We start from the raw sequence: 143,678 nt of genomic DNA, 5'->3' as shown, positions 1-143,678 counted from the left end.
GGCCGATGGAGTTTCCTGTGACTGTGGGGCCGTTTTCCGATCCTCGGTCCGTTCACATATCCAGGCGGAGTTTCTCTGGGTGGCGTCCACTGACTCCCTTGGGCTTTTGAGGAGCGGTGGGCACTGACCGAGGTTCTCTGCTCCATGTCCCCGTCCGGGTCCCTTTGTCTGACCCTTTGATTGGGGGAGAGAGTAAGAGGCCCCAGCCATTGTTGCTGCGGACACCACCACCTTAGAGGGGTCCTTTCACATGTGGGTGCACGTGCCCGCCCCCGGATTGTCCACCCCACAGCCTGCCCCTCTTGTTTGGTGCTTTCAGAGAAGGGAATTGTTGGTGACGCTCAGGCGTGGCGCCAGGTAACTCGAGGGGGTGGAAGACCACGAGAGTCGAGGAAGCCCCCCACTCTGGGCCCTGGCAAGCTTGAACACTTCCCTCCCCTGAAGCTAATGAGAAAACAATTGTGATTGGTTGCTGTGTTACACATTGCATATGCTGCTGTTTTTACTTTGTAAGTGTGTTATGCAAATAAAAACACCTTTTGCTTAAAAAAAAAATTACTCTCCTGTAGCCCTCTGGCCTGGAGGGAGAGGGCTGTTCCTCCTCCTCTCCCGGCTGGTACTGCTGTTGCTGCTCCAGCTGCTCCCCTGGCTGTGCCAGACACCACCCCCCCCTCCCTCCGCTGCTACCTGGTTGCTGGCCGGCTGCTGGACCCCCCACCCTAGGGTGCTGCTACTGCTCCAACTGCGGCCCCTTGTAGGGAGGGGGCCTGCTGGGCCGTTCCCTAGACGGGGGAGTGAGGGACCCCAGCCCCAGCCGTTGCTACTGTGGACACCACCAACACCACGACCACCTGAGAGGGGCCCTTTCTGCCTGCCTGGACCACCACCTAGAGTTGCTGCTGCACAGTTTACTGCCTGGAGCTGCTGAAGCCCCGAGGAGGAGAAGAAGAGAACCATCTACCAGAGGGGGAGTACCTAGAGACTTTGCAGACCACCGTGGAGGGGGCCTTAAGGCTGAGTATCTTTCAAACTGTGTTCTTGTGGTGGGGGTCTTGACTGTGTTTGTAGGGACACAGGGGGTGTGGCGTGGAGCTGCCCCCTGATCCATCTGTGTCCCTCCCCAACCCCCACCACTACCACCACCGCTGCCCTCTCCACTCCCCCCCCACTGGCTGTTTACCATCTGCCTCAGCTCCTACCTCTAGACTCAGCTGCTTGCTTGGCTTGCCACGCCCTGATTCCACCCTTTGGGCCAGAAGCAGCAGCCAACCAAATTGACTTTGTGCAAGCGCACGTGGGCGCATGTGCCCCTCCACCTCACAGCTTTTTGCTCTTGCTACCTGCCCCCTTTGCAGCCTTTGCCCCCCCCCCTTTTGCCCCAGCCCCCTTACTAGCTTCAGTTTGTTTGCCTGGCCCATCTGTATTCCCTCTACAGCCTTTGTTTGTTTGCCCCGCCCCAGCCTTTGAAGCTAACCCCTTGGTTTCCCTCCCCTAACTCCAGCCTGCTTGGCCCCTTGCTCCGTGTGCCCATGCCCCCTCCCATGCATTTGTGCCACTCCCCATTTTAGTTTCAACCCTCTTCACTGCATCCGCAATGTTGTTATATCCCCCCCACCCCTAGTGCAGCTAGAGGATCCGGAATTCCACCCCATGTCGGCGACTGACCCCTAACCCCTGTTTTGTCCCCACGTCCAGCCCACCCCTTTTGGCGCCCTCCTCCCCTGCCTGCAGCCTAGCGGGGAGGAGTGGTTGACCTGCTTCCCCTTTCCCCTCCTCCTTTCGGTGTCTCCCCTTCCCTCCCTGCTCACGATGGCGGGGGACGAGATGGGTGGGGCCCCTCCAGCAGCGCCAGCTACCCCTCCCCCGCCTGCCCCTCTGTCACCCCCCCCAAGCCTCTACCTCCGCTGCCGAACCGCCTGTTACCACACCTGCGGTGACCTCTGTTGCTGCCACGTCCCTCGCCCCCTCAGATTTCGAGGGGAGCCCCCCCAGCCGGCAGGAAAGGCCAGGATAAGAAGAAGGGGAAGGTCCCCGCTAAAAAAACCAGGCCCTCCATGGCAGGGGCTGCCCCCACTGCCACGGCGTTGGCGAGGGTGGTGGGGCCCGTGGCCATTATGGCTGCCTCCAAAATGTATGGCAAGGTCGTCTTCTTCTTAGCATTGGAGGCCGCCACCCGGGAGGCAGTGGAGAAGGGCCTGGCAGTGGGGGTGAGGGGGGTGTTCATCCCCCTGGAGCCGCTAGAGGACCTGGGTGTCCGCCTGGTCTTGACCTCCATCCTTCCTTTTCTTCCCAATGCTGCCCTGTTACCCGCCCTTTCCACCCTGGGGAAAGCCATCTCTGTCATCAGCCCTCTCCCGTTGGGCTGCAAAGACCCCGCCGTCCATCACGTCCTCTCTTTCCGCCGGCAAGTGCAGCTTCAACTGCCGCTGGCGGTGCATGACGGAGAGGTGCTCGAGGGGTCCTTCCTGGTCCCCTACGAGGGGGCTCATTACTGGATGTATTATTCAATGGGGGAGTTCCGGTGCTACCTCTGCCGGGCGATGGGGCACGTCCAGAGGGACTGCCCCTTGGCCCGGCAAGGAGGGGCATCCGGGACCCCCGAGCCGCGGCAGGGCACCGGCCCCGTCATCACTGGCGCCCCTAGCTGCCCGGCCCCCGAAGCCACCCCTCCCCCTTCCCAGTCTACCACTGCTCCCGCTCGGGCCCAAGGGGCACCTCCCCCACTATGCCCAGACAAGCGGGAGAGCCCCACCTCAGCTGCTTGCAATCTGGCGGGGCGGCAGAGACACCACCGGGCATGGGAGAGGGCCCGCCCCAGGGGGAATCCTCCCTCCGTAATGCTGCCCCACCGTTACCGCCCCCCCCCCCCCGAGTCCCTGAGCCATCGCCTCTGCCCCCGGACACAACTCCTGCTAGCCAGACCCTGGATGATGCCATGGAGGGCTGGGCCCTAGTCCAGGGGAAGCGGGGCAAGCGGAAGGCTCGGAGCTCCGCTTCTCCAATCTGATGCGGAGGCCCCCCGGAAGACCAGGAAGGGGGGTACCGATGCCGAGCCTTCCGCTTTGCCCACAGGTGTATTCCATCCAGCTGGGGAAGACGTGCCGGCTGGGGAAGACGTGGCAGCACCGGAAGGCAGTATCTCCCCTCCACGGGAGTCCCTCCCCTCCGAGACCCCCAAGGGAGCCCCTTCTGCCCTGGTACCATCTGAAGCCTCTGTAAGCCCCGAGGCGACTGTCGCGTCGGGTGCCAGCAGGTAGAACCCCGGGGTGGCAGAAAGCAATCTCCCCTCCATATACGAGGAGATCGAGGCCCTGGGTCTGACCCCGGTCACCCAGGGGGAGGACGAACCTATGCCAGTGGGCCTTGATCTGGGCGACCTCACTCCAGCCCCCATTTTCCCATGCTCCCTTCCCCTAACAGCTGTTTCCACTCCCACCTCCGAGGAGCCCCTGGACCCCTCCATCAACCCGGCCGCAGATGGCACCCCGCTGATGGCCACCGAGCTTGTTCAGGCGACAGCCAGTGCCACGCGGCCGAGACCTGAGCCACCAGGGGCACCCCTCGTTGGTGTGGAGCAATCAACTTCCTTCCCAGGTGGAGGCCCTACAGAACATAGTCCACCTCCTGATGCCGTGGCTGCCAAATCCACCATAGAGCCTGCACCCGGCATCGCTGAGAGCCCCCTCCTCACCCCCTTAACCCTTGAGCCTGATCGGGAGGCGCCACCATCCAGCTGCTTGGCTCCCGTAGCCCAGAATCTCGCCTCTGCCCCTGTCCCTGTGCCTGATTCCGGCCCTCCCCTTGATGCTATCCCGTCCACCTCCCACGATATTATTGCCGCCCCTGGGGCTGTCTCCTTCTCTTTTCCAGAAGATGACCCCCAGGGAGCGGCCTTTGCATTTCCCTGTCCCGACCCACTAGGGGCTGCTATCTTCCCTCCGCCGGCCCCTATTGCCCCAGGATTCAAGGCAGGCCTAGTGGCGCCAGTCCATCAGGTGCCCCGTCAGGGGTCTGCACTCTGTCTGCCAGTCTCAGTGGGCCACGGGGCTGTACCAAGGGCCCCGTTGGGGCATAACCAGGAGACCGTAACCCCACCCCCCCATGCGCTGCAAGAGGAGTTGCGGCAGTTTTTAGAAGACGTCTGTGGCTCCCGCAACAAGGTACAGCTTTCTCTCCAGCAATGGGGGGGACTTTCACCAAATCCTCCAAGCCGCGAGGGCCCTCATGGCGGAGGGTAAAAGGACCGGGAAGTAGGCCGCCCCAGCCTACCAGCGGGTCCACCTCTTCCGTGACTCCTTACTCACCTACGGGGTAGGTGACGGACTGTTGCGCGGCCCGTCGGGAGCTGCGAGCGTCCCTGCCGGTGAGGATCCCTCCAGCCCTCCTCATGGGACCTCTTACCATCGCAACGTTGAACACCCGGGGCTGTAGGATGGGTCTACGCACGTCCCAGGTGCTCTCCTTCCTTTGGGAGTGGGGGTACTCTGTGGTTTTCCTGCAGGAGACCCCATACAGATCCGACCGCCAAAGACAGCTGGAGGCTGGATTGGGGGGACAGGGTCTACTTTAGCCATCTCACAGTTCGTACGGCTGGAGTGGCGACTCTGTTCTCCCCCGACCTACAGCCCGAGGTGCTGGGGGTTGCCGAGGCTGTGCCGGGCCGCCTGCTGCACCTCCGGGTCTGTATGGAGGGGCTCGTGGTCAACCTCATTAACGTCTATGCCCCGACATCGAGCCCGGAGCAGCTGCCATTCTATCAGCAGGCGTCCGCCTTCCTCGGCACCTAGGATCCTCATGAGTGCCTGGTCCTGGAAGGGGACTTTAACATCACCCTCGAGGAGCGGGACCGCTTGGGGACTGAGCAGAGCCCTGCCGCCGCGGACGTCCTCCTAGAGATAGTCGAACACCACTCCCTGGTGGACGTCTGGCGCGACCACCACCCGGATGACATTTCCACCTTCACCTTTGTCCGGGTGGAGGCCCATCAGCTGTGCCACTCCCGATTGGACTGTATTTATTTATCATGCTTCCATCTTTCATGAGCCCACTCCTCCAGCATCCGGCCGGCCCCTTTTTCTGACCATCATTTAGCCACCGTGACAGCCTCCCTCTGCGTGGAAAGGCTGGGACCGGCCTATTGGCATTTCAACAACAATTTGTTGGAGGATGTGGGCTTCGTGACGTCCTTCTGGGAGTTCTGGCTGGCCTGGCGAGAGCAGCGGCGTGCCTTTCCCTCGGCGTGGCAGTGGTGGGACCTGGGGAAGGTGCACGCCCAGCTCTTCTGCTGTGACTAGACTCGGGGTGCCAGCCGACGGAGGGATACGACGATAGAGCAGTTGGAACGGGAGGTCTTAGAGCTGGAGAGGCGTCTAGCCACCAGCCCCGAGGATCCGCCCCTCTGCGGAGCATGCCGGGAGAAGCGGGAGGAGCTCCGGGCCCTTGAGGACCATCGGGCCCGGGGTGCCTTTGTTCGATCCCGCATCTGTCTCTTCTTCTACGTCCTGGAGAAAAGGAGGGGGGCCAAGAAACATGTCACCTGCATCCTGGCAGAAGACGGCACCCCCCTCATGGATCCAATGGAGATGTGCGGGAGGGCGAGAGCCTTCTACGCAAGCCTTTTCTCCCCGGATCCGACCGATCCTAACGCTTGCAGAGTGCTCTGGGAGGAGCTCCCTATGGTCAGTGCGGGCGACCGAGAATGGCTCATGCTGCCTCTCACTCTGGCCGAGTTCTCGGAAGCCCTCCGTCGCATGCCCACCAATAAATCTCCAGGCCTGGTCAGGCTGACCGTGGAGTTCTACAGTGTGCTCTGGGACGTCCTCGACCCAGACCTAGTCACCGTCTGGGCCGAGTCCTTGCAGAATGCAGTCGTCCCTCTTTCGTGCAGGCAAGCCGTGCTCGCCTTATTGCCGAAGAAGGGGGACCTCCGCAGTTTATGAAATTGGCGTCCCGTCTCGCTCCTCAGCATGGACTACAAAGTCGTGGCAAAAGCAATCTCGCTGCGGCTAGGGTCCGTGCTGGCGGACGTGGTCCACCCAGACCAGACCTACACCGTCCCGGGCCGCAGCATCTTTGACAACCTATATCTGGTCCAGGACCTTTTGGAACTCGGGTGTAGGGATGGTATGTTGTTCGCCCTCCTGTCCTTGGATCAGGAGAAGGCATTCGACAGGGTGGATCACGGGTATCTCCTGAACACTCTGCAAGCATTTGGCTTCAGACCCCAGTTTGTGGGTTTTCTCCAGGCGCTGTACGCCTCCACAGAGTGTCTGGTCAGGCTCAACTGGACCCTGATCGAACCGGTCAGCTTCGGGTGAGGAGTATGGCAGGGGTGCCCCCTCTCGGGCCAGCTGTACGCTCTGGCGATCGAGCCCTTCCTCTGTCTCCTCTGCAGGAGGTTAACAGGGTTGGTGCTGCAGTATCCAGAATTGTGGCTGATCCTGTCGGCGTACGCCGACGACATGCTCCTCGTGGTCCAGGACCCGGGTGACTTGGCGTGGGTGGAGGCTTGCCAGGCCATCTAATCGGCAGCCTCCTCTGCCTGTGTCAACTGGGTCAAGAGCTCTGGCCTGGTGGTCGGGGATGGCTGGCAGGCGAGCTCCCTCCCACCCGCGCTTCAGACCATCCGATGGAGCGCGGGTCCGCTGCTCTATCTCGGTGTTTACCTTTCTGCCAAGCATCCCTCTCTGCCGAAGAACTGGCACGATTTAGAGGGCAGGGTCACAGAGCGGCTCCGGAAATGGACAGGACTACTCTGGTGCCTCTCCCTTCGAGGGAGACCGCTGGTGCTTAATCAACTAGTCCTGTCCAAGCTCTGGTACTGGCTCAACACCCTGATCCCGGCCCCGGGTTTCCTGGCCAACCTCCGGACATCGATTCTGGAGTTCTTTTGATCAGGACTGCACTGGGTCCCTGCAGGGGTACTCCATCTACTCCTGGAGGAGGGAGGGCAGGGCCTGAAGTGTCTGCACATTCAGGTCCATGTCTTCCTCCTCCAGGCCCTGCAGAGGCTCCTTTATGGTGCAGGTAGTCCGGCATGGAGCATACTGGTGCAAGCCTTCCTGCGCCGCTTCCGAGGGCTCAGATACGACCGGCAGCTCCTTTATCTCCATCCGAGAGGTCTTCCGCGAGACCTCTCCAGGCTGCTGGTCTTCTACCAGGACCTCCTCCGGACCTGGAAACTGCTTTCAACGACCAGGTCCATGGCGGCCACCAAGGGGGCAGATCTCCTCGCGGAGCCCCTGCTACACAACCCCCAGCTCCGCGTGCAGGTGGCAGAGTCCCGCTCGGTGCGCCAGAGATTGGTCCTGGCAGAAGTCACAAGAGTTGGAGACCTCCTGGACTATGACCGGGGAGACTGGCTGGATTCCCTGACGCTCGCTCAGCGCATGGGGCTCTCGTACTCCTCGGCGCGTACTTCAGGAGGTGAGGGCTGCTTTGCTGCCCGCTGCTCGGGTTTACCTCGACCGGGTCCTGCATGAGGGTGCGCCCCGCCCACCCTCCACCCCAGGCCACCAGACCTTTTAATTGGGCCCTTGCCCCATGGACCCAACCGACCCCCTCCACACCTTCACCATGAGCCGGCTGCACGAGCTGCAGCCAGTCTGCTTCCAGACCGCGCCAAGGAAACATCTATACACGCTCGTGCTCCACACCCTTAACGTCCTCACCCTCGTGCCCCACCCCGATACAAAATGGCAGGACCTCCTGCCACCTTTGGAGGGTGAGGAGCCCCGGTGGGCCAGTCTATACTCCACGTTGGTCCCGAGGCCCGCTGGGGATATCAGTTGGTGGCTCCTTCATAGAGCCGTGAGCACAGGCGTGTACTTGGCAGAGTTCACCCCTGTCCCACACACCTGCCCATTTTGCAGCGTGAGGGAAACCCTGGCACACATATACTTGGTGTGTGTCAGGCTGCAGCCCCTATTCCAGCTCCTCACAAATATTTTGTTATGCTTTTGGTTGCACTTTTCCCCTCATCTTCTTATTTATGCACTCCCTATCCGTAGCCCCACAAAGTCACGGGACCTCCCGGTCAACCACCCCCTGGCCCTAGCTAAAATGGCCATTTATAAAACCAGAGTGAGGAGGTTGGCCGATGGAGTCTCCTGTGACTGTGGGGTCTATTTCCGATCCTCCGTCCGTTCACTTATCCAGGCAGAGTTCCTCTGGGTGGCATCCACTGACTCCCTTGATGCTTTTGAGGAGCAGTGGGCGCTGTCTGGGGTTCTCTGCTCAGTGTCCCCATCTGGTTTCCTTCGTCTGACCCTCTGACCACACTCCTGTCCCTGTTATTTCATTAGTTGTCCCCGGTATTTATTTGGTGTCTAGGTCCTGTGGATCCCCCTCTTAGGCTGGGGGGGGATCCTTTAGCAGTGGGCGAGCTTTGCCTGCCCACTTCCCGGATCCCAATAGGATCACTCTCCTGTAGCCATCTGGCCCAACCCTGTCACAATACGTATGCACATACATATTATGGAAGCACCTGTTGTGACTCCACTCTACCTACAGGTAAAGATGACCTGCAAAGGAGGGAAAAAACACCTTGAATATTGCACTTGCAACAAACTGTTCACAAACAATCTACAGTCAAAGAATTATTTGTAGGAATTCCTTGGTAATAATTTTGGACAGTGGGGAAATCGTCAGTTGTTTGTGTACAATTTGCAAGCAGAAAGAAACAAAATTTAATTAATAAATGATTTGCTATGAATTCTACACCTACCACTATTTAGTACCTAGAAGCTACTCCAACAATACACAAAAATACTTTAATAGCAATTAACTGAAAACAAAGAAACATAATGAAAAGACAGAAGGTAATAAATTATGTAAACCATTTGGATAGAAATGAATCATACTCCCGGTATCAGAGAAACTTTTTTCTTCAGTACATGCAGGTATGTTTTATTAATGTAGTACCAGCCATGCCTAATTACCACTAACAGAAAGGCCCTGGTATTCACCGCCCACACAGAGAAGCACAACTGCCCTGCAGAAAATGCAGGTATTTCCTCAAGAAGTGAAGGTGTGTCAGCACTTGCCTAGATCTGCTCTTAACCAGCTCTCATTACAAAAAGATGGGCTTTGAACCAACAGGTCTGGCTCCTCCCCTCTGTGAGAAGCTGATCTGCTTCACCCTGCTCTGTCTCCCCTTCTCTGAGTTAGTCCAGCTGCTATCCTTTAAGTGTGGTCCAGTCTGAGTTGGCTCATATACGTCAGGTCTGGTGTGGTTCAGCTTCTCAGGATAATGTCTGGTATATTAGGTGCCCCAGGGTGAGACTGAGACTTTGTCTAGGCCTTATTTTGTTGATTCTGGCCCCTGGCTCTGGTTCAACCTCCCCCTCATGCAGCAAGGTCTGTGCTTCTTCTTGGGTATCAAGTTATATACGCCCTGTTCCACTCACTGAGAGTCTCACAGATAGGCGCTCAGCAGATAGGTCCCTTGCAGCCCAGGAGACAGGGGAAAGAGGAGAAAGAAGCAAGAACACCATTTTTATTTAATTTTTGTCATGTCCGAGATAAATAAAAAGAGGAACAGTTGTATGGGAACTGAAGAGTACTAAATGTTGCATCAGAGAGCAGGAGTAAGAGAAAACTGCCTGTCTAGAAGATATGAACCAGTGGATTGAGTCAAAAAATCAAAATATTATAAGATACTGAGTATACATGAAAGCTGAGTTTTATTTTTAGTCTTGCACATTAATAATATTTTACATAGTAATTTATTTTTAAATTATAAGCTTTTCTTCAAGTCTATCCAATTTTCATACAAACTCTGAATATCAAATACTAATAATATCTCAAGCCGTGGATGGATTGATTTGAACATAACTCATAGCTTCATTGACTTCAGTTCAGTTTAGAAACAATTTTAGGGTATGGTTACACTCCTACCCATCCATACATAACTTTGACTCAGGTTTGGAGGTGTTTTAAGTCTAGGTTAGTTTCCCAGCATAGAGATGTGAATTAAAACCTGAGCTCCAGTTTACCTCAGGCTGGAGTCTGCCCACTTTGCAGTGACGATGCAGGCAAAATCACTTGAGTGTTGATAGTCCTCCAATGCCCTTCCCACAATTCCTCCCCACCAAGGACAAACAAGTTTCTCACAGTTTACAGAAAAAGAATCCTAGGTGTCTAGCACAAAGAACCGTGGGATGTGCCCAAAGACACACAAGCCAGTGCAGAAACAGTGGGTATGTTTACACTGCAATGTAAGGCCAGGGTTAGTGGGACTCGAGTGAACTGACCCTAGGTTAGAGAACCCGGGGCTTGAGTATCCATACTGATTGTTAACCCTAGATTAAGAATTTTCTAAGCCAGGTTCAAACCTGGGGCTCTGGCATCCACACTGCAGCATGCAGACCTGAGTCAAATCAACCATATCGCAGACTCCCTAGCACCCACTCGAAATGTGGCCACTCTAGCCCTTTGACCATGGTGCAGTGTGGGAAAACTTGACTGTCCACCCTGCATATTACAGGAAGTTTGAACAGCCCCAACACATCCTGCTGAGCAGTCATTTTGGTCTGTGTGATTCCCAGCTCCCGGAGCCAGCAACAAGGAAGAGGCACTTTCACTCCTGTGTCAGGAAATGATCAGAGCTGCCATGAGATGCTTGTGGAGATTTCAGCAACATTTTCTGACCCACCAAACGCACCTGACACAGACTATGATAGAGCAGGAAGAGGAGGAAGCAGAAGAGGAGGAGTACACAGGCATGGCAGACTCAAACTGGCAGATGTTTCTCAATACACTTGGGCCCTTGGTGTAAATCGATGTTTTTGGAGCAAGGCCACAAGCACAGACTGCTGGGATCACATTGTCATGAAGGCCTGTGATGATCAGCAGTGAGTCCAGAACTTTTGCATGAAGAAAGCTATATTTCTGGATCTTTGAAAGCAGCTTGTCCAGACCCTCCAGCATAAAGATACATGCGTGAGATCAACTCTGCAAATCCAGAAGTGGGTTGCTGTAGCCATCTAGAAGCTGGCTATGCCAAACTGCTACAGGTCCATTGCAAACCAGTTTGGTGCTGGAAAGTCAACTTGTGTAAAGTGGTTGCAGAAGTTTCTGAGGCAATCAGGCATGTGATTTACCCCAAGGTGGCTGGCATAAAAGATATTCCTGAAGTAATTGCTGGCTTTGAGTTAATGGAATTTCCAGACTACGCTGTGGCCATTGATGGGATTCATGTGCCCATAGTTTTCACTTCTCAAGGAGAAGATAAACCATAAAGGGTACTACTCTATTGTTATGGAGGCCCTCATGGACCACAAAGGGTGATTTACGAATGTCAGCATGGGTTGCACTAGAAAAGTTTATGATGCCAGGGTTTTCCACTGATCAGGAGTCTACATTCATGGACAGGCTGGGACACTATGGCACCAAATGACATTGTCACAAATGGAGTTACTGTCCTCACCATTATTCTGGGAGGGACCCTGAAAACCTTTGCCTTGGCTTATGAAACAGTACCCTGATTTCAGAGGCCCTGGCAAAAGATGGCTTAATTACACTTTTAGCAGGTTCAGAATGGTTGTTGAATGTGCTTTTGGCAGATTGAAATCCCGTTTGATATGTTTACAGACCCATTTGGATGCCAGTGTCATCAATGCTGTCTGCATGGAATTTTAGTGCCATGCAATATTCTTATGAATGACATGACCACTTATAAAAATGTGGGGAGGGGGTTCTTCACAGTATGAATTGATGTAAGGAAATGATTGAAGTATGAATTACTATAGATAACTATATTGAGGGAAAGTCTTTGCATACTAATTCCCAGTTGTCCCTGATCACGTGCTTACCTTTATTATGTTGAATATGCATCATGTGATGTGAAGCAGTGACAGAAATAAACTTTCCTGATGAAATAAAAAACTTTATTTATAAACAGGTATTAGAAAAGTACGCTGACCCTTTCCCAGGCAGGCCAGCTGCCATTCCCACACCAAAACACTAGTAACAACAGAACCTTACAGGGGAAAAAAAATCAAAACAAAGTGCATGAAAGTGCAAACAGTAAAATCATGTACAAGACAGAAACACTCTACCCCTGACCACCTGTTCTCCTTTCCCTTCTGTCCTGTGCTAGTGGTGCTGTGGGAGCGAGGTGGAGGTATCCACAGGGGAGGAGGTCAATATGGAGGGCTGTATGGGGCAAGGTTGCCCTGCCCAGCAACTCATGGGACCTGATTCCATGTGCCACCCAGACATGTAGTCTTCCAAGCTGCTTTTGGACCGCAGCACAGGGTAGCACGCAAGGGACTCAGGCCATGGTGTCAGTGATGCAGCAGGAGCCATACTCTTATCATGAGTGAGATGAGACACTCAAGCAACTCTTTCTGATGAGCTCTGTCCTCCTCACTTAGTCACCATTCCTGTTCCAGGAACTGAGAAGCAAGTGCCTACTCACATACTGAAACCCTGTCCTCAAGCTGTGCAGCCAACCGAGCATATTCTGTTGCCTTGCAGCATGCCCTTCTTCTAACCACAAGTCCCTCTGTCTTTGGTAGTGGGCTTGCTGGTTAGCCCTGTCCAGAACTTCAACCATAAATTCATCATGGAAACACTTCCTCTTGGAATGGTCCATGAAACTACCTTGGCCCAGGCTTCTGCTGCAGAGTGGAAAAGCTGTGGAGATACTGCAGCCAGTAGAGGTTGCAGAGCCTGCAACAGGACAACACACAGAGGATTATTGTCTCATATAGTTCATTGCAGGCATGAACACAGAAAAAATCCTTTATCATTTGCTAAAATGATACTTTTAACAAACTGAACTTCATTATTTTCTGAGAAGGCTGCTTTAGACAACAGAAGCTCTCTGGACACAGCTAGGTTAACTGCAGCAAAAGAATTGCAGGAACAATGGTAAGTTAAAAATGCAAAGTTGCTTTTCTGATTTTAGAAAATTGCAAAACTACTTGCATGGGGGGGGGGGGGAACGGGGAGGAGGAAAGCTGCCATCAGCGGCTGTGCTACAAAAGCTTTTTCTATGATTTCAGGCCTTCCACATTTTGGAGGGCATAACAGTTCTTGTGGTGCCTGACTGTCAAAGGGAGATGTTATTCCAAGCTGCTGCTGGGAAACTTGCAATTTATGCAACAGAAGTATTCAAACGTATAGTGACTGAATAGCACATCTATGAGTGGTGTTGGCTAGTCATCTACTAAGATGGTCCTGGAAAATATGCCCTTCCCTAAAATACATGTCTGGAACTTCAGGAAAAGTTTGCAGCTATCAGCACTGAGGATTGGTTCAATTCATGAGGGAATCAACAGGATGCTGTGTTAGCTCCCACTTCCTGTTAAGACTGTATGCAAACACGCAGAAATCCACAGCCTTCCTCCTCCCTACCCCTGGTACATTTCTGAACAAAATTTCAAACTGCAGTCATATTTGGGATAAAAGATTTTGTCATCTATGGACTGCATGAACTACATCTAACTGAAATGGACAAGGTTTGTGAATGTAACACGTCTCCCCGAACACACAGAGTTCACTGTTTCTAGGTGGCTCGATAGACCATAGAATGGTTGCAGAGTGGCATACTTACAGGTGTAACAATGTAAAGTTATCATTTTTCATGAACAGGAATGGCCCTAGCAAAAATCTGTGCCTTTCTAGTCAAAATACACTTTAAAGGTGCTATTTACTGTTTGCTATTTTGAACTCCATTTGGTGATGAGGGAGCCATGCTCCTGGCACACAATCCGGCATTCGTTTTGCATTGGAGCAGAAATCCCTCCCATTACTGTATTAATAAACATTAAAATGGAGCCAGAAACTTACCAGGCTCGAGGGGTGGCTTCTCTGTCTGCTTCAAGCTCCACAGCGGGCTGTTTCTCAGGGAGTGCATCAGCTCCTCTGAGTGCTGACCCAGAAGGTACTGCTGCTGCTCCAAAGCCTGCTCTGGAACTGGTTTCAGCAACAGAGTGACTTCCCTGTCTCCACTCAGTGCCTGTTGCTGGCTCCCATCAGCCCCCATGCTGGACTCTGGGGCCAGCAGGGCACCATCCCAGGTGACCAGATCATCATTCACTATGGTTGGCTCCACGCTGGGTGCAGGGCCCAGTACCCAGTCAAATTCTTCATAAAACACGCATGATTTTGGCAAGTTGGTTTTCCAGTACTCTCTCTTGAGCCACTTAATCTACTCCCTGCACTGGTCACTGGGCTGGTAAATTTGCAAAGCTATCAGTTTCTTCACTATTTGCTAGTACGCATGGTCATTCCTGGTACTCTGACTAAAGTCCACAGTTCTGCTGGCCTTGCACCAGAAATGTACCAAAATCAGTAGGGTTGCCACCTTTCTAATTGCTGGTAACTAGACCCCCGAGGCCGCACACCCTGCCCTGCCTCTTCTCCCCAGGCCTCACCCCCTGCTCTGCCTCTTTTCCTGAGGCCTCACCCCCCTGCTCCGCCTCCTCCCTCCAAGGCCCGGAATCCATCACTCGCTTCTCTCCCCTGCCCCCCATCATTCACTGGATAGTCTGCAGGTAGGAGGCAGTCCCAGCTGAGCAGGGGCTGGCACAGGTTAATGACCCGGCGCTTTCTCCTGCCCCGCGGCAATCGGACTTTTGGTTCCCAGCTGGGCAGGGAGCCAGGATCCTGGGGCACAGCAAGGTTCCCAGCAGGGAGCCTGGGCGGCAGCCTAAGCCAGGAGTCTGGGTGGCAGCCCGGTTTGGAGTGGAGACCGGGTGGCAGCCCGGCTGGGAGCCAGGAGTTAGCTTTCTTGTAAATTTTAAGCCTCCAATGGAGCCGTGAAATTTACAAGAATGATAGCCAACAGCCGATGTAAGGAACGCAGTGTCTACACACTAATAAAGTGTGTATCCCATTCCCTTCTAATGGCTGGTCCACATAAAGGAGAACACCTTAGTACTGTACCAGTTACTCTGCTAGCACAAGTGGCAGAGGTCTGTTCTGTGGATCTCAAGATTCCAACCCTTGTTGCCTGTGCAACTTTAATTCAACCCCACTGCACACGTACATTATGATACAGTCTTTAATTCAGTGTTCCCATGTACTTAAGTGTATTGAAGTATTCTACATACTTGTGTTTAAGTGCTTTAAATATTCTGTACTTAGTACTTGTATTTAAGTACATTTAAAGGTACTTAAAGTGTGAGTAACTTTTTTATCTGTAAGTACTTTTCAAAATAGCTTTTTGAAACAATCACATCCCTCCCAACTGTCTGGGATTCTGGTTGGCCCCCAGAACCCACTGTCCCAGTTTGGGAGCTTCAGGCATTGAGTTCCAGCTGCCAGCGCTTTTTCTGTTAGCTCTGCTGTTCTACCCGCAGGGGGCTAGCAGCCCTGTTTCCATCACTTCTGATTGGTCATGCAAAAGGCAGCAGGGAGCCTTGCTCACTAGCCCAGCAGCAGCGGGAAGACTTATCATCTAGCCTGGCCAAGCCCAGCAGAAGGGTGAATCAGTGTAGTAGGGCTGAAACCCCTTGGGAGGCTTATTTGTCTCAGTTTAACTTCACAGCCCAAATGAATGGCTACAGAGATAGACAGAGAGGGGAGTTTCTAGCAGCCAACCTGAGGGGCCCAACTCCAGTGGTGTTGCAGAACATACCTCCAGAAAAGAGACTGAGTTAAACACATCTGGTACACGCTCTTGATATGGAGTTCAGCACCAACCATCCATCTGAGCTGGCCAGGGAACAGCTAAGAGCTAGAATGAGATGGATAGAAGGGAGACCACCTGAACTGGCAGAGGACCAAAGGAGACGTGTTCCTGGCATATCCAGATACTAACAAGTCCTGCCAGGATAAATTAGCAATTCACCAATTCATAGATGCTCATCTGGATTTGGCTTTCAGGTCAGTGAAAGGAGGCCAAGGACACTTCAAGAGGCTGTGAAATTTGCCATGGAAGTTGATTCTTTCCTTGCAGCAGCCCATCAGTAAAGAAAGGGGGAGGGATAGCTCAGTGGTTTGAGCATTGGCCTGCTAAACCCAGCGTTGTGAGTTCAATCCTTGAGGGGGCCATATAGGGATCTGGGGCAAAAATTGGGGATTGATCTTGTTTTGAGCAGGGAGGTGGACTAGATGATCTCCTGAGGTCCCTTCCAACCCTGATATTCTATGAAGGAGCCTCTAGGAAGATGAAAGCTGTCAGTACAGACATGTCTAATATGCATGATGGAAAAGGGGATTCTAATTTGGTTTGTGACATTTTTAAACAATTGGAAAAAATGTTAAATTTGGTTTGTAGAAGAATGAAAATTGGCAATATTGCAAACATGAAGAGAAGCAGTTCAGTAAATGGTGGTACTATGGAAAATTGTCCACAAAAAGGATTGTTATAAATTTAAGGTTGGCGAGGACGCAGCATCACAGGCAGTTAGTGAAAGTCCATCACCCACTACAGAAAATGGGGGACATCAAGCTGAAGGGGCAAAGTTTGGAGGTGTCTCCATGTTTCTTGTGATACACTTCAGTACAGCCACAGAAAGGTGTGTGAGATCTTCCTGGAATGGTGCATTTGTGGGATTCCTGTTTCTGAGGGGCCACCCACAGAAGAAGACGATGCGGGGAAAGAGGAAGAGGTAGCGGCAGAGGAGGAGAAAGAGGAAGAGTAGCAGGAGGTTGTGGCTCTCAAGGAGGGGTGCCATCAATATCCATGACAGGCCCAGCGGCAACAGTCCCTTGTTGACAGAGGAAGGAGCATATGGAATCAGCTCCTGTGAGAGGTGTTCTAGACCATCAGCAGGTACCTGTTACTTAAAATGAATTTTAGCAAAAAAGAAAGATAGACTCCAAAGTGTATGCCAAAATTTACGTCTATTTAGTGCAACACAAATGCTGGGGGAGGGAGGAGTGGTACCTAACTAAAGAAGTTGCATAAAATTCCACAAATAAGGGTCTGAATAAAATACAGAAACAATATAAATCTGAATTAAAACAATACAAGGTTCAGAAACACTCTGAGTTAAAAATGCCTAATGGTCAGGTGCTCTGAGTTAAAAAAGCATCGTGTTCCAAATCAGAAAGATAAGATGATGTCCTTAAAATGCTGTAGGTGACACACTCAAACAAAATGGCACTGGATGTTCTGCTCAAAGATAAAAGGTTAAAATAAGGATCAGTTAAAACAATGAGAATTCTCATGATGATAATTGACTGGGTAAATGTCACCTCAGGACGGGATGCAGAGATAAAGTTTCTTGACACCTTAAATGACTGCTTCTTGGAGCAGCTAGTCTCTGGAACCCACAAGAGGAGAGGTAATTTTAGATTTAGTCCTAAGTGGAGCACAGGATCTGATCCCACAGATGAATATAGCTGAACAGCTTGGTAGGAGTGACCATAATATATTTAAATTTAACATCCCTGTAGTGGGGAAAACACCACAGCAGCCCAACACGATAGCATTTAATTTCAGAAAGGGGAACTACACAAAAATGAGGAAGTTCATTAGTTAAACAGAAATTAAAAGGTACAGTGCCAAAAGTGAAATCCCTGCAAGCTGCTGCATGGAAACTTTTTAAAAATACCATAATAGAGGCTCAACTTAAATGTATACCCCAAATTAAAAATCATAATAAGAGAACCAAAAAAGTGGCACTGTGGCTAAACAATGAAGTAAAAAGAAGCAGTAAAAGGCAAAAAGGCATCCTTTAAAAAGTGGAAGTTAAATCCTCCTGAGGAAAAGAGAAAGGAGCATAAACTCTGGCAAATGAGGTATAAAAGTATAATTAGGAAGGCCAAAAAAGAATTTGAGGAACAGCTAGCCAAAGACTCAAAAAATAATAACAAAAAAAAATTTAAGTACATCAGAAGCAGGAAGACTGCTAAACAACTAGTGAGGCCTTTGGACAATTGTGATGCTAAAGGAGCACTCAGGGATGATAAGGCCATTGTGGAGAAACTAAATGAATTCTTTGCCTCAGTCTTCACGGCTGAGGATGTGAGGGAGATTCCCAAACCTGAGCCATTCTTTTTAGGTGACAAATCTGAGGAACTGTCCCAGATTGAGGTGTCATTAGAGGAGGTTTTGGAACAAACTGATAAACTAAATGGTAATAAGTCACCTGGACCAGATGGTATTCACCCAAGAGTTCTGAAGGAACTCAAATGTGAAATTGCAGAACTACTAACTCTGGTATATAATCTATCATTTAAATCAGCTTCTGTACCAGATGACTGGAGGATAGCTAATGTGACGCCAGCTTTTTAAAAAGGCTCCAGAGGTGATGCTGGCAATTACAGGCCTGTAAGTCTGACGTCAGTACCGGGCAAACTGGTTGAAACTATAGTAAAGAACAGAATTGTCAGAGGCATAGATGAACATGACCTGTTGGGGAAGAGTCAACATGTTTTTTGGAGAAATCATGCCTCACTAATCTAATAGAATTCTTTGGGGGGTTCAACAAGCATGTGGACAAGGGGGATCCGTTGGATATAGTGTACTTAGATTTTCAGAAAACCTTTGACAAGGTCCCTCACCAAAGGCTCTTAAGCAAAGTAAGCTATCATGGGATAAGAAGGAAGGTCCTCTCAGGAATCGGTAACTGGTTAAAAGATAGGAAACAAAAGGTAGGAATAAATGGTCAGTTTTCAGAATGAAGAGAGGTTAAACAGTGGTGTCCCCCAGGGGTCTGTAGTAGGACCAGTCCTATTCAACATATTCATAAATGATCTGGAAAAAGGGGTAAACAGTGAGGTGGCAAGATTTGCAGATGATGCAAAACTACTCAGGAGAGTTACATCCCAGACAGACTGTGAAGAGTTACAAAGGGATCTCACAAAACTGTGGGACTAGGCAACAAAATGGCAGATGAAATTCAGTGTGGAAAAATGCAACGTAATGCACATTGGAAAACATAATCTCAACTATACTTATAAAATGATGGGGTCTAAATTAGCTGTCACCATTCAAGAAAGAGATCTTGGAGTCGTGGATACTTTTCTGAAAACATTCACTCAATGTGTAGTGGTAGTCAAAAAAGTGAACAGAATGTCGGGAATCATTAAGAATGGGATAGATAATGAGACAGAAAATATAGTATTGCCTCTATATAAATCCTTGTCCGCCCACAGCTTGAATACTGTGTGCAGATGTGATCGCCCCATCTCAGAAAAAGATATATTGGAATTGGAAAAGGTTCAGAAAAGGGCAACAAAAATTATTAGAAGTATGGAGCAATTTCCATATGAGGAGAGATTAATAAGATTGGGACTTTTCAGCTTGGAAAAGTGGCAAGTAAGGGAGGCTATGATAGTCTATAAAATCATGACTGGTGTGGAGAAAGTAAATAAGGAAGTGTTATTTACTCCTCATAACACAAGAACTAGGGGTAACCAAATGAAATTAATAGACAGCAGGTTTAAAACAAACAAAAGGGAGTATTTTTTCACACAACACACAGTCAACCTGTGGAATTCCTTTCCAGAGGATGTAGTGAAGGCCAAGATAAAAACAGGGTTCAAAAAAGAACTAGATAGATTCACGGAGGATAGGACCATCTATGCCTATTAGCCAGGATGCACAGGGATGGTGTCCCTAGCCTCTGTTTGCCAGAAGCTGGGAATAGGTGACGGGATGGATCACTTGATGATTACCTGTTCTGTTCATTCCCTTTGGGGCAACTGCTATTGGCCACTGTCAGAAGAGAGGATACTGGACTAGATGGACCTTTGGTCTGATCCTGTTCTTATGTTCTTATGTAATGCTAAAATAACGTTAAGAATAATGGTAAAATAAGGATAATAAGGGTAAAAACAGAACAGTATTGAAATGGTATCCAGTTAAAAAACTGCTTTACAGACATGTACAGTGGGGTGGGCTATCAAGGTGTGGTGCTGTAGGAAGTGGGGCTATCAGCGAAGGAGATGTTAAAAGCAGAAACCCACCACCGCTTAACACCTCATACTTCCACATTTTCCCTGTGGAGTGTCTACAAAGCCCAAGTCTGGCAGTGACTATCTCCACATGTTCTTGGCCAGCTTGAAGAGACATGCAGACACTTGGGGGGGCCATATTTGTCAGGATTATGTAGTCACATGTGAGGACAATGGGGAAGCCTTGGCAGTGGGAAGGGCCTGATGATGGGGAATTTCTGTTTCGGTCTCTATGGAGATGTGGGGAAACGGGAGCGGGAATGTCTAATGGTCTAAGTTGCTGGGGGAGGCTGTGTCCAGGGAGAGGCAATAGGAAAATATATGTTGGGTGCAATAGCTTCTTCAGTGGGGGAGGGGGAAGGAGAGAGAGGACCCCAGACAGGGAAGGGTGTGGGTCAGGAAATGGATTGGGAGGTGGGGAAGGCGAAGGGGTGGAGGAGTACATGGGTGTGAAGACAGAGGAGGGCAAGAGGAAGGGCTAAAATACATGGGGTGAGTAAGATTGCACAACAAGACATTCAATGAGGGCTGACTGAAGCTGTCAGAGAGAAAAGAAATGGGGTATTGGACAAACAACACTGAGAGACAAGGCAGAGACAGATGAGGGGGCATGATGGAGGGACACCTGGGGTCAGCAGGGAAAACAGTGGGGGAAAGAGAGGAGGGGAGTGTGATGAAATAGGAGGCAGAGAGGGTGACAGAAGAGAGCAGAGAGAATGTCAGAGGAAGAGAAAGAGCAGGAGCAGAAGAGCAAGAGGGAATAGGAAAGAGAGTGAGTGGGGGGAGAGAGAACAGGAAAACACAATGAAGAAGTAGGAGGAGAGAGAAAAGGGAAGCCAGGAGAAAAGGAGATAGGAGAGATGGGGGGACCAAAATTGGGGTACCCAGGCTCCAGGTGATGACAGTAACACTCTGGGGGTCTGGGTGGGGCTTGGTCTCTGACACATTCAGTAGGTGAGTGCTGAGGCCCCACTGGCATGGGTTGCTTCCTAGGGAGAACAGATGCATCCTGGTTCTGGGTGGCATTAGCAATACATCAGCTATTCAATTCACTGCCAGAACTAGTCTGTCCAGCGTCTCATTCTGAGCTAAAATGACCTTGTAACGCCATTGTGGATGACATTGCTCACGTGTGCCTCTTTGATCTGTAGATCCCAGTGCCACATCACCCATTTGAGACCTTTTGGATGCCCCCTTCTAAGCCCTGCAATTTTTCGCACCAGGGCCTTATTCTGGATGACAAGGAAGCAGAAACAGTCTTGTATTACCAGAACTGGGACCGGTTGTGCATTTGGTGGCTCCCTGGGCTCATCTGGAGCTTGGGATGAGATAAGCCTAGATTCTGATGTTGTGTTGTTTGAGGGAGCTATATCCAGGGCACCCTGCCTGTGATGTTTCACTTACTGGATCAGTGGCGGGCTGTGGACAAGGAGGGAGCTGGTCGAGAGCAGGATCACAGGGGAAACAGCAGAGGAACAGAATGTTGCAAGGGACATGCCAGATGGTGATGGTGTTCCAGTGGACGCATGCAGCAGGGTAACATCGGGTCTGCACTTGGGGTCTGTGGTGATGTCGTAGATGTGCCAGGTTGTGGGAAATGAAGGTGAAGTAATGGAGGTTTCAGACAAGGCAGTGAGGCAATGTGCAAGATGATGTTGGTGAGGTGCTCCAATTCAGTGCTGATAGGGGGGCTTGTTCTTTAAGGACTGGGGTGCATCACCTGGTGATGTGCTACATGGGAAACAGAAACCTTTGGACTGTGAAAAGCTTTCTTTGTGCAGTGTGTACCACTATCAGACACCCTGCAGTGCACTACCTGAAGACCCACACTGGAGTGACAAGTGGCAATATGTAAGACTGATGCCTTTCTTGACCTGCTTTCCTGGGACTGGGAGAGAGGTGACAGGATTAATGGGAAATAGAATTATGGTGCTTCTTTGTTGCTGTGATCCCTCTCTGGACAGTAGGACAGGTGACAGTGGAGTCTGTGACTGTACAACATGGCTATTGCAATAAATGACCTATAAAGTGCATGTGTCCAGTCCATGCGTTGCAGTGTCCTCATCCGTCCTATTGCTCACACTTACAATGTTACTGGTGATGCACCCCTGTGGTGTCAAACTCCTCACACCCATCATGATCAGGGCAGTGAGGGTAGCCCCTGCCAACCTCAGTTTCTCTGGGAGCTGAGCCACCCATGCTTCTTCCTCTTATGGCCCCACTTTCCTCATGCAATAGCCTGCATGCCTACTTTTACCTGTTGCTACTTCTTAATGTCTTTGATTCCCTGCCCATGACCTCCCAGGGCGTGGACTTGAGCCCTAAGCTTCCCTCAAAACCTGTCCCTAGCAGCTGAGTTTGTGTTTGCAGCACCCATCAAGATGTTGACTGAGGTAGTCATAAATGCATTTATGACCTCACAGTGTTGGTTGGTTGTTCTAATCCTTTTTTAAAGTTGTAATTCCCTTTTAACTATAGTTCTCCAGCTTATTGTTCAATACATTCTGGTTGCTATTTCAAAACCTTACCTTCTCCCTTAACCTTCATATTTTTTCATTTATTTTCTTTTACTCTCTCTCTGTAAATAATTTGTAATGGCATATTTTATCCCCTGCTGTATACACCCTCCTTTCAATCTGACCCTAACACACTCCCAGTTACTTAACTGACATGGAGAAAAAAAAACACCAGAAGCTGCCAGAATCTTGTGTATGCTACAGCTCCAATTGGTGCTACCACCAGAGACGGTCAACACGGGTTACACAAATGCAATTTTTCCCAGAACAATTCCATACCATACACACAACCTGAATGTTGACTTTTTCCATTACTGGCCCCCAGTTGGACCAGCCATTTGTCAATTAACCCAAAATGAAACTCCCAATGTCTGTTCTTATTAAAGTACCGAAACAGCTTGTCCCAGAGCATCAGCTGAGTCTGCTAGCACTGAGACATGACAGTTGTAAACAACTCTGGAGTAAGTATTTAGAATCTGCAGCTAGGATTAGCACAAGACTGCAGGGCCCATCAAGCCAATGAGAGACATTGTATCTCTTATTAATAAATATTTGTTTAGTAGTAGGTTTCAGAGTAGCAGCCCTGTTAGTCTGTATTCGCAAAAAGAAAAGGAGTACTAGTGGCACCTTAGAGACTAACCAATTTATTTGAGCATAAGCTTTCGTGAGCTACAGCTCACTTCATCCGACATCACGATGAGCTCACGAAAGCTTATGCTCAAATAAATTGGTTAGTCTCTAAGGTGCCACTAGTACTCCTTTTCTGTTTAGTAGTAGTTTGTCATGTTTTAATTCAATGGTTATGTCTCCTACTAAAGTATTAAGTGATTTTGCCATATTCTTCCCAAGTTCACGTTGTAATTTTGTTTGTGTTTGCAATTATTTTCATTGCCTGTCCTGGGCTTTGTGAAGTTTTAGTATTTATTAACATATATCATTGGTGAGGGGAAAGGGGATTACTGGAAGAAAAGCTTTGGAATATTAGCAGTCTACCCACCCACCCCCTTTACTGGAACAGGAACAGATAATGTGGTTTTTCACAGGTAGGAAATGAGCTTCTTACTGTAACCTGAGCCCCGCCGCTCATGGTTGAAGCCATTGCAGTTTGGCCCTGGACAGTGGGGCTCAGGCTTTGGTTTTGGCCCTGGGCCCCAGCAAGTCTAATGCCAGCCCTGGTGACCCCATTAAAACAGGGTTGCGACCCACTTTGGGTCCCGACCCACAGTTTGAAAACCACTGTAATACTCAATGAAGAAAACTACCCATGCACTTCTGATCAGTTTAAAGTACTATTGGCAACCATACTTTATGCTGCGTATCGTAAAGGCTTTAGTTAGCTAGTCGAATTGCCACTTCTGGTTGCAAAGTCTAGAAAGATTTTCACAGGGCTTAACTGTTGTAGAATCTGTGTCAGGACCAAAATTACCTAGCACTATGCCAGTATTGTTTTAAAAAAGAAACATCTGTTGAATGTAATGAAGAAAATGCTAGACAGTCTTGGGGCCACCAAAGGACTCCACTCCACACTACTATTTCTTCCCCTTAAGTATCGGGGTGGGAAGAGGCAGGGCTGGGGCAGAGCAGAGGTGGGGCACGGGCTGGAGCAGCACACAGCTGTGCAGGGCACCAGGAAATTTGCTGCGTACTTTGCATATGGGTAGCGACGGCCCAAGTTAGAAGAGACCTCAGGAGGCCATCTACTCCAATCCCCTGCTCAAAGCAGGACCAACACCAACTAAATCATCCCAGCCAGGGAAAGGTGTTGTGCTCCCCATCAGGAAATCAGTCTCCTGCGTGAAAGGCAGGAATACTCACCACTATACTAACGAGGAAGTTGTATGGTCCCACCCTAGCTCAGAGAATTTGTCTTCCAGTTACTCTGCAGTTTGAGACTGAAGAATAGAACTCTATACTTTGGAAAGTATTTTACCCTTAAAGCCTGAAAGTTCAGATTCTATGCAGATGGAATGTGGAAAGGTAAAATTCACCACCCGAAACCACAACCAGGGTCTGAGATTGCTGCTACGCAGCAACTCTCCAGCTGCTATGCAGCAACCCTCCCAGCTGCTATGCTAGTCTTTGCACAGTAAAAGCAGCTGCAGCCCTAAGAACTAGTTGAACAGGGCACTGGGGTCACTGGATCTGCACAATCACAGATCCAGTCCCTCAGTACTGTCCTGTGCTGGCCTTGCACAGATTAGTATGGAGACTAGTTTTGTGATATGTGAGGCATGTGTAGGCCCCCCTGCATGGCTGCTTCACCAGCCAATCCCTAGCACAACCCCTACAAGAGGGTAAGTGGTGTGGAGGGCCAACACAAGACCCTCTAGTCTAAACTAACAGTTAATTTCACTTAAGTGGAAATACAATAAGACCTCCATGTGTAGGCCCTAAGATTTAACAGCCCAAATAAATTTAAGTAAAAAGATTTCAGTTATCACAGGAGCCAAGTACAGCTGTAATGGTTAAAGAGACTTTATGTGTAACCTTTTACATTTTCAGAAATGCTTGCTGAACACATTACAAGATGACACGTGAGTATATTTGTTTTCCTTTTGATATACAGCGGAATACCAAACTACCTATGATTTTAATAAAGCTTTGAAATCTCTAGGTCTGGGAGTTCTCATTTCACCATCACAATAATTAAGAATCTTGGCACAATTTACTTCCTTTCAGATAAAAAATCATAATTATTTAAAATATGTGCTGATTCTCATATATTAGCAAAAATAAATAATATTCTAAAAAATTGAGAATATGGGGAGGGGGTCAATTATGCAAAAAAGGTTGTTGTGCCCACAATGTCCTACAATTAATTTAAAAAAAAATATGTTGAGCAAATAACTAAATGCGAAACAATGAGTATATACTAGAAAATACAGAACAGGGAGCATGCTCATACCATTGACTTCCATTTGAGAACATATGACAGCTGTGTGAATGTTGTCAAAACAGAAAACTTTAAAAATTACGACAATGTGGAATATACGTGTGACTATGAGAGTTGGCGTGACAGCCCGATTATAAAATTACATATTAATAATACTTTACATTCAGGAACTGCCTTTCATCTGATGATCTCAATGTTCCTTGCAAGATGAGTAGTTACTAATATCCCTATTTACACACGGGAATAGTGAAGCACACAAAGGTTACGTGAACAGCCTACAGTCACGTACAAAGTTAAGTATCACTATAATTGGAGAATTCAAGAGTTCTGACTCCCAGACTCCAACACTTACCCCTGGCCAACACTCTTTTAATAATAAGTCTCACCTCACAGCCATTACTATATTTGGCACTTGGGCAGAATCCTCTGGCATAATGCTGTCCACACTCACTCACCTAAAAAGAAAAGGAGGACTTGTGGCACCTTAGAGACTAACCAATTTATTTGAGCATAAGCTTTCGTGAGCTACAGCTCACTTCATCGGATGCATACTGTGGAAACTGCAGAAGACATTATATACACAGAGACCATGAAACAATACCTCCTCCCACCCCACTCTCCTGCTGGTAATAGCTTATCTAAAGTGATCACTCTCCTTACAATGTGTATGATAATCAAGTTGGGCCATTTCCAGCACAAATTAATTTTTTTTTGGGGGGGGGGGGGGGAGGAGGGTGAGAAAACCTGGATTTGTGCTGGAAATGGCACAACTTGATTATCATACACATTGTAAGGAGAGTGATCACTTTAGATAAGTTATTACCAGCAGGAGAGCGGGGTGGGAGGAGGTATTGTTTCATCGTCTCTGTGTATATAATGTCTTCTGCAGTTTCCACAGTATGCATCCGATGAAGTGAGCTGTAGCTCACGAAAGCTTATGCTCAAATAAATTGGTTAGTCTCTAAGGTGCCAAAGTACTCCTTTTCTTTTTGCGAATACAGACTAACACGTCTGTTACTCTGAAACCTGCTATAATTCTCGACATCTGATTTGTGTCCATTTATTCTTTTACATAGAGACTGTCCAGTTTGACCAATGTACATGGCAGAAGGGCATTGCTTGCACATGATGGCATATATCACATTGATAGATGTGCAGGTGAACGAGCCTCTGATAGTGTGGTTGATGTTATTAGGCCCTGTGATGGTGTCCCCTGAATAGATATGTGGACACAGTTGGCAACGGGCTTTGTTGCAAGGATAGGTTCCTGGGTTAGTGGTTCTGTTGTGTGGTGTGTGGTTGCTGGTGAGTATTTGCTTCAGGTTGGGGGGCTGTCTGTAGGCAAGGACTGGCCTGTCTCCCAAGATTTGTGAGAGTGATGGGTCGTCCTTCAGGATAGGTTGTAGATCCTTGATAATGCGTTGGAGAGGTTTTAGTTGGGGGCTGAAGGTGATGGCTAGTGGCGTTCTGTTATTTTCTTTGTTAGGCCTGTCCCGTAGTAGGTGACTTCTGGGTACTCTTCTGGCTCTGTCAATCTGTTTCTTCACTTCAGCAGGTGGGTATTGTAGTTGTAAGAATGCTTGATAGAGATCTTGTAGGTGTTTGTCTCTGTCTGAGAGGTTGGAGCAAATGCGGTTGTATCGTAGAGCTTGGCTGTAGATGATGGATTGTGTGGTGTGGTCAGGGTGAAAGCTGGAGGCATGTAGGTAGGATTAGCGGTCAGTAGGTTCCCGGTATAGCGTGGTGTTTATGTGACCATCGCTTATTAGCACCGTAGTGTCCAGGAAGTGGATCTCTTGTGTGGACTGGTCCAGGCTGAGGTTGATGGTGGGATGGAAATTGTTGAAATCACGGTGGAATTCCTCAAGGGCTTCTTTTCCATGGGTCCAGATGATGAAGATGTCATCAATGTAGCGCAAGTAGAGTAGGGGCATCAAGGGACGAGAGCTGAGGAAGCATTGTTCTAAGTCAGCCATAAAAATGTTGGCATACTGTGGGGCCATGCGGGTTATGGGTGAGGACAAATAGTTATGGATGAGGACAAAGTCACAAAGTTCAGCCACCAGGTTTGCCGTGACATTATCAGGGATAGTGTTCCTGACGGCTTTGTCCTCACCCATAACTATTTCACATTTGGGGACAATGTATACCTTCAAATCAGCTGCACTGCTATGGGTACCTGCATGGCCCTCCCCACTGTTCCTCAGACATTCTTGTTAAACCCTGGATTTGTGCTGGAAATGGCCCACCTTGATTATCATACACATTGTAAGGAGAGTGATCACTTTAGATAAGCTATTACCAGTAGGAGAGTGGGGTGGGGGGGAGAGAAAACCTTTTGAAGTGGTAAACACCCATTTTTTCATGGTCTGTGTGTATAAAACACCCTCACTGCATTTTCCACTTTAGCATCCGATGAAGTGAGCTGTAGATCATGAAAGCTTATGCTCAGATAAATTGGTTAGTCTCTAAGGTACCACAAGTACTCCTTTTCTTTTTGCCAATACAGACTAACACGGCTGCTACTCTGAAACTCACTCACCTGAATCCAGAGGCTCCACAACTACTGTCACAAGTATCAGCAGGGTTATTAATTCAAAACCTAACCACATATTGACAAGATGACAACTTTAAAAGAGCCATAATTTAGTGCACGGAAGCATTTATTTTTATTCATATTTATTTCCATGCTGTCTTCTTTATATTGGTGTTTTAGACACTTTGACATTTAAAGCTCCCCCTACGATTTTCACATTAAATACTTAGCTTATAGTTAGAACTTTTAAACTTGAAGGTGCCTTATAAAAGCTAAATAATTAATCCTCACCCCGTGCGGGGAAGCGAGTAAAAATTGTCTCCATTTTAAGATGTGGAAACTCAAACAGTGTGAAGTTGTGCAACAAGCCAAGATCCCATTGCACTACAGAATGTGTTGTCCTGGCTCCCCAGCCTGTGCACAGCCTATCTCTGATGACGTCTGCCTCTCACACCACTTCAAAGGGACCTGACACACGCTCTTTACAAGCATTAGATGCCTTCTTGAAACCAGCGAGTCAGGCACCTCCACTCCATTTAAACAATAAAGGCCACACGCTTGGGACCAGCCAGGGACACTGCGCACGCGCCAGCCCTCCTCCCAGAGGGACTGGCAGGCGCAGCGACGAAGAGACGGACGCGAGCGTGCGCGCCTCCCGTGCCGTCCCCAGCGCACAGGGGCGCGCACCCTCCGCGCTCTCCCATCCCATAGCCCACCTCGTCTGACGCAGGCGCGCACCGTTTATTTTTATTGCGGTCTCACTCCACTCCCATCGCGCAGGCGCACAAACCAGTTGCTGGTTGGTCGGAGAAGAAACAAGTGAGTCTTGCAGCACCCTACCTCCCCCTTCCCCAGTACTGGCTTCTGGTCCCTATCGAGCCGGGGATCGCGCGTCCTGTTTGCGCATGCGCAGTTAGCGGGTCCACTGGCGGCCCCGGAAGGAAAATGTCTGGCCTGGGCAGCATGGCCAGCGGAGCGGCGGGCTCGGCCGCGGGGCCTGGGGACGCGGCGCGGGCCCCGGACCAGGCCCTGTTCCCGCCGGGATTCAGCGTATCGGAGATCAAGAACAAGCAGCGGCGCCATTTCATGTTCGTGCGCTGGAAGCAGCAGCAGAGGAAGGTGGGAGGCCTGGGGCTGCCTGCGGGGGTCTGCGCTCGGCCCGGCCGGAGGGCGTGTGGCGCTTGCTTGTATTGCAGCACGTGGGCCGGGACCCGCTGGGCTCGGTGCTGTAGCAACCGCCGGCCGGACAGCCCCTGCCCCGGAGAGCTCACACGCTAAGTATCAGACCCGACCGCTGCAGACACACAGGGCAGCACAGGAAACACTGTTTCAAAGGGGGGGGGGGGCTCTGTCACTGGGTGCATCGTTAAAATACTTCCCAGGAAATGGTTTTGGAGTTAAAGTCCTTCCTCTCTGAAAGGGCGGCGGATGGAGCCAGTGTAGAGAGGGGATTCCTGTGCGAAGGCCAGCAGAGTGACAGGCACATGCAGAGCTGCCTTTAACCCACTGTTCCCGGCTAACCAATCCGATATCTGTCTTATTCAGGATAAATTGGCAAATAAGAAAAAACGGAAAAAAGAGAGAGAAGCCCTTGGAGATAAGGTAAAAAAAATGTTATTTATAGGGTCCTGTGTGTTACTATTTTTGTCTGTAAAGCATTATGCATAGTATAATATTTGTATCCCTTTAAAATAAAATTTTAAGTTTAGTATTGTACCTTTTGCAGTTTGATACCTGGAATTATTTCTCTAAACATGCTCTAACAAACTGGGGTAGTGGATGCTTTATAATTGTGTAGTCAGACCATTAGTGATCATAGTGCTGTTCACATCTATTGTTGTGGCACAGGTGGGGAGATACAATGAGTATTGTTTTGAATCTAAGAGAACCGTTGTTTAATATTCTGTTGAATTGTGGTATGACTTTGGGCAGATAATTTCTCAGGTGTTTCAGTCAAATGGACTGTAAAATTGCGGAAAAGCAAGGCCTTCCTGAAAACCAGATGCAGTGTTTATACATGCACATATATATAACAGTGGCTTTGCTAGGTTCTAGCCATTTGGCTGAAACCTATACAACACTGTGTCTCAACAGCACTATGATGAGCAGTCCTAGGTAAACTGACTATAAATACTCACATTTATACAAACAGTGAATAAATTGGTATTTGCTTGTTGCTGAAACCCAGCGACATTTTGGTATTTGCTTGTTGCTGAAACCCAGGGGCCTTTTAATCTCCACCGTTGCAATGTTCACGAGGAGCTGGACACATTACTTGTACATTTCTACACTAATGCACTCTGTATCTAATGCTGCTTTGAGTGAAACAGCCTAACGCTGTGTGATCTTAGTCAACTTTACAGCGGATGCTGTGGGTAAAATATTTTGCAGCAGGAACCTGGTGCTTTTCTTTCACAGCTACTGGCTGAAGCCTGGAGAGAATGGTGGGGAAGAAAAAAAACAGGCTGACACAGAACAAAGAAACGGGGAACATAATGGGGAGCAATCACTTCCTATGAACTTGGAAACTAAGTGGGTTGAATATTGTAGCAATGTGTTCTGCTCCATATATTGCCTTTCTAGTATTAAACTAATGATCTCCTTTCAGAATGAAGGTGATGGTATCACTGATGTACAAATAAAGTAAAGCCTCATCCACACTTAAAATTGAGATTGATTTAGTTACCTCGGTTGGGGTATGAAAAATCCACATCTGTAAGCAATGTAACTATGCCGACTTAACCCAGTGTTGATGCAGAATGCCTCTGTTGACTTAGCTGCTGTCACTCAGGGAGGTGGTGTTCTACACCAGTGGATAAACCTTTTCCATTGGTGTAGGCTGTACTATGGATTTGTGCCAGCATAGTCTCTGTAGTGTAGCCAAAGACCACAGTTAGTCTTAGGGCACGGTTCTCAACCTTTTTCTTTCTGAGCCCCCCTCAGCATGCGATAAAAACTCCATGTCCCACCTGTGCCACAACAATTGTTTTTCTGCATGTAAAAGCCAGGGCCGGCGTTGCGGGGATAGCAAGCAGGGCAGTTGCACAGGGCTCCATGCCATAGGGGGCCCCGCAAAGCTAAGTTGCTCAGGCTTCAGCTTTAGCCGCAAGTGGCGGGGCTCGGGGCTTCTGACCTGGGCCCCAGTGAGTCTAACACCGGCCTCCTTGGCAGGTCCACTGAAACCTGCTTGCGACCCCCCCCCCCCCCCCCAGCCAGGGGGTCTCAGACTCCTGGTTGAGAACTGCTGTCTTAGGGTATCTTCCAGCTTTTAAAGAATTATTACTAAAAACTGACATAAAATGCATTACAGAATAATTGAGTCACTCACTTGAATGTGGAATTGAGCTCATTGTTTGACTCAGAGCTTGTCTACTTAGCATGGCAAAGTGTGCCAGAAGGGTGTGATTTGTAAGAAACTTTGTTGATGTGAACTAGGTTCCTTTAGAGCATGCCAGCAGGGTTTCCGCAAGATAGAGCACAACATATTACAAATCACAACCCTCTAGCCCAGGGGTGGGCAAACTACGGCCCACAGGCCGGATCCAGCCCGTCAGGAAGCAGCCGGCACTGCTGGAAGCAGCCGGCACCACGTCCCTGCGGCCCCTAGGGGAGAGGGCACAGAGGGCTTCTTGCGCTGCCCTCACCTGCAGGCCCCGCCCCCCACAGCTCCCATTGGCCAGGAATGGGGAACCGTGGCCAAGGGGCGCTTTGGGGGAGGCACCCACAGGGGAGGGCAGCGCGTGGAGGTCCCCGTCCTTCCTCCTCGGCCCCCCCGGGGGCCACTGGGCCATGGTGCTGGCTGCTTCCGGGAATGGCATGGTGCGGGGCCAGGGCAGGCAGGGAGCCTGCTTTTGCGCCGCTGCCACCCCAGAGCTGCCCCAGGTAAGCGGCTCCGGGCCAGAGCCCACACCCTTAACCCCTCCTGCACCCCAACCCCCTGCCACATGCTTCCTGCACCCCAATCCCCTGCCCTGAGCCCCCTGCCACACCCTCCTGCACCCCAACCCCTGGCCTGAGCCCACTCTGCACCCCCTCCTGCACCTCGATCCTCTGCCCTGAGCCCCCTTGTACACCCTGCACCCCTCCTGCGCCCCAGCCCCCTGCCCTGAGCCCCTTCCTGCACACCGCACCCCCTCCCACATCCCACACTCCCTCCCACACCCCAACCTCCTGCCCCAGCCCTACATTCATGACCTTGCATGCAATTTCCCCACCCCGATGTGGCCCTCGAGCCAAAAAGTTTGCCCACCCCTGCTGTAGTCTGCTTTGCCAGCACCGTGTAGACAAGTCCTCAGTACCGCAAAGTACAAATAATGCCTTACATTTTATTTTTTTACAGGGATTATTGCTGTAATTTATTGTATTCTTAATAAACTACTTTATATTAAAGGCACCACCAAAGCCTGTACCGAAGACAATTGAAAATCAGAGAGTTTATGACGAAACAACTGTAGATCCTAATGATGAAGAGGTAAATGTATAATCCCTACATATGTAGTGGTAAAGCACATTTTGGAGGAAATCATGGTTTAACTAAAAGGGACTGATTATAAAGTATGAATATTTATTTTCCACTCTTATGTTAGGGCATTTATGAATTCATAATATTGCAGATGTTGTCATCCCTTTATCATTTCATTTAAGATAATTTTCTTAGCAATAATTTCTTAGCAAGCCTTGTCTGTGATCTTCTCTCCCGTTGTATTGTTAAAAACATAGATACAAAATGGGACAGATTGACTAAACAATACAGTATAGGCCAGAACTTGGACCCGTATAGAATTTTGCTATTGACTTCAATGGTACCAGAATTTAAGTGAACAACTGTGTAACAGGGCTTCTACTCTGAAACCCAAAAACGGTGCGTTTTTCCTGTACGTTTTTTAATTCGCCGTCTTTTTGGTTCCCAGGTTGCTTTTGATGAATCTACCGATGAGTTTGCACCATACTTCAATAGACAGACAGTTCCCAAGATTCTTATCACAACTTCAGATAGACCTCGTGGGGTAAAATACATTTATAAAATTTAAGTGTAATCTTTAAATTTTTGTGAATCACTTTATGGGGAGGTCTGAAAGACTTAGGCAGCTGATTATGGAATAGAGGTTTTCATTTCATGCTAGATGGTGCTACTGGAGTCCAGAAGTGACTTAAACAATGGTCCCTTTGTTGGTAATCTCAACAGAGAGACAGAGGACTTAATGGGCAGGGAAACGTCTTAATTCTCAACTCTGCGGTTCCTCTGTGTCAGGATAGATGTACATTGGCAGTGCAGCATCAGGAAATGTTACTGCCACTGTCTTAAGCTTTGTCTCTTCATTTGATGAATAGGAGACTTCATTCTGTAGATCTTCAAATGTAATGCCTTTCACAAGCCCTCTGCATTTGCGCAGTCTTAAAAGAACACCTCCAAATTGAAAATTGCATCTCTATCTGAATTGTTTTTCTTAAGTTGGTTTACGTTTATAGTCTGTTCCTTCCCTTTGATCTCAATCCTGCAATGAACTCTTCATGGGTAGAGCTTTGTGCCAACACAGTTTTTTATTGCAGGATTGGGGCTATTGGTGGTTTTCGCACAGAGCATAGAAGAATGAAAAACACTTTTTAAAATTAAGAAAATGTGATCTGTAAAACCTCAAATTGTCAGGGGACTTGGGCAGGTGTCGTACCTGAAACTACTTTTAACTCTTTTTTTTTTAAGTGATTTATTTGCAAGCTGATTGTGTCCCTTTAATATTTTGTTATTGTATTAAAACCATGAGTGCTATTACTTAATATTAGAATTTTTCCACTTTACTGTGTTCAAGGAATAATGGAATCTCTACAAAAATAGTGTTTTCTGCATTTTTTGAGTGTCAACACAGAGTGCTCTCCAAAATGGAGGGAAGCTACTGTCCTTGCCCCAAGGAGTTTACTTTCTAAGTAGAAAATGGACAATACAGTTCAGACCTGTAATGCAGCAGGATATCAGACACTTTTTTCTCTAGTGACTGGTGTGGTGTTTTCAATGTACAGCACTTTGCTTTGTGTTAATGTTGGTAGAGTTCATGGAAGAAATGTGTAAGAAAAACACAGTACGGTAAAAGCTTTGTTATCCAGAATGTTGGGGGGTTGGGGGACGCTGGTTAGTCAAAAATTATAGTCAACTAAGAGTTATACTTACCAAATGGAATACCAACTTTCAAAGCATTAGAATACAATAAAACGAATAAACTATACAATAGTACTCACTAATCCAGTAGTAGTACTGCACTGCAGGGTGGTTGGTTTCTTGAAGCACTTAGGTGTCTACAGGTAAAGGTTTCTATACAGTAGGTTATCTTATGACACCACGTATCACCGTGGGAAGCACATGACGAGTACCCAAATCACAAAAAATATACTTAACACTAAAACTATACTGAATATAATTTAATCTTTGATTCTGAAGACACTTCAGGATCTTGCAGTGCCTCAGGGTCATCATTATCAACATCAATTATCACTGTAGATGTAGAAGGTATAGGAGATTGGGCTGAATCTGTAATGACCCTATGACAAACCTTGGAAGCTGCTTTTTTGAATAAGTTCCTGATGTCAGCTTGCTTACTTGTCTTCTGCCTCTTTTGCATAAAAGTAGAGTGCAGAATGTGCAGTTGCATAACCTCCTGGGCAGTATACTAGTCTCGGTTACTAGATTGAATTAGTAAATATCAGAAATGCCCGTTAATAGTGTTTTCTGGTTGATAAAGTGCCAGATAACACAGCTTCTGCTGTATTTGATGAAGAGGTAGCTAGATACACTGAAAGAAGGAGGCAGTTGTATGAAATGTAACCCTTTTTATGAACCTTACAATATACCCAACAATTGAGATATTGCAATCAAGGCTTTCTATTGTGCAGAGAACAGTGAGATTCTGTGAACAGCTGTCTACTATCATACCTAACTCACATGTTTACTATCGAAGAGGACTGGCTCTGAAGAGAATTATCCCACAGTGCATCTCAAGAGACTTCACAGATCTGATTGTTATTAATGAAGATCGCAAAATACCAAGTATCCTTCATATACAAGAGGGAGTTTCTTCATAGAGTTCTCTATTATATGATGAAGATATTAGTACACTAATTCTAGACAAAGTTAAGAAAATAATTGGGCTATATAAGTCTCCAAGTTCTCTCCCAAATCCTTTATGCTTTTGTCTTCACTGTGCAATTTCAAGTTGATGTAGTGCAATTTTTCATTGTCTTTAGAAGTTAAAAACCAGTATTTCTACTTTTCTACAGGCCAAATATGAAACCAAAGACCATTTTTTGGGTCTGTCTCAAACTGTAACTTGTAACTTTGTATTTATAAGGTTTTAAGAACAATAACTTGCTACTCAGATATCTGCATGCCTCAGGTTAATTCTGAGGCCCACAGCACAGGTGCCATAATATGGTTCCATATCGGTATTCGATTTGGCACATCCTTGTATGTATTGTTTTTATGTTTGATCATAAAGGGCATCAATTTAGCACTTTAAATGGAGGGATATTCTTGGTGGTTAGGTAAAGAAATGCTGAATGTATCCAATATACTGGCATTCTATGTATGGCTTGGAATTCTTATCAACAAGTGAATCACTCTATTTTTTTGAGACAACTTAGTGCATGAATAAACATTCTTATTGCACTAAATTTAAGTAGTTTAATCAGCTGTTGGATTTTGTTAATATACATAAACTTTCATTGTTATGTTTATAGTGATCTATAGCAAAATAGAAAATAAATAATGTGTTCTGGTTAACTATTTGACCAGTAAAGTTTTAATGATACTTCATAGTATGCTAATATATTTTCTATAGTGTCTTTGTGTAAGTATGGAAATTTTAGTAATATGAGACCTTGTTACAGCATTCCAAGCTCCACTATTGCAGAGAAGAGGGTAGGTATAACTGTCTTATATATGAAATATAGGTTGTGTAAATTAGAAGAGCTCTAATGTAATGTTTCTGTGGAACTCAACACAGATTTCTATATAAATCACTTCTGTTGTATTCTGTTTAAATTGCATTCTGAACTTCTTATCTATGTCAGCTTTTCTTAACTCTCTGAAACAGATGGGCTTGTTTTAAGTCATTTGCCTGATGGTCCAACTGCTCATTTTAGAATGAGCAGCGTTCGTCTGCGTAAAGAAATAAAGGTCAGGTTTATTATTCCCTCAATAACAGCAAAAAACTAATAAATGCGTGATCCAAATGGCTTAGTGGTATAAGTTTTTCCTTTCACATTTTCTTAACTTTTGTCTGCTGAGGAAACTGTTCAGACTTGCATGATGTGCAGTTGGTTTCATAAAGATGGTGATGTTCTACTGTTTTTGAGGCGAGGAGGACCAGGACCTCTATTCTCTAGTTTGACTTCTTACATAGCAGGGCAATAGACTTTCACCCAATAATTCCTGCAGTGGATTGATCACTTTGTTTTTATCTCTGATACATTTTTGCACTCATTGCAATAGCATTATATAAAATCAGTTGTGTACCAACTCCCAAAGTCTCAGTTCTCCACTTTGTGTATATATTCTCTTACTTTGTTTTTTATACAGTGCCATCACGAATGTATAGGAATCCTGATGGTGTACTGGAAATACTGAACTCTTGTTTAGCCCCAAGTAGTCTAAAAGCACTGTGCTCTTTTTTTTTTAATGTACTTTAACAATGAAGGAACTGAAATCACCTTTAGTCAATCTGGCGTCATTAAAGGTTGGCCTGGATGGATGGATGAAAAGAGTAGCTTTGGTAGCAACGAGACTTGAATGTCCACAGAGATTTTCAAGGTTTTTGTGATGGCTGAACTGATTTTTTTTTTTTTTTTTTTGTGAGGGGAAAATATAGAAGGAATAACTATCATTCTCTTCATATTTATTCAAGAAATTTGTTTTTTTAATCAACGAATTCGTAGAATTTTGAGGTCCTTAAATGTTTCCAAATGATGCTGTACTATATATATGTTCTTTATAGCATTTAACGTGGGGAGTTAATACATCTTTTGGCCTTAACCTTCTTCCCCTCTTTTTTATATTTGTTCAAATTTCTGTCTTTGAATATATATATCTTTGGAAATTTTTTTGTATTTAACTTGTTATCCTCCCTACCTTGTTACTTTCATTCCAGCGAAAAGGAAAGGCGCCCACAGAACATCAACCTGAAGTAATCCTGAATAACTTTACAACACGACTGGGCCATTCCATTGGTCGCATGTTTGCCTCTCTCTTCCCACATGATCCTCAGTTCGTTGGAAGACAAGTAGCTACCTTTCACAATCAGCGAGACTATATCTTTTTTAGATTTCACAGGTAATCTTTTCTCACATTTTGCTAGTGGCTAAGAAAAACTGCATTCCTGTAACATCCCACCCTAATGTGTTCCCCTTTGGCTTTGAAGGTACATCTTCAGGAGTGAAAAGAAAGTGGGAATTCAAGAGCTTGGGCCACGATTTACCTTAAAACTGAGGTCTCTTCAAAAAGGAACCTTTGATTCCAAATTTGGAGAGTATGAATGGATTCACAAGGTATGCCTTTCAGTAATGATATCGGGATGGGCACTTAAAATTTTGGCATTCTGAAATGTGACCACAAACGTCAGCCTAAAAGAAAAGTTGTAAATGGCATTTAAAGTATGGACATGGCTAACTGAAACTTCATTTAGAGTTTCTAAAGAAATATAGCAGAACCTTTCTAACTTGCATATTGGAAAATAAGTGATCAATAAAAAAAAGCAGGGATAACAAGTACTAATATAGCTCAATCAGTTATTTGTAAAGTGTAGTTGAACTTTAGCATAATTAGTAGTATACAACTGTTCTGTGACAGAACTTGTAAAAAGTCTTACTGAGACTTTATTAATGTGAACTTGCTACTATCTTGCTGGTAAAGTTGATTAGATTTATTTCTGTTTACACACTAATGAAATAATCATAATGTGCGAGTAAGTGAGGCTTGATTGTGTGCATAAATATCTCAGGTCAAACTGACTTTTCACATAATTTTAAATAAAATGGGAGTGATAGAATCAATAAGTAGTATTGAACAACTTCACTAGTCATTTTTGGCCATGGAGTTGTAGCACTTAGCTTCCAAGTTTAGAAATATTAGGCAGCATTGCAAAGCTACAAGAGGGAAAAACTCTGGTACACTTTGATCTGTCGGAGTAAGTGGTAGATGTAGTCCTCTTCTTAAACAGACATGAAAGAACCATAATCACCTTTATGGTGAGTGTGTCAGCACATTTCCATTTATGAGCCATCTATGTGATTTTGATAATGCCACACCTAAAAATGGAGTATGTACTCTCTGATCTTCATCTTCCCCACTGCTAATCCTGGCAGGCTGAATCCAAGAACTAGTTAAAGTACATTGCAGCTGCAATGCCACTGGGAAGATACACACCACCTTCCTCCCCCGCTATAGTTTTGTTTTAAAATATGTATTTGCCCATTTCTTTAGTGTCTGCTACTGTTACATTTAACAGCAAATTTTACAGTGAATATCTTTTCTTTAAATTTCAGCACCGTGAAATGGACACAAGTAGAAGAAAATTCCACTTATAATGGAAATGATCATCTAGTTCTACCTAATTAATAGGAGTGCAGAACTTCCTTGAATTCTTCTGTAACTAAATTGAGTCTGGCTTTGGTCCTGTCATCTCAAATTCATTGTTGTTAAACAATGTTGCTCATCACTGAGCAATGTTATCTGCACAGGCAAGCAGACTACAAACAGCTTCAAACTTTCTACAACAGATATTTTGAAACAGAATTGGTGTCGTCCTCAACCTTCCCACTAGGCCTGAATGCTGACTCCCAAAGCATTGCCTCTAAGGGTATGTCTGTGCAGCAGCTGGGAAGCATAATCCCAGTGCTGGTAGACAAACACGTACTAACTCTGCTTGAGCACAGTAGTGTGGCTGTGGGGGTGGCATGGGCTAGCCACCTGAGTGCAAACCTGCCTGATCCCCTAGGAACTTACTCAGATGACTGGCCTGAGCTGGGGCTCATGCCACCCCCAGCCACACTTCTATTTTTAGCACTCTAGTATGAGCAGAGCTAACGCATGTTTGTCAGCCTGCATTGGGAAGCATGCTATAGAATGCTGAGTAGACACATCCTTTGATTCAAAACTGGCAAAGTTTCCTAGAATGTGAGTAGTAGCTGCCAGTAGGTTGCACGGTAGTAATTACTGAGACTGTATCATTACTACCCCAGTGCCTTAGTAACAAAGCTGTTTGGGAGTAGCATGGTTGGTTGTGCTCAAAGGTAAGTAGACACAGACTCTACTGTCAGTTAAAATAGGTTAGACATGAATAGTGTTGCCATTTCTGTAAATTGTGCAGTGTCATTGCTGTCACAGCTCTACTTCTGCTGTTCCCAAGAACTGCATTTCATAACCAGATTAGCTGTACTTGAAGAAAAGCTTTATTGTGAGAGGTGGAGTCTGAAGGAAAAGATATCTGACCAGAGATATGTATAGTCTCTTACTAAGACAGCTCAGAGTTAAAATACACTAAGTATTTAACAAGTTTCCAAAAATGGAGCAAGTGTGTGTGTGTATATATATAGCTGTATCTGAACTTCATTAAATGCACACACTGTCTGAAAGGCAGCTTCTTCCATTTGAGTAATTTGCCTCCGGGTGCAAATACAGCCCTAATCTGGGTGCTAAAAAGCGAATAGCTGGCCAGTGGTTTAACAAATTGGTAATCAAAGTCTGTTTTGTAGACAAACGCTTTAAATCAGCTAAATGGGTGCGAGGAATTGGATTGTACAGCTTCCAAGAGGGACTTTTGTAACCAATCAGTCTTATGTTGCTTTTAAGAACAAGTAACATAAAAATTATGAAGATACTTTATGTATCTTGAGTAGAAAAGAGCAATGGTTCTTCTCTACTGCAAGTAATGAGTAAAACAAAAACCTTCACTGGCTTCAACACCGACTTTGTATGGGCACAGATGAGTACTTCTGAAGAAATCTGTGCTTTTGGCTTCAGTTGAAATTGTTACAGGCTAGTGATGTGGAATACCCACAATATTTGAAGTCTCCGATCAGAGTATGCTTTAGTAAATATATAACTCAAATAACTTTCGAGAAGTATTGGAGTCACAGTAACAAAACAGCCCTACAGTCATTCCAAAAACAGATTAAGTCAAAACATTTTTATTTTTTGCTTGGTATGTAAAACTGATTCCCTCATGAAGTAGAAGTTATTGCAGCTAGCACACAGTTCATTTGGAGAGGTAGATGGTAAGAGGTTTGACAACAGTAGCGATTTACAGAGTTAACTTGGCACATTGTTAAGGCTAAGCTTTTGTACAGACTTCAAACCAAGCCACTCCTTGAGTCACATTCTCTCCACACAGAGCAGCTGTGAAAAGGTGTTAAAAGATCTGAAAGACAAAAAAAAAAAGGAAGTGGTTAGAAAAAAGTAATGAAAATCTGTATGCATGCTTGATGAAAGTACTCCCACGTAAATCTATGACACTATAGACAAGTAAAAAGAAAAGGAGTACTTGTGGCACCTTAAAGACTAACCAATTTATTTGAGCATAAGCTTTCGTGAGCTATAGCTCACTTCATTGGATGCACAAGTAGGTATAAATTAGTTCACCTTCACAGGTAGCTCATGGGACAAAGGGTGGCTTTCATTGCCATCACTTTCAGAAGTTTATATATTGTAAATTCTCTGAGGTAGGATTTTATACAGCAGGGACTAGAGGCAGAATCCAACTTGTACAAGTAAATAGGGGGCTTGTTGTCCTGGGAGCTGGATCTGTTAAATTGAGTGGTCTGAACTGGTTGACCAGAGAAAATAAATTGTTCTACAGCAACAACAGTTGCAAACATTCTCCTCTAAATACCACTTCCACATGAAGAGACACAGACTATTGGGTGAGAGGTGGTAGCTACTGCCTCCACTAATGCTGTAGACCAAGGACAATCACTTTGCTGCCCACCACCACCAGGTGTTCCTAACTTTTCTGGCTCATCCTCAAAACAGAGTAGGACTGCCCCCATAAAGTTTGCTGTCTGGAGAGGTTACAGGGGGAAAAAACCCTCTCTTTTAGAGGTAGTATGTCTAAACTGTTGCCCAAAGGACTTCTGCATGTGATGTCAGCAGAAACAGATGTTTCAGGTCCCCCCCCAAATTGTGATGGTAGGGGCTGGGACTTGAGAAATAGCATTTAAATTCTTATTACAAGTAAGGGGTTTTTTGAGTGGAGTACTAAAAGAACTTGATTACCACTGCATCTTAATTCCTGGGTGTGGTTCTCAGGAAAAGCTTAGTGTAGAGCAGAATCTTACACTGCCAGAATCCATGCTCTACCTGCTCCATGGACAAAAGACTTTAGAACTGGCAAACAGGACATTGTTCACTAGCATTAAATTCTTTTCTTTGGTGAGGAAATGAGAGCAGTCTATTTTAGTGGAAAAGTTTATTGAAAAGTCAGAACTTTTTAAAAATATACTCTAAAATGAATGTTATATACATTTAAAATGAATGACCTGATGGCAGCTTATATTATCAGGACAAACAGGAACAACTTGTATCATTGTTCGTTTAAAAAACTTACCACTGAAAGAGACCAAGATAGTTCACCAAATTACAAAAATGAACAGACTTTCTGGGGTCTGAATGGATTTGTACTTGAAGACACTCCTGTCAGTAGGGGATCATGTTGTGCATTCTGCAGACAGAACTGCTTCAAGTCTGCTGCGGCTTGAGAAACCTAGTCATAAAGTAAATTTTAAATTAGGATTCACAGCAAATACTTTTATCTTGTATGTAACATATTCTGTAACGTATAGAGGGTGCTGCATTCAGTACAGCTAGATTTTATTACACACAAAACACTTGCATTTTAGTTTTTGTTCAGTCAGAAAAACTACAGCATTCAGTAATACTCTATTTTAAGGGAGTTGGTCTTGTCTTCAGATACTGGGTGCACAGTTCAGCACATCTTTGAAAGTCAGCTCTTGGCTACTATACACACAGGTCCCTCAAGCTGAAGTAGCATTGAATGCACTATGGCTAATTTTTACAAGACATGCAATCATACACCAGTGTCTGCCACCTGATGCAAGTCCCAAGACTGTTTTACTTTTTCTAAGGGCTTGTCTTCACTACAGGGTTAGCTCAAGGTATAACAAGTGTTGACTCTATCCCAGCTCCTGTGCACAAACAACTAGGTTCAGATAAGTGGTGCTTTTAACTTGAGGTGGCTGGTTTGGCAGTGTATAGGTTGAAGCTCAGGTGTTGCTAGGACAGAGATTGGAAACTGCAGCCTGTGGGACCGTCCTGCCCGGCCCTTTAGTTCCTGGACGGGGAGGCTAGCCCCTGGCCCCTCCCTGGCTCCCCTCCCTCCCCTACAGCCTCAGCTTGCCGTGCCACCAGTGCTCTGGGCAGTGGGGCAGCAAGCTCCTGCTGGGCAGCATAGCTGCCAGTCCTGGCACTCTGAGCAGCATGGTAAGGGGGCAGAGGGTCCTGGGGGGCAGTTGGGACACGGAGTGGTTGGCTAGGGGGCGGGGTTCTGGGAGGGGGCAGTCAGGGGACAAGGAATGGGGGGGTTGGATGGCTCCGAGAAGGGCAGTCAGGGGGCGGGAAGTGGGAGGGGGCAGAGGCCACACTGTTTGGGGAGGCACACCCTTCCCTACCCAGCCCTCCATACAGTTTTGGAACCCCCATGTGGCCCTCGGGCCAGAAAGCTTGCCCACCCCTGTGCTAGGACTAGTAAAGCAGTGGGGACTCAACTACTCCATGCTACTAATCCAATCCTATTGTGCTGCTCTAATGTTGTGTTTCAGTGTTTTCAACTTCTCTCACTTGAATAAGTGTGAACTCGATAACTTAAGCTAACACTGAAGACAAGCCTTAAGAATAACAAGAGTTATGTCAGTATACCATTTTTGTATAAATATATTGATATAAGAATCTATATATGCCCTCAAGAATGTGAAAAATCCACCCACTGTATTTTAAAATTCAGTTCCAAACTAAGCACAGTGATGATCCTAGAAGTGGTGTCTATATCTGTATTACACTTGCAGGCTGATGACTCAGAGTGCGGTGACACTGTGGAGGTCACAGTGCAAACTCTTGAGACACAGTCCCTCCCCAAAAGAGTTTAAGCCTTTGAATTAAGTGGGAGGAGTGGCTGAAAACAAAGCCTAATTTACTCTGACCAAACCTTCCAGTAGCTGGTCATTTAAATTGTATTTTATATGCACCAAAAGGAGAGGGAAAAGCCTTCTGCCACTCAGGTGAAAAATTTTAAATAAGTGGTTTTCAACCAGCGATATGCGTTCTGGGGTTACATAAACTTATCTAGATATGTGTCTAGTTTTACAACAGGCTACAGAAAAAGCACTAGTGAAATCAGTACAAACTAAAATTTCATACAATGACTTATTTATACTGCGCCATATGCTGTACACAGAAATAAGTATATTTATATTCCAGTTGATTTATTTTATAATTCTATGGTAAAAATGAAAGTGTGCACGTTTTCAGTACTAGTGTACTGTGACACTTTTGTATTTTTATGTCTGATTTTGTAAGCAAGTAGATTTTAAGTGAGGTGAAACTTGGGGGTTTGTAAGACAAATCAGACTCAAGAAAGGGGTACAGTAGTCTGGAAAGGTTGAGTCTCACTGTTTTAAATCATCCTTGATGCTGTCATGCTTAACTAACATGTCTGCAAGTCCATCACCAAATAAATTTTTAAAAAAACAATTCTCTCTAACTTAGCCTGAAGGTTGCTTTACACATTTTTTAAGCTTTCCCCACAACATAAGAATAGCCCTCATTTTGGAGGAAAAACAAGGCCAATTGTGGCTGCCTCAGATAAACTAACTTCATTGTCCCATTCCTCTCCATCAAGAAAACATTCTTGGGATGAGACAAGACATGAAGAGCATTATTTTTTTTACAAAAGGTTGTAGGTACATTAAAACATAGCAGTAAAATGAAAACATAGCAGGTGCTTTCTCCCCAGTTACTCATTTTGAAGGGAGACCTGCAAACTGTAGCTTGCCAATTTGACACAAGGCCTATCCTAGCCCCCAAGTCCACAGGCGATGTTCACTCAGCGTATGCGAGGGCTCCAGGGATGTCTCAACTTTATATCTGAATAATCAAAACGGGGTAGAGGCCTGCAACAGCCGAAACCAGGGGTAGTCAACAGGTGGACCGGGGGCCAAACGCAGATCAGTGGGAACTGACCTGGACTTTTAATTATTTTCTCTGCAGTTTGGACCTTGACCAAAGCTAATCGACTGGCCCAGGCCCAGGCTGAGCGAGCCCTGTGCAGGGAGGTGGCAGGGCGGGGAGACTCCGCACAGCAGGGCACCTTAAGTGACGGGCCCGGAGGGGAAGGTGCCCAGCTGGGGCAGCCCCGCCCTGCAGCACAGCACACCCCGGGATCAGGAAGCGAGCGGCTGGGACGCGCTGAGCCTGCGGCCGCTGTCACCCCACCCAGTTGCCCGGCACAACAGCCCTGCGCGTGGGGCGCGTGTGTCCGCACGTACAAGAACGGCCTGGAGCCCCGCCCGCCCCACCCCTGCGCGGCGGGCCCCCGCGGGGCTCGGGGCTGGGCACGCGCGGACAGCTGGGCACAGGGGCTCTCGACTAGCCGTTAGCCCAGAGTAACGGGAGCTGCGGGCCGTCCCGGGCGGCAGCTCTGCCCCTCCGGCGCGGGGCCTGGGCGCGGCACTGGCGGCCCGGCCGGGTGCCCCGCGGCCTTTCCCACCTTCACGCGGCTCACGCTGGCCTCCAGGCGCAGCTGCTGCACCACCTTCTTCATGGCCGCCACGCTGGAGGAGCCCGACATGGCGCGCGGGGAGCGGCTCGGCTCGGCTCGGCTCGGGCGGCGGAGCCAGGCGCTGCTCGGAACTTTAGCACGAAGTTTCCGGCGCTTCCCAAACTGCCGCCGGCGCCTGCGCAGCCGCCGTCTCAGCGGGAGGGCGGCGCGCCGGCCCGGCCTGAGGGGGCGCTGTGACCGCGCTCGGGGGCTCGCCGGAGCGGCCCCCGGCAACGGGGCGGGGCGGCCCCAGCCCGGGTGTGCTGTGGGGTCTGGGGCGGCGGAGCCTGTGGGAAATGACGCCAATGTCACTGTCCCGATACAGCCCCGCAGGTATCCCCGTAGCGGCGTATCTCCCTAGGGCCTGATAGCGTGGCCATACCCCCGTCCCTGGGCAGCCCCAGCGCCAGGAGTCCCGGGATCGGGGTTCAGCGCCTCCGCTTGGTTTGCTCCGGCCCCTGGGACACGTGGCGAGAAGGCGCCGGGGCAGGTAATCGTGGCGCCTTAGTGACCCGGTGTTTCTGTGGTCAAGGGCCTCTGCTCGCCTGGCAGTGTCTGAAAAGGGAAACGTTACCCAGGAAACCCCTCCCTCGGCCGGGGCAAGGCCAGCCAAGCGGCGCAGGGTAAATCAAATAACCCAAACCGAAGAAGAAACATACAAGATAATGTAATTTGCGGCTCTGTTGCACCTGCTAGCCAGCGATCCCAAAGTGCCTTCTATATAAACTCATGAAGTGAACCTCCTGCCCTGCTCACCTTTGGAGTAACAGCCCATTTTATAAATGGGGAAGGAGAAGCTGCAACTTGCCTAAGATGAGATCACACAAGCCTGTGGCAAAGTCGACCAAAAACCGCAATCTCCTTCCCTCATTATATTTGAACAATCAGAACATGGTTCTTAGGAGTGCCTCTCTGGCACTAGTGACTTTTGTTTCTTTCATGTACTGCTTAAACTGGCTTATCCTTTCATCAACACAAGTTGATTTACCTCACCCACCCTGCCTCTAGGATGGTGAACAGTTAGTTCTACAAGTATACATTAGTATACCGTTTTGTATTAGATTTTTCATGGATTTTGAGTATTTGATTTATAATTCACTATTTCTGAGAAAAATAAGGTGAATAGTAAAACAAAGTTTCAATCGCTGGCATATAATGCTCCCACTATATATTGTGGGTTTGGGACTTTGCATTTCTTTAGTAGCTTCCAAGTAATTTCTGGAGAAATTCCCCTAAAATGAAGACAAAATGGACATTTGTTTTAGGTTGGATTTAGGGAGAAAATAATGCTGAATCCAGGCCTAGAGAGTTTTTATACTATAAAATAATGCTTGTGATGAGTCAGAATAAAATTAGCTCCTCAGATAAATTGACCTAAACATATCAATCTAATTTCAACAGATGTTTCTAGGAAAAAATACTAATTTAGAGGACTCCCATTAACTAGATGCATTTTGAGTTTGTTGCAATTAATTCAGACAACAAAAGATTAATAGAAATTGTAGCTTGAGGGGTTTTTTTGCTGAAAAACATAAATTCTCATCTAAAACCTTTTGACAACTGGTTTTAAATCCCTTATTCTAGAAAAAGATGGTAACTGAACGACTGTGATATAGTATTTGATAATAGATATGTTGTACAATTATTGGCCATTTTATAATCACATTGATTTCAGTAGAAGTTAGGAACCTAAATACCTCCGAGGTTCTTGGCCAAAGATCTTAGAATCTGGATTTACTTTGACAAAACAGGAAAAAGCAATGGGATAGAGACCGAGAGGGAGGAAAGAAGGAAGGAAGGAATATGTAGAATAAGGCACTGGGGTGGGTGGTACAGTAAGCATAGGCTTTTTGTTTGTTTTTATAGTGATAGAAAATTACATCCGTGTAAAACACAAGATTGGAGAATTTGTGGTTTGTAGGCCAAGGGCCTAAAGAGACAATTAAATCTGTTGTTTTAAAGGAACCATTAGATATGGTAATCTCAGTCATCAACGAAAAATGTAAACAGTGTTTGCAGTCTAAATGGAATAGGAGGAAGAAGAATACTTTGCACTCCTCAGGTCTTTTTACTGAGGATCTTAAAGCACTTTATGAACAATCATTAATCAAGACTCATAACAGCCATGGGAGGTCAATGAGAATTATTATTTTCATTTTAGTGATAGGGATACTGAGGCACAGAGTTGTTAAATGACTTTCCTAATGTCTCAAAAGAGGGGTCTGATCAAAGTGACCTTGTGTTCCTTATTCAGGTAAAACTACTGAAGTCAGGATCAGAACTCAGTGAAGGGCAGAACTGGGAATTAAAGCCAGACGCTCAATTCTGTCCTTTTAATGATAATCTATCTGTCTCTATTTGTTAATCATAAATAGGGCTTCTTAATTTAGTTTTAACCAAAAAACACAAATAAAACACCCCCGATGCAAAACAAATTAAATTGGTGCTTATCCAGTAAATACCAGAAAAGGTTACTTGTGTCTGAGAGCTTGTCTACATGGAGCAGTAATGCAGACTATGGGAGGTGTGATTTGTAATGCACACTAACATATTGCAACGTTAATTGGTCTCAGTAGACCTTGCTGATGCTCACTAGGGAACATTACAAAGAGATTACTCATTACAGCATATATGACTGTAATGAGTAATATATATATAACATATACAAAGAGAAAGCCATGAAAAACCCTGGTTTTTGGACATCTACATAAAATTCAAAAATTGATACAAATAATCCTCCAAAAATTAAATTAATAAACTCAAAAAACCAGAAGCACTAATCATCAGCCTGTCTATACTAGCTCGTTTGGTACTTGTCAGCAACCTGACAGGTAGTGTATATTTATGGCAGCAAAGGATCTAAAGCAAGTGTTGTGTAAAAGCCTAGGAAGTGTATGTGCCTTTTTGATGTTGAACCTTGCACCCAGGCCAAGAAACAACCTTTATTCTGGTTTGACCAGGCGTTTGCTTTTACCAGTCTAGATAAGATGTGTCCTATTAGCAGTCAGATTTGTCAGCTTCCAACACTGATCCAGGAAGCCTTTCTTGCATTGAAACAATGCATTGATGGTTCAATACCCCACTAAAATGAGGGTTAAATAGCATGAAAAATCTGGGTATTGGAATCCGTGGAGAAATTATCACAGTTTGAAATGTGCATATCCGTAGATAGGATTAATGATACAGGGACTTGCCCATTCCCACATCCTCTCTTGCTTCGTGGATGAAGCCAAGTGTCCTTGGACTACTTTTCCATTTTGATTCTTGCATGCTGAAATGTCATAGGTGTGAATGACTGCATGGCTTCAGACTCTGCCATTCTTGCCCACCTACCAAAAATAAATCCAGACACTGGAAGAAATACATCTTGTGTTTGTTAGATGCACTGTAGAAATATAGAAAACTATATACAGTAATTAAATACTTTTTGATGAAAGAAGAATGGAAAATGTTACTCAGAATACTAATGCAAACCTCAGTTGCACAACTGCAATTATGCAATTCACTGGGTTACTTAGGTGATATTTAGTTGTATAGAAGGTGTGTTCACATCAAAGGGAGTGTTAAGCCTACTAGTCAGTACTTAACTCTTTGCAGTTTGTCTTCAGGTTTTGCTGGAATCAAAGCCATCAGCCTGAATCCAGGACCTACTTACAAGCTCTCTGCTGCTTTTTTCTAAAACTTTTGTACGAAGTGGAAACAGATTCAAACTGAATGGAATACCATTTTTGACTTACAGGATTTATCATAACCCTTACAGTTACGTAGTGCTAAGATACAAACGAAATTTAAAAATCCATCTGGAATTCAGTGACATCCAATACAGGCACCAGTGAATATGTCATTCAGTCAAACTAGACCTCCAACATCAGAGGTGAGAATTTTTGCTCTGAATATTTTAGAAAATCTGTATAACTGTTCTAAACTGTGAAAGTTTCTGCCATGCAACATTTTCTGGCAGATATGTGAAGAAAATATCCACTTATTTTAAAGATGTGTACGTGAAAAACCATTCAAAGTTTAGTTTATGTTTAATAACCAAAAGTTTGTAGGAATATTCACTAAAGCTTATTTGTGATGGTTGTTTATATAGGCCACATATACACTAGGAAACTTTTCCAAAAATTTCCCACTATTTCTAACACTGGTTCAGCTGCATCAAAGATAGCAATATTGGCAGCTCAGCTATCAGCAGGGCTCCCATGGCCACCACAGTTTTAAGCATAATGTCACCTAACCCTCCTCAGCTCAGGTCTAGTCGTGGTTTCAACAGCCACTGGCCTGTGCACTTGAGTACTTGGACTATTGCTATAATTCTTAGAAGTCTGGAAATGTTTTGAATTTTTTTCCTAGTGTTGTGAAGACCTCCGTCTGAGTTTGTCATTAATAAGACGAATGTATATTAATGGTGAGCCCTGCACGCCTTTCTGTTGCATGGCTCAGAGTGAAGGCAAGGAGTAAAACTAGAGCATAAAGGGCCTGATTTTCCATTGCCTTACACTTTGTGTAGCCATTTACATTCATGCAAAGTAGCTGTTAAATGCCAGCATTCTGATCTGGAAAAGTGTATATGAATACACAAGATGCAAGGCAGTAGAGACAGTGATTAATTTGTGCCAGGGCTGAGCCTGGCACCTCTAAGCTTTGCATTTCATAGCCCTGGCACTTCTGGGCTTGCTGCATCAGTTATGAATGTAAATAAATTGCTTGAACTCCAGCACCTAATTGCTTGAGCCCTAGCACCTCTTTCATTACAAATTAAGCCCTGAGCCCTTTCCCTCAACACAGGCACATGGAGGCTTCTCCACAAACTGTTTTACACTGAGGCCCTGATCCAAGCCCATTCAAGTTCATAGAAGCCTTTGCATTGACTTCAGTGGACTTTGCATCAGGCTCTTAGAGCTCTACAGATTTTGGGAGGTCACATATCTCTCTGAGGACTTCAAGTATTTTTAGTCAGTTCCAATCATTGCTGGTGGAGTAACATCCAACAGCAGCACAGCTCCTCTCCCCTGACTTCTACAGAATAAAATATAAAATAGTTTCAACGTTATTTCTGTGAAAAATTTCCACACTGAACACGCTGTCAATTGAAATGTGTGCGGTCCAAATCCAGCCCTCATGATTATTTATGTGGCCCATGTGAAATATTCAGATTGTGCTGAATCCAGGTTTTCTTTCTTTTTTTTTAAAGTACTTCTTTAGAACTTATAATTGCAGAGAGAGCCTGCCAAATGTGAACCAAGTGTAAATTGATATAATGTCTGCAAACAATGACTCAGAGGTGTAAACTCCTCTGCTGGTCTTGAGTCTGCATTAGTATTTTTATTAATATAGAAAACATTTATAATTTTATAAAATGATAATTGGAGTGAGGTTTGTAAGGAGCAGAAAGGAGATATTGGACCCAAGTTTATAGTTCTACTGAAACATTCTAATTTGCAAAAGTGAACCTCTACAATCATTCGTAATTATTCCATGGCTGACATTTGTCAGCACTTTAGCTATTTTTCTTATTCGTGAGCTATATCCTATCACTGGGAAATTTCTGAGTTAATACTGCAGGATATGGTCCATTATTATTATATTATTTCAGGTTTCAGAGTAACAGCCGTGTTAGTCTGTATTCGCAAAAAGAAAAGGAGTACTTGTGGCACCTTAGAGACTAACCAATATATTTGAGCATAAGCTTTCGTGAGCTACAGCTCACTTCATCGGATGCATACTGTGGAAAATACAGAAGATGTTTTTATACACACAAACCATGAAAAAGATGGGTGTTTATCACTACAAAAGGCTTTCTCCCCCACCCCACTCTCCTGCTGGTAATAGCTTATCTAAAGTGATCACTCTCCTTACAATGTATATGATAATCAAGGTGGGCCATTTCCAGCGCAAATCTAGGTTTTCTCTTCCCCCCATCCCCCAAACAAACCCACTCTCCTGTTGGTAATAGCTTATCTAAAGTGATCACTCTCCTTACAATGTGTATGATAATCAAGGTGGGCCATTTCCAGCACAAATCCAGGGTTTAACAAGAACTCTGAGGAACAGTGGGTGGGGGGGAAAGGAATAAGCAAGGGGAAATAGGTTACTTTTTATAATGACTCAACCATTCTCAGGCATTGGCACCCTGACAGCAGGATTGTCTGGCTATGTAGACTCCCTCCTCAGGCCCTACACTTCCAGCACTCTCAGCTACCTTTGAGACACCACTGACTTCCTCAGGATACTACAATCCATCAGTAATCTTCCTGATGACACCATCCTGGCCACTATGGATGTAGAAGCCCTCTACACCAACATTGCACACAAAGATGGACTACAAGCAGTCAAGAACACTATCCCCAATAATGTCACGGCTAACCTGGTGGCTGAACTTTGTGACTTTGTCCTTACCCATAACTATTTTACATTTGGGGACAATGTATACCTTCAAATCAGCGGCACTGCTATGGGTACCTGCATGGCCCCACAGTATGCCAACATTTTTATGGCTGACTTAGAACAACGCTTCCTCAGCTCTCGTCCCCTAACGCCCCTACTCTACTTGCGCTATATTGATGACATCTTCATCATCTGGACCCGTGGAAAAGAAGCCCTTGAGGAATTCCACCATGATTTCAACAATTTCCATCCCACCATCAACCTCAGCCTGGTCCAGTCCACACAAGAGACCCACTTCCTGGACACTACAGTGCTAATAAACGATGGTCACATAAACACCACCCTATACCGGAAACCTACTGACCGCTGTTCCTACCTACATGCCTCCAGCTTTCACCCTGACCGCACCACACGATCCATTGTCTACAGCCAAGCTTTGCGATACAACCGCATTTGCTCCAACCCCTCAGACAGAGACAAACACCTACAAGATCTCTATCAAGCATTCTTACAACTACAATACCTACCTGCGGAAGTGAAGAAACAGATAGAACCAGAAGAATTCCCAGAAGTCACCTACTACAGGACAGGCCTAACAAAGAAAATAACAGAACGCCACTAGCCATCACTTTCAGCCCCCAACTAAAACCTCTCCAATGCATTATCAAGGATCTACAACCTATCCTGAAGGACGACCCATCACACTCACAAATCTTGGGAGACAGGCCAGTCCTTGCTTACAGACAGCCCCACAACCTGAAGCAAATACTCACCAGCAACTACATACCACACAACAGAACCACTAACCCAGGAACCTATCCTTGCAACAAAGTTCGTTGCCAACTGTGCCCACATATCTATTCAGGGGACACCATCACAGGGCCTAATAACATCAGCCACACTATCAAAGACTTGTTCACCTGCACATCCACCAATGTGATATATGCCATCGTGCCAGCAATGCCCCTCTGCCATGTACATTGGTCAAACTGGACAGTCTCTACGTAAAAGAATAAATGGACACAAATCAGATGTCAAGAATTATAACATTCATAAGTCGGAGAACACTTCAATCTCTCTGGTCACTCGATTTCTGATCTCAAAGTTACTATCCTTCAACAAAAAAAATTCGAAAACAGACTCCAACAAGAGACTGCTGAATTGGAATTAATTTGCAAATTGGATACAATTAATTTAGGCTTGAATAGAGACTGGGAATGGTTGAGTCATTATAAAAAGTAACCTATTTCCCCTTGCTTATTCCTTTCCTCCCCCCACCCACTGTTCCTCAGACGTTCTTGTTAAACCCTGGATTTGTGCTGGAAATGGCCCACCTTGATTATCATACACATTGTAAGGAGAGTGATCACTTTAGATAAGCTATTACCAACAGGAGAGTGGGTTTGTTTTGGGGGGGGGGGGGGAGAAAACCTGGATTTGTGCTGGAAATGACCCACCTTGATTATCATATACATTGTAAGTAGAGGTTTCAGAATAACAGCCGTGTTAGTCTGTATTTGCAAAAAGAAAAGGAGTACTTATGGCACCTTAGAGACTAACCAATGCATCCGATGAAGTGAGCTGTAGCTCACGAAAGCTCATGCTCAAATAAATTGGTTAGTCTCTAAGGTGCCACAAGTACTCCTTTTCTTATTGTAAGGAGAGTGATCACTTTAGATAAGCTATTACCAGCAGGAGAGTAGGGTGTGGGGTGGGGGGGGAGAGAAAACCTTTTGTAGTGATAAACACCCATTTTTTTCATGGTTTGTGTGTAAAAACATCTTCTATATTTTCCACAGTATGCATCCAATGAAGTGAGCTGTAGCTCACGAAAGCTCATGCTCAAATAAATTGGTTAGTCTCTAAGGTGCCACAAGTACTCCTTTTCTTTTTATTATATTATTGTAAATCTCCTTTCTGCTAGCAGTCCAAAGCCTGTATAACTGACTACCTGATAATGATTTTTAACCATGTTTATACAGTACTTCGAAAATCTACCTGACTCTGCAAGTCTAAATGTTATTATTCAAATAACTGGTTCACTGATACCAAGTAAAAGCCTTGTGTGCATTAAAAACATGTATGTTCTAAGGAGCCTGCCCTGCCCGCAGTGCGCACCAGGCTGGACCCGCCCCCAAACCCCTCCTGCAGCCAACCCCCCTGCTGCACCCCACACCTCTCATGCACCCCGACACCCTGCCCTGAGCCCCCTGCCACACCCCACACTGCTGCCCTGAGCCCCCTGACACACCCCACAGTCCTGCACCCCAACCCCCTGCCCTGAGCCCCCTGCCATACCCCACACCGCTGCCCTGAGCCCCCTGCTGCACCCCGCATACCTCCTGCACCCAAACCCCCTGCCCTGAACCTCCTGCCACACCCTGCACCCTGACCCCCTGCACCCCAACCCCCTTCCCTGAGCCCTCTGCCACATCCTGCACCACTCCTGCACCCCCTGGGGGCAGGGAGCAGCGGAGTTGGGATGGGGATTTCAGGGAAGGGGTTGAAATGGGGGCAGGGAAGGGGTGGGAAGAGGCGATGCAGGGGCGGGGCCTCATGGAAGGGGAGGAGTGGGGGCAGGGCCAGGGCAGTGGTGGCGGGTGGTCAGTGGTGCGGTCCTCAGGCCAATCGTGGTCATTTGAATTTGAGACTTCTGATTTAAATGCTTACTGTATATCTATAACTGAGATAATCTTCTCTCACTGCATTTAGTTGGTAGAGCTTCATGTTTTTTATGTCCCAGAAGAAGTGTGGAACTTCACATTAAATACAGTTTCTGCAGCTCTTACTAGCAAATTCATTTCAGCTGGATTTATAAGGTGAGTAATTCCTAAATAATGACGAAAAACGCTGCTTTAGACCCCAATCCTTCATACACGTATGCCTGTGAGTAATTCCTTTATACAGTGCTTCAGCTAATCCATGCAGCTGGATAGCTCTGTAGGGAACCATTGCAGCACCGCATTAGCTAGAACAGTCCTTGATGTTCCTGTTCTGTGGTCGCTTCCAGAATCCAGGAGATACAAAGGTGGCACACAGCCAACTTTGCTTTTCTTGGGCTACACGAAACTTAGCTGCACCATAGCCAAGAATCTGGACCACTAAAATGCATTTCCAAAAGGGGAATTAGTGAGAGAGAGAGAGAGAGAGAGTGCCTCCCTTTTAAAAAGACATGGTGTTGGACAGGTGGTTAGACAGCAACATGAATTCCACAATTGGAATGTTTTTTATTCATACAATTGGAATGTTTGCCTGTCCATATTTATTGTCCTTTGTGTAACTTAGACTCCAATCCTGCATTGAGCTCTGCTTGGAACCTATTAAAATTGATGTGGCTCCATGTGTGCATTGGGTCTACCTGGGCAGAGCTCATTGCAGAATCTGGGCCTAAATTTCTAAAATATTTTTACCAGACCTTGCAACAGAAAGCAAAAGATTAACCTTTAACATTTTTTATTTTCTGAATGTTTTCTCTTTTGTAACATACAAGTTATTAAGGATGAAACCCTAACCCCTTTGCAGTCCTGAGAGTTTTGCCATTGATTTCACCACTAAAAGTCTAATGAGTTTAAGAAAAGGAAGTGAATGCTATAGTTAATTTAACTTGAAAGAAGACACTGTCTGACATGTTTTAAAACAGGGGTCTGAAACTCAAATGACCATGAGGGCCACATGAGGACTAGTAAATTGGCCCGAGGGCTGCCCTGCTGCCCTGGCCCCGCCCCCACTCCACCCCTTTTGTGAGGCCCCGCCTCTTCCCATCCCTTTCCTGCCCCTATTCCAACCCCTTCCCTGAAATCCCCACCCCAACTCTGCCCTCTTCCTGCCCCCAGGGGGTAAAGGATGGGTGCAGGGTGTGGCAGGGGGCTCAAGGCAGGGGGTTGGGGTGCAGGGTGTGGCAGGGGGCTCAGGGCAGGGGGTTGGGGTGCAGCAGGGGGCTCAGGGGAGGGGGTTGGGGTGCAGGAGGTGTGCAGGGTGCCGCAGGGGGCTCAGGGCAGGGGTTCGGGGTGCTGCAGGCGGCTTAAGGCAGGGGGTCGGGGTGCAGGAGGGGTGTGGGGTGCAGCAGGGAGCTCAGGGCAGGGGGTTCGGCTGCAGGAGGGGTTCAGGGGGTGGGTCTGGCCCAGCGCACACCGGGGGCAGGGCAGGGGAGGGCAGACTCCTTGCCTGCCTGCCCTGCCCCTGCACTGCTCCAGGAAGCGGCCAGGACCTGAGGGGGAGGGGCCACAGGGGTCTGTGTGTTGCCCTGGCCGCTCCTCCAGGTACCTCCCCCGAAGCTCCCATTGGTCGCGGTTCCCCATTCCCGGCCAATGGGAGCTGCGGGGGGGGGGCGGTGCTTGGAGGAGCTGCCAGTGCAACACACAGACCTCTGTGCCCCCCCCCCGCCCGCCTCCCTCGGGTCCTGGCCCCTTCCCGGAGCGGCACGGGGGCAAGGCAGGCAGGCAAGCAGCCTGCCCTGTCCCCGGTGCGCACTGGACCGGAGTCACTCTAAGTAAATGCTGGGGGGTGCTGCGGAGAGCTGGCGGGCCGCAGAAAATAACCCCGCAGGCCATGTGTTTTAGACCCCTGCTTTAAAAGAATGTTACCCCTGACTTGCTACTGAAGGCAGGTCATGTTGGTGTGAATGACCAGCTGAAGCCCAATCCACTCCCACTTAAAGCAGGATTGAGCCCTAATCTGTGATCACAGGAAAGGAAGGGTACTATAGTCTTTACTCACAAGAACAGTCATTAGGAACCCTGAGGGTGCAAAGAAGTTACAGAAGATCAAAATGATCTAAAGGTAATAGGTACCATCAAGCAGTCTAATAAATTGAAATGTTCACTTGCATTGTAAGCTCTCTGCATACCAAAAGGATAGCTAGTTGTCCTTGTCACATGAGCCCCAAAAGAACTTCTTACAAAGCATGGAGGGATGCCAAAGTAAATATTCTCTCACATTCTTTGTGGAGCTTTGAGAAGAAAACTAATCACTGATGGAGATCTTGCAATGTAGAAATCAAGTTTAAAATAGCAAAGCAACCCAGAGTGTGGGTATTGCACACAAATTGGGGTATTAAATTATGTACATGTTTAGCTTATGGTAAACGTATCAAATGTTTATTATGGTAATGTTTTGATGTTGCAGTGAACATTGTATCTGTGTTTGCATTTTATGCTCCAGCTTTATTTTCAAGAGTTGCTATGTGGGCTGCAAAAATTTGCTGTTAGCTAAATCTTGACACTCAAAGGTTTAGAGAAAGAATGAATATTTTCTTTTTGAGGTAAAACATTAGATTTTTTTTCTACATGATCGGAAAGAAAAAAATAGTAAATTTGTCTGTTTTCAGATAAACTCTTGTGCTCTAATTAAATAACAACATTGTTTTTCAAATTGAAATTTTCTAGCCTACCTGTCTAGCCTTAAAATATACAAGGACATAAGACAAAAAGTCAGCTCTGGCTCATGAGATGATTTCTGAAATATTTCATAAAGTCATCATGTCACAATACCATCCCAAAAGGTCCCGTGCTGTGGGAAACCATCCCTGAAGGATGGACAGCAAGTGAAGGCAAAGTATATGAGGAGGCAGTCAACCAAAGAAAGGCTAAATTCCCAAGTAGAACCTTGCATTCTCATGTGGTTGGCTCTGTCCCATTTCTATTCTACTCTACCTTGGTATTAATGGGCTTTTCTACACTTAAAACATTACAGCAGCACAGCTGTCCCTCTGCAACTTCACTGCTGTGGCACTTCTGTGTAGTCCCTACCTATTGCTGATGTGAGGGATTCCCCTGTCAGTCTAGGTAATCCACCTCCCCAGGAGGCAGTAACTAAGTCTACAGAAGAATTCTTCAGTCAATCTACAACTGTCCATATGGAAACTTAGGTCAGCTTAACAATGCTGTTTAGGGGTGTTGATTTTTCACACCTGTGACCCAGGTAGTTAAACAACCTAATGTTCTAGTGTAGACCAGGCCTAAGTACCTTCCAGTAGCGCATTAAGCACCATAGAATCATAGAAATGTAGGACTGGAAGAGACCTTGATAGGTCATCTAGTTTAGTTCCCTGCACTGAGACAGGGCTAAGTATTATCTAGACCAGGGGTCTCAAACACGCGGCCCGCGGGGTTATTTTCCGCAGCCCACCACTCCCCTAGCATTTACCTAGAGCAGCTCCCATTGGCCGGGAACAGGGAACCACGGCCAATGGGAGCTTCGGGGGAGGTACCTGGAGGAGCGGCCAGGGCAACACACAGACCCCTGTGCCCCCGCCACCCAGGTCCCTGCCTCTTCCCGGAGTGGCGCGGGGGCACGGCAGGCAGGCAAGGAGCCCTGCCCCCAGTGCGCACCGGGCCAGACCCGACCCCTGAACCCCTCCTGCAGCCAGACCCCCTGTCCTGAGCCCCCTGCTGCACCCCGTACCCTTCCTGCACCCTAACCCCCTGCCCTGAGCCCCCTGCCACACCCTGCACCCCCTGGGGGCAGGGAGGGGGTGGAGTTGTGGTGGGATTTCAGGGAAGGGGTTGGAATGGGGGCACAGAAGGGGTGGGAAGAGGCAGGGCAGGGGAGGGGCCTCACGGAAGGGGTGGAGTGGGGGCGGGACCAGGGCAGGAGGTGGTCAATGGTGCGGCCCTCGGGCCCATGTACTAGTCCTCATGTGGCCCTCATGGTCATTGAGTTTGAGACACCTGATCTAGACCATGTCTGGCAGGTGTTTGTCTAACCAGTTCTTAAAAACCTCCAGTGATGGAGATTCACAACTTCCCTAGGTAATTTGTTCCTTACAGTTCCGAAGGTTTCCTAATGTCTAACTTAAATCTCCTTTGCTGCAGTTTAAGCCCATTACTTCTTGTCCTGTCCTCAGTGAAGAACATTTTATCACCTTCCACATACTTGAAGACTGTTACCATGTCCCCTCTGAGTCTTCTCTTCTCCAGATTAAACCCAATTTTTTTAATCTTTCCCTGTAGGCCATGTTTTCTAGACCATTAATCATTTTTGTTGCTCTCCTCTGGTCTTTCTCCAATTTGTCCACTAACATGATTAACATCTGTCACATATTTTTGTTCTCTCATCCTTCTCTGGGGAAGAAGTGTGTGCTGTGGAGTTTTTTGTTTAATAACACACATGCACATACATTCCTGTATGTTTCTATAGAGAAGGCAAGATGCACTTTGCATTTAGAGAACATCTGTGATACTCCTTCGTCCTAGGGGAATTGATTCCGCAGTTTTGGGCCAGCCACCAAGAAAGTTCTGTCTTTTGCACAGATACCCTCATTGTAGTTCCCAGTAATTTTGTCTTCTAGTGTCAGACAAGCAAAAGTGTTTCCCACACTTTTTTCAAATTGCAGGTCCTGCCCCTTTGCTTTTTGTATGGATAAGTGAGATGTGAACACTTCTCAGGTAGTTTTGTGATCACATTTGATTCGCAGTATTATCATATTGTGATGCACCATCATGACTTTGAAACACTAAGCCTCTCTGATCTGGAAATACAACATTTCAGGCACATTCTCACATTGCAAACTAAATAGCCATCATCATTTCTTACAAATGTAATAATGAATAATGGTTTTCTAGGGTGCCTCGTCATGTCACACTGAGGGTACTGCGGGAGCAGCTTGGAGACTTCCTGGGTGAAGATGCTGTTGCAGATAAGTTTATATTTCTGAAACATATAGGGAAAAAGCTAGCAGTGGTAAGTTATTTCTGCATTTTCCCTAGATTTTTTCTTTTGCGTTTTTTTTTTTTTTGAAACTGGATATTTGGCAACATTTTATACCTTTTCCCCCATTAAATTTTTCTGAAGCAAAACAGGGAAGATTTTCCCCTGCTCTACTGAGATTGTCACATATTTAATAAAGTATTTTTTCTTTAATAGTTAGAAAATTAAAATATCCTAGCATAGATAACTGGACATTTTTAGCACCAAGCTGTAAATATTGATTTAATCTTGTGAATTTTAAAGTAGTCCTATGCAGTTGGTATTATCTTCCTGTTTGTTTGGGGTCATGGTAACCTCTTGTATTTATATCTCTGTGATCAAATATTTGCTGAGTTTTTCAGTTCTGCTGTTTCACAACAGTAACAATGTAAGCTATTCCAAGAGCTGCACCTTTCTTACAAAGTAAGGGGCATTTGAATTAGGAAAACACGTTAATTTTTTTTTTAATAATTTGTAAGTGAAATCGATTATTGCCTTTGAGTAACTGAGAGCAGAATTTTGTCCTATATTTAGTTTAATTGAATTTATTTAATTGGTTAAAGACAGGGTTAAATAGAAGTTCAGATTTCTTATTCTCCATAAGACACACTGATTTCAAATATGCTCTTAAATATGCATTGATGACCTGAGATTTTGTTTATTAAGAGGACTAAGTGAAAATCTGAAAAGGATGTAGCCAAAGATATCAAGACAACTAATAAAAAATTCCTTAAGCACAATAGAAGTCTTCAGGAGAGTCAGTGGATTCTTTTTCTATATTAAAATATTTGTTTTAACAATTGAATTGAGAGAACCATATTACTTAACACACACTTCCTATTCAGACTGGGCCTAATCCAACTCCTAATGAAGTCAACAGGGAGTCTTTCCACTGACTTCAGCTGGGAGTTGGCTAAGGGCCTTTGAGCCCTAAGTGAAAGCGTAATGGGTGAAGATATTTATAAAAATACACACACACTCCTGTTGGGCTGATTATAGCACACATTTTGAAGTCTGACAAAAGTACTAATGAATAGATGCCATGTCAGAAAACAGAGAATTGTCATCTATGTTATTCCCACCCAAAGTGCTAGTGTAATAAATGTAATTTGTCATATGTAACTTACCAAGAAAATAACATATACAAATCGATTGGTATGCTGCATACCTTTTATAGAAGTTATTTTGTTGATTTTACTTGCTTTTTTATGTTCCAAGGTGAAGGCAAAACAAGAAACAGAACTGAAACTCAAGTTATTTGCTCCCCCACATGTACGTATCATACAGTTTTCAAGTTATCATTTCAAGTGTGCAGTTCATGTCGCTTATTTCTTCCTTGTCTAATTAACACATTGTATGTTTTAGGCACTTCATCCCGAATTATATTTGCTCCCTGGAGTGGACCACTTAGAAATTGCTTATTCATCATCATCAACTCCAGATACACAGCACTTTAATGTAGAATCCCATAGGTCTCCCCATGGACCAAGTACTTTAAGTCTTCCAAAGAAAAAGCCTGAAAAAAGTCCAACATTTCTAGAAGGTCCACAGAAACATACTCTCAGGCAGAATCAGGAAGATTCTAGCTCTTTAGAATGGAGTGAGACAGCAAAAGAAATGATTCCAGTTTTGCACATAAAACCTGAACAAAGCCTGAACAACAGGACTCAGGAAAAAAAGATTCCACATAGAAGGAAAGGTAAGATTTAACTAGTATGGGGAAGAGAGAATGAGATGCTTAGGTACAGACATAAACAGGAACTAAAAAGAAAATGGCCAATTACACTATAAATCCAAACAAATACAAACCTGTTGAAATAACGTTGTAAGAAGACTGACTTAAATGATCAAATTCAGATCTGAAGATGAAGCCATTTCCTTCACCTCACTATACCATACTAACAGTCAAATAATTTACTTCTTTGTACTTCGCCTTTGGTGATTTTTGTTGTTGTTGTTCAGATTGACTTATAAAAGAAGGGAAATGGATTTCTGCTCTTTTTTGCCTGATTAGAATGCACAAAGTAGTCCTGAAAGGGTGATTTTTGTTTGGGGTTGTATTTCTTTCATTTTTTTTTTCAGATTAATTTTTACATTACAGTACAGATCTTTTCTTCTCTGGGAGAGACTGTGGATAGCTGGAGAATTGGTATGGTTATGGCATCAGGGAGGTCATGCCATTAAAACTTGATTAATTGAGATTTAAAACTTTGTTGTTTGTTTTGGTGATAACACACACTTAAACCAAAATACTCTACAAAAGGAGGGCAGAAAAGATCTCTTTCAAATATTTAACACACAGCCCTTTGAGTTAAGGGCTGAGAAACCTCACAATATACATGAGAGACCTCCAACATGTTCTCCATCAAAGCTAGAGAAGATCAGACTTGATGTTTCTTTTGCTGTTTCAAGCCTTTGTATTTTATAAGGAAGCTGAAAATAAAGAAGCGTGATGCTATCTGAAGTGGCTCACAACCGTGAGTGCTGATCTCAGGTCAGACTGTCAGAAAAAAAGGGCAGACTCTTCAAACTGGTGGTGTATCTATAATTAGATTTCACCAAGCCAGTAACATATGTGCATGCCTGGATCACTATATTAGTCTTCCCATGGAGTCACAAACAGTCCCCCTACCTTGCCACCCAGACAAACTGGACTTTATGATATTGGTCACGATACCAAATATCACATCATGTGAGGGGTTACTCCCAGCTCCAAAGGGCCAGTCACTTACCCAGGTCAAGTTGGTACTCCATATCTCACCAAAGACAATGCTGAAGCCAATTTCTCTAATAAGCTAATTAAGGCCATGTCAACACTTACAAGCTCACAGCGGCACAGGTGTACCGATACAGCTGCGCTGCTGTAAGATCACTGGTGTAGCCACATTATGCCAATGAGAGAGAGCTCTCCTGTCAACTTAATAAAACTAACTCAATGAGCAACGGTTGCTATTTCAGCGGACGAGCATCTCCTGCCAACATAGTGCTGTACACATGAGCACTTATGCGGGAAAAAACTTACGTCACTCGGGGGCGGTGGTTTTTTCACACCCCCGAGTGACAAAAGTTTTGCCGACATAAGCGCTATTGTAGACGTGGCCTAAAGGTTTATTCGCCAATAAAAAGAAATTAGAGTTATTGAGAGGTTAAAACAGGTTAAATACATTAATAGGTGAGTCCAAATTTGTAAGTCCAAAGTGATAGCAGAAATGTGGTAATCTGCAAGTGTTCTGTAAATTTCTCGTGGTTACCCACAGTAATTCTGGGGATCTCAGTCCACTTGTTCAGTATTTCACCCTGTTAGAATTCAAAACACTTCAAAGATACAGGTAAGGTTGCCAGCTTTCTAATTGCACAAAACTGAACACCTTTGCCCCACCCCTGCCCTGCCCCCCCCTACTCGCTCCAACCCTCTGCCCTTCTTCTGTTGCTCGCTGTCCTCCACCCTCACTCACTTTCACTGGGCTAGGGCTGGGGTTTGGGAGCGGGAGGGGATGCCGTGTGCGGACTCCAGGAGGGGGCTCAGGGCTGGGGTTGGGGTGCAGGAGGAAGTGCAGAGAGTGAGCTCTGTGAGGTGGTTTGGGTGTGAGAGGGGGTTCTGACCTGGGGCAGGGGTTTGGGGTGCAGGGTCTGGGAGGGAATTAGGATGCGGGAGGGGATTCCAACTGGGGGCAGAGGGTTCAGGGTGCAGGGTCCAGCCCAGTGACGCTTACCTCAGGCGGCTCCCGGTCGATGGCGCAGCAGGGCTTAAGGCGGAGTCCCTGCCTGCCCTGGCTCTGTGCTGCTTCCGGAGGTGGCCGCCATGGCCGGCCAGTTCCCAGCCAATGGGAGCTGCAGAGGTGGCCCTCGGGATGGGGGTGGCGCACAGAGCTTTCCTGACCGCACCTGTGCCTAGGGGCTACAGTGACATGCCGGTCACTTCCAGGAGCTGCATGGAGCCAAGGCAGGCGAGGAGCCTACCTTAGCCCCACTGCACCGCCAACCCTACTTTTAACGGCCTGGTCAGCAGTGCTGTCCGGAGCCACCAGGGTCCCTTTTCAACCGGGCGTTCCTATCAAAAAACAGACGCTTGACAACCCTAGATACAGGATCGATCCCTGGATCCATTCTTTTAGCATCTTTTCAGGAAAGGCAATCTGGCAGCCATATTCATTTACAGCATGGGCTCTTCCTTTGTTGATTAAATGAAACAGAGTCTGTGAATATCCATTGTCAAACAAAATGACCCATGCTTTGAAGTTAGCAATCTTTTACATTTCCAATGCGCCAATCTTGTGTGATGGATAAATGTAATGTAAACACATTGTGACAGCCAGAAACAATCCTTCATTAGTTTTCATCAAGTAAATTCCCATCTTAATACTAACACACAGTTTTGATCTAGGGTTAATTAAGTGCAGGGATATACATAATGTAATGCGATTGCATTCAACAGGTTACAAATAAGTGAAGACAATAACATTAACACTTTTTTTTATATCCACACGCTAGTTAACTGTCCTATTCCTCCTTTGATATTCACACACAAGTGAATTGGTCTATGGCTTTAATTTGAGCTGGTCTGTCAGCGTCACAAGCACAATCCCATTTTCTTCCCTGAGAAGGCTCACATTAGGGAAACGGTTGGAATGGTTGGAAGTAGGAGAAGGATATTTTCACTGGGATGTACAAGGGTTAAATTGGCAGCCTAAGAAATCCAGCAGGTGTGTAATTTGTGCCACCTATTTTCCATTCCCGGGTTCTTGAGAGCCTCTCTTGCATAGGCAGCATGATTAGTAAAACAGATGGCACAAGATCTGAAACTGATGCAGACTTGGCAAGGTGTACAACCGATAAGTCCTATGATGTTTCATAGACTTGTTTCCTGACCTGTTGTTTATCACCAAGATCTGTATGGTCTGAGAGTCTGTACTGTGACCATGAATTCCACTGAGAGCACTGAGTTTAGGAAGCAGGGACATTTCTTTTGAGGGGCCTGTATAACCCTGAAATTCTCTCTTTCTGTCATTGGTATCATTTGGGGAAAGCTCAAAATCTGTTTGTTTCCTTTTAATTTTGTATATGTGGTTTGATTATACTTATTCCTTACTGCTTTGCTCTGAGACATACTTGGGATGTGTTGCTCTTTTGTGAATATCACTTTTAGTTTGTTTTCATTTACTAAGGCTTTCAAAGGTTTTCAGCTATTGGACTCTGAAGAAAATAAAATGTATGATTATTAACATTTTAAAGGGCACATTTAAAATTGTGTATTTCTTTTCCCATGTGAAACTGGTCCATTGTAATGCAGACCAAATTGGATCCAATGGATCTCTCCACATACCAAGTAGTTTAAATCCCACGAAGTGGGAATCTGGAAAAAATCCTACATCTTTGGAAAGTGCTCAGAAAAATCATCTCAGCCAGGATCAGAAAGAATCTAATACACTTAGGTGGAGCCAGAAAGACAAAGGGACTCTTTCAGGTCATCATGTAAAACAGAGCATTGAACAAGCCAAGAACAATGAGACTCAGGAAAATCACATTCCCCCTGGAAAAAAAGGTATGATTAATTAAGTTGTCTACTCTTTAAGGGTGCTTTTTAGAAAGGGGGCATATAAAGCTAAACAAGAGTAAAAAAATCTCTAATTTCACTATGAAAACTGTTCAGACAATGTTATAAGAATGATTTGGAATCACAAAAACAAAGGAATCCAATTCTTTCCTTCACCTCACCCTGTTGTGCCAAAGGCACAGTAAAATGCTCTTTAACTGCATCCACTGTTTTGAGACCCTTGCAATATGTATGCCCAGTTATGTAAATTAATGGAATTTCTGCATAAACTCTAAATTTTATTGTGGAGAAATAGTAGTTAAAAAGTTTGAAGCCAGTTTCTGTTATAAAAAACATTTTGACTTCCGCTTTCCTAATTTCCTCAAAATCTACCTGAAATTTTGCAGCCATTAATTTATGTTGGGGTAGAATTTTTCTGGAAAGTTTGAAGCAAAATGGAAAAGGCCTTTGGGAAATAAGGTTAAAAAAATGAGGTGAGCTTGTTTCTTGAACATTTTCTTGAATTTGTTTAGCTCATCATAATTCCAAAATGGTTTGGTTTAGAAACTCTGAATTTGCTTTAATCTGTTAGCGTTTGAGATGAAGAGATTGGGAGGCAAACTTCCATGTTTTTCAGAATTTCTAGGTTAATTTCAAGACTAGGTTTTTTTTGACTGAACCAAAGTGTTCCCTTAAGGAATTAATAGATGTTTACAGTATTAATTTAAGTTTAAGAAAGTTTTCTTTCTCATCTGGAATTTATCATTTAACCAGATGTACTAGAACCTTCAGATGGTAAATGTTAAACGTTTATTACAATCCGTAACTAAAATCCTGATTCCATTGAAGTCAACAGCAAATCTCCTATTGTCTTAAGTGAGGCCAGGATTTCATCCATAATTTTTACACCATATGCCTCCTACTGTACTGGTTAATATATGGCATGAAATATGAGTTTATGTCAAGGTCCAATTGTCCCATTTATCCTTCACATATATGTATTTCTTGTTCCCCATTTTACTGATATGATTTCCTCAACATTTTCAAACACAAGTTCCTAAAATTAAGCTCTTAAATCCATTGTACCTGCAATACCCAAAGAGTTCAGTGTAGATGTTCAGCATCCCTGAAAATAAAAATATTTTATTCAGATGCCTTATAGATTTAGGAGCCTAAATTTAGACACCTGACTTTCAAAAATTTGACTTACAAATATAGTTTTGTGGGTACACTAATATCTTAATTTCCACAGTGCGTAGATGTTTCCTCATATACCTTGTCAAATACACAGTGAGATTTTTGTTATTTTTTGGGAATGTCATTTACAGAAAAGGTCTAAAGATCTAAAAGCTATGGGTACTAATGGGTTCTGGATCAGGTCCAAATTACACACTCAGAACTCCCATTGACCTCAATAGAAGTTTTGCCTAAGAACTGAAAGATGGGACCCAAAATTTTTAACCTGTGATATCAAGGCTCATTATATAATACTTAAATAAAGTGATTGAGCAATTAATCTGTAGACAGCTGCTTTATTGAGCTATTTTACACTTTAAAATGAAAGCTTTTTATGATTCTCCAAGAAAAAACTTTCAAAGATCTGCAGCTATAATTTATCCTGGCTGAGCCCTCCTTCATCCCTGACTACTGATACGGGAATACTTAAACATGCTCAGGTTTCAGAGTAACAGCCATGTTAGTATGTATTCACAAAAAGAAAAGGCGTACTTGTGGCACCTTAGAGACTAACCAAATGCTCAAATAAATTGGTTAGTCTCTAAGGTGCCACAAGTACTCCTTTTCTTATTGTAAGGAGAGTGGTCACTTTAGATAAGCTATTACCAACAGGAGAGTGGGTTTGTGTGTGTGTGTGGGGGGGGGGGGACCTGGATTTGTGCTGGAAATGGCCCAGCTTGATTATCATACACATTGTAAGGAGAGTGATCACTTTAGATAAGCTATTACCAGCAGGAGAGTGGGGTGGGGGGAGGTATTTTTTCATGCTTTGTGTGTATAAAAACATCTTATGTATTTTCCACAGTATGCATCCAATGAAGTGAGCTGTAGCTCAGGAAAGCTTATGCTCAGATAAATTGGTTAGTCTCTAAGGTGCCACAAGTACTCCTTTTCTTTTTTCTTTAAACATGCTCAGTGGATTTTTGCATGAAAAGACTTTATTTCTATATGATAATTAGGAGCAATAAATTATTAAAATCCGTTATCAAGAATCTGAATTAGAATACGATAACGGGGAAAGTAATTTCATTCACTTCAGTTTTCATTTTTAACAATATCTACTGCAATTTACATTTAGCCATGCTCTTAGCACTCAGAAAAGGAAAATATTTCTACAGTCCTCCCACAAAGTAGAATTTGAATTTGCTTTTACAATATTAAAGTTTGACTCCTAAAACTGAGAATTGAACATTTTCTCTGACTAGACTAGAATGGAAATAGTACAAAGGTGTGGTCGGATTAAAGCAAAAATAAAGCTAACAGTTATATGCCGGAATTGAAAATGTTTTTTTGAAAGAGATCTGTCAGCTACACATTTTCGTCTAACACTGGATGGTTGCTGAGTACTGGAAGCCAATATTTATAGTAGTCTCTTCAGAATGGTCTACTACATTACTCTACTACCCGATTTAAAAGGAAATAATTGATTCAATGGGTATAGTTGGATGGTAAGTGACAACTGATGTAACGTTAGTAGCTTGCCTATGACCATCTTCTTGTCTTTCATTTCTGAAGAAGACATAGTTTAAAAAGTTCTAATTAATTCTTTGTTTAGCATCCATTCTGATTAAATTACAGTTCTAAATCACATTGTTAATACAACATTCAAAATCTGAATAAAAAGAGTTTTTACAGTCAAATATAAAAACCTTACATTGTCCTACCTTAGCATTAGCTGATAAAACTTGTACTGAGAAACTACTAGATGCATTAATATTCCAAGTTTTCAAGTGCACCGGCACTTTTAAATGTTAATTTAGGCAAACCCCTGGATGTCCAGCAATTTGGATTAGCACCCAGTGGTTTGGACACTTATCAAAGTTTTAGCCAAATTTCTGTTTTACACTGGAAAAAAAATGATGGTTCAGAGAATCCAATCCCTCTTTTAATGTTGCACATTTTCACGTGTTTTCAAAAACTCTAAGATTCTTTAATTATATAAAGAAATAAGATTGTATTTTGTTTGAAAGGAGTGCATCCTCTGAATCAATATTTTCATTTTGAACATTGGATCTTAATGTAATTGTCACTCATTTTTAATAACATTGCAAATATATAGATTTGATTTAGACAAAATCAGAATCTGCGTTTGAAGTCAGACACTGGAAGTGTAAATTACTGGATTATCTTTTTAACGATAAAAAATCAGGAAATGTTCAAAATCATATTTGTATGCAGTGTAGTTGACAATTTCATTTTATTTTCCCTAAAGCAAAACAGTGAGCTTTCCAGTTTTTCTTAATGATGCTAACAAGACCTATTTTTAACTTGGTCCTTTTGATGGGCCATTAGTAAAGTCTAAAGGGACCCTTGAATATTGTATATGTTGCCTAAATATTCTGTACTTTGCTGTAGAAGAAATCCCTATAGTGGTGGGTGCAAATGTGGAAAATAGATGCAATCTAAAAGCTATCAGGATGGGAAGAAACACTACAGAGGATTCTGAAATTCCAGAATCATTGGAAGATGGAGACAAGGAATATTTGCACAATAAGAAAAGGTAATAATCGTGAGTGGTTATACTGACAAAACATTTCATTAATGGAAACTTCTTTAAATACTTCTATTAAATGAAACCAAGGAGAAAAATATACACTTTAATTAAATTTAAGACAAATTTATGTTTTTTAAGTTAATTTTTACTTGGTACTTTTATCTTCAGTCCTCAGCCGTCTGGAATGGGAGAATCTGGGACTGATAGTGGTATCAAACAGGATGATAAGGTATGTTTCAAAGATAAAGTGTTAGTGCTAGTATAAAGAAATAGATCCATTCCTCCCAGCAGGGAAATTCCCAACTTTGGTTCAGCTGGCTCAGGTTGCAAAGATGCACTCGCTATTCAAATGTAGGGTTCTGTATAATTGGAAACCGTTGAGTCTACTCTGAAACAAATTTGCAAATGAAAAATATCAACAACTGCTTAAGCAATGAATGAACCCCTCAAAAGTAGGCATTAAAGTGACTAGCAGCTTGTTTCATTGAATAGAGAGTACATTTACTAGGTATTATAATATTTTTTAAATCTTAACTGATTTTGGTCCTGCTCATTACCAACCATAAATATAGATTTATTGACATTGGCTGCTTTTTAGTAATTAGTATCCATTTCCTACTGGCAATATCTTGAAGACCTCATTCAAGTACAAATGCCATTGAAGTGTAATATAAAAAACCACTTATGTTGAGACTTCTGAAAACAACAGGTATAGTATATCTATAAAGCTAAAATTAGAGCATCTTTGAAACAGTGCAGAAGACACATCTGAGGTCCTGAGTACCACTTAAACTCAGAAATTAGAGTTCAAGTGGGTTTAACTCGCACATGTGGGCCTTCTGTAGAGGCGTGACTTTTGATCGTTAGTTGAATTACTTTTGTAGAATCTTACTAAAGGAATTGGGCAACACAAAGGCTGCTCTTATGACTTCTGCTATACTTTTCTGAATCTAGCTTCTAGTCACTAACTAACCATTTTGTTGCAGTATATTTAGTAGAGCTGGCTGAAAAAAATTGAAAATTTCAATATTTGACACACTTTTTAACAATTTTTCCCACTTTTTAATTTTCACACAGCTCTGCTTTACAGCAGTTGAAAGTTCTGGTTTTTTTAAAGGAAATGGTTGTTAGTTGTCAGAAGGAACCTCACACCAGCTGGATTGTCTGTGAAGAGTGACTTTTAGTACAAGTTATTTTTATACTATCATAAATTATACAGAGTGTGGCGAATACACATATTTACATTCTTTTTTTATTTTATTAATGATAAAATATAACCACACATAAATATATTTATCACTCAATAAGAAGAAAGCTACATAATAAAAAAGATTACCACAAATCTTTGATTTCAGTATATTTCTCAAGGATAGTGAAAGATTCATTACAGTATCAAAGGATATCTCTTAGAAATGTGTAAGAGAAATGGAAATTTCATAAAAGTTATCTGAAATGTTAATGTTCAGCTTACTCTGAAATGTGATTTGATAAAATTGGCATTGTGGAGCTTCATGTTTTGTCTCAATGATTTCTATATAAAATGTTCTCTGTTTACAAGTAAAAAGATGTTTTTCTTTCAGCCCTAAAATTCAACCTGGATCTAAGAAAGAAGCTAGGTTCTTTTCTTCTCATGCATTATCACCAGAAATTAAAGTTTTTTAGGCTAAATTCTGCCATCAGATTTACCTCTGCAACCCTACTTCTTTCTTTTGGTTTGCAGAGGTCTGACTGACTGGAGCTTAGTAAACATGTCTTTTGATGACACACAAAAAGAAAGCTTAGTCAAATTCAGACCTCCCATTCACCCATGCATTCTTTTTGGGCAGCACAGGTTAAGGGGATGGCTGAGTTTGGCCCCTCATGCATATTAACTTGATTAGAAACGTTTCTCCAAATACAGTACAAGAATTCAAGGGTCAATATTATGCATTTTTATACTTTTCATTTGCCTCTAGACAGATAAGAATAACGTAACTCATCTTGAGTATTCAAGTCGATACATTTCTCCTCCTCCTCCACCGGCTCTTTCTATAAACAGAGCTCAAGTTCCCATATTTCAGACAGAGAGTAAGTATACGCTTCCAAGAAATTACAAGAAATTGAACCTTTATTCAAGATGTGAATGTTTATTTTAAAAGGTGAATTTATAAGTGCAAAGTATTAGTTAGCCCTGGAGCACCCCTGGAGTCGGCGCTATGTACCAGATCACATCTGCCAGCTGAGATAGATGGGCGAATGCCTAGTCCATGAATCTCCCTGGAGCTCAGGTGTGAGCTAGGAGCTGAACTTCTCAGCACCATCAGAATGTAGATGGCTTAGCACATGCCCCAAGTCACTTAGGGGATTCTAACAGTGGAAACTTAGGCATCTATAGGATTAAGTGGCAGCTGAGCAGGGGTTCTGCAAATGCCCCTGGCATCTAAGTGTTGGACTTAGGTGCCTAAAAAGGAAGTTTGGTGCCTAAATCCCCTTTCTGAATCTAGCTTCTAGTCACTAACTAACCATTTTGTTGCAGTATATTTAGCAAAATGCTTTCAGCAGGAAATAGCCCTCTTGAGTATCTGGCAACAGTTTTCAGCACATGTAACGTGTTTCTCATGCCTTCCCTTTTAAATATAGTTTTAGTGATGTATATGTATTTAATATGGACATTAGTTCTAATTCATTTATGCATTTATAAATATATATAACCCTTGTGTGAAGCATTAAGTAGAGGCCAGTGTTAGAGATAGTTTATTGGACTGTGGGAATCCCTACTCTATGTTCCTGCAAGGAGACAAACTGAAAAAGTTGGGCATGCTTTATGATACATGCACTTCACTGAGACATAACTATGGCTGGCCTTTCCCTCTTTTAGCATCCAGAACTTTACTAAGTGTAGGTTGTAATTTCTTTAGAAAGCAAGATGGTTGAACAACTGAAACAAATGAAGGCAGAAAGAAGGCACATGGAAAGAACTAGAGAGGAACTGGTTAAAAAAGTCAAAGGTTTGCTTGAACAAAATAAGCTGAGGAGATATCATGGTATGTTTTGCAATTGTATCATAACTGTGTGAAAGTAAATGTGAAACTTTTTATCTGCCTGTGTCTATGTAGTGTTATAGTATATGCTTAATTACAGAGATAGCAGCTGGAAAAAAATACCTCTCAAAAGGCTCATTTGTGTGACTATGGTAGAGAGGTCGAGGACTAAAATGTCTGCTCCCATTGATGCTCAGTGGTACTCCTATAAATATCTATGTCCCTAGATATTATGAACCATAGCACCGTTATGTTATCTGTAGAAGTACAGTATTCAGAAGGCATCCATAAACCACATCATAGTGCCAAGCTCATGAGTTAAGCATTCCAAAGTGCTGTTTTTAGGAGTGGTATATGAAGGCATGACAGAAAACTTGTCTGCTACGACCCATACAATTATTAGCGGCACCCAGATACCCCTCTATTTTACTCCATGAAATAACTGGTGACAAACTTTATTTTTCTATAATAACAGATAAAGCCTATAGAAACAAAATGCATACAGAACACGAACTTATCTGAAAACCAGATCTGCCTCTTTGGCACGGCCCATGCCTTCTTTTGTGCTTGTACATATAAAAAAATCTTAATTCTTTTCCCTTTCAATTGTTTAAATGATAAATTAATTCTCAAAACAAAAATATGGTAAGTACATTAGGGGAAAACAAGCAATGTAGTAATGCTCCATTTCATAGGTGTCAGGCAGAATGAAAAGAGCTCTGGACAAATCTATGGATTCTGTGAGAACCACACAGGGTACCTTACAGAGTCGCATGCATCTCTACAGCCATATGATGAGTGTCACTGCCCAGAATGGTTAAATATCACAGATACCTAACTGATCTATGGAGAAATATCAATATACAGTAATTATTGATATAGTGCAACCTACATTATACAAAAGTCTCAGTGGACAACTGAAAACTTCAACTCCTGTTGGGCTGGTTTCCCCCTATCATAGAGACAACAGGCCTCTGCAGGCCTGGTTGGTTTTTCATACTCGGGACTTCACGTTTCCAGTAGAGTCCTGCCATTCCATTTATCAACAGCCCCAAGAGTTTTCACCAGGTGCCTTGTGGTAGGCATTTTTAAGATTACAGAGTATTCATGTTTACCTTACCTCAAAGACTGGCTCATTTAAGGAACTTCTCCTTAGCAGGTCTCAGACAAACATCCATTACATCCTTGCATTTTTTGCCACGTCAAGGCTCAGGGTAAGCAAGAAGTCACCTGTAGTACCTTTCCAAAAGACAGAATTTGTAGGCGTGCAACAGCATACTTACTGCCCATCAACTGTGAAGTTGTGGCAGAGCTTATGAGTCAGTTACACAGCAATCCTCAGACAACAGTACAGGAATGTCTAAGAATGCTATATTACATGCATTGTGCATGTTTGTCACTCCTCATGTGTTGTTGTATTCAAGACTGGTTGAAGTCCAGCTACCTATCAAGCAAACACCACATAGATATGGCCGTGCAGATACCTCAGGAGGTCCCTATTATCATGAGATCGGTGGAAGGATCCTATTCAAGTATGCAGAAGTGCTCAGTTTTCTTCTCCTCTATACACAGTAATGCTAGTAATGGATGCTTCCAACCTCAGATTGGGAGTGTACTTGAATCAACATAAGACACAGGGACTATGGTCAAGAGCAGAGGTGGGCAAACTATGGCCCATGAGCCACATCCAGTCCGCGGGACCCTCCGACCCGGCCCCTGAGCTCAGTGGCCCCTCCCCCACTCTTCCCCCTCCCGTGCAGCCTCAGCTCACGGCACGGCTGGCACAATGCTCTGGGCGGGGGCGGAGGGGGCAGGGGCTGCGAGCTCCTGGGGTAGCGCAGCTGCAGAGCCCCGGCCTGAGCCGGTGCTTGGAGCTGCGTAGCAGTGCAGCTGTAGTGCCGCCAGCCACTGGTGCTCCAGGCAGCGCGGTAAGGGAGCGGGGGGGTTGGATAGAGGGCTGGGGCACTCGCGGGGGTGGTCAGGGGCCAGGGGTATGGATAGGGGGCGGGGCGGTCAGAGGGTGGGAAACGGGGGTTGAATGGGGGCAGGGGTCCCAGGAGGGCGGTCAGGAAGGAGAGGGGGGGATGGATGGGGCGATGGGGGGAAGTCAGGGCAGGGGGTCTGGGGCAGTCAGGGGACGTGGATTGGGCAGGAGTCCCAAGGGGGCCATGAGGGAACAGGGGGATGGATGGAGTAGGAGTGCTGGGGAGGCCGTCAGGGGGCGAGAAGCAGGGTGGGGTCGCATAGCAGTCGGGGACAGGGCCAAGCCTGGCTGTTTGGGGAGGCACAGCCTTCCTTAACCGGCCCTCCATACAATTTTGGAAACCCAATGTGGCCCTCAGGCCTAAAAGTTTGCCCGCCCCGGTCAAGAGACAAGTCTCATCTTCACATAAATATCTTAGAACCCAGAGAAATTTGTTTACTGTATATGACATTCCAGTCTCTAATCCTTGGTAAAACAATACAGGCAAGACAAACAGCTTGGCGATGTTTTACGTAAACAGACAAGGAGGAAGCATATCATTTCCATTATGCCAGGAAGCTGTTAGCGAATGGAACTGGTGCAGCCGACATCAGATTACCCTGACAGCCATTCACCTTCCAGGATTAATATCCTAGCACGGTGTTTCCCAAACTTGGGACACCACTTGTTCAGGGAAAGCCTCTGGCGGGCCGGGCCGGTTTGTTTACCTGCCACATCCGCAGGTTCGGCAGATTGCAGCTCCCACTGGCCAGTTCAAACAAATCGGCTGGGGAAGGAGGAACTCCCTCCCACATAGCTTTTTGCCCTACAGTTAGGGTATTCACCGGGGTTGGGGGAGACCCCCCACCCCAAGTTCCCCTTCTACCTGAGGAAAAGAAGGGATTTGAAGACGTCTGCTACTTCTCAGGTGGGGCATAGGACATTTTGGGGTGTGTGTTGCGGGTGGGGTGAGGGAGGGCTCCCTCCGTTTCATTGAAGCAGGGGAACTGGATTTTTGGGTTTCCCATCTCCTTGATAAATGCACCGGCCACAAGCGTCAGTGTCATACTTTCTTTCGCTGGTCCAATGCCGCTTTCATTATTTTTCCACAGTGGAATGTTTCAACAGGAGAAGCTGAGAAAACCCTCACATCAGTATAGTCTCTAGCCCAATGTTTAGGCCACCTTCTCCAACAAGTAGTAGATTCCCTATTCAAATCCCTTCTTTCAGTGCAGGTGAAGGGGGACTTCAAGGGGGTGTCTCCCATAAGCCAGGTAATCTAATGCCAAGGGGGGGGGTTGCACTCAAGAATGCCAAGCAGATGGAAGTGCTTCACTGAAGTCTGGGCTTAGATGTGAAACTCTCTGAGAGAAGTGGAGCTTCGGCCATGTCCCACATCTTGGCAGCTCTCATTGATTAGCTTAGGCAGGGAGCCACCTAGCATGTTGGGTTTTGTTAATCCCATTCTAAGGTCCCTATCTAGCCCCACTCATTGTATAGGGAGCGTAGGTGCCTCACTCAGGCTTTGTGAATCCCAGTGATTTTGTAGGCACCTAAAAGGGTTGTGTGTGTGTGGGGGGGGGGGGGTTGATGCTGACCACTGCCACACTTACATGCCTTTGTGAATCTAGCAGTCCATGAGTTGCATGTGCTCTGTGCGTGCGGGATTGGACTCTCTTGCCCAACAATGTTTGTTGGCTTGTGCCTGCCCCCTAAGTGCCCGGACACACACACACCTTCACGGGGCATAAAAGGGTGGACAGGGAAGAACTACCTCTCAGATCTGTTGCCACTGTAGAATCCAGGTGTTACAGGCTCCCAGAGTACTGGCGAAGTAAGGGGAGGTCATGGAACACATAGACAACATCTCTCATAGAACCAGAGTTACTTTTTTGAGGGATTGTCTATATGTAGCACACAGGAGTGGCAAGTTGTATGGGCCTGTGGTGCCTGGGAGCCCGGCTCCACCAATGTTTGGGGCCAGGCCTCTCCCCCATCCCCAATGCACCTCCCCCGAGTGTCCCTTGGCCCCCACTTGGTGCCCCCATGCACCTCCCCCAGCCCCTGAAGCATCCCTGCCTCTCCCCTGCAGCTCCACTCCCCGCTGCTGGCTCTGGGCATCAACTTCCACCGCAGGGTCCTAGTGCCCCCCGTTCATTAGTGGCAGGGCAGGCTGCCCTTACCTGGCCCTTCCGCCTTGGACCCTTCCCTTTTCCAGCAGGACCCTCCACCAGCACAGGGGGCTCCCCCTGCCCGCAGTCACCGCTCCTGCCCCACGGTGGGCAAGGGGCAGCTCCATCCCTCACCGGCAGTGAGGCACAGCAGGAGGGGAGGAGGCGTGCATGTGATGGCAGCACCACAGGGGAGGCGAGGGGGCTTCCTGGACCTGAGAGGGGCTCTAGGAGCACGTGCAGTGGTGCAGGGTGTGTGTGTGCTTGGGGGGGGAATCCCCCAGAGCTCACTGCTGCTGGCGGGGAGAGGGCTGGGGGGGGGGTCCTCCTCTCTGGCCCCAGCCCCAGGGCAGCCTGCCTGCACCCCAAACTCCTCATGCCCTGCCCCACCCCAGAGCCTGCACCCCCCCCCCCCAGCCAGAGCCCTCACCGCCCCCCCCCCCCCCCGGCACCGCTACGTGAGTCCTTGAGGAATGAGCCTTAATTTGAGCATGAGGTCCTAACTTAGTTAACTGATAGCATAATATAAAATAGTCTGAGCTTCATTTAGCTAATTGCTGGAAAGAAATGGCCTAGCTGCTCATTCTTTCAGCAAATGCTACAAATACTCTAGCTGTGCGTCTGACGGGCTGAGTTCTCGTTAACTAAAAAGAAAAGCTGTGATATGTCCGGGGAGTAAAGGCTCTTCTGTTATCATTCCGAAGGGGTTTTAGAGAGAAAACAGGTATGGGAATACAGTACTCCGGTTTACATGAAAATCTGAAACTACATTAGGAACAAATTTTGGCTGGGGTTTAAGGGAGACCTTATCCTTATCAAAACTAGTGTATGATGGCCCTGCCATGACTGCTTGCAGGTCTCCTACGCTACATGCCAGGGTAATTGCCACTAAGAAAGCTCTTTTCACAGAAAGGTAGTATAAAGAACATGATGTTAATGGTTCAAATGGCAGTCCCCATCAATCCAGCTAAAGCCACACTGCAATCTCGGGAGGGAGGTGGCCCCTATATAGGAGAGAATATATGTATTAATTCTTTGACACTGTAGGATGTGAAAATATTCTGTGATAAGTGGAGATAATGTACTCTTTTAATAGTGTATTCAGATCACTTTAATCCACATAGATAATTTTAAATCATGGGACTGAATGAGAGAGTTGAAGTTGTTCTGCTCAAAGGGCGAATCTTTTCCATTTGGCGTAAGTGAGCTTTGTCAAGGCCTTCCTGCCGTGAATCAAGATGTTCTGGACAGCTTTGGAACATGATTTCTCTGTATTAGTCAGGCAGCCAGCATCTAGGCTGTAAGGTACAGAGAAAGTGGGTCTGGCTGGAATGTCTTGGGAGATTATATCCAGATCCAGGGGTAATGTTATTGGAGATTATACTGAGAGTGTTAACAGGTCTGAGAACTATAACTACCTGCACCAAGAGGCTGCTAGCCATATCTATATGGCACCATCTTGTCTGAGCTTCCACACTGTCCTCAGAATTGGAGGGATCAGTGGATAGATATAAGTTAGCCCTTAAGTTAGCCCAGGAGATGAGCTGAGGAAAAGTGTCCAACAGAGATCCTGGACTCAGACTCCCTTCTGGAATAAAAGGTATGGCATTTCTTGTTTGTCTCCATCACCAACAAGTCTATGGCTGGGTGATCTGATTTGTGAAAGATATGTGATTGACTGAATCCTTTACGGACTATTCATCGTTAAAAGAAGAATGTCTGCTCACGTGATCTGCTGGGACAGGAGCTGCTGCTGCAGCAGGGATAGTGTAGGGGCGGGCTTGTTCTCCAGCCAATTCCATCCTCCCCCCTGCCTCCCCTTTGCACCTGGCTGGGATTAGGGTTGCACGACTGGGGCAAAGAGTGCTGCTGCGGACGGTCAGTGCCCCCCCTTGGCATCAGTATATTGCACCCACTGAGGCAGGAGGCTACATCCACCTCTGAATTCTGCTCAGCAACTCTGGACCTGTGGAGTTCCCCAGCTCTGCATAACACATGCTCCTCGTTGGGCTTCTCTTTAGCGCTGGACCTGCAGAACTAGCAAACTTGGCGCTCTTTTGTACATCTTAGTCATGCAGCACTGCAAAGCTCCACAGGACTGAAACTCTGGTCCTACAGCGTTCCCGCTGCAGCTTCAGAGAACAGATCTAGCCTTTAATTTTAGTTGGCTGGGGTCCAGCTAATGCTGGTTTGACTGAATAGTTAGTGTAATGTTGAGTTTGGCTAAACATTCATTGATTTTTAAAAACACAATCTTACATTTTTCATACATGTATAAAGCACTGAAGTTAAAGCACACTACAGAAGGACTGTGTGCTGGTCATTATTAATTATTATTATTAATGTACTGTATATTAACCTGATCAAGAACAAACAGAGCTGTTATTGTCCTGTATAGCCCGTGATGCATGGAAAAAGAAATACTTTGAAACTAAGAAAGCTACCACTTCATTGGAGGACATTTTAAATAAACTGCGACAAGATTTAGAGCTTTACTACCAAAAGTTACTGTTGCAGCTGGAAGCCAGAGATATCAGGAAACGACCAAACAATTTAACACACATTGCAAACGCCAAGGTAATATCTTTTGTTCATATTTGTCAATTCCTTTCTCTCTTTCCATGAAATTTGGCTTCGGTTATAGAGTATAAATTGTAACAACAAATTTACCACCATAATCCAGAGATTCCAAATTTTACTAATTGTTTCTGAATGACATTATCTGTAAAACAGTCATATGTCCTTCAGAGGTGAGCATAGCCCATCTAATTTAATCAGTGTACACCATTGACCAGGTTTGTTTTAGGGATTTTATATCTAAAAAAAGCTTAATTAGTTTAGAAAACCATTTACCAAGAATAGGAGCATTAGTCCATTTGCATAGTATAAGCCATTCTGTTTGCATAGGCCAAGTGTGGACCATCCCTGCTGATCTTATAAATTACTCTTTGTTTGCCCAGAGTGTTTCATGGAAGTAGTATACTCCCCTATTTCGTGAATGCTGGATGAATGCATGAGTGTGCATGGAAGAACACAGTTTACTTCTTTTCCATATGGTAACAACTTGTTTAGTTTTGTATAAACTAGTATTTTTTTTAATATAACAGATTTTTCATGAATGAATTCTATGTATCACGCTTTGTATGCTGGTGTAAAGATGTTCCAAATGCTTGTGTACAACAGCACAGCCATAGCTCTGTGTGCACACTGGGCACAAATATCCTTTAGGAAGTATGCAATCTTTCTGCATGAACTTACTCTGTTGAAGAAGTAGGGAAATAGTAATCTCGGTCTAAATGCCTTTGGTGCACTTGCACTTTGAAAATTGTGGGTAGCTCTGAAACCCACATTAGCAGAAGGAATTGGTGAGAGTTAAGGGAAGAGTAAACTAAACTGGTCAGATAGACTGAGGAAAAGCTTCCTGACAGTGAAATCTCCTAAATAGTGGAATAATTTGTCAAGAGAAGTAGTGGAAGCTCCTTTGATAGTTAATCTGAAACTAGACTAGGCAAAATAACAGAAAACCTACCGTGGCAAAGTATTTGTGGATGTTTTTATGTTCACATCTGAAAGCTGTAAGTGTAATTGTTATTAAGCATACTAATGTTCATGTACCAGCACGTGGCTCTCTGTCTGCCCTGCCAGTATTACAGAAGCATGTGCTGTCAGTTACTTCTGTTACTTCAACCTCACTTTAAGGGGATGTCTACACTGCACCCTTCTTTCATTGGTGCGTAGTGTACCTATATGCGTAAGCCCATAGCACAGCTGCCAGTAGCAGTGTAGATGGTGAGGCACAGCTCAGACAAGTAAAGGCATGCTTGAACAATGTGCCTATGTCCCTGCACACATACCCTAATGGCTCTCTGCTCGCCCTAGCTCTGCCTCCACATCTACACTGCTAGTTTCAGTAGTGTAGTGTCCTGTTGCTTGTCCACTGCAGGAGCTTTTCCTCACCACAGGAAGAGACTCTGGCAGCAGGGAAAGGCTCGGGCAGGTTGAAAGACTCCAGCAGCGTTGAAAGGCTCTGGCAGGGGGCAGCCACCAGGGCTCAGGCAAAGGCTCTACCAGCTCCCTGCTGCTGGAGCCCTTCCCCCACCCCAGGGAAGACTCCAGCAACGCCCTGCCGGACTCTTTCTTTGCCACAGTGAAAGGCTCCAGCGGTGGAGAGCTGCTGAAGGTTTTCTCCACTGCCTACTCTCTGCTGGAGCCTTTCGTTAACACATGTAGCTACATACTGCAGTGTGGACCAACCTGTTTTTCACTGTGCCATGTACACTGCACATCACCACCGGTGGCATGTAATGCAGATATAGCTGCTAGGATATAAAGAGGTTTTCAAAGGCCTAGACTAACACACACATCCCCTTCAGCTTCATTCACTTCAAGGAATGAATGCTGATTTACAGCAGCTAAGGATCTGGCCCATACTTTTGAAAACTAAGCCATTTAATTTTTGAAAAATGACACTGCCATTGTAGAGGTGGTGTTCTGTTTAATCCACACTATTCAAGAATATAGCAGGTTGCCCTCAATGTCCTGACTGAGACAAAGTAATGGCATTCTATGGGTGAGATTGAGACATTCATATTTTTTTAAATCATAGACAGAGTCCAGTCGTGAAGACCAGTAGCAGAATAATGTGCTACTATACATCGCCCAAAGTAACAGGGATTGGGAAAATTGTGGGTGCCCCCGCTCATCTGAAGGCAAGCAGGGACTGACTCTTGGAGGGAGCTTCCCTCCTTTTGAGAGAAGACTGCTACAATACAGGACATTTGAGGGCAGGAAGTCAAAAACGGAAGGAGGCTTGGAAGAAGAGTTTAGAGGATTACTGTCCCGGGGGGGGGCGAGGGGGGGGAATTATGGTCAATAACTGCAGCGGTAGAAAAAATGTATAGCGGAGCTGCATAAAAGCTTTTTGTTTATTCCCCATAGAACACCACAATCATCCAGATTACAACAGTGCAGCACGAAATTGATCAACTGAAGAGAAAGCTGGATAATACAAAAATGAAACTCATAATCGAAATTAAGGTAATCTGCATTTATTCTAGCCAACCTGGAAATTAAACAAATAGAGATTTTCTTTGCTATAAAATCTAGAGCCATAAAATATTTGAAATTTTTAAAAGTTAGGCAGTATTTGAGGAGATATGTTAAATGACCAACCTGCCTTACTCCACATCATGTAGTAATAAGCAGCATTCATAGTGTTTCCATTTTCCATGAACTGCATAAACTAAAGCCTTGTCTACACTGCACAGTTTTGTCAGCAAAACTCTACTGCTGTGCCAACAAAATAAAACCCCCTCGACAAGAGGCATAGAGCTTTTTGCGGCAAAGTTAAAACGACAAAGCATCAGTGTAGACACTGCTGTCTGTTATGTCACCATAACTGACCTCCCCCAGTATCCCACAATGTCCACCGTGACCACTCTGCTCACTGTTTTGAACTCAGCTGCCTTGGCACGCAACCGCTCCTCTTTCAAAGCTCTGGGAAGTTCTGACAGCGGAGCATGGCGCTCTGCTCCAGCGGTAAAGAGCAAATCATTGCCATGGAATCCTGCTCTCTCCAGCACTAGGGTTATCAACTTCCTAAGCCCCAAAAACCAAGCACCCCCACCCCTCCCTAATGCTCCACCCCCGCCCCATCACTCACTACTCATCTCTCTGTAGGAGAAAGCTGACATAGTAGACAATATAGGCCATAGTTTGGAGACTCTGAGATTGACACATCCTCGTAGAGCCTTTCAGAAATGTCTGATGAAAAGATGAGTAGCGGGATATGGAAGGCTACACCAGCCTAAGAGTTGTAAAGAACCAGCAGACTTAGATAAGCACAATAGAAAAATCTATAAATAAAAAAACACTGATGTCCATTGCTCGCTAATGAAAGAAAGAGGATGCAGAGGTGGAATAAGCATCCCATAAAGTATTTTCAAATCTAAATCAATGACATTAAGGGCATTTTGGAAGGGCAAAGTAAAAAAGGGACCTGAGAAAGTTATTACTGCCTCACATTGTATCCAGACAGCAAATGAAGTGGAACAAAAGTTGAGTATTTGGGAAAACAAGCTCAAACACAGCTCTAGGACAGTAATTCATTATTCAGCCTTGTTTGTAAGACACCAGCTTCAGAAAGTGGAAGAAAAACATCTAATTATAGCTGTTGGAGATATATCCTTGATGTAGAGTCACATCTATGAGAGACTGACAGGAGTAAATTCACAATTTTAAACATCCACAGGGTAACAAGGTATTGACATCCTCAAAGGGTACTAATGGAGCAGGCAACAACAGAGATGAGATAAGAGGGCTAGCAAACATTTATAAAGAAATGGAAAAAATTAGTATCATGGAAATCAGATGGTCTAACCTGAAGATAAAGAACAGAATGAAAACCCATGAGCGTTTAATTGTCTGACAAGGTCATTTTATTCACAGACCAGGTCTGGTCTAGACAACTGCAGTACAATACACATCTTTTCATACGAGCTTGGAGCCAGATTTTAATTTTAGTTATAGAGAAGTGAGTTCAGAGTATGACACTGAAATCAATGTGGATTGTACTGTTGCAACTAAAATAAGAATTTGTCCCTTTGCCTTATCATTTGCAGTGTGGGAGACAATTCTGTCCATTGCTAGCAAAAGTCAAATGACTAGAAAATGTATTTCTAGAAGAGAAATATTGTCAGTTATACAAAGCAGTCCTGAGAGTCTTAGTCAGGCAAACCCTTACTGATGGCGATCGGAATTTGCTGAGTAAGGATTTCAGGATTTGACTTTTAAAGATGACACAACAAAGGAAACATGCAGAAAAGCAGGACTAGAACTGGATAGAATCAAAGCGTCCTGGAGATGAAAGGCACATTCTATATCCATCTAACCCACATAAAAGTTAAATCTTCAACTTCAAAATCTTCCTTAAATAATCTCTAGTTCTTTTGCAGATGAGAAAGCAGGCAGCCTCTGATTTACGAGCATTGAGAGCAGAGCTGGCACAGAAGAAAATTCAGTCATCTTTAATACTCCAGTCTGAAACACCAATATTTTAGAAGGATCACATTACTTGGGATTGTGTGATATATTTGTATCGAAGCTCAACATATCAGTAGTTGGTTTTATGTTCCTATGCTTTTATTGTACAGACTTCTCAATATGTAAGATAGAATAATTGTGCATGTTAAAATAGAGGTATATCATTTATTTAAAATGCCCTAAAATATCTCAAGCTAATAATTGTAACTTAGTTGTAATTCACTTATACTTATAAAAATATGCAGTTTAACCTATTAGCGTGTTTATTTTTGACTATAAGCTAATAAAATGTAAAGAAATGGCATTAATTTTTTTCAAATAGTGAATTATGTTTATTTTATACAATGAAGATCAATATGGAATTGTAATTTGAACTAGTATACCCATAGTTGTGGATAAAAATGTATTTTTGGTCTTTTGAAGTACATATAGCTCAATCAGTTTAACCCACAAAATAGTCGGCAATTTTTACAGGACTGGGGCAGCAGAAATCTGATTTCAGATATCTACTCATTGTGCTTTGAAATTCAAGCATTGTAATCATAGCAGTCTTGTAGTTTCTTTTCCCTCTCTTAAGTGTAGCTGCACTGACAATCAAGTGCCCTTGTCCTAGCCATGAGGTTGTGAATATGATCACGGTCAGACTTATATGAAAGAAAATGTAGAGCATACAGTATTTATTAACCAAGTTCAGAGTGGAGGCAACAGGCATGTTCCTGTATGGAGTATCAGATCTCTGGAAGGGAAATAGTACCCCCTCCATGTTAACTTTTTCCATTCTCTCCTGCTTGCTTCCTCAGTTCCAAAGGGTATTATATCTAGCAAAGCAGGACGCTGCAAGAGGTTAATGTGAAGCGGCCACAAAACTGACAAGGCTATACTAAATTATTGCAAGTGACAGAAACAGACAGGATGTCAGTAATAGGATGTGAAAGTTCTTGCAACACTTTCAAAAGGAGGAACTCTAAATCTTGTGAGCTATACAACCTCTCTGTCTCCAATGTAATCCCTCTTTAAATCCTTCTATAAAGCTTTCCCAACAAATGAACCAACCCCTGTTCCACTTCAAGATTGGAACCTAAATCCTATGAATCTGAACTGTATTGTCTAGGACCAATTTAGATTTCAAACTCTAGAAGGAAGGGACTGTCTTTTCTGTTTATTCAGCATGGAAAACACTAATGGTATTTAATAAATAAGAGCAGAGGACTGGACTTTGGGTTCCAGTCACTGCTGTGATACAGAAAACTTGAAATTATAAATAGTTCAATTAAAATTCTAGTTGATGAAACAGATTCAAGTGTTTAATTTTTAAAGTTTTAACAAAAATTAGCAAATGAAATACACAGCAGCAGATGAAAAGAGATACCACAGATAGAAGGTGATCTAGTCCCTTTTGTTTTACAAGTATAAGGAATCCAGATCCAATCTGTGACCCCCTGAGGGCTGGAAGTTTAGAGTTATGGCTCTGCAGCAGCATCCCTTTTCCCCAGAAGCACTTCATGGGAATGTGGCTCAAAAATGTTGGGAGGGGAGTGGACTGGACTGAGACAGTTCCTCAAAGCATCGTCTTTTCTCAGCCCCATAGAGATTCCCCATTCTCAGATACTGCTGAAATCCCTTCATAGGAGTCAGGTTTCACAGGGTTTTGAGGCAGGGCCAAAGGGTGAGTGGCTACAATATGTGATCATCTCCACGGCAGAGAGGACAGCTAAATGAATATCCACGCCCAAATTAACAGCTAACTCATGCTCCATGCATGCACCTTCTTCAGGGAGGAAAGTTTTACACAAATGCAAGGTGTCTCCTCCCTGATGGTACACACTGAAGTAAACCAAATCACCTCCATCCAGAGTTTCCTAGCCCCTGTAGTCCAAAAAGTCTCTCTCAATGTGATCACACCCTATAATAATCTACAAGAATAAATGACAACATATTAAGAGGAAAAAGAGGGAAATGGTTATGTATTAAATAGTAGATTCAATCCAGTTCTGTAATGATTTCTTCTTTTACAGAAAAAATCCTCAATCTAGCATTTATAGAAGTAATTTATTTGCTGGATGCTGGCTTAATATTCCTCAGTCCCTCAGATGAAGTCTAAAAGCAGTTAGATGGACATGCATACCAAACATCCAATTTACTTCTTAGTTTTCAGCACTCTACCAATGCTTATTTTGTTTGTGCATTTTCCTAATACAATTTGCAGCAAGCAGTCCACACAAACCTGTTTAAGCTATACTGTGTTCAACAGTAAAGTTTTATACACCCCCAGCAGTGTCCATTTGCACTTCTCTAACAGTTATAAAACAGCTTTTAAAGGTTTTATGACTGACACTATGTTAAGCACTTTTCAACTAGTAGAGAAAGTACAGTAGAACCTCAGAGTTACAAATTGACCAGTCAACCACACACCTCATTTGGAACCAGAAGTATGCAATCAGGCAGCAGCAAAGACAAAAAAAAAAAAAAAAAAAAAGCAAACACAGTACAGTACTGTGTTAAACATAAACTACTAAAAAAAACAAAGGGGAAGTTTAAAAAAAGATTTGATAAGGGATCATTTGAATTAAGATGGTTAAAAGCAGCATTTTTCTTCTGCATAATAAAAGTTTCAAAGCTATATGAAGTCAATTTTAAGTTGTAAAATTTTGAAAGAAAATCCATAATGTTTTGTTCAGTTATGAACATTTCAGAGTTACAAACAACCTCCATTCCCAAAGTGTTCATACCTCTGAGGTTCTACTGTAACATCAGTTGCAAGTTATAGCATAGTCAGGGCCTAACTTGACAATGTTAGGTATTTAAACCAAAATCCTGATTAAGGAGGGGGGAATGTCAGACTCCTATTAATTATTTCACTGTGTCCACAGATTCAACAAGACAATATCAACATTTAAAAAACAACACTTAGTATATCAACTTAAGTGCATACCTGAGTAGTCCCACTGACTTCAATGGGAATACTCAAAGCATATAAAATTAAACAGATGCGTAAGTGTCCACAGGATATGGGCCTATCTTTGTAACAAATACACAGCAGGACTAGAAAACAGTTTTCTTTCTTCTTTCATTGCAGTATGTTCAAAGACAAACCACAGACTCAGAAGATTTGGATTACACCTCACTTTTAAAATGTTATATACAGAAAATCTCTCAAACACAGTTTAGTAGATCATTTATTTATGAAATAATCCTTGAAACATTAAAAAACAAACATTGTATTTTGCTTCTAGGAAGATGAAAGTGCCATGAATTGTTCTTTTGCCTCAGCCTTAGTATTTCCTTTCCATTTTAACAAAACTTCACTGAAATATGCACGTGAGCACACACGCACACTCGCTCTCTATAAATGTTTGCAAACATCTTAATATTTCATTCAAAATTCCCCTGGCACAATGAATCATCATGAGAAAATATTAGGACTAACCTGAGATTCTCATTCTGAATATTTTCACATTTTATAAGCAACTAGAAATGAATATAGGGTCCTTTTATTCAGCCTGAGTTTTGTGTAAAGAAATGTGAAAAACACCATGCTAGATCAAGGAATCTATCCTCTTAGTTGTCAGGAATCACAGCATTTAAAGACGAAAACATCTATTAGATTATCCAATCCATTTCTCTACTGATACAGGATTGTTCTCTCTGCAAGATCTACATAAAATTGACCTAAAGACAGATTTGTTTCAGGGTACCATGTTATAGCCAAATTCTAACCTCACTTTTATCCATACAACCCCTTTAACTTGAACACAAACACGATTTATCCACACAGACAAGATCAAACCACAATATAGCACAAATGAAGCACTAGCACTAATAAATACTGTGCCCAAAACAGATTCCAATGTGTAGCTGGGCACCTTTTCTGCAAAAAGAGTGTTAAACTAGCCAATGTGTGCGCATATGTTTCCCATAACTAGTAGTACCAGTTACTGACATGAAGGATGAGGCGAATAAACCTCTAAATACTTAGAGAACATCATCCATTCCTCTGATTTTGAATTAAAAGCACCATGTAGACTTTACACTAGCATCAGAAATTACAGCAGTATGGTGACTACAATTATCTAGTTCAAAAATGTAGACACTTCCAAAAATGCTAATTATGAAATCAATGTGTTCAGACAAGTCATAAGAAATGCTTATCATCATATACACTTTAGAATGTTGCTTTGAGAAAAATGGGCTTTCTTTGAAGCCCAAGGTTTTCTGGCTTTTGAAGTTGTAAAAAAAACCTCACAATGTTATGTAAACATAAAAAGAATATTTAATTCTTCAGTTTCACTGGCAACAAAGCTAAATGCTACAAATAATTAAAACCTTCACAACCTTTACAGAATAATTAAAACCTTCTCAACCTTTACAGAATAAAGAACAGTAATTGGTTATGTTAAAGCATTTGTGTTGAGCAGAGCACCTCATTCTCATATGCTCTCTTTTAAATGGTTCAACGTACATATGTTGTTAATATATATTATGAGTGTCAAGTTCAAGGTCTGATGCAGTTATGAAAGTTGTGAAAATGAGAATAACCAGAACCTGTTAAAACAGTGTTAATGCAATGTTAAGGTATAAAGCACAGACTGACAAGATGAAGTTTTGCTTGTAACCAGTGCATGCTTGCAAGAAGGCATAAGACAGTATATTAGCCATAACAACTACCAATTAATTTTCTATATTCTAAATCCAGAGGTAGTGTTCACTATCTTACATAGTTGCTATTGTCTCAAGGCTCGCCACATTGCTTCAGTCTGCTGCTCTGCTACAGAACTTCTGGAGTAGTCAAGACAATTTCCATTCCACATGCCAATACCCCTTAAACCACGTTTCTTTGCAAACGCTGCCTTCAGGGAAATGCTCTGCGGATTATCGTACCATACTTGATGAAAATGACCAAGAGAGTCCTATAAAAAGTTCATCGGACATTTGTGTTAGCATATATTAACACTGTATACAAAGAGGTCAAATGCAATGAATCAAAACTATAATTATAAATGAAGTAAAAACTCAGATGAATAAAATGTGTACAGTGCTTTTCCAGACTTACATTTAAAAGCTCTACAAACAAGACAATCTAAAATTCCCTTTCCAAAAGTGCAAAGAAGCTACTTAAAAGGATGTGTGTGTGTGTGGTTTAAAACAAAAACAAAACAAAAAAACCCACAACTCCAGCTATCTTTCTTCTACAATGCACAGACCAATAAACATCTCTGCTTTCTTACTAGTATTTTTCTCTGATCTCCAGACAAGCAACCACAAATGAGTTACAAAGATGTTTGTATTAATTTTGGTTAAATGAGATGACTAGATCTGTGTGTATTTTATTGATAAATTTAATTTAAAAAGCTGATAATATCAAAGGCTTGGGCTAGGATTTCAATCGTGCAGTCTAATCTAGTAAATGAAATTCAGTCACAGAGTATATGTTTTTGTTCCTAGCAATAAACATAGGTTTAGAGAAAGTTATGGAATTTTGCTAAATAAAAATTATATTGCTTTCAGCTGGTGATGACTTTTAAGAGCTTTTAGTCAGTCATCAGTGCACTAAAGTTATACAAAATTTAATACCAGGTAACTGACAATCCATCACCAACGGAACCATAAGAAATATTTACAGCTTTATAAGTGCACACCAATAATATATGGGCTCAGTCTTCCACTGCATCCAGATGGAGTTTGGACACAGTGAAGAGGGGACGTCAAAGGGAGACAGTTGCAGCTCCCTGATCTTGTGCCACCCAGCACCAGCCGCAATTAAGAGTGGCTGGGATCCTGTTTTAACTTACATCACTGGTATAAGGTTCCTTAGGGGCCTTATGACAAGGGAGGATGGGCATAGTGGAACTCTGTTCTACCAAACCCCCTTCCTGGCATCATATGCATCCTCCCTCTCAATGAAGAGGTGGGAGGCTAATGCAGGAGCCAGCTCTGCCACTTTTGCCAGCATTATGCCAATGGAGAGTTCCCCTGCACAAGTTAAGCTGGAATCCATCCACTCTGCAACACATAAGCATCCAAAGTGGACAGATCACACCTGAGAATCTAGCTTTTATGAGAACTAAGGTTCATGTACATTTAGTCCACAGCTCAAATGTTTGTCTAGGAAACTGCTTACCTTATATTCATAATATGGAGCCTTCTGCTCCTCATCCCACAGGCTCCCAGAAATAGAACTATTCACCTGCTTCATTATTGTTCCATAGGTGACCTGACGCCCTGCAGCATCACTGCATGGAGCCCCTCGGAAAGGAATATTTGGGAGGGAACAAACATGATCCTGAAAAAACAGGGAGTTCTGGTTCATGTTTCTTGGATTTATTAAACCCTTCAGAAGGGATAAGCCTGGAAGAAAGTCAGAAAGAGGCACCTGCCAAAAATAACTAAATATTCACACCAGATATGGATTACTATCTGTTTCAATAAAATGTTAGAGAAAGAAGTTCAACTGAAGTTCAATTTCATTTAACTGAAATGAGTAACTTCCAGCTCCTCATACTGGTCTACTGTAGGAAACACTAATATTCACTTTATATTATTTGTCTAATAAAAATAAAATAATTAATTAAATAAATACATAACAAAACTCCTCAATAATATTTTGTACTTGTAGCCCCCTTGCTAATTTGGGGGCTTCAGAGAAAGAGGAGCAGAGGCACAGACTGGATCTTCAACTGAGAGTGCTTGACTCACCTATGCTTGAGCCCCAGTGTCTGTAGGGGCTGGCCCAGGAACCTGACTGACATGCCTGGACAATCAACTGCAGGTCCCAGAGAGCCTTCATATGCCTGGACCACATGACTGAGCATGGCAGGGACCATGTGAGGAGGGAGAGCTGATTTCAGGAAGTCATGTTGGAAGAGAAGCAGCCTCAAGAGAGCGTCTCTCTGCAGTAGAAGGGGAGATGGCTATTTTGACTCTCCCTATCAGAGGGCCTGAGACTGACCTGGAGCCCCTAGCTCCAACAACAGAGAGACCAATCCCAAGATTCTGCTGCACCAGTGAGCACTGAAAGCCAGCAGAACACAACAGTCAGGGCTCAAGGCCACCAGGGACTCCATTCAACTGAAAGGCAGGACTATCAGTTTCCCAGGAATGGATACCAGCCATCCACATCAAACTCCAGTCCCTCCACCCCCAAGATAAGGCCTCTAAGGAGCACTGGTGGTGGCGGGGGAAGAGGGAATTGTCATATCAATTTAGTTTGTGGGCTTTTATTTGCAGAATTTGGGGGGTAAGGAGCTTATTTATTTAACATCTTTGATTCCTTTTCCTGTTGTCTTCCTTCCTTTTAATTTACCGCTATCCTTTTCAGGAATTAAATGCTATTTATGTAATTCCTTGATTTATTGTACCCATAAATTATAATATCCTAGAGGTCACAGGGTTGATTACGGATTTGCGCACCTGGACACAGGATGGAGGCACCAAGCACTAAGAACTCAGTGACCATTGGTCCTAAAGGGGGTCACCAAATCCCTGTAGAGGGATAAGAGGCTCCACTACCTTCAGAAGGGATCAGGCTGCCCCACAAGAGGGAGCTACACACTTATATAGCTCTTTTCATCCAAAGATTTCAAAGCACTTTTGGGTATCCAAGTATCATCATCTTAATTTTACAGAGGAGGAAAGGGAGGCACAGAGGTAGAATGACTTGCCAGGCATCACACAGTAAGTTATTGGCAGAACCAACTAGAACACTGATATCTTAAGTCCCTGTCCTGTGCTCTTATCTTAGAGACCACACAGTTTTTGCACTTCCTAACTGTAAAAAAAAAAACAAAAAACAAAAAATAAATAAAAAAAACCCCTACCAAAAATTATATAGCATATCATAGAAAAAAAAAATATCAAAAACACAGCTATGATAGAACTGCCTTAATCTTACCTTAGACAAATCCAGACATCTATAATCATAGCCATACCAGGGAACACCCATCACAAGCTTCTTTGGCTCAATGCTCATGTTAATGTAGTCATCATATCCTAATTTAAAAGAAAATATGAATTTACATGCATGCTTCTTTTTTCTGCTGTATATATTTACTAACTTGCCAATGTAATATAAGGTAATGAAGTTAATGCAAATCCATAAGGGTTTATGGAAAACAGACCCTGTCAAACAAACTTGATATCTTTTTTGATGAGATTACTAGTTTGGTTGATAAAAGATAACAGTGTTGTCATAAGACTTCGGTAAGGTGTGTCACTTGATACATACCACATTTTGATAAAACACCCAGAATGATATAAAATTAACATGGCACACATTAAATGGATTAAAAACTTGCTAACTGATAGGTATTAAAAATGTGTAACTACACATGGGAAATCGCTTTGGAGTTGGTCTGTCTCCAGTGGGGTTCTGCAGGGATTGTTTCTTAGCCCTACACTAAGAACATAACTGTTTACCATTTTTACCAATGACCTGGAAGAAAACATACCATCATGAATGATAAAGTTTACAGATGACACAAAAATTAAGGGAAACAGTAATGAAGGAGGACAGATCACTGATTCAGAGCAATCTGAAACGTTTGGTAAACTATGCACAAGCAAACGGTGTGTGTTAATACAGATAAATGTAAATGTATACATCTAGGAACTAACAATGCAGGCCACACTTACAGGACAGGGGACTCCATTCCGGAAGGCAGTGACTTTGAAAAAGATTTGGGGGTCATGGTGGATAATCAGCTCAATATGAGCTCCTAATGTGACGCTGTGACCAAAAGAGCTAATGTGATCCTGAGATGCATAAAAAGGAGAATCTCAAGTAGAAATAGAAAGGCTATTTTACCTCTATATTTGGCAATCATGTGACGGCTGCTGGAATACTATGTCCAATTCTGGTGCCCACAACTGAAGAAAGATATTGATAAATTGCAGAGGGTTCAGAGAAGAGCCATGAGAATGATTAAAAGATTAGAAAAAAATAGTGATAAACTTATAGTGATAGACTGAACTCCGAAGAGAAGGTTAAGTGGTGACTTCACAATGGTCCGTAAGTATCTACATGGGGAACAAATATTTGATAATAGATTCTTCAAACTAGCAGAGAAAGGTATAACACGATCCAATGGCTTAAAGTTGAAGCAAGACAAATTCAGACTAGAAATAAGGCATAATTTTTTTATTTTTATTTTTTAAACAGCAAGAATAATTAACCACTGGAACAATTTACCAAGGGTCTCCATTGCTGATAATTTTAAAATTAAGACTGGATGTTTTTCTTAAAGATACGTTCCAGTCATTACTCTGGGGAAGTTATATGGCCTGTGTGATACAGGAGGTCATAATGATCCCTTCCAGCCTTATAATCTATACCTAGAGCAGATTTCTCAACACTAATGAAGCAAAGGTTATCAAGGCAGATAACTACATCTAAGACCCTCTTTCCAATGTAATTCCTTTGGTATAACATCCTTTTACTGTTTGATCTACCATATGATTAATTTATTAATAAAGAAATGTCTAAAATCATATAAAATTAAGTACTAAAAAGACTCAAGTATCAACTATCTGCAAGACATTAGGAAGCTCCAGGGAAGTGCACCAATTAGCTTTCACAGCCATGCTTTCATATGATACCCTGGCCAGCGAGGAAAAACAAAGGGCGTTTCAGTATATGCAGAAAGCTGCCAACATTATTGAAATATGAATTCTAAATACAAGAAAGTTCTACATGATGCACAGAAAGGAAAGATAAAGTTTAACAGCAGAATAAAGCAGTTCAAGATGTTTCAGTAGCTGACAACCTGAGCAGTTGTAGGGTGACAAACTGTATGAGCCATTAAGCTGATGTGGAACCCTGCACATTTAAATCATTTTCAGTCAAGAAAGAAGTTAAATGGGTGCAGGTGCAGCCTTAGGTAGGTGCCATTTGTGCCTATGCCCTAATCCAACTCTTGCCCATGGGTGTACCTGAATCCCACTGAGGGTGACATATATAATTCAGGTGTCAAATAGCACATGACTGCTCTATGTCCATCCATGGTGCCACAAAAATCTGAGGTACCTATTCCCTCAATGTGAAAACAGTTCTCTTAGTAGATTTTAGTAATATCAAAGGCTTCAAGAAAACAAATAATGCAATCAAAAGGCATTTAATATATTTTAGGAAAAAGGTGTTCCCTTCCAATAATGCATTTTAAAAGAGAAATGTGCCAGCTGCTAACATTATTGACTGATTCTTACCATCTAAGGTCTGACTGTAGGGAGCATTGGCTCTTGCAATACATCCTGTCCAGACCTGACTCTGCTCATCATAAGACATCACGAACAAGAAATCACAGGCATCTGCAATCCCACTGTAGTTGTAGCATCTTTTGTCTATGCATGCTGGAGACCAAGCCACATCAAAGGTGACCTGACAGACAAAACCACAACTTTAAATCTAGTGTGGAATTCATATATTTTATTGCTTTGCTGTTTTGTAAAGCAGAGCTCTATGTAAACTTTAGTGGGATGTTTTCAAAATGCTGCGCTGTTCGATACCCATGGATTGTAAGAGGAACTGTAATATTTCTGAGTTTTCAGAGCAAATCTGCCTTTACAACTATAAAATTAATATGCATAAAAGGAGCACAGTCAAGACTAGTGGGCCCAAAATCTGATTCACCTTTTTTAAAAATATGTCTGCAAAGTCTTCTGTGTGTGTGTAATTTAATACACACACACAAAAATAGAATTACAAACTATGACCAATGATAATCTATTTAAGAACATGACAGAGAACAGGCAAAGGATAAAGATAAATCTTTTCAAAGGAAATCTTTAACATCTTTGATTCCTTTGCCTGTTAAATCCTGCTAAAGATTTATCAAGTTTTTCCTCACATCATGCTGAAATTATCAGTATTTTCAAAGTTTCATTAAGTCATACCAACAACAACATAAAAGTGATTTACCTCTGGCAGCCAATACACCAAAAAGGTCTATAATGAAAATACTGTCAATCCCAGCAAAATTGCTTCTATTTTAATATTTGAGTTCCTTAAAGGATGCATTTTCAATTAGCCTTCAGAGAAAAAGAATACAGCCATTTTTGTTCTGTTTGTACAGCACCTAGCTCAATAAGGAGCTTATATATGACCATAATAATATATATAATACAATGTACACTTGGGAAACAGTGCCAGTGGCTTGCACAGAATTTTACAGACAAGTGCTCTTTACATTATGGAATAAATTGCGAGGACATCACAGATTTAAAATCTATCATTTTATAAAATAAATTTTGTTTTCACCTGTGATCCTGGAATTTCTCTATGAAAAGCATCAGTAGTTTCTTTAACCAGAGCCGTTAATGCATAGTATTCAGGTGACATCTCACGAACTTCTTGCTCTATGTCTATATTAATTCCATCCATATACTGCTTTTTGGCCAGGTCCACCTGTTGAGCTATCCAGGCTGTTCTGTTAGCAGAGTCAATAATTTCCTTCACAGGTACATCTCCTAAACAAGAAATCTTAATAAATTACCACTTATTTGAATAATGGTAGATATTGGGGCTGGGGGGTAATCCTATTCTGCCATATACTTCATTTCCATGCTCTATGTGGACCGTATAGTGGAGACCAATTCAAGTGTGGGGTACTTTGGTATTTTTTTGGTACAGTTTCCTTGGGAGATCATACTATGCTGTGAGATTATTCCTGAATTTTTCTTTGTAGTTTCATCCCGCTACTTCTGGTTATTCCTTCTTTAGCCACTGTGAACAATTGCTCTCCCTTCCTCAAAGCTGACACCTTTCTGATACTTCCAGACATAGTGACACACTCTTCTTGTTTCTTTTAACCTTTCCTTTTAAGCGATCCCTCCTTCTTCCCATATCTTTGTTGCTTTTTTCTGTCTTTTTTGTAATGAGAAGTCCAAAACTCTGTGTACAACCTGTAAGTGTGGCCACAAATGAAGGATTTCATATATAAAATAAACCCCAAATATGAACAGCATTTTCAGCCTCATAGGTATTACACTTTTTTTTTTTTTTAAACATTTAATACTTTACACACTCCTTCCTCCTAGTATATATTTGGGGCTATTCTTGTCCAAGAACCTTTAAGATTGATTATAGCTCTTTAATTCAACATTTGATTTTTAAGTATTATACGAACACATGGAGCAGAGACCTGGCACAGGTCCTGCCTATGCTTTTCCTCTTCCCATTTCTTCCTCTCCATTCCCATGTGACTTCTACTGGTCTCTTTCCCAGTAGATCCTTTATTTTGCTGACACTGAAGTAGTTTTGTTACTATTGGGGCAGAAAGAATTGGAGTTTTGCCTGTTTTATACTTTTTTTAAAAATTCTGGGTGGTAGTGTATTATGGCCCTATGCAAAAGGGGGTATATTATTCCCTTATAAATTTAATACATAAATGCCCACATTTCCATAACTGTAACCAACCTTTTAGTACTACCCTGGCTCCTTTAGAATGAGCATAACACAATAGCTCAGGGTCATACTTTCCAAAAGCTGCCACAGTTGTAATCTGTGACCAATCATAGAACTTCCAAGATTTTCTTCCAACATCAAACACAAAGACCTGCAAAAGCAGAACAAAAGGTAAGCAACTGGAAGCACACCAAATGTCGAACTCTCATGACAGTTTAATTTAAATTAGAGCTGCGTCATTCCTTTCCCTTGCATCCCAAATACATTCTAGGTAGAGTAAAAAGTTAAATTATTCATGCTTCTTGAAAGCCAGCTTGTCCTTTACAGATCTAGTGCCTGCCAAATTCAATAGCTGACTGGTCTCAAAACGCAAACAAACTGGCAGGAGCTTTGACAGGATTCAACATCATTTCCCAGTAATTCATGCTGACCCAGTTTATACATTTTTTGTCAAACAGAAGCTGCCAGATCAAATAAGCCTACCCTAACTGATTAGATTCATTTAAACAGTTTGCTAATGAACTAATTTAGACTCATTTAAAACTTCAGGAAGGTCGTCGTGGATTACAACTCATTTTATTCTATTAAAAACAAGACTGTTTTGATTTAATGGGCTGGATTTTGTAAGAGGTTGAATAAATCATCCCCGTAATTTAACAGTAGACCAACATTTGAGGGTCTACTCTAATCAATTTTCAAAGTTTCATATGTAAAGTTGTAATGACCAGAAAGATACATCAGAGCCCAAAAAAGAGAAGCAACCGATTAGCCATGAACACCTGAGTAATAAAGACAACAAAATAGCTCACTCCCCAACTCTAGCTTCTGCCCTAAGAGGAGTCACAATTCATATGTACTTTAGCCTCAACTTTTCAGCTCGCTGGCACTGCCAGGGTGGTACACAGAGTCCCCGGCCATAACCGACCCCTTAAAAGGGCAGTCAAATGCCCTGGAAGAGCTGCGGCCAGCGGGACTTTGCTTCGAAGGCGCCAGCCCGCCCATGTCTCCAAGCCCTGACGAGCCATTGCGGCAGCTGGCTGGGGCAGGCGGACGGTGCTCAGGAGCCCCTCCCAGCCCCGCGACACGCCGCGGTGCTGAGGGCTCGCAAGCAGCCCGCGTGGGAGGGGTCCGGCGGTGGGGCTGGGGGGGACCCGGAGCGAATCCGAGACTCTCCGCCAGGGAATGGGGCGGCAAGGACGGCACGACGCCGCCCGCCAGGCCCATGCATCGGGGGTGGCACGGGGCAGCCCGTAGAGCGGCTGTAGGCCCCAGCCAGGGCCAGGCCACTGCACTGTGGCCCGGGATCGGCAGGCGCCAGGGTGGGAGGCGAGAAGGGCCGCACCGGTGAGCTGAGGAGGCTGAGGCGCGCAGCGCGGACCGGACGCGAGGCCCTCTGGGGGGAGGCCGCAGGGCCTCGAGACCGGCAGCCCCGTTCCCAATCCCAGAGCCCCTTGCGGCGCTCGGTGACGGGATACCTCGAACTCCCGGGCGCCGGCGATGGGGCGACAGAGCGCGGGCTCGCGGCAGGGGCACGCGCCGCTGCTCCAGCCCAGGCGCAGGAGCGCGAGAAGGAGAACAGGGCAGCCGCGGGACGTGCACGCGCCGGCCTGCAACAGTCGCCTCATGCTGAGCACTCTCGCTACGTCACCCTTCCCTGATCCGGGCACGCGGCAGCCGCTGCCGGGTCTCAGCTGGGAGCCGCGCTTCCGCCTCGACTCCAGCTACGGGAACGGGAGCGGGCCAATCCTCCGGCTCTCGCTGCTGGCCACGCCCCCAGCAGCGCCAGGGGTCCCAGGCAACCCGGCGCCGCCCGCCGGGGACTCGGGCTGACGAGACGGGGCGACACCGGCAGCTCCAGGGCTGCTTGGGAGGGGAGGCAGCCGGAGTCCGGGCTTCGGCTGGAAGCGCGCTGGGGGCGGGGGCGGGTTGTGGGGGAAGCCAGGCTCCCCGCCCCCTAGCGCTCAGCACAGCCCGGCCCGGAGCGGGGCGGCAGGGCGTGTAAATACCGCCCGGGGCCTGGAGACTCAGGGCCAGCCCGTCAGTGACCGACAGCGAGCCCCGCCCTCCTGCGGACCACGTGCCGCTCGCCAGGCCCCCGCCGGCCCAGTGAGCGGCGCTAGAGGTGGGAGCCTGGAGGCCCTTGTGCCTCTGCCAGAGTGTGGCCCGTTATTTCCCCCGCCCCCTTTTAACAGCTGGAGAAACTGAGGCAAAGGGAGCAAGTAGTTTGGCAAAAGGCTCCAGAGAAAGTAGGCGAGAGGGCCACCCCTGGACGGGCTCTCAACTGTCGCCCGCTCCCTGCTGCCCCCCTCCTTGATGCCTGGCAATACTGGAGCTGGAGGTATGCCAGGGGGAATCAGGCCCCACGGAGCATTTACTCTAACATAGCCTTGGACTTTGGCTACCTCAGTTATTGGTACCCAAGAGGTCCAGACCTGCTTTTTACAGGCACTGAAAATATGTAACACAAATGTAAGCCCATAGGAACTGCATGTGCTTAGCACTGATGAAAATGAAGCCTTGGGGTGTGTAAAATTGATTATCCTAAAACTGGGACACACAAAATAGGCTCCAGTCCTGCGATTGGCACTGCATGAGTAGGTTCCTGCACAGTGCCAGTTGCAGGATTGGGCCCTGGAGGCAACTTTTAAAAGTGTAGCTTTACATGACGGCTGAAGGTTGCTGCATAGCGCAATAATATAATGAAGCGTTTTATTTCTCTGTGACAAAATAATTATGTGTAGTCAAAAAATAAACCTGAACAACTGTTTAATTTAAAGTACAAATATTTATTAAGGGTAACCAGAATTGTTTTCAAAATTTTAAAATATTACATTGAGAAATCATTTTATAAAATAATTCAGTGTTACCTTCACTGTCTGAAACAAAGTAGTGTGTCCATAATTGCAGAGAACGAGTATACATATATCAAAAAAAACCCCGCCATTAGGGGTATCTAACCCTGTGAAATGTAGCGTCATGCTGCACACTGTAGTTGTTCACAGGAACACATTGTATGAGCATCAACTGTGTTCTCCAAATCCTCAGACTTCTGGTCTAACCTAATCTGCTCTTCATCAAAGCTGGTTGTGGAGTCTGAAAATAAGAAAATGGGGGGAGGGGAAGTGATGCGAAAGTTATTTGTATACTTTCCCTGGACTCAAATGTGCTAATTCAAATGGATTATCCATGATTATACAGTTTCAAAATCTGCATTTTGATTACTTGAAGAGTAAAGCAAACATCTCAAAACCCTAGGCCAAAGCAATAAAAAACTAAAAAAAAGTTGTAGGAACCAGTCTTTATGCAGGTCCAGCTCCCACTGAACTCAATGAGAGTTTTGAATGCAGAAAGACTCCAGGGTCAAGCTTGTCATTTTAATGAGCATCATTGTTTGGAATCTTATTTTTTTAAGACAATACACTTTTAAAAATCATTTAGGCTAGCTTCACCTACCCTTACCCATGTTGAAGTAACATTGCTCTGCAAGTAGACTTTACTGCTTTTTTATTCCTCCCAAAATTTAGGGTTTGGGGGTATTTGGGGCTTTTTTCACATTAGAAATAACACATCCTCTCTTCTTTGTGTTGAAGATTCTTGGTAAACTCTTTGAACAACATGAATAACAGTGTCAAAGGAGGCTGTAGCCTGGACTGATGCACTTCCTCCCATAGCTGATGGGACAGGGGATGCTAAGTCTTCATAGAGTCTAACAATCAGACATCCATGATACAGCTCCTGAAAAGGTATGGAGTTTTGAGACTTACCAGCTGGCACACAATGGAAACCAACAAAGACGGGGGCAGTTCTAGTTGCTGAACATCCTTTCACACAGCGCAAAACTGGCTCGACTGAATAGCATTTTGAGGCCACGTTTTCAAAACCAACTGGCTTCTCAATTTTGATGAGTGTGTGCTGCAGTTTACAAGCTACAAGAAGTCAAATAATTGGATTTTAAAACATAAGCTCTAGAAAGCATATACATTTCCTCAACTACAACTGAGCATTACATAGAAGAATCAGTGAAATCAAAGAGATCTAAACAAGCTAGATCAGTGATAAATAATATTTTAAATTTGCTCCCATTGAAGTTGATGGGAGTTTTACCATTGATTTCAGGAGGAGGAGGATCAGGCACTAAATTCTGCCCTGAAGAATGCCAATGGGATAACAACTACATGTCTGTAACAAGAGGCATCCTGCAGTAACAGGCCAAGACAGCTCAGGGCAGGTGTTATGCTTTGCAGAGTAGGGTTGCTCCTTTGTGCAAGTGTGATGCACATGCCTGACCTGCTCCTGGCAACATGGACGGACTACATGCTGCTCAACTTGGGGCACAATTACATTCCTTTTCTTCCATGTCACATCACACCGCCTTTGGCCATCGAGGGCATTCTGACTTCTTACTGTAGCTGCTAATATGTTTTTGTACATCATGGCAAGATGTCATGTGCCCCCACCCTCTATCCATTAAAATGTTGTCCCTCTATAGCTCCTAATCAGTTTAGTGTAATTAGGAGAGAGAAACTTTATATTTTTGATAGACAATAAAAACATGAAAGTAGCAGAATACAAATCAGCAATGAAGATATGCCCAATAAAATGCCTTTAAAGAATATCTGTTTTTCATAGGCATTTACTGGTCCTTACCTGACTTACATTGCAAAAAGTCATTTTTGTGTTTATATGATTTAGCACACACACATCCCTCATGTAGATGCATGATAAAACACTAACCTGGTATAACAATGCAACAACACAAGACCTTGCAATAAACTACCAATCTCAAGAAAATTTACTTTCTTTTATCTGTGAGCACCAATCACATTGATAGTGAAAAGCATGCACTCGTAGCAGATTGTCAGGTACTCTATTGACCACCTCTGCTTTAGAACTCGGATCCAGTATAGCACATATATCTAAATATTGTAGCTGTTCTTGAAGCTATTCACTTGTGACTCATGGTAATAGCACAAATATATTTTAGAATCTTCATACCTCCAGCACAGGGCTCTTCTGAGAGAATCCAAGAATGAGCAAAGCTCACTGCATCTTTAGCCACATAGCCACTAGGCATTTGATATTTCTGTTTACTCTCGCCGTCATATTTTCCACAAATACCACATGTTTTTCCAGCCATCCAGAAACCAACTTGAATCTGTATGAAAACAAAGGAAAGATCAATTTAAATGTTTATTTTATAAAAACAAAAACACTAACAGTGAAGAAAAAAGTACTGTACCTTAAGTGTATGTCCATCATAATAAAGTTTATCTATGCCATACTCTGGGGCTTTTACTGACAAGCCGTCCTTCTCACTGCTGATCAGTATGTATGCATCTGCAACATAATAGCAAATTGATCTTTCTTTGAAGGCAAAAGTCACTCTTTTAGAGCCTGATCCAACTCCCATTTAAGGAAGAGTCTCCTGTTAACTTCAATGGCATTTGGATCAGGCTCTTAAATTGACAAGTCTCTAAAACCTCAATCCTGAAATCAGATTGGCAAATGAGTACCTCAGTTCCTGTACAAAACCCCAAAGAAGTAAAGGTGCCAAATTAATATTGTTTTGTTAAGCTCTGATCCTGCAAGCAGGTCCAATGGGGGTCTTTGTCAAGAGATCTGATTGCAGGATCAGGGAATAACACAGTAATTATTACATATTAAATCAATTTGAGAATAGCTGTTTATAAAATATACACCGAATACAGTCAAACTGTACAATTCCTATAGTGATGACAGTTGTCTATGGAGAGGAATGGCATGCCCTAACATTGTTCTGGCTGCATGCCACAGAAAGAAGCAAATTTTTTAATATAATTTGTGGGAAATAATTTTTAAAACACCAATACGATCCATTTTAACTGTTTAAGTGAGCCATTATTTGTTTCAAACAAACAAACAAACACCCCCAAATCAGAAAACATAAATATTGGAAACTATAATAAAAAATATGGGATCAGATTGTGCCAATTGCCTAGAGTCCAGGCATGCAGAACAGGAATGGGGCACAATTAAAAATGACCGCTGCTCTGGCAGAATCCCAGAGACACTTGGCAACACCTCCCCACCCCACACGGTGGCCAATATGTTAGCCAAGATGCTGCAATACTGTAGCTGCTGTAACTCCATTGCTCCATTTCAACAAATAGAGCTGGGCTAATTTTTTGTACAAAAAACTTTTGGGGCAAAAAAATGCAGATTTGGCTTCACCAAAACATTTAACAAATCCATGTCAGTTTTGCCAAACTGTTTTGGTCAGGAAAAAAAGTAAAGAAAAAAATCAAAACGTTTGGTTTCAACATTTTCAAAATGAAATGTTTTATTTAAAATGACTTTTTGAATCAAAATCTTCAATTTTCATTTAAAAAAAATCAATAATGTTTACAAATGCTTGAAACCTTTTCATTTTGGGTGGAATGAAAAGTTTCATTTTACCCAAACAATATATTTATGTTTTTGAATAAACTCGGGATGCAAGATTATGCAGATCCAGTGTCCCTGTTTTTTGCCCATCTTTTTAGCTGCCCTCCAAAACAGTCTTGGTGGAGCCAGTGCAAAGAATCACAGTGTGGCATGCAGAGGGTGCACAGGCCACCCTATACACATTCCTCTGTCATGGTCTGTCTGTTCCTTGCCTACCGCCAATGGAATTCTTAAGTAGTGCCAAGGGCCTTAGTCAGGCTCTCTAGATCAGGGTGAATTTTATCCTGAGAGAGTTCTGCAGAACCACGCTCTTAAATATTATTCCCCAGCCACAAGTCTGATAATATTGTTGGGTTTTAATTAAAATACTGCTGCTACATTTATGGGGCTGACCTGCCTGGTGTGGTTCTCCCTCTTTCTTCTTCAAATATATAGCAGGAAAGATTAAATGCAATATAAAATATTCTGTGTCACGTACCAGAATTAGATGTGTATGGGAGAATCTGTGCTGGGGTGTGAACACCATTAATTATCAGCTGGATGAGTCCATTTGAAGGATACATGTCAATCTCACTTTAAAAACAGAACAAAATTAGTTTAAAGTAGGGGTGGGCAAACTAAGGCCTGCAAACCTATGGTCCAACCCATCAGATCTTTTAATTCAGCCCTCGAGCTCCCACTGTGGAGTGGGGTCAGGGGCTTGCCCCGCTCCACATGCGCTGTGGCTCTGCGCAGCTCCTGGAAGCAGCAGCATGTCCTTCCTCCGGCTCCTATGCATGGGGCGGCCAGGTGGCTCCGCGCGCTGCCCCTGCAGCTCCCGTTGGCTGGGAACTGCAGCCAATGAAAGCTGCTGGGGCGGTGCCTGCAGATGGGGCAGTGCGCAGAGCTGCCTGGCCGTGCCTCTGCCTAGGAGCTGGAGTGGGGACATACCGCTGCTTCCAGGAGCTGCTTGAGGTAAGTACTGCCTGGAGCCTGCACCCCTGACCTCCTCCCATACCCCAACCCCCTCCCGCCCTCCAAATCCCTCAGTCCCAGCCTCCCACATCCCAAACCCCTCATCCCCAGCCCAACCCCAGAGCCCGCACACCCAGCCGGAGCCCTCACCACCCCCCCACACCCTAACCTGCTGTCCCAGCCCGGAGCCCCCTCCCTCACCCTGAACTCATTTCTGGCCCCACCCCAGAGCCTGCAGCCACACCCCTCACCCCCTCCTTCACCCCAACCCCCAATTTAGTGAGCATTCATGGCCCACCATACAATTTCCATACCCAGATGTGGCCCTAGGGCCAAAAAGTTTGCCCACCCCTGGTTTAAAGGAATGTTTCCCCTTTGTGCTACTTAACTCACAATTCATAAACACTGGAGCTCTGACCCTGCAGGGTCCTGAGTTCCTTTACCACCCTGAAGTGAAATACCCCAACACACTATAGAAGCTAAACAGATACTTCTATATAATTAAAGTGAGTTGCTGGTGCTCCACATTCCACAAGAAAATTGGGTTCTCTGTGGCAAAATTATGATCTCTCTAATTATCTGAAAATACTGCATATTGTAGCATTTTTCCCCAGGAAAAATATGTTTTAAAATTTTATTTAGACATTACATTTACCATAAACAGTTTAGTTCCCCCAAAATATTTTAGCAATCATGATACACTGTTCATAATGTTTAAATAAGAATTTTTAACAGAGTCAGAAAATAAAAGACTGTTTCCTTATTAAATTACCACTTTAAAATAAAAATGAACCATAAGAATGGAGATTCAGTCACTTTTTTCAAATGTTCCCAAATGAGTTCACCACTCCTGAAAGGTGATAGCCTATTTGAATTCTAGGGAGCAGTAGGCAGAGCCCACCAAACTAAAGGCTCATCCCCATCAGGTGAGAAAGGGACCATAAGATCCAGGATACAAATGATTACTTGGGACAAAACATAATACAAACAGGAATGGGAGTGCAGGTCCAAAGTGTAAAACAAGGGCACTGTATGGGGACAGCGAGCAGGGAACCCCAGACAGCACCCACTGCTCTGTGAGGAGTTGGTGGATGTTTCCTAGAGGAACACCTCCAGGATGCATGAAATGACAAGGGAATGGAAAAATTCTCCACTGTCACAGAGAACGCCCCTAGTGCAAAAGGTGCTAGACCAGGGGTTCTCAAACTGGGGGTCATGACTTCTCAGGGGGTCACGAGGTTATTACATGGGGGGTCGTGAGCTGTCAGCCTCCATGCCAAAACCACAATTCACCTCCAGCATTTATAATAATGTTCAATATAAAAAAAGTGGTTTTAATTTATAAAGGGGTTCACACTCAGAGGCTTGCTGTGTGAAAGGGGTCACCAGTACAAAAGTTTGAGAACCACTGTGCTAGACCGACAGACTTGGAGCCTGCAACCTTTTATTTTGCCACAAAACAGGTACAGCACACTGTAAGCTTCCCTATGCTGCCCCAACTTATACCTTATACTAGAGGAGACCACCTACATTTCAAGGAAATAAAGGACAACTCTCCCTTATTGTTTTTTGTGGTACATAATCATACACACATTATAATATCAAACTTTTCTATTACAGTGTGCAATTCTGCACAGTTGCTGCTGCAATATAAGACAATGTGTGTTCTAAACTGACTTGATTATGGATGTGGAACATTAGGCATCAAATAACGGATCACCTCTAAAATGAGAGAGTAGTTCAGTTTCCACCTACATTCAAACGTGTCCACTCTGCCGAGATTGTCAAGCAGGATGCTAACTAGTATAATTGCAATCCTTGTACTTGCTCCCTAAGAGCTGGACTGAGACAACCAACTAATTTCTCATAGTTTAATGAACAGCTGTCAGGTGCTAAAGATTTTTGGTTAGTACAAACCTCAGTTGCATTTAAAAAAGTGACCTGCAGGTGTAAAGCTCTGGGTGTCTTTCAATTGACTTCAATAGCCATTGGATGGGCCCTCTGCCATTATCAATCCCCATTAATCCTCAAATTCCCTTGTGATCACTGTAGCATCTAATTGCCACATTCTCTGGAATTACTTACTGACTTGCAAGTTTGATATTGATTGCTTTAAGGTCAGCAGACTCTTCAGCTTTCTTCATCATCACCAGGAATTTCAGTTCTGGGCTACAATCTTGGGCCAAGACATGGTAGCAATTTGCAGGCATTGAGTAGTTGAATTCAACTTCATTGAAGGTTGTGATCATGTTTTGGGAGACTGAACAATGACCTGAAAAAAAAGCCCACCATTAGTGAGCTTTTTTCATTTTAGGTGTTCAAATGTAGTAATTGTTTTTTCAATTTGTTTGGCCAGTCTCTGCTCTTGCCGACACTAGCATAAATTCAAAGTAACCCCATTCTATTGAATAATTTCATATTGGCTCCAGTGTGAGAGCAGCATTTGGCCCAGCACTGCACACAGGCAAGCAAAAATATGACCATTACGAACACTGAGATAAATTCTGCTCTTACTTGCTCTGGTGCAATCCTATACATTTGCCCTATTGACCACAGTAACCTTGATGTGATGTAAATGAGAGCAGAATTTATCTCACCATGTTAATAATAATTACCACATCATTGACTTCAGAGAAGTAGCACCAGAAGATGGAGTTCCATGACAGAGTATTTGACATCTTATATGGGTTTATTGATTATACTGAGTTTTATCTGGATTAGTGCTGGTTAAAACCAAATCCTCAGAATATCAGCATTCTCCCCAACACTTTTCACTGAAATGGCACTCTCAGAAATTTTCCTACCAGCTCTAATCAGCTTTGACTTCAATAAAGTAAAATCATGGGAATTTGTCCCAGTGGGTTTACGCTCGTGTAACTGAGAGCAGAATTGGCTCCTATATGTTTTCTTATTAAGTTTTTGAAACAAATGTAGAGACCAATTCTGCAGTCCTCCACATTGGGCCAAATTCACCTGTGATACAAATCTACTGACTTCAGTTGAATTGTGTCCTTTTGCACCAGTGCATAATTTGGCCCTTTCATTGAAGATTTTACCTGAGAAAGGATCGCACAACTGGGTCCTTAATATTTCATTATTGAAAAAGTAAACCCTTAAAAACACAAATAAAGGAGGTGAGATTATGGCCAAGATTTGCAGAAGTGATTTTGGGTGCTCTTTAAGGAGTCTAAAGCTGCTTACCCAAACACTGAAGTACTCAAAATGATTGATCACTTGTAAATCTTGGCCATACGTTCCAATCTAATTTTATCCCAGGATTCTTAAGAGATAATGAATCTGACACAAAATAATGTGCAAATTTGGGAGAATGTGTGTTTTTCACTGCTGTCAATGGGCAGAAGCAAACCTTAATTCCTGACCTTGATTTGAATATTTGTAGTCATTAGTACAACATATGGTACACTGAGCCAAATTCTGCTCTCATTTACACCTATGCAACCTAGCTCGCCTTGATTATAGATGTAAAGTTTTTATTTGCAGTTCAATTTATTTTTTAATAAATGTAAAATAATTCCAAGTAATGAAAAAAAATGAGGATATTAGTGCATGCCTTTGAAGATGATTAATTACTGACCTTTAAGACTGTCAATGACTGAGGATGGTATTTTAGTGAAGAAATTCCAAGCAGGATACTGCAGCACTGAAGTTGATATATGTGGATCTAAAGGGAGTGGCAGTGGAAGGCTAATGTCTCTGCCATAAATTGTGAACTGAAAAGGAAACAGAAAACAGATTAGAATATAGACTATGCCAAATTTCTGCAAAACCAATATTTTTATGATACTATTCAAAGGGGGCTGTGTTATGCATTATCTTTTCACTGATCGAAATCTACATGGGTCACAAGTGAAAAGGAATGGAAGTCCCTATTTGTCTACACTACAAATTGACTGCACAGGTGGTACATATGAAGTCTCTGGAATAACAAAAGGTGATGTAGATTAGCTCTGAGGTTCATTAATGGAGCTCTTTGAGGAAACATATACCACAGACCTCCACTGCCCAAATGGCTTGGGACCTGTTTACATGAGAGAGAAACTTCCCAGGTCTGAACTACCAGAGTCAAGATCAGTGAAGCCTCAGACTGGAGCTATATCATTTTGAAAGGGCTGCTGATAGGACATTATCTGTCAGGGGTCCTCAACAGTAATGTGTTCTCCCTGTTCTTGGCCCAACAGAGCCTGGATTTGTCAACCTTCCAAGCATGCTGTTCTCTTCCCGGATATTTGGGGAGGTGGTACTCTGAAGGCTGAACTGTTTTTTGTTAGTTGTTTGTTTCTTTGTGTATTTGTTAGGCTGGCGCTATTTTATTTGCTGATTTGTTTTTTATCCATTTGAGTAGGGAAAAGTCAATTACAAGACATTTTTATTATGAAACAAAATTATGTAAAAGCAGCAAGAGCGTAGAATAGGAGTTTATGCCTGTTTATATAAACTGAAAAAAATATTTGTGGCTCAAGCCAAAACTCTTAACCTTCAATTTTGTGAGCGCTAAATTCTCTGGCAAACCTCTTTTTAAAAAAAAATTAAAAAAAGTAAAATATTACATCAGGTAGCTTGAGAGCAACATCACAGGTTCTTGGAGAAGTTAGAGCCACAACCAGAGTAGCCTGTTGAGAGGGATTGTTCTGTTCCCTTTGGGAAAATCCAAACATGTATGCAACTCCTGGAACAAATGTGTAAAACCTGGAAGAGGGAATAAGTGATGTAATTGATTTTCTGTGGAGAGTTTTATTTAAATTCCATTCATACCGAAACACTCATAATGAAGTAAATGCTGTATTTGGCATCGGTTAGAGAGCAAGCCTGTCACCAAGCAGTGCATGTTAGTATGTGGTACTGTGCAGGGGAGGAGAGGCAGCAGTATCAAAAACACTGAAAATTGCTACTGAATTCAGGAGGCCGAATGGCAGCATGCAGTAAGCGGGGTGGGATAGCCAAGCGGCGTTAAAGACATTCAATGTTGAGAACTGAGCACCCCCAATCCATTAAATACCTAAAAAACAGACAGCTTGTTATTAAAGCCCCACTATGTGTTAACAGGATTCATTAGCATGGGCCCTTACGCTCACTTGGATTCTCACTGTGAAAAGATGAGGACCTCATCATCAGTCCCTATTATAGGTTTGGATCCTAAATAAGCAATACAAAAAATTGCCTCGAAACAAGTGTTGCCTCCAAAAGAATAAGAATGAACTCTGTTACACTCAGTCCCCTGTTCATCCTCCACAATAAGTGCATGTAGTGTACATGAAAAAATGCATTCAGAACAGAATTTTCCAGGTATTCCATTGGGTAGTTTCTATCTAGGGTAGCAAGAGCAGATATCAGCCTAACCAAGTAATCCAACCTAGTTTAAACTATGTTCTCCTCATGCATCTGGTGGTAATCTGTTAACCAGGCAGCTACTATCCCAGTGTCTCTAACTACCATGTACATGTATGTATTCAGGTATCAAGAGAAGTTGCCATCTGTGTGTCTCCATGTTGGACAACATTGAAAAAACCCCCCTGTAGTGTGGCTGTGAACCCATAAAAGAAACCTATTCTGAATCTAGCAATGCACCATTTTCTTATAATCATTGCCACATTAATTAAAAAATGAGGAGTACTTGGGGCACCTTAGAGACTAACAAATTTATTAGGGCATAAGCTTTCGTGGGCTAAAACGCACTTCATCGTATGCATGCAGTGGAAAATACAGTAGGAAGATATATATATACACGTGAAAAAATGGGTGTTGCCATACCAACTGTAACAAGACCAATTAATTAAGGTGGGCTATTATCAGCAGGAGAAAAAAACCTTTTGTAATGATAATCAGGATGGCCCATTTCAAACAGTTGACAAGAAGGTGTGAGTAACAGTAGGGGGAAAAATTAGCATGGGGAAATAGTTTTACTTTGTGTAATGACCCATCCACTCCCAGTCTTTATTCAAGCCTAATTTTATGGTGTCCAGTTTGCAAATTAATTCCAATTCTGCAGTTTCTTGAGAAACTGCAGAATTGAAAAACTGATAATAGCCCACCTTAATTAATTGGTCTCGTTACGGTTGGTATGGCAACACCCATTTTTTCATGTAGTGGGTTTCAGCCCACGAAAGCTTATGCCCAAATAAATTTGTTAGTCTCTAAGGTGCCACAAGTACTTCTCGGTTTTTTTGCTGATACAGACTAACACAGCTACCACTCTGAAACCTGCCACATTAATGTACTCTAATCAGTATTTAATGAACTTTGTGTTTCAAATGGACCTATTGTGCTGCTCTAAGAGAGACTCATGCTAAGGATTACACGAAAAAAAGTGAATTGGAGACTAAATAAAATAGGAGAGACCAATGTGTGGTCTGATCCTTCGAAAATTTCCACATTCAGGAGTTTTGCCTGCGTGGGGACTGCAGGATTGCACCTGTAATGGTTGAACGCTCATTGCTGAATATGCATTCTCCAAATTTGATTATGTTGTAAAATAAGTAAAGAATTTAGATTTCAAAAAATGATGAGTCAAGTCTCACCATCTTGCAGCTATTTTGATTCTTGAAGGAACTTTAGGCCACTCTAGCTTGATCTGTGTGGCTGGGTAATCAGCAAATTGGCCAGTTACAACTTTTCCAGCAATCCTGTAGTCCTGGCAATCCTGGCCCCATTTTAGATAACCCTAAGAGAGAGGAATAATTACTTTTATTTTCAATTTAAAATATAAAAACATAGTAATATCAATATAAAACATTTACCATTGGTCAGATTATGTTTGAACCTTACCACTGCTTTGTAAGAATTTACTATTGAAGCATCAGCGCAGAGTTTCCATATACTTGATTCTGAGATGTTTGACACAAACACTTGTATCCTGGGTGCTGTGGATTGTAAGTCTGTGTACAACACAAGCTGGAAGCCTGCCAGCTTTCTGTCATTTCGAATAGCACGAAGAATAACAGCCAGTATTGGAGGTTTACTGTCTCCCAAGAATTTAGGCTAAAGTCACAGGAGAAAAAGTCAGTTGGATCATTTTTAAAAGTAAAGTAAAGTACTACACTGCATGTCACATAAATTAATATTTGTTAAAGGAATGGTCTTTATTAAAAAAAAACATGCTATGTGCAGTATTCGGCAGAATCCTATCCAGAAATACAGGGAAATCCTTTAAGCATGTGATCCAGCCCATTGAAGTCTTTGGGAGTTTTGCCATTGACTTCCAGGGGAGCAGGATCAAACCCTAAACAAGTAAAACAATAATGGAAAAAATCTTTTACAAGAACAATTTCAGTCTAACAGAAGGAAACATGGAATAGAAAGGTGACCCGACAAAGAACAGATCTTTTAGATTAACAAGATTTGGGATTGAGCCTGCATTCTTTATTCATTCAAAACTCATAATGAAATCAAACAGCACAGGATCAGATTCTTTCACTGTACCAAACTGAAATTTAGTTAATAAAATTACTGCCTTCTTAAACAAATACATTTTAACTTTTAAAACCATAATAATTTATGTCAACAAACAGATCTGTTCAGCATATTTACACTGCACAGAGAAAACATTATATTCATTAAGGTCCAGATTCTGTCTGTCATTCTTACATTGTGTAATACCTGACTATGCACATAGAGTAAAATTTTCAAACGTCCCCAAGTCCCATTAACTTTCAGTGGAACATAGGTTCCTAAATGTCTATGTCACTTTTGAAGATAGGACTTTGGTTCCTAAATCACTTAGGTGCTGTTGAAAATTTTACCCATGGCCTTGTTGAGATGAATGGAACTACCTGCAGAGAAAGGTTCTACTACACATGCATCAGGTCAGCAGAATCAGGACCTAAGCAGTACAGGATGCAATCTGCTGACAACACAAACCAGAAATTGCTATAGGCCTGATTCAGATAGTTTTATACATGTTGAGTAGCACTTCACAAGTGGTCCCATTTATTTCAGTGGGACTACTCACTTAGTAATGCACTATGCATCATGTGCAAGCATATCTCTTAGGTTCCGTTAAACCACCTTTATTGGACATAGTAGTAAGAGCTATTCAATGACAACCCAAGGCACAGTACTTCTATACTAGCAAGAAAGAGAGTTATAATAATTTATATATTATTTAATTATATTATTTAATATAATAACTCACTAATTATATCTTTCCTTTACTAGTATCAGAATTTTATAATAGATGGAAATCCGTGGCAGTGTTGACTCCCATAAAAGCTGCTTTGGGTTACTGCTCCAAAAGGTGCAGCACAAAAGATGGCAAAATATTAAGTAATAATTTCAGTAATAAAATATACGCAACACTCAAATCTGAGTGACTCAGAGAATCTCAGAAGTTAGAGATGGAAGAGATCTATATTAGGTCACCTAATCTATCACCATAATGGCAGAAAGCAATACTGTACAATATATTTTTATTACTTTGCCCAGTGCTCCATATGCTTCTAATTTCCAGCCTCACTCTCTGTATAAACTCTCTTGTATAAACTGGGAAGTAAGAGTAAATTCTACTAATGCCACTGGACTCTCTAGGTCTAATTCTGCCCTCAATTATGTGAGTGTAACTCTCATTCAATTCAGTGAAGTTACTCCTGTGACGGGGCCGAATTGGTCCCTATATAATTAATTCATAATGCATAATTTCCTGATTTATTATAACAAAGTGCATAAAGTAACGTAACTATTACCAGAAGTATAATTCATACAGACTTAAGAGTCCGAATGAGTTACCTGCTGTTTGGAATACTCGCTGTTACTGCTGCTGCTACAGCTCCTCACTGGTTTGTCACTTTTCCCTTGCTGTTCCTTGTTTGCAGCATGATCCTCTTCACCGCTACTGCAGCTTCTGCTGTTACTACTGTCACTGCTCCTGCTGCTGCTTCCTTCCCTTTGTCTAGGTTGCCATGTTTTGTCTTTCATGTCTGTATTCCTGTATTTGTCACCAACAGAAGAGGAGGAGGAGGAGGAGGAAGATGATGATGAGGACAATGATGAGGATGAGCTGGATTGATATTTAGCAGCTGGATCTGTGCGAATTTCTGCAATTTTGACTTTATCTTTCTTGGCAGCCTGCTTCTTAAGGTGCTGATGCGCACTTCTGTTTGCAGCCTGCAAGTCCAATCAAATGTTACTTTGAAGAATTGTATCAGTTAGTGAGGCAGATTTTTAAAAATTCATTTTCCCATCATATTCAGTGCAATGTTATTGAATTTAAAGCCACTTGCATGTTCTTGACTTTCCAGGAATAATAGCTTCATTGCTTTGGGAATTATATATCATGTGTCATGAGGAAAACATTCAGGCCTCCTATTCCCCTATGTTGGAAATATCCATCCAAGGGACAGGAGATTTTGTGATTCTTCCTCCAAATCATTTGGCAGGGTTAGCCCTGCCTCTTGAACGAACAGGGCACTTTGCCCCATAAACCTAGCCTTTCAGATGCAGGATATCCACAGGACACAGGAGAAGCTTTTTGGAGGCCCAAGATCTCCACACTGCTTCCTTGGCTCTCATCCTCCTTTGTAGCACAGTCAAGTTCACATTCTGTATCTCATCATATACTAGCACAATGCTGCAATGTTTGCGTTGTAAATACTGAGAGGGAATGTTTCAAAGTATAGAATCATAGAACTGGAAGGGACCTTGAGAGGTCATCTAGTCCAGTCCCCTGCACTCAAGGCGGGACTAAGTATTATCTAGACCATCCCTGACAGGTGTTTGTCTAACCTGCTCTTAAAAATCTCCAATGATGGAGATTCCACAACTTCCCTCAGCAATTTATTCCAGTGCTTAACCACCTTGACAGTTAGGAATTTTTTCCTAAAGTCCAACCTAAACCTCCCTTGCTACAATTTAAGCCCATTGCTTCTTGTCCTATCACCAGAGGTTAAGAGGAAAAAAAAATTTCTTCCTCCACCTTGTAACAACCTTTTACATACTTGAAAACTGTTATCATGTCCCCTCTCAATCTTCTTTTTTCCAGACTAAACAAACCCATTTTTTTCAGTCTTTCCTCATAGGTCATATTTTATAGACCTTTAATCATTTTTGTTGCTTCTCTCTGGACTCTCTCCAATTTGTCCACATCGTTCCTGAGATGTGGCACCCAGAACTGAGGCCTACTCAGAGTGGAGTAGAGCTGAAGCATTACTTCTTTTGTCTTGCTTACAACACTCCTGCTGATACATCCCATAATGATGTTCACTTTTTTTGCAACAGCGTTACACTGTTGACTCATATTTAGCTTGTGGTCCACTATGACCTCCAGATCCCTTTCCACAGTACTCCTGCCTAGGCAGTCATTTCCCATTTTATGTGTGTGCAACTGATTGTTCTTTCCTAAAAGGAGTACTTTGCATTTGTCCTTACTGAATTTCATCCTATTTACTTCAGACCATTTCTCCAGTTTGTCCAGATCATTTTGAATTTCAATCCTATTTTCCAAAGCACTTGCAATCCCGCCCAGCTTGTTATCATCTGCAAACTTTATAAGTGTACTCTGTATGCCATTATCTAAATCACTGATGAAGATATTGAACAGAACCGGATCCAGAACTGATCCCTGCGGGATCCCACTCATTATGCCCTTCCAGCCTGACTGTGAACCACTGATAACTACTCTCTGGGAACAGTTTTCCAACCAGTTTTGCACCCACCTTATAGTAGCTCAATCTAGATTGCATTTCCTTAGTTTGTTTATGAGATGGTCATGTGAGACAGTATCAAAAGCTTTACTAAAGTCAAGTTATACCGCATCTACCATTTCCCCCCATCCACAAGGTTTGTTACCCTGTCAAAGAAAGCTATCAGGTTGGTTTGACAAGATTTGTTTTTTACAAATCCATGCTGACTGTTACCTATCACCTTATTATCCTCTAGATTTTTGCAAATTAATTGCTTAATTATTTGTTCCATTATCTTTTCGGGTACAGAAGTTAAGATGACTGGTCTGTAATTCCCCGGGTTGTCCTTATTTCCCTTTTTATAGATGGGCACTATATTTGCCCTTTTCCAGTTTTCTGGAATCTCTCCTGTCTTCCATGACTTCTCACAGATAATCGCTAATGGCTCAGATATCTCCTCAGTCAACTCCTTGAGTATTCAAGGATGCATTTCATCAGGCCCTGGTGACTTGAAGACATCTAATTTGTCCAAGTAATTTTTAACTTGTTCTTTCCCTATTTTAATCTCTTCTGATCCTACCTCATTTTCACTGGCATTCACTACGTTAGACTCAAATCACCACCAACCTTCTTGCTGAAAGCCAAAAAACAAACAACAAACAACTTCTTTATTTGAAATGTAATAATAAGATACTGAATAGGTCTGATTTGATTAGGCTTTTAACTCTTCTTTCCTTCCTTTTTAGTTTAACAAGTCTAAACTACCTCGCACTGTCCCTTCAGCATATACTTTTTTACTCCTCAGAAAATATTTACAGTTCTAACTAAATCAAACTCTGTTTTTTTCCTGCAGATTTCCCTCTAATTTTGTAGGACCATTTATTTTGTTTTGTTGAATGGCATTTTTTGTTGTTGTTCAATTATCTTTCATTTCAAACCAAGTCAGTTACCTTAAATATATTTTCAATTCCTAGGATCTTCTTCAGTTTTGTTTGAACCACGTCATCTGGAATTGAATCATCATCCTCCTCTGACACTAGGGTTACCAGCTGGATTATTCTGAAAGCTGCTCTGGATCCTGCCTGAATCTCCAGCTGTATTTTGTCAATAGCAGTATCTGTACGGACTAAACAGCAGACACATGCATTAAGTTTTAATGCATACTGCTTTAGTTGTACTGATGTGGAGAAACGGAAAATTTTGTGCATAATACGATACCTGGTTTTAAAACTAATTTGATTTCACCCTCTCCAACCAATCTGTGTAGAAATGTATCTTTTAAGAAAGCAGCATCTCGTAACTGAAGGTGAAGACAGGTTTGGCAACCCAAACTATGTAATTTGCTACAAAAGACTAGTGCATAAGATCTTCCTCCAGCTCTGTGGTAAAATTCCTCTTCTGAGCCATAGGAATATGTCTCGGACATCCCATCGAAAGCTGTTCTTTGCTGCATTAAACAGAAACATGGCAGGTTTAAGGGGAATAGGAGAGGGAGCAAAAGTGACTCAAAAACTGGTGCAGGACTCCCAAGCAGCAGCTGGCCCCCCGCTTAAAGGGGATTCCCAAGTACGAAGGGCACTTAGCAAAGCAGAGCCTGGGGCTGTGTTACCATTTGCACTGATTCCCACAGGGCTTGGGAAGCAAAATGCACATCCTGTTCCCTGCCCTCTCCATCCTGCCTGAGGCCTACACCTTCCATGTGGATCTGATGGCCCAGGGAAGCCTCTCTATGGGGTACTGGGAAGAGGAAGAGAGCCCCATGGTTATGGATGATCCCTCCTACTGTGAAGAAACAGCCAGATCTGTACACTTAGGGTCTGCTCTGCACAGAAAAGAGGAATGAGCAGACGAAGAGTAAGAATTCCATCACTTGGCCCATTAAATTCTACTGCAGCGATGTATATGAAGACTATTTCAAATGGTCTGAACATCTAAGTCCCATTGACTTCAACGGGAGTTATGGGAGCTCAGCACTTCTGAAAATCAGATCCATTATCTATCTATCTATCCATCCATCCATCCACCTAGACCATCTATTATCTATCCATCCATCCATTATCTATCTATCTATAATATACAAATACAGGAGTGTTAATTACCGTTGTGGCACCATTTCTTGAAGTCCTTTCTGCCGATTTAAAACGTTGCTCGGAGATATCCGATACAGCTTCTTCTGGTAGAACTAACAATCTCTTTGCTGAAGTTATCTCTTCCACATTTCTTGAAATAGCATAAAGTTTAGTCCTGTGGGGATAGGCATGATACACTACTTGTAAATGGCTCTATCAATAATGTATTTTATTCTATTCTGATTTTTCACAGGCCTGCTATTTTTAATCCAGAAGAGATAGAGGTGATGCTTGGCAGAAGAAAGCAATCTGAAGAAATAACAAGGGTTTTGACTGCTCTGTTTGTTGGTGGAGTCTACACATCCCTTTCAAAAGACGTTCACAATCTCGGGGTTGTTGGGGGCTCTCTGTTGCTGTTGGATTCCCATGTAACCATAGTGGCTCAGAGTACTTTGTTTTATCTGTGGATAATAAGGGTAATCTATGACTTCTCCTTGATGACTTTGCCACAGATACTGCCTTTGTCATGTCCAGATTGGACAACTGCAATGCACTCTACTTGAAGCTGCCCTTGACGCTGCCCTTCATCTACTTAGTGAAATGCACACTACAGCTGTTGTCCATATACTGCACTGGCTCCCCATCTGCTTCTGGTTGAAATCTAAGGTGTTGGTTCTATACTGCAAAGCCCTTCATGATTTTAGATCTAGCTCTTTTAGAGACTCTCTCTTTCCCTAAGTCCCACCAAAACTGCTGAGATGAACTAATGTGTTTTGAAGACATTCTGTAGCTGTGATGACTTAAGGATTGGAGATAGGGCACTGGCAGTCTAAGGTCCCACCTATGGAACTCCTTCTCTCAACTAGTCCTCCAGAACTTAAATTTACTGCCCTGCTGAGTATAGTTCAAGACACATCATGTTCTGAACAACGGCTCTGCAGTGGACTATTTATGGTTAATTAGAGTTGATACAGTATGTTGCTTAACGGGGACAGTTCGATTTAATCGGTTTCATAGTTCTAGATGCTAACAGCATGTCCGCAGAACAATTATTAACTAAATAAAACGTTAGAGTAGTTGAGCTCTGTATGAGCCAAACAAAGGATTATAAAGGCAGGGGCATTTAGAAGTGCAATAATGGCAATTACGCTACAAGTTCACTGGTATTTAATCACCAGAAGTGCACTGGGCCTGATTCTGTAGTTCTTACTCTGAGTACTCAGGCAAAGCCCTCAATGGCTTCATTGCCTGAGTCAGGACTTCAGGATGAGGACCATTAAATGACAGAGGACTGACATTGCCGGTAAAGTTGAATACAAAAAAATACATCCTGAACATAGTGAGCAAAAGAAAATATTTAGCATTCTATAACTATCCTACTACAGGAAAGTCTTAGCAAAAAGCTGTGTCTTTATCATTTTATAATAAGTAATTCACCATCAATTGTACAGAAGAGTTAAAACTAAACAAACTAAATATAACTGCTGTACCTTGCAGTCACTAGCTCAGTTTCCTGGTGACACGGAGTTGTTTCAAACTTCAAACTATTATCTTTGATGTTTATTCTGGCATAAAATTTCATTGGGATGTTGGCACGGAACTTGGCATGAAATTCAAGACCACTCTGAAAGTACTGTGTATTGATTCCCATCATTGCCACTGTATGCATGTATACGCTGAAAGAGAGGGAAAATATAAACATGCCTAACCATATAAATCGATAAATATATACTTAGCAAGCACACTTTGAAATGTAGAATTCCCTTTATATAAATATCTCTTTTTGGAAATGAGAGTTTGTTGCTGTAAAAGGAAAAAGGTCAATCTAATGACAGATAAAGAGATATATCATATATGAGGAGGTGAGATCCAGATGACGAATTGCAGAGTCATGTGATAAATGAATTTAACATGGACCATTAGACCTCCTCACCTGCCCTCTTCAGTTCTAATCCATCACCCCAGTTCTTATTCTAATATTAGAAAACTCTGAGCTCTTTCAAACACCTGCTATTTTTAAAAAACCAACTAGCTTCAAAAATATTTCTTCTTCTCCCCCCAGCCAGCCCCGGCAAAATTACACTAGCCTGAGGCCCAGGATGACCATATTTAGTGCTGCATCAGTAGCAGCTTTTTTATATGTAAAATGTCATGACTATACATCTGATATCACTCATCCCTGAAGGGGTAGAAATAGAAGCTTTATGAGACATGGTAGAATCCCAGCTTCCCAGTTTGGATCCAGCACACACTGATAGCACTGCAAGGTCTGCGATAACATACTTTACAATCATGGCATTTTTTAGGTATAGAAAAGCTATTTTATGTCTTGTTTAGAGATACTGTATTTATATGGTTTGCTCTGAGGCCTGGATTAATGATGACTAAGTCACCCAGCAGTGTAGGCACAAAAAAACATAATTCCAGGATATTTTTTTAAATGCTCTGTAATGTATGTGGCAAATACAGAGCATGATGATGTAGTGTGGAATAAAAGGTTTAACAGCACCTGTTTGGATTGACCTATATAACTTACACGTGGCTTCACCCTTGTAAATAATTCAGCTATCCTAAATCTCTGCCAATAAAGTTATACCATACCATCATATTTATATACATATATATCCTAGTTTTCCTCACCTTGGGTTGATATCAGCATGAAGTTGCACATTGGCATCAAAGAACTGCAAAGGTTTAAAAGTGCCAGATAAAGAGGGGGACATATTTACACCAACTGTAAAGAGATAGAAAAGAATTATAGCAATGGCAAAACAATATATTAAGGGTTTCAAATTGACAGTTTTGTTAAAATAATAATAATTAGCACTTAGGGAGCACCTTTTCATCTTCAAAACACTTACAGAATTAAGGGCCCAGTTTTACCCTTGTAGTGCCTACTGAAATGAATCAGGAGTTACACATCTGTATCCAAGGGCAGTATTTATTCCCAGCTAATTAATTCTCACACCAAGTATGATGTAGTTATGTATTACTACCTCCATATTAGAAATCAGGAACTCGAGACGGAAGGTAGGCGACTTGCCAAATACTATAGAGGGATTTAATGTTAGAGCAGGGATTAGAACTCTGAAATCCCTACGTGTTGAGGTGAAACCATTAAATGATGCTTTTCAAAACTCACCACTGGCTGTAGCGTGTATCAGACCAGTACTATATAAACTGAATTCCAGTGGCAGGCCAACACAGGTAGGGACAATGTGCCGAACTTCTCCTGCCAATATCGCCTGTGTCCATTGTCCTGCAATGCCTCTTTGGATTTGATTGATCACTTTCTTCACTAACATGTGCCTATCTGATGATTCAGTCAGAGCCTGCAAAGGGACAAAGATCCAGAAGGTTAAGTAGAGGGAGCAGAGGAGCGGAAGGAAACTATGAAGCCCCTCAGACAAAACAGAAAGATAGGGGCAATCAATACCTTCACTGTCTGTTGAATGAGCTCCTTGTTGACGTCAGCAAAGGCAAGCTCATGGCCAAATACTTTTACATAGGCTGATATGAGCGGATTTTCAGGAGGCAGTTCCTTCCATCCCAGAACCTAGAGAAAAAATGTTGCTTTATATATAGGACTGTATTAACAGATACTGGGTCAAATCCTGAGGATGTTATCTAGGCTTATTCAGGCAAAACTACCATTGACCTCAGTGTGAACTTGCCCATTTAGTACCTGGGTAAAGACCATTGTAAACAGTGGGCTACACCCAAGAAAGCGCTAATAAAGAAAAAAATCCTATACAGCAATCATATTTTTAAAGAAAATTGATATACTGTATTTTAACATGCACTTTAATGTTTGTATTAATTATTACTATCATCATCATCTGTACTGGCCGCAATCAGGGATCAGGGCACCCTTGTGCTAGGCACTGACACATATACAGTGAAAAGATGGTGCCTATCCCTAAAAGCTTGCAGTGTATGGCTAGATATGTCATTTGGGGCTTTCTCCTGTACTCTTCACTCACTGACACTGCTGTGGGAGTTTTGGCTGGGTAAGAAATGCAGTACCAAGAATTCCAGTAATATTTTTCAAACAGACGTGAAGAATGAATACACATACCGTTTTCCCAAGCACCTTCAATTTTTTGTATGTGTCATATTCAGCAAAGGGGATGTTCTGTTTCCTGACGAGCTCTGTTAGGCCTTGTGACTGGAGAGCCACCTATGCAAAACAAATAAAATTAGGCAGACCAGAATATGACACAGTTAAAATACAGAGCGTGGGAGAAGTATCAAACATTGGTCTTTACTAGGTGAAAGCCATGAGAAAACTAGTAATGATGGAGAGAGAAAATATGGAGAGTCAGATTTAACCATTGTCATGAGCCGTCATGACTCCATTAAAGTCAATAAAATTGCTGCTGTGTATCCAGTAGTGGATCTGGCTCAAAGAGTAGCGGGAAATCCCTAGTATAATCTTTACACACATATATGTTAGGCAGTTATGGTTCAGGTTTACAGACAGATATTCGATGAGCCTTCTGAGATTTCGTTTACTTTTGTTACATTTTATAACCACGCTGAATGCTTTCACAGCCTCTCTCATCAGAGTCTATAGGCCAAGAGGGCCAAGAACAACTGCAATCAGACTCCCTCCCCAAGCCTTCCATCTGCACCAACCCCTATTCAGGGCTGTGGTTAAATGCTGCAGTCCATCCAGAAGGCTTCCATGAGAAATATTTGTATAGGTTTGATTGTTGATCTAAATGTAATATTTACCTCGACAAAATCAGTTGCGGTATTTGCATAGTATCCTCTCAGTTTCATGATTATTGCAGATGGCAACATACTGCTTGGACTGTTCATGAGATAGATTCTTCCAATTGCACCAGCTCTATATTCCGCTATAGTAGAAATCAAAATACAGCAGAGGTTTGGTTTTCATTATGGTGTCCAATGATATCTTGTGCACATAAGGTATAGTCACCTTCTGTGTGTAATCATGTAAATGAGTCTGTCAGCATTGATTTCTATGTGTTGCCCAATCTTCACATGCAAAGTCTCTCTGAGGGGAGAATTTGGGATCATGTCCATTCTGGGAGGTGAGGCGGCAGGTCTGAGGAATATTGGGTGTCTACACAAATACCTCAGTCCATAGCTGAATGCTAGCGATCCATAGTATTCTCCATAGATCCTGAGACATCTGCAGTTTAAGAGGTCTATGTGCTTTTCCTGCTCCAGGAATGGACAAATCCCACTGCCAATGGCAGGATTTCAGTTGAAATTCATGGCATTTCATGGCTTTTCTATGGGAATTTTCTAAGAATATAATATTAGCCAAAGCAGTTCCACAGCATATCTGGTACTCACGGTAATAGCCGCCAACGTGAATAACCTTGCTGTAACGATAGCTCAGCCTGTCAAGTCTTGGGCTCAGTAGTTTAAGGGCAATGTTGCAAGCAGCAGATCTAAATAAAATGGAGATAATGCTCCATAGTAACTGAATTCACTTTGCATTTATACTTAGAAAATTGTAATGAAAATCACTACTTACAATGGAAAGTTTTACTTCTCTTTTTACTCACACATTAAAGAGCTGTGGGATCCTGCTTATTGCCAAAACCTTCATATGGGAATATGTGAAACTGGCAACCTGCAAACTGCTCTCCTTTAGCAGAGCATTGGCCATAGTTGTTACGAGAGGAAGAGCAGGCTTAGTTTCAAAGATGACAACACAAGCCATCATTCGGACAGTAGGAGTGAGTGAACGGTCCACAAAGATCTGGAGAAGAATTTCCTGTACCTGAAGGGGAAAAACAAAACAAAAAACAACAAAAAAAATACATTTCCAGGTCCTAATAACTTCTTAGGGTGTATTCTCCCTTTAAAAGAATTCAGTTTGCACTGGTGAGTCACCCACCTATATTGAGGGGAGAATAAAACTGAAAGTATGGCCGTCTGTGCAACGTAGGCGCTGATGCACAAAGATAGGTATTGTTGGGGCACAATGAACAGAAGTGGGGGGGGGGGAACTGCCAATAATAATATGCCCAGTCTTGCAGCTTACAATGACCTAATTCCCACTGATATCAGGGAGAGTATATTGTGTGCAATAGGGAAGGATCAAAGTAATTTGTATTCACCATTGCTTACATTACTTGTTGTCAGTGCAACTTCCATACATAGATTGTAGTCAGTCAGATACTACAGTAATAAGCATGGTATAAACGCACAGACAGACAAATAGACAGTGGATTAACACACACTCTCTTTCTCCCTGTATTATTTAAGTTAATAAAAGATCTCAACATACAGTATAGGAAACAGAATTCTTTTTCATCTGCAGTTTATAATTCTGATAAAGAATCCTAAAAAACAAGAAAGTGCCTATACTTATTACATTTTTATAGTTTTACTTTTTAGAATGAGATCCCACAGTCCTTTTTTACTTAAAATTCCTACTGATGTCAGTGTGAGCTTTGCGTGGACAGCAACCACACAATCAGGAATGCCTGTAATACTGATTATACAATTTTATTTGATTTTTTACATATCCTCACATTGATCAACTTTCAGTTTATGCATTAATCTATTATCTATGTCCAGCCATATATATGTGAAGAGCTAAGGGCAGATCCTCAGCTGTATAAATTGCTATAGATATGCCGATTGGTGTCAGTGGGCCTATATTACTTTACACCAGCTGGGAATCTGCCCCTAGTGCATTCCGTAGCAGTGCTAGAGACAAAACAATCAACAAACCTGGTGAATGGAACCATTTTTGAAAACCCATGTCATGAGCCATGCTAAAATGATGTAACAGTATTTTACTCTTCTGAATTAAAATAAGACTATTTCTTGTCTTAATTTTAAAGTCTCATACAGCCACAATATGGTATATTGTACCACTGATTCTACTACTATGAATCTCCATTGCAAATTATTTTGGGCTCAAACTTACTTCCACTGCAATCAATGGCCAAACTCTTCTTGATTTCAGTGAGACCAAGGTCAGAGGGAGCAGTCTTTAATTGTGTACATAAAAAGCATGACAGGTCTAAGAGATACGACATTAAACAATGCGAACCAGATCCTCAGTTGGGGTAAATCAGTTTAGTTTCACTGAAGTCAATGGAGCTATGCTAACTTATCCTAGCTGAGAATCTGGCCTTGGGTATCTGATATTACATACTGACTGCACAAAAAGTGTGTCACGGACATGACCAGCATTACATTCTGTATTCTTTATGTCCAATGAGTTTGTTTAAACAACAGTTTCACTTACTTTTGATGGGTCTTTCCTGGCTATTTTTCTCAAGGCCAAAACAGCATCAATATAAATTCTAACTGGAAAAGCCATCGCGGCAGGTGAAAATATTGGCAAGAACTTCAGGATGCGCTTGATACTGGCTGGTTCTCCTGCATTGCCAATGGCTTTCAGAGCCAAGGCCATGTCATCTTCATGGTTCTTGCTGACTGCCTCAGCTGCAAGGTCATGGAGGGGCTGCAAACAAAGCAAGAATGTGTAGCTTTGTTAATTCAGATAATAATCTCGCATATACACACTGCCATCCTTGCCCACAGGGAATAAAAAGCCTTTTGCTCCAAGACCTTGCTCTCTTCTTTGAGCTGAACCTTGCACATTTCATTCCCAGGCTCCCATTACCATAGTGCCAAATACAGAGAAGAGGAAGTAGTACTCACTGACTTAGACTAGTGTAACTTTCCCTGCGTTATACCTGTTCATTCCTGTTCACCCGCCCAGGGAGTTGCAAACTGCACCTCCACAGTCCAGCCTGGCCCCTGAGCCCTGGGGGAATTCACAGAGAGGGTGACTCTCTCAATGATTCTATTGCAGCTTCCCGAGTCCCATAAAACAGGCACCAAATTCAGTATTGACAACACCCCTAGCAATCTCTATTAGAGTCCATTAGGTGCTGCTAAATGTGTTCCCCGATATTCTCATAACTTCATCTGAATGTTTTCTGCTTCCCAGATTCATTGGGTAGGATTTACCCATATGACAAGGACAGATTACTTTTATACAGGCTTTCCTTTGTTTAACCCTATTGTGCTGGTTTTCAAGGTTTAAACACATTCTGATGTCAACAGACCATCTCAGTACTCTGGTACTTCTGAACATAGGAATAGACCTCCATAGACTGAAGACAATGATCAGAGAAGACCTGGGACAGTGTACAATCATGAAGTTTCTTCTTAAAATGATCATTTTAGGAGCCATGACTTGGGATATGTCTGGAGCTTCATTTATAGTGGTATTGAGGAGTAATGTTACCAATGTAAAGTAGCATGTACTATATACCTAGTACTCTTATTATAATCTGACAAGTTGCCACTCATTGTAAATTCAATTTCAACTTGTTTACAGAATCCATTTTTCTTATGGACTATCACTGCTTGCATTCAAAATTCTGAACAGTTAAGGTTTTTCAAAGAGCTTCCACTCACCTTCTAATTTTGTTTGCAATTTTGCAGTTGATCACAGCTGCAAATGATGGAATTTAAACCTCTATTGACCTGATTTACACACAATTAGGTGGGAACTAAACTAGAAGCAGTTTCTGAAATTTCTTCAGGTATTAAAAAATCTGAAATAAAACCCACTCACCTGAAGAATTCTATTAGGACAAGATGATGATACAGAACAATATCTGTTTATCATGGAACCATATGCCAGGTAAGCAAGCTTGCGAAGCATAGGAGCTCTCTGAATTCGGAAGCTGGTCACTAGATCCTGCAGAAGTAAGAAGCAGCACATCTTAATATTGGTATCCAGTAAAAGTCATATTTAGTTGAATGTTCACCTTACCTATTAGAACAAATCAGAAACTATCTTGAATTTTCCTAGGTATTTTCAGTAAAATGAAACCAGACTTGTAACGAATTCAGACATATGACCAGTATGTGAAGTTGTTGTGATATTACTGACGGTAACTAATTTCCCTCACATATTAATGATCAGAGTGGGTCTAAATTGTCCAAATTTCTATTTCTGGCAGAAAAAAATGATGAAAATTTTCATAGATGGGGGGGGGGAAGGGTGGTTGGCCAGCTATCATCAAATATCCAAGGTGCTTAAAAATTTTCAATGATTGAAAAAATTAATCAAAATATCAACATTTTTCTAATGACCCTGAACTTTACAGTGAACTGCTTTAAAAAGGAAATATGTCACATCCACCACATATCATTGTGTAAATTCACTAATAAAAGTGGATTGGGGTCTGCTAGTAGAAGGAGGACCCAACACATGGACACTACACCACATGCCAATATCCTGGACACTGCGATCAGCTTCAACAATGGAACCCTATAGACAACTATATACAAGAAACCCATGGATCACCACACCTATATTCACAGATCCAGTAACCACCCCAAACACACCAAGAAATCTGTTATCCACAGCCAGGGACTCAGATACCACAGGTTATGCTCTAAGGGGAAAGTCCAAGATGTACACCTTAACCCACTTAAAACCGCCTTCACCAAACAAGGACACTCCCCCAGAGAAGTAGATCAAATCAAGGAACAGGCCACCCAAATACACCAAGAGAATATGCTTCAATACAGAAAAAACACCCGCTTTGACTGCGCACACCTAGTTGTTTCCTGCCACCCCGTACTGGAGTCCATACAGGGTATCATTCAACAATTACAATCCAGACTCGATGGGGACCACATCTAGAAAGAAATCTTTCCTAAGCCCCCTCTTCTGGCCTTCAAACAGCTGCCCAGTCTCTCCAGGCTCATCACCAGAAGCAAGCTCCACACATACCAGGTCCTACCAACTCAAAGCGGCACCAGACCCTGCCATAACAGATGCAAAACCTGCAGACGTATCTCCACTGCTATAATGATAAAAAAAAAACCACAACTCACCTTTCAAGATCAATGGGTCTTACACATGCCTGTCACAACATGTGGTGTATCTCATCCAATGCACTAAATGCCCCAGTACAACTATGTGGGTGAAACTAGACAATCACTACATTCTCAAATGAACTCAAACAGAAAAATGTTAAAAGGTAAAAACACCATATCAGACATGAGTGAACACTTTTCACAAAATGATCACTCCATATTTGACCCCGCGGTTCTCGTCCTCAAAGGAAACCTGCACAACACCTTCAAAAGATGAGTCTGGGAGCTTAAATTCATAACATTGCTAGACACTAAAAATCATGTTGTCATAAAGACACTGGATTTATGGCTTATTGCAACAATCTCTAACCCACTACCCTCCCGCTTTTCTATCCTATGGCTGCAGTGATGTTAACTGGACACTTCACTTTGAATAGTCTCTTAGAATGTAACTACTTCCGGTAAACAATCTGTTCCACCCTGTGTTTCGCATGACAATAAGGGCAGATCTACACTGCAGCATTCCTTCGGTGCAACTACACCTCTCAGGGATGTGAAAAATCCCCATTCCTGAGTGATGTAGTTATACCAACCTAAATGCCGGCATAGACAGTGCTATGTCGGCGGGGGGGGCTTTTCCTGCCGACATAGCTACCCCCTCTCGTGGGGGATTAACTCCGCCAACGGGAGAGCTCTCGCCCATCAGCGAAGAGCGTCTCCATCAAAGCACTACAGCAGTGCAGCTGCACTCACGTGGCTCATATGCCAGCGCAGCATTTCAAGCGTAGACTTGCCCTGAGTACCTGCCCCACACCTGAAGAGCAGCTCTGTGAAGTTCGAAAGCTTGTCTCTTTCACCAACGGAAGATAGTTCAGTAAAAGATATTACCGCCCCCCCACACGCACACACACACTGTCTCTCTTGTAGAAGAATTACAAGACAACAGAATGAGGAATGATCCTATGTACTGTACTCACTGCTACCGCTTGTAAAGTGTGGTCATCAGCTTTGGATAAATGGAAGGCGAGAGCGACAGTCAGAGCTGATTCCAAATAGCTCATGTCCTCATTATGAATTTTTTGCTTAAGGAACATGAATGTCTCTGTAGTCCCTGCCGCACAGATTGCGCTCAATAACCAATGCCTGTAAACAAGGGGAGGCATCTATTATTTTCATTGTCAGAATTTCTCCATTCAGAAATGTTGATTGAGAGTGACGCAGTCAATTACCGATCTTGAGGTTTATCAGCAAATTGTTTCCAAAGAGACTCAAGGTTTTCAGGGGTTGCCACACGACAAAGCTGGATAAGTTCTAAGAATTTGGCTGGAGCTTCTCTATTGTACCCTTGTTGATCATGCTGAATTAATTGCTGTAGTATTTCTACTATCTGATAAAAAACCAGAAGGCAGAAGGGATTACAAGATATCGTTAAGTGTCTGAAATAATTTCCTGATCTTCCATTAGCTTTATAAATAATGAAAGAGCCTAAAATATTAAGTATCTTATACCTGTGATTCAGGATTTTTCGTCTTTATTAGATGAATTGGCATCTGGAGTAGTTCTCTTGCAAAATGGTAACGAAGACTTCCATAGTTTTGCAACTGAATTTCTGATGTACTTGCTTGACTGTTTCTAATATCATTCAAAGTAAGTTCTTGTCTGCAAGGAAAAGAGTGAAATGTAGCCATAACATTTTTACTTTGGGTGCTCCATTTGTCTAAGCTAAATCCAGTGGATATTATAGCTGAATGAAAGATTCCCAACAATAACTTCACACTGTCGGCAAGTGGGTCAGAAAATTCTCAAATTTATTCATTATTCAAAATCCTGAAAAGTTTCTTGAGGTTATCATTTTACATTTGCAGATTGTTCACAAACTGTTCAGTAACAATATTAACAAGTCACTCCATGTTGGTTATTTATATAAGCCATCAGGGTGTTGGGAGACTTAACTGAAGTTTGTAAACACATGGAGATCTCTGGCTAAAAATATCAAGTGTAAAATATGAGCACCTAGGAAACTTGCAACAACGTGAACATTTTTACAGTAAAAAGTTTATATTTAAATCTCACAGCTTCTCTATCATTTTAACAAAGTAAACTGAGGAGAAGCTAGTATTAACAGCATCTTATTGATATTTACATTTCTCAAATATTTCAGTTTACATGCACGTGAGATGCACCCTATGCAAAAGTGAAATGCCACGTACAGCAATTTGGGCTGCATTAATTACAATGAAGAAACTTAGATACAGGCAGAGACACATAGGACCGGATTACTCCTCTGAATGCCAAAAACTAACAAAAGAACCATCCAGTTGCAGCAATTTTTTTTTTATTCCCAAAGTCTTGGTGAATGTATTTTAAAGGTATTCTCCCCGGTCTGATCATTATACTCATTTACAGTGTAATGGCTGAGGCCTACCTTGCCTCCATGACAGCAACACCAGCAGGTTCACTGAAAGGGGAAATCTGATAGACCTGCTGCGACACAGCTTGTGTGATCAGGGTGCCAGCATCTGTGTATTTCATTTTGTAGGTGAATGCAGCTGTTCCTTTTATGATCTTTTCTTTCTAAAAGGGCAAAGAACTCCCATAGTAAATGAGAACAGACCATTGTTTAACTCCAGATTTATCATGAATGAGCCAAATTCACCATTGAAATGAGTATACTCCATCTCTGTTTAAATCAGCTCAGCAATATGTGTATACACCTGCAGTTAATTTGGCATTATATGTCTACATGTTCCGTACCAGTGGGCAGGTAGCACAAGAGCGGATGTAAGCCATGCCAATGTTCTTCTCCACTTTATCCTGGCAGTTGTTGAGGTCTTTGGTTTTGAATACTGTGACTCGGTTACTCTTCCTGTCTTCCTGGATAATGTACCTTGTATGGCAGACACCTCCAATCCCGGCCTATAGAGAGTGATAGAGCTTAATTGCATTTCTCATTTGAAACAGACTTTCATTCCAGGACAAGGAGCAGGTGAACAGTAACCTTCCTGGAAACTGTATCTGAATCAAAATAACTTTATAATAAAAAGGAATGTTTGTTCTTATGGCAGAATAGAATTAGAAAGGAAAAACAAACCTCTTGCAAGTCATATGCGTTCTGTGACTTTTTGACAGTTATCTGCAACATGTTCAGAATCCCTCTCACTAGGTTAACACATGTGACAGGAGTATCTTTGGGGGCATAAATGTTCCCAAACTGCCCTCTGTTGTATTCAAACTTAAAGAGTTGGGTGAGACATGATGCAATTGTCAGGATGAGTTTGGAAGATCGAGTGAATGGATCTCTGGGCCAGATTCCATTGTATTCGTCCAACTGTGGAGATAGGATCTGAGAACAAAATTCAGAAAACACACCTGTCAAAATTTTTGTCAGTTAAAAATATTTCCCCAAGAGAAGAATCTGAGCTCCATCATGAAGCCACTTGTCTAAACATTGCATAAAATTATCTCCTTTCCTTTCCTATACTTGGGTCTGGGATGAAGCTGTCAAGACACAATTTCCACAAAGGATTTCTGCCCACCCAAAGTTCTGACAGAGAATAAAACAAATCATGCAACCTTCATTAGTCCCACAAACCTGGTAGTACCATTTGAATGTTCAAGTGGAGAGTGAAAACCCTGATTACACAGACTATCTGCTGGGGAGGGAAATACCTTCCCTATCCCCAAAGCTTCAGAGAGCTTTCACACAAAGTGTTCTGGGAAGCGCAGCCGAAACACTGCTCATGTGTGCCTCCATATACAAATGTTTAGAATTACGGCTGCTAGCCACTATGCTGCACAAAAACATCATTGGTTAGGAGAATAAGAGGACCATTGTTTTTAATAGGGGAGGAGGAAGGATCTCTGGTTCCTACCAACACAGATATTATGCCCTTCCCTCTGGAGGTGTCAACCAATTATAGTGCTAGCAGCCTATAAAAGGTGTTTAATTTTACAAGTACTTGCTTGTAATCTAGAGACGTGAGGGGAAGGGGGATGTAAAAACAAGACATCTCCTATATATAATTCTAATTTTATTCGAAGCCTTGTTTAGTGACTGCTGCTAAGTGTGGATTGCCCCTTTGTCATTTTAATCTATGTCAGTATTCTGTAATTCAGAATCCCTGCATGTTGCCCTCAGTAATGTAAAGACAGAGTTACAGAATCAATAGACATTTAGGGTCAATTTTTGGTTTCTTTTACACCAGTGAGACTCTTAGAGTTAAAAAAAAAAAGGAGTACTTGAGGCACCTTAGACACTAACAAATTTATTTAGTCTCTAAGGTGCCACAAGTCCTCCTTTTCTTTTTGCAGATACAGACTAACATGGCCGCTACTCTGAAACCTCTTAGAGTTCAGAAGGGTTTCTCCAATATAACTGTGATCAGAATTTAGCAAAGTGAATAAATATTTCTAACAGATATTATATTATTTCCATTCAGATCTTTCATTGTGTTATCATTATCCTATCATAGGGTGAGGTACATAATAAATTATGTTGGTGTGGCACAAATCCATTTGTTACAGTAAATGTAACAAAGAAAAATAGCTTCTGGGCCAAATTCTGGCAGTGTTTTTATATATATATAAAATATTCCCCCACATTTGTCTCTTATTTCCATTTGTTTAGATGCTTAGACCCCTTTTCTCTTGCCACGTTTTAAATTGTTGAATGTATTTTTTTCTAATGAATAGGAACACTCCTATATTATATTATTGTTGTAATTCTCCAGTTCTGAATAAAAATTAAAGCTAAACAATATTGAAAAAACAGATCGAGGAAACAGGAAATAACACCAGGCATGACATTTTATCTACAGCATTCAGCTTTTCTCAAGCTATGGAAAAGATATGACAAAATGGGGTTATTTTATTCTTGAATTTTTATTAACTTTCTTTTTAAAACGTCCTGTTTGTCTGATAAAGTATTTGCACAGACAGTTGTTTTAACAAATGCCTCTGGTATTTTTCGAGCATTCAGGGTAATTATGTGACTACAGCCTTCAAACAACTTATGTAACTTTGTTTTGAAAAGCATCTATAGATCTGGTCCCTGCTCCTGCTTCCTTTGAAATCAGTGGGAATTTTGCCATTGACCTCTGTGGTAGTAGGATCTACCCCCGATCTGTAATTTTCCATACACAATCTGAGTTCTCCAAAACTTTCTGGGTGCCTACTGCTGTGGAGTGCTGAATGCTCTGAACTCCTCCGCTTCCAGCAAAACCATCAGGAGACAGGGCATTCAGCAACATACACGATCAGCTATGAGGCCAGTTCTTAGGTCTGGCTCAGTACGAAACCCTGGTGGGGGGGCAAAGAAGGCTTTATACCGCCTTCACCACCACATCCTGGGGCCACCCAGAGACCAGTCAGCTCCTAACACAACTAAGAGCAGCCTTAGTGCTGCTCTAATTTGAAACAGCCTGCAATAGCTCTGCCTTGCGTCAGCCGAAGACAGCAGCAGCACTAGAACCCTCAGTCGTGCCCTCTTTCCCCAGCCACCTCCTGGGCTGAGCACCTACACTTGGACCTGGGAGGGGGGTACAGCTCAACACACTGACTCTGCACTACCTGGGGATTCCCCCATGCCGGGGGAAATCCTTAACTGACTGGTTATGGAGTTACAGGGTCCTAGGATTTGAATGTGGTTGTTCTCTGGCTGCCAGTCCATTACACAGGCCTGGATGTATTACTATAACTTCCATTACTATTTACTGCATCTTCCTTTGCTTGCTTGCTTTCCTTCATATACACTGTCATTTACCTTCAGCATGTGATAGTTGTGTGACAATCCACTGATCTCTACTTTGCATGTCAGCCTTAGCCCAGCTCTTGCCAACCCTCTCTCTTGCAGACCATGCAGAATGAGGCCTTCATAGCTGTACAAGTAGGTCTTGCTGTTGCTAAAACCAGGTGCTAATAAAAAAAAGTAGTTGAAATATCTACTTATGCCAACATTTTTGTGACACTATAGTTCATCATCATCATCATCACAACAAAAAGTCACATGCCCAATTCTACCCCCAGAAAAACAGGAGACGTTAGTGGGAGATGTACCAGTATATATGATGGCAGAGTTAGGTCCATTAATTTAAAATGAGCAGTAGACTTACCAATGTCATATTTCTGACTCCCTGGGGGGAAAGAAATCAAATGGATATGTGAGACACTGAAAACAACTATTTTCACTTCACATTTAATATACTGACTTATCCATAAAACTCCGATAAAGCTTGTGACTAGGGCTTTAAAAAGTGCCTAAGGGAGTTCAGCTCCATCTCACGTGAAAGTCAATGAGATTTGGGTGCCTAATCTCTTCAGGCCCCCTCTGAACATCCCTGCCAAGTATTATTAGAAAAAAGGAGCTTACCCACAAAAGTGAACATCAGTGCCAGTATGATTCTCCTCATGATGAAGGTGAAAGAAGCCCTCAGGGGAACATGCAGCTTTTATAGAAGAAGAATTATTAACTGGTGGGCACTGCTGGGGTGAATTTTGTTGAGTTATCAACTTTTTATCAAGTTACTCAAACAATTTTTTTCCGATGCTGTTGACTTTTTATTCTGAACTGAAGGTATCATTGGCATAGTCCCACTCTGATCGTTCCACCCGAGCCATTTATAGCTTTTGAAAATAACTTTCAAAACAGAGCTGCTTTTTAGACTTTTTTTGAAGGATCATTTTAAAACAAAATATTTAATTCATAAAGAAAATTGTTGATGAGCCTTATTTTCTGGAAGTTTCTGGTGCTGTAATGTTTGTGATAACTTTGTCCTGGTTATTCTGACCTGACATAAGGCACAAGAGCTTATCTAACTGATAATGGTTCAGAAGAATTGTGCAAAAACACCAGAGAAGCGGAGAGTCACAAGGTTGTCGTTACCTTAGTAACCATATTAAAAAGTTTCATTTTAAGTACTATTTGTGCATATACTAAAGTAACATAGCAATATTAAACTTGCCTAATTGTTACAACGGCTATGGCCGGAAAAAAGGTCATGAACTTTTTCGTCTCTGTTTGCTATAAGAAAGAGGTGTTAATAACTTAAGGTATGTTTATACTGTATTGTAAACCTGGGATGTAGGTTTCAGCCCAAACCCCCCATTGGCCCAACACAAAATCTTTCTGGCTTGGGTTAGTAAACCTTCAGGACCCAGGTCCAGGCCACCCAAGAGAAATACGGGGCCTTGGACCATCAGGTTCACTGGAGGCCTCACCCCCTCCCATTTAACTTTATTAATACAGAAGTTACAGACTTTTTTGTGGGGAGGGCACCTGAGCTTGGGGCCCCAGTACAATTGCCCTCTCTTTCCCCCCCGTCATCAACCCTGCCCCACAGACCCCTCCTCTGCCCCCAGGGACGGGTTCAAGCCCAAGTCCCACTGTGAATCAGGTCCAAGCCTTGACATGTTGCAGTGTGGATGCAGCCCAAGCCACAGACCTGAGTCACAAGAGCTGTGTAGTGCAGTATGGATGCATTACCACAGTTGTGAGACCCAGGGCCAACAACTGTAAATCCAGGTTTACAATGCAGTGTGGATACTCAGTCCCAGGCTTGGAAACCTCAAGTCCACAAGTGAAGAGCCCAGAGACCAGGGTTTATAATGCAGTGTAGACATACCTATAGGTCAGACTGTTTCTCTCCACTCATGTGGGCAGGTTGAACTGGGTTGCACAGTAAGGGAAGTATAGTGGGGAGGGGGAGCAGCTTTATCCCAGCAGGAATATTACTGGATCATACAGAATCTGATCTATTCTGATGCATGACTTATTCATATTTGAATGTCTGATTCTAAACACCCTGCCAGAATTATTATGTCAATAGGATTACTTCTGAAAGTATGGGGAGCAGGAGTTAAGCCATGAGCAAGAGGGCTGTAATTTCAAGTGTCTCTTCTTTTTCTTTTCAGGCAAAATGCCTAGATTTAATTTATTATTCTTAGCAAATCCAAAATACAGTTTATTTCAATATGGAGCGACAATTCACTGAATTTTATATAAATTGAGCTGTCAAGCTTATCCAAGTCAGGTGATTTAGTTTTACTAAATTAAGTTTTTTTGGTCACTGGTGTAATTTCCGATATCACTGAATGGCGGGGATTATTTTTAGCTCCTAAAATTTTCTCTTTTTTATAAGGTCTGAGAAAATGTAGATGTTGCTCCTTGATCAGCAGTTTCTTCTGAAAGGGTTTTCTAAAAAATACATAGTAACTATTTCACCAATAATCATTTGTAATGATAGCATTAATCCCAAATCTGTTTTTCCCTTCCTATAAATATTTGATAAGAAAAAGTAATATTTCACTCCATACAAAGAGAGAGAGAGAGAGAGAAGCCAGCCTTATCTTTCAGAACTAAGAGTGTTTATATCTGAACTGAATAGATTTGAAAGGTGTAATTCATCCTAGATTCATAGACTTTAAGGCCAGAAGGGACCATCATGATCATCTAATTTGACCTCCTGCACACCGCAGGCCACAGAACCTCACCTACCCACTCCTGTAATAGATCCATAACCTCAGGCTGAGATAATGAAGTCCTCAAATCATGATTTAAAGACTTCAAGTTGCAGAGAATCCACCATTTACACTAGTTTAAACCTGCAAGTGACCTGTGCCCCAAGCTGCACATGGCAAAAAGACAAAAAGCCTGCAGGGTCTCTGCCAATCTGACCCGGTGGAAAACTCCTTCCTGACCCTAAATATGACTCATCCCCCGCACAAAATAACTGGCTTTGTATGAGACACTACGTAAGAGAATTTTTCCCCGGCAGGCTGCAGCACTCTCCATGCTGCATCTCCATGCTGTACTCTCCATGTTCCCTACATGGGGGCTTCTTGGCTAATGTACCATGCTGATGGATCCCATGGGCCCCTATGCCAGCCTTAGCTGCCTTTTCCTCATCAGCCTGTTTGGAGCTGATGTCCAGCTCTATTCTGTGTCAGGCAAAAGGTGCAGAGGCTCTTCCCACTGTAACATATTGTAGCCCTCTCTCTTTAAAATTGGTTATATGTAATCACTGGAGGGCCTCCCAGTGAAAGAGGTCTCTCACATGATGCAGGCACACTCAGGGTCTGCATGCTCAGAGTCTGTAGGAGCCATCTTGTTATGTATCTAATAAAGACAATTGTGGATTAAACTGTACATCCCTGGTCTCACTTCCCAAAATATAGAGGCTGTAGTATACTCACAAGGAAGACACTCTCGGCTCCCTGTCCGTGCTAGAAAGCATAGAATCATAGAATCATAGAATATCAGGGTTGGAAGGGACCTCAGGAGGTCATCTAGTCCAACCCCCTGCTCAAAGCAGGACCGATCCCCAATTAAATCATCCCAGCCAGGGCTTTGTCAAGCCTGACCTTAAAAACTTCTAAGGAAGGAGATTCCACCACCTCCCTAGGTAACGCATACCAGTGTTTCACCACCCTCCTAGTGAAAAAGTTTTTCCTGATATCCAACCTAAATCTACCCCACTACAACTTGAGACCATTACTCCTTGTCCTGTCATCCGCTACCACTGAGAATAGTCTAGATCCATCCTCTTTGGAACCACCTTTCAGGTAGTTGAAAGCAGCTATCAAATCCCTCCTCATTCTTCTCTTCCGCAGACTAAACAATCCCAGTTCCCTCAGCCCCAGTTCCCTCTCCTCCTAAGTCATGTGTTCCAGTCCCCTAATCATTTTTGTTGCCCTCTGCTGGACTCTCTCCAATTTTTCCACATCCTTCTTGTAGTGTGGGGCCCAAAACTGGACACAGTACTCCAAATGAGGCCTCACCAATGTCGAATAGAGAGGAACGATCATGTCCCTCGATCTGCTGGCAATGCCCCTACTTATACATCCCAAAATGCCATTGACCTTCTTGGTAACAAGGGCACACTGTTGACTCATATCCAGCTTCTCGTCCACTGTAACCCCTAGGTCCTTTTCCGCAGAACTGCTGCCTAGCCATTCGGTCCCTAGTCTGTAGCAGTGCATTGGATTCTTCCGTCCTAAGTGCAGGACTCTGCACTTGTCCTTGTTGAACCTCATCAGATTTCTTTTGGCCCAATCCTCCAATTTGTCTAGGTCCCTCTGAATCCTATCACTACCTGCCACAGTATCTACCACTCCTCCTAGTTTAGTATCATCCGCAAATTTGCTGAGAGTGAAATCCACACCATCCTCCGGATCATTTATGAAGATATTGAACAAAACTGGCCCCAGGACCAACCCTTGGGGCACTCCACTTGATACCGGCTGCCATCTAGACATGGAGCCGTTGATCACTACCCGTTGAGCCCAACAATCTAGCCAACTTTCTACCCACCTTATAGTGCATTCATCCAGCCCATACTTCTTTAACTTGCTGGCAAGAATACTGTGGGAGACCGTGTCAAAAGCTTTGCTAAAGTCAAGGAACAATACGTCCACTGCTTTCCCTTCATCCACAGAGTCAATTATCTCATCATAGAAGGCGATTAGATTAGTCAGGCATGACCTTCCCTTGGTGAATCCATGCTGATTGTTCCTGATCACTTTCCTCCCGTGTAAGTGCTTCAGGATTGATTCCTTGAGGACCTGCTCCATGATTTTTCCGGGGACTGAGGTGAGGCTGACTGGCCTGTAGTTCCCAGGATCCTCCTTCTTCCCTTTTTTAAAGATGGGCACTACGTTAGCCTTTTTCCAGACATGACGTGACGACAGACGTGACCAGAGTTTGCATGAAGCGGTTGTTTTTCTCAGGAGCGCAGTGGATCAAATTACTACACTCAGACAAGAAGCTGCAGTTAGCAGACCAGCAGGAACCACACAGAAGCTACAGAGTACTGAGACACACGGGCCGTGTCTACCTTCAGCCGGGAGCTGTGAGTCCCAGCATGTGTAGATGGGCCAGCGCTGCTTGAGCCAGTGTGCTCAAAATAGTCGTGTAGCTGGGCTAACCTGGGCAGTGCCAGTCTGGGAGGGGTAGACACACTCAGCTAGGCAGAGTTGCTCTTTTTAGTGAGCTAACTCAAGCAGCGCTAGTGCAGTGACGTCTACGCAAGCTGGGAATCCCACCGCCCAGTTCAAAGGTAGATGTAAATAAGACTTTAACAATGGCCCTACTGGGCCAGCCCAATGGTCCATCTAGCCCAGTGTCCTGTCTTCCAGCAGTGGCTGGTGCCAGATCCTGCAAAAGGAATGAACAAAACAGAGCAATTTACTGAGCGATCTATCCCGTAGCATCCAGGCCCAGCTTCTGACCATCAGAGGTTCAGGGACACCCAGAGCACGGTGTTATGTCCCTGACAATCTTGGCTAATAGCCATTGATGGACCTCTCCTTCATTAACTTATTGAATTATTTTTTGAATCCACTCATACTTTTGGCCTTCATGACATCTCGTGGTAACAAGTGCCACAGGTTGCCTGTGTATTGTGTTAAGAAGCACTTCCTTTTGTTTGTTTTAAACTTGCTGCCTATTCATTTAATTGGCTGACCCCTGGTTCTTGTGTTATGTGACGGGTTAAATAACATTTCTTTATTCAGTTTCTCTACTCCCAGTCATGATTTTATAGTACCTCTATCATATACTCCCTTAGTCATCTCTTTTCTAAACTGAACAGTCCCAGTCTTTTCAATCTCTCCTCATATGGAAGCTGTTCCAGAATCCTAAACATTGTTGCCTCTCTCTGTACTTTTTCCAATTCTAATACATATTTTTTGAGATGGGGCAACCAGAGCTGTACGCAGTATTCAAGGTGTGGGTGTACTATGGATTTATAAGTGGCGGTATGATGTTGTCTGTCTTATTATCAATCTCTTTCCTAATGGTTCCTAACATTTTTTGACGGCCGCTGTACATTGACGGAATATTTTCAGAGAACTCTCCACAGTGACTCCAAGATCTCTTTCTTGAGTGGTAACAGCTTATCTAGACTCCATCATTTTATATGTACAGTTGAGATTAGGTTTTCCAATGTGAATTACTTTGCATTTATCAACATTGAAATTCATCTGCCACATTGTTGCCCAGTAGCCGAGTTTTGTGAGATCCCTTTGTACCTCTTCACAGTCTGCTTTGGACTTAACTCTCTGGAATAATTTTGTATCATCTGCAAACGTTGCCACTGTTTACCCCTTTTTTCAGACCACTTATTAATATATTGAACACCACTTGTCCAGTACAGATCCCACAGAGACCCTGTTATTTACCTTTCTCCATTCTGAAAACTGACCATTTATTCCTACCCTTCCTTTTAACCAGTCACTGATTCAGGAGAGGACCTTCCTTCTTATCCCATGACAGCTTACTTTGCTGAGGGACCTTGGATCACCCTTGTCCACATGTTTGTTGACCCCCTCAAAGAATTCTAATAATATTGGTGAGTCAAGATTTACCTTTCTGAAAGCCATGTTGACTCTTCCTCAACAAATCAAGCTCATCCATGTGCCTGATTATTCTTTACTATAGTTTCAATCAATTTGCCTGCTACTAAAGTGAGGCTTACAGGCCTGTAATTGCCAGGATCACCTCTGGAGCCTTTTTTTAAAAAAGGCATTATATTAGCTCTCTGCCAGTCACATGGTACAGAAGCTGATTTAAGCAATGGGATACATACCACAGTTAGTAGTTCTGTAATTTCACATCTGAGTTCCTTCAGAACTCTTGGGTGAATACCATCTCATCCTGGTGACTTATTACTGTTTAATTTATCAATTTGTTCCAAAATCTCCTCTAATGACACCGCATTCAGGGACTGTACCTCAGATTTGTCACCTAAGAATAATGGCTCAGATTTAGGAATCATGGCTTTTGCTAGTTGCTCTTCAAATTTTGCTTGTCCTGCCTAATTATTTTACACTTGCCAGAGTTTATGCTCCTTTCTATTTTCCTCACTAGGATTTGACTTCCAATTTTTAAAGGATGCCTTTTAGCCGCTAACTGCTTCTTTTTACTCTGTTGTTAGGTATGGTGGCTTTTTTTTTTTTTTGTCCTCTTGCTGTTTGTTTTTTTTATTTGGGGTATACATATTGTTTGAGATTCTATTATGGTGTTTTTAAATAGTCTCCAGGCAGTTTGCAGGCATTTAATTTTTGTGACTGTTCCTTTAAATTTCCATTTAAATACCCTCCTCATTTTTCTGTAGTTCTCCTTTTTGAAGTTTAATCTACTATGGTGAGTTCCTCTGGTATTTCCCCCCTACTAGGATGTTAAATTTAATTACATTGTGGTCACTATTACTAAGTGCTTCAACTATATTCACCTCTGGGACCATATCTCGTACAGCACTCAAGACTAAATCAAGAATTGCCTCTCCCCTTGTGGGTTCTAGGACTGCTCCAAGAAGCTGTCATTTATGGTGTCTAGCAATTATATCTCTGCATCCCATCCTGAGGTGACATGTTCCAGGTCAATGTGGGGATAGCTGAAATCCCCCTTTATTATTGGGTTTTCTGTATTTGTAGCCTCACTAATCTCTCTGAGCATTTCACAGTCACTGTCTCCATCCTGCTCAGGTGATTGGTAGTATGTTCCTACTGCACAACCTGACCAATTTCTGGTTCCCCTGGCCTACTTCCTACCCCACTCTGCCAGCATTGCTTTGTCAGCATCAGGCTCCATCTCACTGCTTTGTAGTTGGGTGGTGTCCCCTCAGGTCACTCCTCAGGACTGCCTGGGTCAGTAGGGTGCTGGTCTGCTCAGCCGCTGGTCTAGGATCATGCAAAGGGCTCAACTCTCTAGCAGAGACATCCACCCCTTCCCTGGTCCAGGCTGGGCTCTGGGGGCATAGGAGGTGCAGGTGTCTGGCTGGGCGGGTGCCCCGCAGCTGGGCTCTGGGGGTGGAGGTGGCAGAGAAACAGGAACTGGGTTGTCATAGGGGTTTCTTTCTTTACTCCTGGGGGAAAATTTTTTGTGCCTGTATTGTCACAGACATACTTGCTGACAGGTATTTTGAAATAAATTACCATAATATTTGAAACTGGTGTGATTACATAGTGTTATTTTGACAAATAAAATATGCAGAATTTTAAAATAATCTGTTCAGAATTTTAATTTTTTTGGCGCAGAATCGCCCATCATCAAGCATTGCAGTGAAACATACTACAGACCCAGATGGTGAAATCACTGGAGAAAAGGTTGTCTATGCAGTTGAGATCACTTCCATACTCAGCACAGATTTGTTAAACAAACTGAAGGAGGATGAACATAAATCCTGTAATGCACACCTGACACCGTATTGTACATGAGGGCTGGCCAGGCAGCAAAAGACATATGAATTCCACACGGCAGCCATATTGGGCTGTGAAAGACACTACAGTGTTTCATTACAACAAGGTTCATTAATTAACAACGTGGCAGGACATGCTTAACTACTTACATGAATCACATCAAGGCATTCAGAGAACAAAAGCAAGAGCTAAGCCAGGTCGGACCCAACACAGAATAACGCAGAGCATGTCAGAAATATAGGCCAAGAAACCAAAAAGACACACTGTGGTCTCATGAGATTACTGATGGTCCATGGCACAAGACAGCTGCAGGTATTTTTGACTTTGGCAAACACACCTATCTACTACTTTTCCAAATTTCTAGAAGTTAACTGCATCTGCAAGACAAGTCAGCACACTCTGTCAATGCTAAACTGAGAGCTGTATTTGCAAGACATGGCATCCCTAAAAAGTTAGTGAGTAACCATGTTCCATTTGCAAGCAGAGAAATGGGTAACTCAGAGATCTTAGGGAATGAAACGTGCTCACTCCAGTCCTGGATAGCCACACTCAGTGGCAGCTGGAGAACTTTGGGGCTAGTGCAGCATAGCAAAAAAAAACCCCATGCCTGCTTGTCCCCATGGCACTCCTACCCCTACCCCCATCCCCAAACACAGAGAATGGAAGGATCAGCCCAAGGGAAGTTGCCCTACCTTGCCACCTAGAGTCCTTACATACCTTGGCCAGTCCCAGGCTTGGACCTCCTTTCCAGGATCCTCCTCTTCTCCCTCTGTTGTGTTCCCTCTCTCTGCCACTGACTTTTTCTGCCCTGCCTAGTGAGGCCTCCGCCAGCAGCTCTGCTGCCTTCACTGCAGCACTGAGCTGCAGGACTTGCCGCAGCCAGCAGAGCCTGAGAGGGAGAGACAGAGACAGCCCTCCATCCAAGTCAGTCCTAGCACCTGATGCTTCCTTGACACGCCACTAAGGACCTCCCCCAGAGTACCTACCCACCATTGTCTCCAGCTAGGGATTCCCCTCACCAGGCCCATACCCAGCTAGGAATCACACTAGCAACACCCACACACTGCTCACCTTTAACAACCCACCACTAGTCTGTGCTTGGACTGGAGGGATGTAAACCATAAAGCAGCTGTTCTCAAATTGTGGGTTGGGACCCCAAAGTGGGTCATGACCCCATTTTAATGTGGTTGCCAGGGCTGGTTTAGAGTTGCTGGGGCCTGGAGCCATAGCTGAAGCCCGAGCACCACCACCCGGGGCCAAAGCCCAAGGGCTTCAACCCTGGGCAGCAGGGTAGGTTACAGGCCCCCTGCCTGAGGCTGAAGCCCTTGGGCTTTGGTTTTGTCCCCCACCTGGGGTGGTGGGGCTCAGGCTTCGGTCCCCCCTTCTGGGGTCATGTAGTAATTTTTGTTTTCAGAAGGGGGTCACGATGCAATGTAGTTTGAGAACCCCTGCTGTAGAGCATTGTAAAATGTTGCTTTCTAACTGGCCCCTGCTGATGCACTCTAAAAGTTACCTAGAGCATGTTAGTGGCAGCCTGTCGGTTCTTCATTTGTAACGAAATGGGCGCTGGGGCTCAAGCCAATTTTTTACATTCATAACTGATGCAGCAAGGCCAGAGGTGCCAGAGCTATGAACTGCCAAACCTAGAGGTGCCATGGCTCAGCCCTGGTACAAATTAAGCACTGAGTCTTGTTGGAATGGAATTACATCTGCACAAACTAGGTACCTTTTCGAGAGCATCAGCAGGGTCTATGCAGGCCAGCCGGAGTACAATGTGACAGCACTCGCCAGTCACCGCAGCCTGTGGAAGTGGGTCCACCACCCCAAACACCCCTGAAAAGTGCCACCGCTTCTCTTCCTGTCAGACCTCGATTGCTCAATCTGTGCATATGCTGGAGACGATGAATGCCCTGAAAATAAATAGCCCTCAAATAGCCAACACAGCAAATCAGTAGAAGGCAGTTATAGATTTGCTGTGTTGGCAAATTGTATTTAGTCTCTCTCTCTCTCACACACACACACACACACCCACACACACGTTTGTGTACTTTGGTGGGTGCCACAACACCCTCTAGTCATGGGCTGACGTTGCCCACAATCCACTGGAATGGCTGAGAGAACCATTCAGACACTAAAATCAGTGTTTCACAAAACAGCTGCACCAGGTAGAGATCCCTTCTTAGCTCTTTTGGGGTTGAGAAACACATCTGAGATCATCCCTGGCCTTCCACTTACAGTATCCCTATTTCAGTCCTATGCCATTTAGCCTGGCACTTTAGGAAGTTCAATGGCTAAGCTGCTTGGCAGCATTTATAACTTCTAAGGGTTATTATTAAATTGTGCTTTTAGGGGTGTTTATGAGTGTTATTCATTAGAAATAAGCCCAGACCAGATCCCTGACTCTGAATAGCCCCAAATTTTGAATAAAGTTGGAGCTAAAGCTGGGTCTGAATTTCCATGCTGGTTTCTTGCTACCAAGGGCTGACCAAAAATCCCATTTCTGAACACACCACATTTTGGAGAAGTTTGGATCCAGTTCAGCATCTTGCAATCACATTGCAATGTGGTTCAAGTAAAAGAGGCTGGCAGAGTGTTTTCTGTGAGGGCTCTAGGACTGTGGAATTTTCTCCTCAGTCCAAAATTGTCCAGATTTGGTGATTTTCCTGGTGCACTGCAAGAGACCTCTGTCTGAGAGGGTTTTTGGATGGGCTGAGGATGTACTGATGTTGCATGATGATAATGGGGCAGAAAGGAGTCTCTGTAAGTGGCTGGCCGAGTTCCTGTTGAAAGGAATGTATTAATGCTACTGGGATTTTATTGTATGTTTAATGAGGCATTAGGGCTACCTAGAGCCTTGTAGAGGCTTTTTATTTACTTAAAATCTAAATAAATAAATAAAAACATTACAAGAAAATCATTCTCTTTGACATGTCTTCATCCAGGACACATGAGCCCAGAAAGGACATTTGCTTGTTGGCTTAGAGCCCTACTAAACGGGATAATTTGCTTTTGTGCATTGACTGCAGTGGAAATGGGGGAAAAAACCGTTATCAGAACTGTTGTGAAGCAGAAGGTAATAACTGAGTGCTTCAGTGCTCCCCTCTCAGCTCAGCAGCTGCTTCTGCCATTGGGGTTGGGAAAGTTGTTGATTGGCTCTCTGCACCTATGGATGAATTTGCTCAGGACAGGTCTCCTGCTCTGTAGGGGTGACTGTCCATTTTCTTTTAGGGTCAGAAGAGTGAAGTTCTAGAACAGCCTTCCAAGGGAAGCAGTAGGGGCAAACGACATATCTGGCTTCAAGACAAAGCTTGATAAGTTTATGGAGGTGATGATATCATGGGATAGCCTAATTTGGCAATTAATTGATCTTCAACTACTATTGGTAGATATGCCCAATGGCCTGTGATGGGTTTAGCTGATCGCCATATTTGGAGTCAGGAAGGAATTTTCCCCCAGGGCAGATTGGCAGAGGCCCTGGGGATTTTTCGCCTTCCTCTGCAGCATGGGGCATGGGTCACTTGCTGGAGAATTCTCTGCACCTTGAAGACTTTAAACCACGATTTGAGGACTTCAATAACTCAGATGTAAGTTAGGGGTTTGTTACAGGAGTTGGTGGGTGAGATTCCATGGCCTGCGTTGTGCAGGAGGTCAGATTAGATGATCATAATGGTCCCTTCTGACCTTAAAGTCTATGATTCTATGATCTTTTTGCCTCAATAACTTACCCATTAAGTTCTTTTTTCTTCTTCCTTGAGTTTGAACGGGGAGGCCTGAAAAGGGAGAGTCTTCCAAAGATTGGCATGATGCCTTGGAAGTGTGGTATACTGGAAACTGGTTTAAATGACCAGCGATCACTTTAAGCATGAGAGATTTCCTGGTTCTGCTTACAGACTAGGGGGTTTGAGTGAAGTCCTGTGGGCTGGGTTGTCTGAGTCAGTCAAAGGGAGCCTGTCTGGAAAAAGTCAGTTTAAAACAAGGTGGGGTGAATTGTGCCTCACTGCCTCAGGGAGTAGCCTGTTTTATCTCTCTGTCTCTGTTTTTGTTTTTGGAAGACAAGCAGGGCTTGGCATCCAGCCCATTCTGTGACAACTCATGATAGTGAGAGGGTGTGTGAGGGAATGAGCTTTGCTGCAGAAAGGGAGAGAGAAAGGGGCATGCAGCTGCAACCAAAGACTGACCATCATTGGTCAGAATGAGAGTCGGGCATGACTCTTATGCCAGCACATCCCTTGGAGTTCTGGTGGGTTCATGTCTCATATTTATTCCAGGCTTTGTGGTCTGGTGAGTTCTATTACAATAATGCACTATGGGGTATTTGATGGAAATCTGTATTTTCCATCACAGCTCCAGAGTGCAGTGTGTTTGTATCTTTGGTATTAAGCTAGTCTCAATGCTGAAAGATTCATTCCAGGCCATATCCTCTATAATGCAACTGTCCTAATACGGCTTTGTTCAGAAAGCAAAGTCCATAGTAGAGATGAGTTGATTTCCAAATGATCTACGGTCTACAAAAAGAGCAATTCCACTGAGTGCAATGTTGTTAAGGTGGGTGATACTGAGTTAGTTCCAAGTAGTAAAAAGCAGCTGTGTACATCACACTATTTGTAACACAGGGTAACCATGAAATCATTGAAAATTATCTTACATTAACACTTAATCCTCCCAAAGCACTAACTTTGGTGCCATTTTTTCAAACAATAAATCCTTACACCCAGTCACAGATGTTGAAAGTATCAGCCTGAGAGAGAAGGAGCTAGCTCACAATTATAACTCTAACCTGTACAAATCTCCCACATGTTTTCTGTATATATGAATATTATTAAAATAATAATAGTTATTATGAAAAATAATACACCATGATCTAGTGGGACAGGGATGACAGGACTTGAAATCAGCAGATCTGGGTTTCAGTACCAGAGCTGATACTAGCTCACATCATAACCATAGTCAGTCATTTTACTACCTGATGCCTCAGTTTCCCTGGCTGTATGTTGAGCATAATAATACCAATCGTGCCTATCTCA

The 143,678-nt window shown here is 43.3% G+C and overlaps 5 protein-coding genes across 7 annotated transcripts; 2 read left to right on the top strand and 3 right to left on the bottom strand.

Moving 5' to 3' along the window:
• Positions 1–28,665: 28,665 nt before the first annotated feature.
• On the top strand, positions 28,666–38,463 carry RPF1 (ribosome production factor 1 homolog). The gene is made up of 9 exons (XM_077823541.1): positions 28,666–28,924; positions 29,351–29,407; positions 32,196–32,276; positions 32,716–32,811; positions 34,688–34,841; positions 35,887–35,969; positions 36,940–37,121; positions 37,210–37,336; positions 38,333–38,463. Exons 1-9 carry the CDS (start codon positions 28,751–28,753, stop codon positions 38,372–38,374), a joined length of 996 nt encoding a protein of 331 aa, XP_077679667.1. The 5' UTR covers positions 28,666–28,750; the 3' UTR covers positions 38,375–38,463.
• A 1,497-nt stretch (positions 38,464–39,960) lies between these two features.
• GNG5 (G protein subunit gamma 5) lies at positions 39,961–44,773 on the bottom strand. Its single transcript, XM_077823542.1, has 3 exons — positions 44,566–44,773; positions 41,392–41,547; positions 39,961–40,206 (listed from the first exon to the last, which is right to left on the bottom strand). Exons 1-2 carry the CDS (start codon positions 44,644–44,646, stop codon positions 41,422–41,424), a joined length of 207 nt encoding a protein of 68 aa, XP_077679668.1. The 5' UTR covers positions 44,647–44,773; the 3' UTR covers positions 39,961–40,206; positions 41,392–41,421.
• Positions 44,774–48,454: 3,681 nt separating this feature from the next.
• On the top strand, positions 48,455–82,186 carry SPATA1 (spermatogenesis associated 1). The gene is made up of 13 exons (XM_077823617.1): positions 48,455–48,490; positions 53,716–53,822; positions 58,566–58,683; positions 59,908–59,961; positions 60,055–60,388; positions 63,980–64,231; positions 67,814–67,958; positions 68,121–68,181; positions 69,908–70,019; positions 70,850–70,975; positions 77,505–77,683; positions 80,045–80,143; positions 82,060–82,186. The coding sequence occupies exons 1-13, from the start codon at positions 48,455–48,457 to the stop codon at positions 82,162–82,164; spliced, it is 1,728 nt and encodes a 575-aa protein (XP_077679743.1). The 3' UTR covers positions 82,165–82,186.
• A 3,009-nt stretch (positions 82,187–85,195) lies between these two features.
• CTBS (chitobiase) lies at positions 85,196–96,575 on the bottom strand. Of its 3 annotated transcripts, XR_013346802.1 has the most exons (8): positions 96,017–96,575; positions 94,554–94,692; positions 93,396–93,604; positions 92,345–92,516; positions 90,036–90,133; positions 88,841–89,034; positions 88,266–88,427; positions 86,917–87,054 (listed from the first exon to the last, which is right to left on the bottom strand). XR_013346802.1 is itself a non-coding variant. In XM_077823618.1 (7 exons), exons 1-7 carry the CDS (start codon positions 96,164–96,166, stop codon positions 86,869–86,871), a joined length of 1,116 nt encoding a protein of 371 aa, XP_077679744.1. In that variant the 5' UTR covers positions 96,167–96,564; the 3' UTR covers positions 85,196–86,868. The 3 variants fall into 3 exon arrangements, 2 of the variants coding, with proteins under 2 accessions (XP_077679744.1, XP_077679745.1); XM_077823618.1 differs by lacking the exon at positions 88,841–89,034 and having other exon boundaries at positions 85,196–87,054; positions 96,017–96,564; XM_077823619.1 differs by lacking the exons at positions 88,266–88,427; positions 88,841–89,034 and having other exon boundaries at positions 85,196–87,054; positions 96,017–96,571.
• A 940-nt stretch (positions 96,576–97,515) lies between these two features.
• Positions 97,516–130,868, bottom strand: LOC144269583 (vitellogenin-2-like). Its single transcript, XM_077825364.1, has 33 exons — positions 130,829–130,868; positions 130,572–130,592; positions 130,223–130,374; positions 127,553–127,804; positions 127,216–127,377; positions 126,887–127,035; positions 125,970–126,120; positions 125,691–125,848; positions 125,439–125,604; positions 123,206–123,331; positions 121,862–122,080; positions 120,162–120,379; positions 119,947–120,044; positions 119,356–119,480; positions 118,697–118,798; positions 118,055–118,174; positions 117,761–117,950; positions 117,259–117,352; positions 116,109–116,294; positions 114,649–114,793; positions 113,768–113,996; positions 113,500–113,675; positions 110,658–111,035; positions 108,702–108,914; positions 108,455–108,597; positions 106,487–106,625; positions 105,514–105,649; positions 104,004–104,190; positions 101,443–101,537; positions 99,781–99,878; positions 99,537–99,696; positions 98,306–98,467; positions 97,516–97,634 (listed from the first exon to the last, which is right to left on the bottom strand). Exons 1-33 carry the CDS (start codon positions 130,866–130,868, stop codon positions 97,516–97,518), a joined length of 5,109 nt encoding a protein of 1,702 aa, XP_077681490.1.
• Between the last annotated feature and the right edge of the window lie 12,810 nt (positions 130,869–143,678).

This window comes from Eretmochelys imbricata, chromosome 8 (genome assembly GCF_965152235.1).
Source record: "Eretmochelys imbricata isolate rEreImb1 chromosome 8, rEreImb1.hap1, whole genome shotgun sequence".
Lineage (NCBI taxonomy): Eukaryota > Metazoa > Chordata > Testudines > Cheloniidae > Eretmochelys > Eretmochelys imbricata.
Note: the sequence above shows the minus strand (reverse complement) of the source record. Positions and strands in the feature narration are given on the sequence as shown.

Bases quoted from the DNA above. Each gene is read 5' to 3' on its own strand.
- RPF1 (XM_077823541.1), top strand. From the start codon at position 28,751: ATGTCTGGCCTGGGCAGCATGGCCAGCGGAGCGGCGGGCTCGGCCGCG. The intron at 29,408-32,195 runs GTAAAAAAAATG...TTTATATTAAAG, and splicing joins GAGAAGCCCTTGGAGATAAG to GCACCACCAAAGCCTGTACC. The intron at 32,277-32,715 runs GTAAATGTATAA...TTTGGTTCCCAG, and splicing joins TAGATCCTAATGATGAAGAG to GTTGCTTTTGATGAATCTAC.
- GNG5 (XM_077823542.1), bottom strand. From the start codon at position 44,646: ATGTCGGGCTCCTCCAGCGTGGCGGCCATGAAGAAGGTGGTGCAGCAG. The intron at 41,548-44,565 runs GTGGGAAAGGCC...CTTTATGACTAG, and splicing joins CCAGCGTGAGCCGCGTGAAG to GTTTCTCAAGCCGCAGCAGA.
- SPATA1 (XM_077823617.1), top strand. From the start codon at position 48,455: ATGTCATTCAGTCAAACTAGACCTCCAACATCAGAG. The intron at 70,020-70,849 runs GTAAGTATACGC...TAATTTCTTTAG, and splicing joins TCCCATATTTCAGACAGAGA to AAAGCAAGATGGTTGAACAA. The intron at 77,684-80,044 runs GTAATATCTTTT...TATTCCCCATAG, and splicing joins CACACATTGCAAACGCCAAG to AACACCACAATCATCCAGAT.
- CTBS (XM_077823618.1), bottom strand. From the start codon at position 96,166: ATGAGGCGACTGTTGCAGGCCGGCGCGTGCACGTCCCGCGGCTGCCCT. The intron at 93,605-94,553 runs GTTGGTTACAGT...TTTCTTGTTTAG, and splicing joins AGCCAGGGTAGTACTAAAAG to GAGATGTACCTGTGAAGGAA. The intron at 87,055-88,265 runs GTAAGCAGTTTC...AACTTTTTATAG, and splicing joins CTCCATATTATGAATATAAG to GACTCTCTTGGTCATTTTCA.
- LOC144269583 (XM_077825364.1), bottom strand. From the start codon at position 130,868: ATGAGGAGAATCATACTGGCACTGATGTTCACTTTTGTGG. The intron at 113,997-114,648 runs GTAATTAACACT...TGTTTAATGCAG, and splicing joins CAAGAAATGGTGCCACAACG to CAAAGAACAGCTTTCGATGG. The intron at 101,538-104,003 runs GTAAGTAATTCC...CTGTTTTTAAAG, and splicing joins AATATCAAACTTGCAAGTCA to TGAGATTGACATGTATCCTT.